This window comes from Haliotis cracherodii, unplaced genomic scaffold, assembly GCF_022045235.1.
Source record: "Haliotis cracherodii isolate W230 unplaced genomic scaffold, xgHalCrac1.p SCAF_5, whole genome shotgun sequence".
NCBI lineage: Eukaryota > Metazoa > Mollusca > Gastropoda > Lepetellida > Haliotidae > Haliotis > Haliotis cracherodii.
Genome location: NW_027266308.1, coordinates 22,242,426 through 22,383,897, shown reverse-complemented (window position 1 = coordinate 22,383,897; position 141,472 = coordinate 22,242,426). Strand labels below are relative to the sequence as shown.

Genomic DNA, 141,472 nt, shown 5'->3' with positions numbered 1-141,472 from the left:
TCAATTTAGACTAATAATAATGGCAAATAACCTAAAGTATGAGAATATTTCTGAGTAAATGTTCCAGAAACCATTCCTCAATGCACAACCAGCTCACAACATCTCTAACCTCGAGTTTATTATAATGAGAAATTGAACATGCACTTCCAGTAGAAAGCCCTGACTACTTCTTTACCTGACATGATACCATTATTAGAAAGGGTGAAAGGGTTAGGATACAAGCATAGAGAACGTTTCGCATCTATGGAGATAGAAGACAGTTTTCTTCAGAAATGGGGCCATAATCCTTAAATAAATACAGTTAGAAGTGATGTTGAAGTAAATATATATATTTAATATAAGGAAGGACAAATTCATGATCCCGTTTCTGTTGTGACATATGAATGTATTTCCTGAGTTTATTCACAAATACCATAAAAATGTTAGAATAATTTCATTCCTTCTACCGGGTACATACCATATTACATTAAGCTTGTGTTCTGAATTATGAAGAGGAGGTGAGTTGCACTCATTTCTTATATAATTTACAACAAATATAATCTTTAATCTTTAAAACGTTTACTGTTTCATTTTCAAATATATACATAAGCTTTCTTTAAATGGTGTCTATTAATCTCTTCAAGACTTTGTGCAAGCTGGAATGACTGCATACGAATTTAGCTATCAATGAGTTTCATGTGGAAGGTGTGGTTAAAGATAGATAATTCTCCTTATGCAAAAGTGGCTAAAAACATTTGTAGCTGTAAGAATTCGAGACATATGATGGATTTATTGTTAGCCTTAGTTTGTCTAAAACTTTAACATACTGCACAGATTCCCCTGAAATGTGCCAGACAATAAAGATGCTGTTATCCATAAAACAGTTTCATGTCGTCATATTCTACCAACTTCTAAATGCCGTTCAAAGACTTCATTGCATAAATATAGTTTGGAATCACAAAATGCGGGTGCAGTCACATATATCCAAAAACCAAATTCAAACCAACAGTCATCGGAAATAGAATACACCCGGTGTCTCATGACCGGTACGTTACCCATGTGACGCATGCTCGCCTGACGAGATAAATATCACTTATGGGTGTCTGTTGGACAATGTAATAAACATATTTCCAAAAGCGTGTTTTATTTGGCCTTTTACGTCCAATGGATTCTGTTTCGGCGGATAATCGAAAGATGGGGTAATCTCTGGCTTTGATGCTTTTGTATTTACACCTCGTGGGGAATCCGGGTTAGAATATGATCGCAACATGCCGTACCGTTCATTAAACACGAATGTGAATCGTGTGTATTTGTGTTGTTTGTTTGTTTGTTGTTTATCGCCTAGGCAAAGTTTCAGCTATATAACAGCGGTATGTAAATAATCGAGTCCAGACCACACAATCTAGTGATTGACATTATGAACATAGATCTACGCAATTGGGATACCATGACATGCATCAACCAAGTCAGCGAGCCTGACCACCCGATCCCGTTAGTCGCCTCTCATGGGTATCAGTATCAGATCAATTCTAATCCGGACCTTCATGGTATCCGAATACGGTCACGTCTTCCCACCTGCAATGGGGTGCTGAGGATATATTCTACAACGTGTCTAATCGTGTAAGAACTGGTACGTTCAGATGAAGATATCAGATGTTCGGTGTTTGGTCATGAACAACATCAAAGTATGTATGTTGTACATTGGGTATGCTTTAAATGCCGGTAGTGAGTCAATAAATCAACCATCGTATGTATAGAATACTATAATTTCGAATAGTTCTGGCACGATACCAATATATGTTTTTGAAACTTTACGATAACATGTAGGTATTCATGCAACATGCAAAACCATAGTGTAATAAATGTATTGGGACTGAGTGAACCAAATGATAGGTTCCTGAAGTCTATCGGTTCGCCCCGATTATGTTTCTAGGTTTGTCAGCACCATGCTCGGGGTTTCACCGAAGTGGTAAACGTCTGATGTCTGCATCACTTCGGGCTTTCATCCCACATTAAACTGACACGCTGCGTGTGTGTGTGTGTGCGCGCGCGTGCGAGTGTGTGTGTGTGTGTGTGCGTGTGTGCGTGCGTGCATGTGCGTGCGCGCGCGCGTGTCCTCTTGGTCTGTGTCATCTTCAGTATAAAATAAAGATTGACTGAAATTTCCACGAGAGTGTAGTTTGGACATTTGACATTATATTCGAATTTTGCTGTTGATTATTCTGCCACACATTTCCTGAATGATTCACCATACAAACTACAGTAAGAGCTACTGACTGTGCTATTTGTTCTGTAAACATTACCAGGTTATAAAGTCAGTGATGTGTGAAGGTACAAACGAATGATTAGAATAAAGATAACTTATAAAACGATCCAAACGCCTCCTTAGCTTTTACAGCTTGAACTGTAAAAAAGCTGGAACTGTTGGAACTTTGGTCGACATAGAGTGAAAGATAGAGGTACTTTTGGAGATTAAAGTCATCCCTTTTATCAAAACGTCTTGTATTTTGAGATTATTTTGTCACTCTGGAACGTTATGCAAAGGTCTAAATATGAAACAGGCGTGGCTGTTTGACTGATCAAATGAATTATGACAAACTGCACCCATGCATACCATTACACGTTAATAAAAAAATGTTCAACATTTTTTTATGTGTAGCTATTCGTTGGTTATCATCACGAGTGGGGCGTAATAAGATCAATATCTTGACCATCACATCGTGCTCGGTTCACTCACGCTATATTCAAGATACTGTGGGGGTCAATAGTTTGATGTCTAGTTACATGTACACATTGTAGATGGTATCTATTTCACTGGAAGAAAGGTTAAGCATCATCCTCTTAAATTCTTTTTATATCACGACCTTCTAGTTATCTTTCGGAAATATCTACATTTGGCCTTGATCTCATTTTGATAAAGGTCAAAATAAGGCTCCTGCGATACCATGTGTTGTGTTGGAAATTACAGAAACATTTGTTGAAACGTAAGTTTATCATTAGGTGTCTAACACGAAAAGTCATCTAAATTATCCAAACGCCTGTCTGCGGGGATGTCATGGCCACTGATTGTCGTGGTATTCAGGTACATGCAACCATGCCTTGTGGACATCAGGTAATCGGTACATGCTCACAGCCTTCACACCATATATACAGGCTATCTTCTCACTATCTCACAGGTATTACAATCATGCAGCAAGTACGACAGATTAGTTCAAGGGTGTTTGCACACTGGGTACACTTGGTACTGGGTTAATTTGCTTACTTGGGTATTAGTTGCAAATGAAAAACAAAGGATTGTATCATGGGAAGCAATGGCTTCAGATTGCTAAAACTCCAAGGGTTATGTGCACAAAACCTATAAATATTTCTTGATGTTGTATTCGGAGTGTATAGGGAGTAGATTTCCCTGAGAACATATGTAAATTGTGATTCTTATATCCAGGCGAATGTAAATTCCCCTGCCGCCCGGATATTAAAATGATGTTTTATTAATAAAATAACCGCCACTTGGTCGCATAATTAAAAAATATATGGATTTTCACAATCAGAATTAATTTGATAAAAAAACAAGGTCGAATACATAGCCCATCAGAAGCGTGAAACGAATTCTAGAAGCTCTTAAATATTTGGAGAGCATCGTGAAAAAGGAAATTATATATAAAAATATAAAGTGCTTTTGCTTATTGTCTTTTCAGGGAGGATCACGAATAAAATGTACAAGAACATGGTGGGTAATCCAAAATGACAAGCATTTGGGAGGGTATTATTTTCAGTACATTAACGATGTCACAGATTTGGTATCGTTATCTTGAGTTTCGTGTGTGTTATTGTTTAAATAAGCAGTATTTGAAGTTATTATCGTTGATTTACCTGACGACTTGGGATGAGCAAGAGGTACAATGTTAGCAATGTTAGCTTCAGTCTCAGTCAAAATTCTGGTGCGTTAAGAATGTTTCTGAGAACGAGTTTAGTGACAATAGACGAGAGCGGGTGCGCCCAGGACTGTTTGACTTGGGGTCCGCTCCAAGTTATAAACCTGGGTTCCAGAGTCACACCAATTATCATTATCGTTTACCATTGGTCGGTAACCTTTCCTAATTGCAATAAACTATTCCATTCCTCTAGTCGTTCTTACCCCGAGTACTATTTTGTGAATTCCACCCTTTCCAGGAATTTGATTCGCCTCCACAAGACTATTTATGTTTTATTTGTTAGAAGGTGTATAACTCGGACTGCCCTATTTCCGACAGTTCGGATGATATTTCTAACCTTATTACCCTCATCAGTATATGTGACATTCCCGTTGCCCCAGTGTCCCATGTTTGCCCTCGTCTCAGAGCACTGCATACCTACTCAACAAATTTTAGCAACTCGTAATTTCATGCCTATAATATTTACGTGTATACCTCCATAAATGCAAATAATTTTGAAGTTAATTCTCAACACACAAATACAATGCAGAATGTATCCAAAGTCATTTATAACATACAATGCATGAACATACAATGCATGAACTTACAAAATGAAATAACAAACGGATGAATTGCGTGGATCGATGCTCATGTTGTCAATCACTGAAATGTCTGGTCCAGACTCGGTTATTTACAGGCCGCCGTCATATGGCTGGAATATTGCTGAGTGCGGCATTAAACAACAAACCAACAAACAATACAATATCACAGAATATGATCAGTGATGACCTTTCATGTCTTGTGAAAGGTATGTTTGACTAAGCTAGACCGAGCGCATGTTGTTTTGCGTCGCTTTTCATTACTCCAGATATTTATCACGTCAGTCTGAATACAATCAAGTCGATTATTCTTCCCCAGATTCTCGAAAGGGAGGTGGAAGTACACTAAATATTTCTCATAAAGAGAAACACTTGGTTGAACGGTGGAGATGTTTGTTAAAACAAATATTAATAGTAGCAACAACTTCAATGGTAAATATATATATTGCACATGTAGGATAACAAAAGATGTCATGGTGAGGATGTTGTATCACTCAAAGTATATTAGACGGTCATGACTTTGGCGTCTGTATCTGCCGAACTTCTTGACGTTGTCTCTGTTCCTTCCTGAATAGCGGAACGAATATGCTGAAAGAAGACATGAAGATTTGAATTAATTAGATAAGAAGACTTAGTACAATTAAATATTATAAATACCATTGACCCATTCGCTACCACAGCGTTGACAACACATGCCCATCTTCTTTCTCTTATCAGTAAATTCCCACATAATTACTTTCGCAAAATAGTTTCATTGAATTGGAAGACTATCTTTAGCGTCGTGCCATTTTAATCAGACTCAAATCGCATGGATCCAGGGTATTTATAATTAAAGATTGGGGTTATTATACACTGAATAATCGAGGATGTCACAATATGACTGCAAACATTTCAAATATGCAGTACTACATTATGTATACATCATAACAATCATCATAATTCACGCCACAAAAGAATATCTATCGATTCCGCAGATACTTTAATAATACATGAGAGCAGAGATAGTTCCAACTGACCTCTTATCATCTGCATGTGTTTGTGGCAGTGTAGATAATACCAACAGTAGATTTAGCAATGTGTCAATCCTTTGTACCGCCTAACAATCATGACAAAGTATTTTCGGCAAATAGGTGACTATTGAGGTGCCTGTTTTGATGAAACATATTAAGTTTTAATTCCAAGGTACTATGTCAGTGAGATGTAGCTGCCATGTAGGCCTTGATATGAAGCCACACTATACTCACAGGTAGAGGACTAAGGCTGCCGCATGCATGGCCCCCATGGCGATAAACACAGCACCCCTCCAGTAAGTCACTGTCTCTTGGTAGATGCTGTTGAAGAGCGGGGTGCCGAACGTACTACACGCAGACTCCACGAGGGCCAGACTAGCAAACAGTGCCCCTAGTAAATGTATAACTGAAGATCAGTATTTAAAGATGCATCCAGTGGTTTTGCATATAATGATTTATGTTTATGTATAATGTTTATAAATGTGTCAGAGTCGCTATTATCGCTATAATTGTGATAACTATAGTGGTCATATTCCAATTAAAGGTTCTATACTAGTATTTAATCAATATTTATCTTACAACTAGGAGAGAGAGAGAGAGAGAGAGAGAGAGAGAGAGAGAGAGAGAGAGAGAGAGAGAGAGAGAGAGAGAGAGAGAGAGAGAGAGAGAGAGAGAGAGAGAGGGGAGTTTTTTCTAAAGGTATAATAAAATTCAGCCTCTTACGAGAGCATGTTCTACATAACATCCTGCATCTCAAACCACACTTAACACCATCATGACCAAATTGATTATGCTACTTGGTCTGACACAAAATTGTCTTTGTGCCACTTCATTTTGCACACATAGACACATATTTTGTATATCTACTAGATTCAGACACCCTACTGCTCAACAATTAAACAGCGTGAGTTGGGTATTCATGGGCACTGTATCACATGATTGTATTATATATACACAAGTAGTGTAAATAATTTATTTGCCTAGGTGTGATCGGTTTAATCTCACTGTGAAGGCTGCTTGTATGGGATTAACAGGAACTGTGTTGTTTTAAGAAATGGGGCCATATCATAAGCAATTATCCTTTATCCGATCAAAGCATTCAGCAGAACTTCAGAGTTCAGCAGAACACAGCTCTCAACCCACCACTTACTGATAAATAGTGAATGGTTTAACTTAGAAGAATAAGGGAATTGGTAACTGTACACTCCATTTGAATGATCAGTGTCATAATGCCTTCAAATAGAGAATTAAACCACCACACTGTCATAAAACATGGCTAATGCTTCAACAAATATTGAGTTTGTTACGAAAGATAAGGCAACTTTAAACAATCTCATCCCAGCCTTGTCAGATTGACAGACCTACTTTTAAGAGTCTAGCAGTGTCCCAAACGAAGAAAATATCGGATGACAATGACAGATAAGATAAGATAGGAAATATGTATCTGTGTGTATGCGTGCCATTGCAAATGAAATATAAATATTCATGCGAATATGTATCTCTGAGTGTGTATCTGATGGAAATGAATTTATTATACAAATATTCAAGTATATCAGTGTCAGCTGCATATTTTTTATGCCAGCAATACAGTCCATTGTTCTGCCAATCACCATGCTTCACTAGTAGTCACCCAAAAGGTGCCTACTACACAATGAGGTCAACCCACTAATACGGTCCACAGAAGGGCTGAGTCTATTTACATGCACTGCGTGCGTCCAGTGTTAGGCACTTCGCTCTGCCACGATTACAGACTTTAAGAGATTCAACAGCCCCCACTCTGTGTTAAGGTAAGATTATGTAATTTATATATTTAAGCCCCCACTCTGTTTTAAGGTAAGATTATGTAATTTATATATTTAAGCCCTCACTCTGTTTTAAGGTAAGATTATGTTATTTATATATTTATGAATTCCAGAACCTACAATAAGGTAAATTTCTTGTATTTCGATATCTTGATTGTTCGAAGGGTATATATTGATGTTATTATTGCTACATAACATTAGATTACTATCAATTCGATAATGGTTCTAATGTTTACAGTCAATTGTTCAAGCCGCTTTATCATACACGTACTTTTGAATATACTCTCTCTCTCTCTCTCTCTCTCTCTCTCTCTCTCTCTCTCTCTTCTCTCTCTCTCTCTCTCTCTCTTTCCCTCCCTCTCTATCACTAGACATTGATTATTCATCAAATGACTTTAATTTGTGACAAAAGTGAAGAGAAGAGGGTCAAATGGACAATTTCTGTATGGACATCACGATTAAAAACAGAAGGAATTCGGTTGGAAATTCAAGATACAGGTCCACTGGTGATGGGACAATCTCCGATTAATGTTGGTCCTGTACTTTTAAATTATATTAATTAATAACTTTTTGTCATGTATCAGCTGCGTACCCTGTTTACTTTGAGGCGCCATCTTTGACATGATGCCCCGGATGATAGGAGTAGCGGCAAATCCGACAAGTCCGACAACAGGAACTGCAGTGAAAGGTTATTATCATTGGCAATTTGGCTGTAAATCACGAATCATAGTAGGCCTAACATAAGATGAAGATGTGAAATGGGGTTTCTCGTCCCGTTAAAGATTATTGCACTTATATAGTGACATGCATGCACGCGTGTGTGTGGCTACTTGTACCAGTCCGGACTTTACAGTGCTATCCAACTGAGATACCATCCCGTATTTTAGCATCAATACCCCACTGAGAAACAGTACACCGGCTCCGAGCCGGCCAGTCCTTGTTTTACTCAAGCAGGGAAACAACAAGTACCATCTTGTAACGTGTTGTGGCATGACCCGGCCGGGGTTCGAACCCCGGACCTTCCGCTACACCACGGAGGCTGTCAGACCAAGTATAAGCCGTGCTGTATATGGCCATTGACTATTCAATAGAGAATCAATCAACAGTGTTGATGCCCGAAGCGCCATCATTACCCCGGTCAATGGCGGTCAACTCAGCTCAACTCAAGGATACAACCCAAGCTTCCACTAACGCGTTAAAAGCATCGGCAAACCCGACCTTCTCTCGTAACCGCGTCTTGTCTTACTCAACTTCACAAATTAATCTAAACGAGCCCCTCATGAAACTTTGCCTCGTTTGAACCGTCTAATATCGGAATGAAAATCTCACCTCCCGCATAGAGCATAAAGTCGTTTGTGGCAAATCCCCACATGAGGTCTCCGCCGATAGCTGACACCGTGGCCACTAAAGCAACAACTTCATCTGTCATACAATACTGTAGTCCTTTCACCAGAAACACCCCGACCAGGTTCTTCACCAGGTAGGTGATGGTGTTGAACAGCCCCATCTTCTCCGGGCTCCAACAGAACGGCAGGTTCATTTCGAACAGCGTATCCAGATTAGACCCACTTGAGTTGTTGATGATGGAGAAGAGGAATATCAATAGCCCTAACCAGATGAGACCTTTCTTTAATCTTGTTCCCTGGAAGACATACACGCTCATCATGTTCCGTAAACCCTGAAGGGGGGTAATGCAGGACCTCTGTTGCCTGGGACATGTCTCCTCCATGAACAGGATCACGACTAGGATACCTAGGACATTGACAAGAGCTGAGGTTAAAGATGGATAGAAATAGCCTGTGGCCTGTATGAAATAACCTACTGCGAGGGATGTAAGAGCAGCGCTAAGACCAGTAACGGTCTCGATGACGGCCATCCACAGAGATCGGGACTGGTGTGGGGGTGTATTGTCAGCGGTGTAGGCGCACGATGCAAGCGTGAATGACCATGATCCTCCACATAGACCATACAGACCGGTAGCAAGGAAGAGGTAGTCGAGGTCTAGGTTCCAGTGTATAATTATTACCGTAACAATTGTCCGTAATACATACCCCGTCATACATATAACATAGAGGAACTTCCTTCCAAAGAAGTCAGAGTAGGTTCCCAGGATTACATTACACAGGACTGCAATGCCGCTGGACGCTATAGTAAACTCGGAGAGCTTCTCTGATGATTCAATCTGTGCTCGCTCCTGGAGGATGTAGCCTGGGTCCGATGTGTTCTGGAAGCATGGAGCCAGCGTGGAGAAGTTCTTTGTTCTCGTGTCATTGCCGAATACCTGCAGGGAGATTCTGTGGTAGACGTATTGAGACAGGGCCGGCGAGAAGAGGCTGGATGCTGATGTCAGGATGCAGACGACAACGTTAGCCAGGACCAGGTTGAACAGACAGGATCGTCGCCCTCTTTTCTCGCCACAAATGCTGAAGAATTGGAAATTTTCTATTTATTTATTTGATGACAAATTCTTCGAAGGAGACATTTTAAAATCGTTGTCATTTGTCTATTTATTTAAGGATAATATGCTAGAGTTACGAATTATTGCTGTATATCATGTACCATATCATGTACAACGATCTATCGTTACATCTTTAAAGTTTAAGTCGTGCCAGTAGCCAGTGATCGTTGTTTCGAATTCGCGATCGGCCTGATTATCATCCTTCTGTTATCAGCACCATATACCTAAAGTGGCAAATATTTACGATCTCACCCCGTGATATAACTTAAATACTGCTCAAAGTCGGGTAAAAGCCAACTTGATTCACTCCTTACATTTAACGGTCAAATATTACAGTGTTATTCGGATTAAATGTGTTATCCTTTTATAAAATACATTTTATATCATATTGCATTAAGACTTGTTTGTATTGCCCCCCAAACCTTTCTTTTATAATATAGTAAGAGTTGAAAGGTGGCTTCATACCTGGTCAATATTTACAGTTTAGCGATTATGTTATTTTGTGGATCCACTGTTCAGAACCGCATGATTGACATGTTCATTAAACATTTCTCCGCGAGTTTTACCGGGTTTCTTCCTTGAAATGACAGTTTGTGAGATATAGATAGCCTACTCTTCCCTCAGATAATCTGTCTGTCACTCACACAGCGAACGGGCCACAAATCAGGTCGCGGAGAGTCCTTTGATTAGTGACTGAGTTTCGGCTGCTTTGGTTGTTTACTCCCCAGGGAGCTGAGTGAGTGAGTGAGTATGGTTTTACACCGCTTTTGGCAATATTCCAGCAATATCACGGCGGGGGACACCAGAAACGGGCTTCACACATTGTACCCATGTCGGGAATCGAACCCGGGTCGTCGGCGTGACGAGCGAACGCTTTAACCACTAGGTTACCCGACCGCCCCAAGGGAGCTGAGAATGAATATCTAGTGTACACTGATCCATTGGCCGGGGTAATAATGTTTGAGTGCTTAGAGCATGCTTATGCATGGAGTACAGCGTCATATTAATGGACTGTTATTATTATTAATTTATCTCGGTGTCGTGCACATCACTTGGGAGAGTTACGTCCCTTATATCTTTCAGGGCATTTTTTTCGAATGACCACTCCGCCCCGATTATAACCTTGACGTTACACATGCCAGAGTGGTAAACGTCTACGACATACACAACATTAATCGCTCCATTCGCATTAAGCTGTTACACCCAGCTGTTAAATTAGTGATTGCGTGAGCCCGTAACAAGGAAGTGACCCAGGGGGATTTGTGTTACATAACATCATGCCGAGTGCCGGGACAGAGAATGCGTGACCCGTGACCCTAATGTCGGAATACTTGTTACCAACCTTGGAGGGGAGATCTCGTCTGTGTCGGGCTGGCTCGAGAGAAGCGGTGATTTCTCGTTGTTTGAGTCTGTCGCCATTTTGTTCTGATCACCGTGACCATATGAAAGCCTTTAATTCCTATACCGTGACAGTGGAGTGTGTCTAATCATTTACAAACCATACCGAAGCATGCTGTTACAGATCAGAGGAACATGCTATGCCCATTACACGAAAGAAAATTTTTGTTAGTCATTGCAGGTCATGTGACTGGTAGCAAGGCGCACCACGTGCTTTGTTGTCAACAAACCCACCTGATCGCATATCATCCCGTTATAACGCATCGCGTCAGGCGCTGTGATTCGATATACCACACAAGGGATTGTTACTGTGTTAAATAACATAGAAGTACGCGAGTGGTTAACTGCAAATTAAAACATGGATGTACATTTGTATGAAAATAAAAAACCCCAATGATTTCGCCCATTTATGAAGTATGAGTGAGTAACTTATAATTATATAATATTGAATAAGTGTTCATATACTCTAAATACCAGTATTTAGGAGATAAACCTTTGATGTTTGATGTCGTCCCACTGTAGAGTAGATACCTCTTATTTGAATTTGGAGCCGAGCGCTTAAGCGTATGTATAAATATGAAATAGTGGTTCGTGTATGATTTTCTTAATTGTGCGTGTTCTGAAATGAATTTCATCAAGTTTGACTTCAATGATGTCGAGACATTGATTTCGTGGCTTTTCGAATGGACGAGTGTTTTCTGAGTGATGGACTTTCAAATCCTCTTCTGCCAAATCCTTACGATGGTGGCTGACGGAGATGGCAACGAATATCGATCACACAAAAGTGTGTAAACAACATGTTGTCATGAATAAGTTTTTTTCAAACAATTTTCATAATGTTTTATTTTACTTTCATTGTCGGTTGTTTCAATGAGGAAATAGCTGAAATTGTTCCGATTCTGGTCACAATAGTACATGTCCCTAACAGTTTCATAAACATTTCATTTGTATGCAAAAGATATGCCTTTGTTCAATCTTTCGAAGCAGTCAGGGTTGCGGCCTAGAACGCCCCAAAACATCCGATATCCGATATTTCCTCTATTCGACGCTATGCCGTCTATTAATGTCACGAGAGCCCTTGACTCGGCGTGTATTAGAGTCCTGGCTGGTATTGGAGACCAGGGTGTATTAGAGGAAATATAGATACGTGTTACAGTTCATATGGGGGTGATAAATCGGGAGCCATTTTTATGAATCGATATGTAGGCTATCGATGTATTCATACGCTCGTTTTTTGGTGAAAAAAGGAAACCTCCTTTTAACCAACCAGAATCAAGCATTCATCAATGCCATGGTAGAATCTACGATGTGCTCTGGCAGTGATGTATGAATTAATTTTACATTTAGAATATTTGCGCATGTGTAGGAATGTTTAATGCTCGCACATGCTGACAGCTGTGTAGTCATTCGAGATATATAAGTGTTATAGTGCAAACCATTTCAATACTTTTACTTAAATAGTGCAAACCATTTCAATACTTTTATTTTACATTTCATTTATCTAAATACCTAACTGGTTCAATATGTTTCCAAATGCGCCGAAATTCTATGCCCTTTGTCTGTTTGATATATTCAGCAAACATTCGGCGTTCCCCTCTTATCATAAGCCCCTCCGGGCAGGACCTTTAATCTCCAGAGCTAACTATAAATTTTAATTAACACCTCCTAACGTCGCCGGATCCTACGTATATACATACACGTGGGACAATGACCTTGCCACACGTTATGTAATACCTCGCTCTACAAAACCCGACTGACATGGTCAGTCAGAGGGACAGCCTAGAGAACAGCCAGAAGGTAAGTGACAGAACGGTTCTCCCACCCGGGAAGATTGGCCACTCGGTCCCGGTGTGCGTTCTGTCACGTTATTATCAACATGTACCTTTTCGACTCATTTCAACCATCAACAATAAATATGGCTGCTGTCGTCTAAACTTCACCCCTGAGTTTTGTCTTCCGTCATCACCCTGAGCTACCATCCGAGGGCCGAAACGTACGCCCTTGGACAGATGATGGAGAATAATCCGGGTAGCGTGAGTTTGCTGTGACTCACGCACGATCCCCCTACCCTAACTCGCAGCAAAGTAAATGGTAGTAGTTCAGAGTTGAAGGGAGACAAAAGCAGCGGCAAGCCAGCCGCCATCTTGACGGGAAAACGAAGAAGATGACAGACAGCACCCCAGCCAATCCGATCGTCAGCTACAGACAGCAGCCCAGCCAACCCGATCGTCAGCAACACACAGCAGCCCAGCCTACCCAATCGTCAGCAACGAACAGCAGCCCAGCCTACCCGAACGTCAGCAACATCGACATCCAGACAATATTGTGACAATATTTTTTAACTTTCGTTCCAACTCTCAACGTGTACTGTGCTAAAACGTATTCTCACGGACATTCTTGTTCATATAAGGTATGTTATGTAATCAAGTCATTGTTGTTTCGTTGTCTTTAAATTTTGTCATGTTTTTCTATAATGATTATGTATAGCAATCTATGTATTTGTTATCAGAGGTACATCCTTATCAGATTAAGTTTTTGAAATCGGCTAGGCTCTTACGCTATTCATGACCTACACATTGCATTCATCTCAGTCAAGTGTACTGCATGAAGCAACCACTTGTCAACCTGTCGATGTCATTTGCATTGATCTGTTCTTGTACCTGTACTCCATTTTGTCATTATTTTTAAAACGCTTTTGAGGACAAAAGCTCCACGACGTTCAGGGGTATTGTTATAGTGCAAGCCATTTCAATACTTTTACTTAAATAGTGCAAACCATTTCAATACTTTTATTTTACATTTCATTTATCTAAATACCTAACTGGTTCAATATGTTTCCAAGTGCACCGAAATTCTATGCCCTTTGTCTGTTTGATATATTCAGCAAACATTCGGCGTTCCCCTCTTATCATAAGCCCCTCCGGGCAGGACCCTTAATCTCCAGAGCTATCTATAAATTTTATTTAACACCTCCTAACGTCGCCGGATCTTACGTATATATGTTACAGGAAACAAGTATAATCAGTGATTAAGTCTAATAACTGGAAATATCAGTGATTATGTCTAATAACTGATTCACTCGGTGGTTATGTCTAATTACTGAAATATTCAGTAATTAGACATAATCACTGAAATGAACCAAGGGATTGTGTTCTGTCACGTTATTATCAACATGTACCTTTTCGACTCATTTCAACCTGCATCAATAAATATGGCTGCTGTCGTCTAAACTTCACCCCTGAGTTTTGTCTTCCGTCATCACCCTGAGCTACCATCCGAGGGCCGAAACGTACGCCCTTGGACATAAGTAACATTATTGCCTCGAGTGTTTCCTCATATTTTCAATACGAATTTCTAGCTGGTGCCAGAATAGGTGAACAGCACTATGAATATACCATTGAGATGTACGAGATGTACGTTCACTAGAACATCGTTATCTCGAACTCCGTTATCTCGAATGTGCCGATATCACGAACCTATCTCCGGTCCCCACATATAAATGTGCTCGTATATCTCGAAGATTATAAGGATACGTATTCTGTTTGCTGACTGTAGACGCCGGCGAGAGTTGTACACCGTTATAAGACGATGTGATGAATGTACGTACCTCAGTGTTATCTGACACAGATCTAATATCAGCCGCTGACGAAACAACAGATTACTCCGTTTACGTATACATGCATCACACCATAGGTGAATTCCGGGTCAGGATACGACGCAAATGAAGGTGTTGATCGGGCAAGCACTATAGCACAACACGACTGCATGGATCGTTGCTCATGACTTCAGTAACAGGTTTGTCTGTCTTGATTATTTTCAGTCTATGATATATCTGGTGTAATTGCTAACTTCAGTTTTTGAACACTACCCACACACTCGCATGAGTGAGTGTGTGTGTGTGTGTGGGGGGGGGGGGGGTGTGTGGGGGGGGGGGGGGAGGTGTAGCGAAGTGGATAAGGCGTTGGCTCGTCTCACTGAAGAACAGAGTTCTATTCCCCATACAGATATAACGTATGATGTTGCGCTCCGCAATTACAAAAGACTGTGTGCAACCACACGTAATCTCGTCGGCATTACCTGCACTCAGAAGCATACTGACCCCCTCCTTTCTTCACAGGTACACCCAGTACATATGTTGACAGTATGGGGAAAGAGATACAAACGTGTTCTTTCAGTGCGCCATTCTATTGGGCTCTGACGGAATGTCGGTTAATGGCTAGATAGACCACGAGATCCCTGCGTAAAACGTTTCATATTAAAAATAGTTCAAAGATTGTTATATTTGTCAAATAAGGAGTCAGGATGTTGGAAAAAGATGAGTTGGTTAATTGTATAACGCCACACTCAGCAATATTCCAGATATATGACGGCGATCTGTAAGTAATCGAGTCTGGACCAGATAGTCCAGTGATTGACAACATGAGCATCAATCTATGCAATTGGGGTCGATGACATGCATCAACCAAGTCAGCGAGCCTGACCACCCGATCTTGTTAGTCGCCACTTACGACAAGCATAGTCGCCGTTTACGGCAAGCATGGGTTGCTGAACACCTATTCTATCCCGGATAGTATTAATTGCTTGTCTTTTTTCTGCACCACCATTTCTTTCATCTTATGAAAAATGTTTAAAGAATGGCAAATTATAACTAACTAAGGTAATAATACTTACATGACCTGCGCTTATTTATCTCTGTCATTATTATTGTAACCATGTGTCTACTTTTAAGTGTATATACTTATGCCATACATCGTACTGATTAAGGAATTAAACGTCATCGTAAGATATATGTACTCCATATACATACAGCACAACGGTACTTTGATTCTATAGCGCAGAAAGTCGTTACCCCGAATTACTCTGTAACGGTTCACCCCTTGTTTTCAGAGGTGTCATTCAGACAAAAATGTCAGGTGTGACAGTTATCACAATCTTACCGGTTATAAAGATTTGTTACATGCCGACTGACACTCTTGGTCAGTGATTGGGACAACAGATCAACACACACACACTTCCTATTCAATATGTACGCATGATCAAATGTGTGTGTGTGTGTGTGTGTGTGTGTGTGTGTGTGTGTGTGAGAGAGAGAGAGAGAGAGAGAGAGAGAGAGAGAGAGAGAGAGAGAGAGAGAGAGAGAGAGAGAATGTATGTAATCCTATAGATTACAAAATATATGCTTCGCTCGGTTGAAACCAGAAGGCAGGGGTATGCCCGGGAAAGAAGCCTTCTCTCTCTCTCTCTCTCTCTCGTGTGGAGCCGAGTAAGCTTAGGGATTATCGGCTGTTGTGTGAAAACAAATGAATGCTTCAGAAAGATTGACGTCCTGTCCCTGTGAACAAATCTACAAATTACGGACTGAACGCCAAAAGTGTCTGTCAGGTTTCTTAATGCTTAATTACCTTTCCTGGAGAATATGTTCTTGTAAAAGCGCTATAAAACATCTTAACATCCAAAGATATGAATGTTCAAGCTACAGGCCTCACTCCAGTTTCCCTTTATTTAGCAGGCCAATCATACTCAAAAACAGCCTGTTTCACCAAAGTGGTAAACGTCTGAGACCTGCATCACTTCGGGCTTTCCTCCCACATTAAGCTGACACGCCGTGATATAACTGGAACACTCTTAAAAGCGGCGTTATACTAACCTCGCTCACTCACTCTTTTGCTGGGGTGTTCGCGGGCCACATTGTAGGCCACAGGATTAAAGGGATTTGATCCTGTGGCAACCGAGATGTTATAATTTAGATAGTTAGTTATCAGAGCCCAATTGCGTATTCTGTTTATATTTCTATATCCTGCTATGCTTTATATCTAACAAAGCTATACATTACTATTTTATTATACCTTTATCTTATCTTTATTTAAAACTTTCTCCCTCTGTAACACAATCCATATGTTCTAGTATTATATTTGATATATCCGTATTTACATACATACATCATTTATAATTTTTAGTTAACATATATACCTATAAATCTTCACTATGTTATGTAATGTGTTAATTTAACTTTTCAATATACAATTAAGTATGGTGGTTTATATCTATTAAGCATATTATTTATTATTCAACCCCACCTACCCCGTCGACGAAATAGAGGACTGAGAAGTTGACGTAAAACCTAAAAATTGATAATGATAATATATGAATGTTTATGCAACAAGCGCTGCGTGTTAAGTTAAATTTAAATACGTTTGGCACATTAACATATTTCAACACCTTTTTAGCGGTAAAATTATATACATTTAAACGTCGCATAATAGTAGCATATCACCGTTGAAATTAAAAGGTCTACAAAAAGATGTATTTCTTATAATAGAAGGTATAATAATGTTCACATCAAGGTTTGTGTTTTTTACAATTGAGTATTGATGCTTAGTGATGTCAAAGGTAACATTTTATTATTAGAGGAAATTGGTTGTGAATACTTAATACCATGTATACAGGATATCTTCAGGATTTTTAGTCTTTTTTTTTCTCTGTGTGTAATTCTGATGGAAAGAAGTCACTCAACCAGTTCAATCATTCCATAGTATAAGGAGATCAGACTTGCTTAGAATCTGTGTTTATCTGTGGCAACTTCCCGCTGATGACATTTTAGTGAACTTAACAAGTGGTGATGAATTTTGATATTCATATTATTATAATCTGTCAAACTGTACATAAATGTAGTATTAAAAATGATATGAAGTGGTCAGTGCACTACGAAACTATCGAAAAAGTGCAAAGCCGAATAATCAGTTGTACCAAATTAACTCCCCAACAATCTCAGTCATTGTGACGCAGCCGACGCGATCACGCCAAAACGAGACAAAACGGCCCAAGGCAAGGTACGTCGTAAAGGTGGCGTATGAACATTCGTGGCTGGTGATTCGACCATAGACGTGTAAGTAGACGCGGTGATGAATGTTGTGATTATGCTTCAATATAATGTTTTGTTTATTGATAATACGCTGAACTTTTATAGTGACAGGGTGCTTGTACTAGAGATACCCCATACCTTCTCTCTCTTAAGCGTATTTGTTCGCCTGACCTGCTATTGATCAAAGGCAACTGCAACGATTTATGGACGTAACAAATTCAGAAAAAAACTATTCCAATCTTACAGGGGTGTGGTGAGCTACATGCATCTATGCATATCTGTTTTATGTAGTGTAAATAGTAGTGTCTATCGGGAATAGATTATCCATAGGAGCTGAATAGCTTTCGTATAACTATCTGGACCCAGCCTCACCCCCATCCCCACAAACATTCGGATGACCAGCTGATGCCTAAAAATAGTCCCGTCCGCACGTGATGTTTTCAGACACTGTACAGTAAATAGATTTGTTATTAAACGGGTGATCTATTCACGGAGGAGTAACACATAGATATTTAATCTCACAAACTCTGGTACGAAAGTAGGATCGTGTAGAAATAAAAGTAGCCATGGAGAGTGTGATTGCCTGGAAGTGACCTCTGTACATACAGGTCAGTCACAGTAGGTGTAAATTCGCTAATCGATGTGTGTACCGTTACCAAGCCAGGTTCCACTTGTCGCGGTCCGCCCAGATAATTCTCCTTGTCAACATGACCCTAATGATTGATGTCTTTGAGAGGTTAACGTGTAAGAAATGATTACGTTTGTCTTTCCACCGCAATATAACTGAAAGGTCACGTTAATTCCAATTCACTCACTCGATCCCCAAGTTCAAGGAAAGGTCAATGTGATAGGGATAATGTACATAATCAGTTACTACTCAGATGACTTTGTTTGTTGGTTGGATAACGCCGCGCTTAGCAATAATCCAGCTATATGCCTTTTTTGTAATAATCGAGCCTGGAACTGACGCTCCAGTGATTGACACCATGACCATCAATGTACGCAATTGGGCTCTGATAACTAACTATCCAAATTATAACATCTCGGTTGCCACAGGATCAAAGCCCTTTAATCCTCATACCTACAATGTGGCTCGTAAACACCCCAGTAAAAAGAGTGAGTGAGCGAGTTTAGTATAACGCCGCTTTTAACATTATTCCAGTTATATCACGGCGTGTCAGCTTAATGTGGGAGGAAAGCCCGAAGTGATGCAGGTCTCAGACGTTTACCACTTTGGTGAAACCAACGGGCATGGGTATGGTGCTGACAAACCTAGAAACATAATCGGGGCGAACCGGGATTCGAAACCCCAATCATAGGTTTCTGGTGTGCTCAAGGCACGCACATTTGCACAGCACCTTCCCCCTTCCCAGTCGATACCGTTCACAAATCAATCACCCAAACCTAAAATGTATGTTACCATAAAATGCAAATGTTAAATTTAAGTTACCTTCATAGAATTGACAAAGCCATATCTCATTCTAAAAACGTATTCAAATATTGACATTCAAAAGCAACATTATTGATATGTCAGTTTCATTTAAGTTCGATATATAATTATAGACCGTGCACGTGGTAATCGGTGACCATCTGAAGCGAGCATATGGTGCGAGGCTATGTAGCGATATATACTGATCACACTGTCAACCAGTCTCATTGTCACGAGACACGCTTAACACGCCCACCTACACACAAGGCAGAGTGGTACATTTTATGACCTTTTCAACTGTGAAGTCGACTTTCTGACAGGCAGCGGTCATATGGTCTGAGGTGCAGCGTTATCTCACATTCGTATGATTATGTTTCAGGACTGAAAAAGTGTAAATCTGTCAATAATGCCGACGGAGGAGGAACAAAAACCGCTCCTTGGGGCCACAAGCACTAAACCCACATCGTTCCTGAAGGCTATGTTTCTCTGCGGGTTGATGATGGTGTTATACATCTCTGGCTTCATCTCACTGGTCCCGCTCCTCAGCCAGTTTGTAAGGAACAGAGTTGCCGAGCGTTACTCCAACAACAGCAACGGCAGTGTCAGCACCGGGGACGTCTGCAAACGAAATAACAGTGACGACAACAATAAACTTGGAATCAAAATCCAACAAGAGTCATCAGAACTCTTGCTTATTACTACTCTACCCGGCTCCATTATCGCCATCCTTGTCAACCTAGTCCTTGGATCTTACTCGGATTTCCTCGGAAGAAGGTTCCTTTTCTTTGTACCTACTTTAGGAGCTGCCCTGAAAGTAACGCTTCTGTGTTTTATTATAAGCTTCCACATGTCCCTTAATTGGCTCTACCTGGCATACATTTTGGAAGGTTTTACTGGAGGGTTTACAGCCTTCCTGTTAGCCGTGTTCTCTTACACTGCCGATGTCACAACGCCAGGGAAAAAGCGTACTGTCATGATAGCTCTCATGGAGGGTATCTTAGCTGTTGCCGGAGCAGTTGGACAAGTGGCAGTGGGATTTATTATTGAGGATGTCAACTACCTGTACGCTGCGATAATGATCGCTGCCATCTTTGGTCTGGCACTGATCGTTATAATAACACTCCTGCCTGAAACTATGACCAATAAGATGGAGAAACGGTGGTCTCCACTGCCACACATCAAGAAGGTTTTTGGATTCTTCTTCACACGAGGCTCAGGTAAACAGCGAGCCATGTATATTCTAGCAATGCTTATATTCTATTTTGGAGTAATTGTCAACCTAGGTCGGACTTCAGTAGAAACTCTCTATCAATTAGACAAACCATTTTGTTGGAGCCCTCTGAAAATCGGTTTCTATGGTGCTATCAGACTGTCCTTCACTGTCGCATGCAGTGTAGTTGGATTGAAGCTTCTGCAGCCTTGCTTCCGAGACATGACAATTGCATTAATAGGACTGGCTTTCGGCGCAGCATCCTTCGTGATGGAAGGACTGGCCGTCAACGATTGGATGCTGTATTCAGGTAAGTTTTCAATGGGTTTCTGATCTACCTCCTATATCTGAGTATCCTATACTGAGCGTAAATTCCCGTTAAACTGTAATAGTGGTATAACATACATGGAGTAAAACAATTTTAATTACTTTGTGACAGTTTAAGGTCCGATTAATGTTAAAGCAGCTGGTGGAGCTGCTGTAAGCTTGTGGACCAATAATATAAGCCTGTGGAGCGAATGAACACCACGTGGATTGATCCAATAGGCAGATTATACACCCCAAGTCACTTTGTGGGGCCAATAGCCAGCCGTGGAGCCAATATATAGTTCTGTGGGGCCAGTAGGCAACTCGTGGATCCAGTGGGGACAATTTCCTGTCTTGTGAGCCTATGGTGGAGACAATATATTACTCTTCGGGTCTATAAGGCAACTTGTGGAACCATAATAATATGATATTTTCGAGTAAGTAGCTTGTGGAGTTAATATATAATCGGTGTAGCTTGTGGAGTCAATGTCGTTATTTGAAGCCGATAAGGAGCAAGTGAACCAATACATAGCTCCGTGTGACTTTTGGAGCCAGTAGTACTCAGTGAAGATAATTCACCAAGAAACAAGGGATAGCTTGAGTTGTCACATGCACCTAGATTTGATGTGATAACAACTATAACTATTTCTTAGCCTGGTTCCAGATAATATAAATCAGTTCTTTGTTTCAGTGCCAGTAATCGGTTTCATAGCATTCAATGTTGTTCCTGTTGCCAGGGCAACCATGTCCAAAATGACCTCGCCACTAGAACAAGGTAAGCACGTTCACAAGTTTGCAGATATGGTTGATTATTTACCCACCACAATGATGCGATTTACGTATTCATTCCGATCAATGTAACTATTTCTAACGCAATTTAAACATAAATATAAAATGTTCGTTCTTACGAAAGTTTAATGGTGCAAATTTGTTGGCATAATTCTTTTACATCGGAATGTCTACTTACATTAATTTCTTTTCCCGAAATTTCGAGTTTTTTCGTAATTCCGATTTACTCGTTATTTCAAGTTTATTTAAAAATACTAGACTTTTTTATTTTTCTCGCATGTCGATTATATTCTCCACAATTTCAAGTTTTTTTCTCGTTACTTCGATTATTTTTTCGTAATTTCGATTTTGATTTTTGAACATAAACTTTGCAATATTGAGAAAATAATCGAAGTAACGAGAAAATACTATTTTAATTTGATACTCCAATTTGTAACTTAAGGTTTTTAAATGAACTTGAAATAACAAGAAAATAATCGAAATTACGATAACTCTTTTTCCTGCTTCCAAAGTGGCACCATATTACGCTTTCCTTCATATTTCCGATTCTCTTTCTTTGAAGGTGCCTTATTCTCCAGTATTGCTGCCATGGAAACCATCTGCAACACGATGTCCAACACTCTCTACAATACCGTGTATCAGAACACTGTAGGGGTATTCAGGGGGGCCGTCTTCATAATGATGGCTGGGTTTGGTGTGCTTACCTCCTGCTTCATTGTGTGAGTATCCCAATGTTTTGTGTGTTGATCTTTAGAAACTGAATCGGGGCGGTCGGGTAGCCTCGTGGTTAAAGCGTTCGCTCGTCACGCCGAAGACCCGGGTTCGATTCCCGATTCCCAGGCACAATGTGTGAATCCCATTTCTGGTATCCCCCGCCGTGATATTGCTGGATTATTGCTAAAAGCGGCGTAAATCAAACTCACTCACTCACTCACTATAAACTGAATCCTATTGTTTGCTGAGTTTTCATATGGAAAGTATGCTATATTCACCGATCACATGCACTTATAATAAATATAAGATAGCTATGAGAACAATGAAGAACGGAGCGTGGTCTATTTCACGACAGAACACTGTTCTATCACGACGTCATTTCTGGAGATTCGAAAATGTAACATATCGCAACTTGATGACGTCATATATTGGACGACGTTATATTTTGGTGGGAAATGTCTACAGTAGTAAGTTATTTCCAATAGACGTAACCGTGCAACGCAGATAAACGCAGTGGCCGAACGATTATATCAAAAAGTGGGAGAGATATAGCAGTTTGTATTAGGAGAAAAGGTACAGGTAATCGACTTTGATGATTGTGGGAATATGCGGGATATACCAAACTTAACCCACCTGTTCGTTAAATGGACTTGTCCGACATATGCGAGGTTGGGTTCTATTCAGGGAGTCACCTTTATTAAATTTTGGGTTAATATGTTTAAAGTTTGTATATTATGCAGTATGTCAGCATCCTTAAAGAGGCTTTTAAGTAACGTTGATATCCATATAAGAAATAAACGATTCGTGGTCAGTGTTTGTCGTAAATAAAACACTGCAGAGAGAATAAACCACTCAGGGCTGCGTATCTCATGGTTTATTCTCCCTGCAGCGTTTTATGTGTAAGATAAACAACTCCCACTCGTTGTTGTTTTCTTAAACAAAAAACCGATTTGTTTGTGTGCAACAAATACATATACGAATAAATCAGATTAATCCATAAGTCAAGTCTGTCTTCATTGGCACTGCATGTAGCTTCTAAATGATACTTAAGGATATGAAACTAAATACATATGTTTATTATCTGTTGTTGACAGGTTTTCATAAAATGCATTGCTTTAGTAACTATATTGCTGAAATGTTGCTGGCTGGAATTTAAATGTTCATTTCTGACTCAGTGTCTGTATGACCTTATAGCTGACCTCGTATTGTCCTTCAATTGCAGCATGACCTGTTTCTGACGTTTATACGCGTTAAAGTACATTGTGTACGAGATGTACGTGTTATCTTGAACTGTATCATCTGAAGTTTGTGATGCACTTCGTGGTATTGCTTTGTATTACAACATCTGTATAGAATGTGTGACTTGGCTTTGCGATGCGACATCTTTGCTGAAATATATTGCTTGGCTTGTGTAATACGGAGTCTGTATCGAAATATGTAGGTTGGCTTGAGTAATACGGAGCCTGTACTGAATAATGTGTCTGGGCTGGTGGTATACGAAGCATGTGCTGAAATATGTGACTTGGCTTGAGTAATACGAAGCATGTGCTGAAATATGTGACTTGGCTTGAGTAATACGAAGCATGTGCTGAAATATGTGACTTGGCTTTGTCATACGATATCTGCATGCTCAGTTTTCATTGGTCTGAACACTCGCAGTCTTCCCTTTATCTTTAGTTATGGTTTCAGATTGATTGAATGGTTATTCGCCACGACTCTCTGTATAGGAACTGTGTATGTAAATAGAGTGGCTGGAACAATGCTCACCGACATATCTGCTGACATATCCACGTTTGTGGAAAATGTCTTCTAAACCTGTCAGAACGTAACGTAAAGCAATACTATCATATGTTGTATATTGCAGCGTCTTCCTCTGCATCTCTCGTAACAGCGGGTACCTCGTCTACGAGGTAACGATTCCTCCAACCAATAACGACGTGACTGTGAACAAGGAGGAGCCAGCATCGTCCCCACAAACGTGTACAGACACCACAAACAACGAATGATACTCAAACACATACACGTGCTCAACACTATCAGTGCTCGCATAGAAGTTAGTGAAGATGTCCTTTACACCCAACTGGTTTTTGTGTCATAAACCTGGACAGTTCTACGATCTGAAATGACGCATCTCTTAGATCATTCTGAACACATGCAGCGTGAAAACAGAAACTATCAGTATTGGCGCCATTAGAATGTGTTCTGGTCATTTTGTTGCAACGGGTTGTTGCCTGTATAGGCGCCGAGGTTGGACGACTTTATTTAGAATACCTGGGAGTAAGCGTTGGTTCTTTGTTATGCATTATTTTGTAAAGAGCATCACGTTCGTAGCCCATGTGTTTTAAACATGGAGTCAACGCTCTGACTAACTCCTCGATGGTTGAAATGTAAATCACCCTTTGGGGGGTCGCTAAATGTACAGAAATGCTTGAGTGACAAAAATCATTTCAACCGTTACATGACGGAAGACACCAAGACTGAGCATCACATTGTACCTACTTTGAGATTCGAACCCGTGGCTTCAGTCGCGACTGATGATGCTTCATGGCTACATATTAAACAGTAGGCAACGATTTCCATCAGACATTGATGTATTTCTTTGTTAATTGCTTAACGACACAGTCAGCAATAGCTATATGTAAATAATCGAGTCTGAACCAGACAATCCAGTGATTGCTTCATTCACTTATATGATTTCAGTTATATGTGGTCCTTTATTGTTATTTATATAGACATGGAACGTGGGTATTATATAAAATGCCATACGCGTTCTCGTTAGATGCCAGTTGGATGATGTTCACTAGTTCCACACAATGGAGACCTTCTGCAACAATCTCAATGAAGGATGTATCTTTATGTTGTTTTCGGTGTCAGCTGTTAGGCGTTTTTCCTTGCAAACTTTCTGATCATTTGCCACGTACAATGCCCATGTTTGTATAGTATGCATTCATCAATAAATTATAACTCTTACAATTGTTCTCTTACAATGACACAAAGACATGGTCTTCTACAACCGCTGTTTGTCCTGTGATATAACCTTGCATTTACAGTGAACCCTTGGAATGGCGATAGCGGCAGAGACCCGTTACTCACACAACATGATAACCGTCCCCGAACACGGTTACCGGGGAGAGGAACCACACTTAGGATGCAACGTTAAGATCCTGTCTATTTTGAAATGTTCAATTATTCTCACCGAGTCTTAGCAAAAACCAGGAAATCTATAATATCTGACATCGCACAGGATGTAGATAAAGAAAGTAAAATTAACCTCACCAAGAGTTAAAGAAAGAGTTCTCTAGTAATCTTGAAGTTTACGTCCTAATCGATCTCTTTATAGATGACTTTATTAAACGAAAACTAAAACGACCTTCTTTTGTGTTCCCTCTTCGAGTCAATATATTGAAAAAAATAAAACAACGGGACAAACAAATGTATACACCCATGTCAAAAAATTGTGAAAAATGATAAGAAATGGTTGTTCATAGTTAGGTATCATTGTATCATAGTTCTGTGAAGTTCGAAGTGTTTCGGCGACTGTTTTCAGCCAGTTAACGCTTTCATGTGAACATTTGTATTTTTTGGGTCAAATCTAATTTGATATATCGTGTATAATTTCTTTTAGGGCTCAGTCACACATTCCGGATTCTAACTGCCGTCCTTGGAAGGACCATTCCCTCTTAATATTTGTCAAAAGTCTGATCAAGATCCTGTGATTTGTGGTGGGAAATTCACAAAAAATCAGATATTGTTCAGGAAGCGCCGCGATTTAGCCGTTTCCAGCCGAATTCGTCCCGATTCTCCCATTCTCAATCTGAATCTGATCCGATTTGTATCTGCCGCATGGTAAAAAACGACCGAATGTGTCCCGACAGAGTCCCGATTCCCCGAATGCGATCCGACAGAGATTCAACAGTGACCGGACAGTGAACCGACAAAGACGCAATCGGTACTCAATCAACAAGAAACGGCAATGAACAATTCATGTCCGTTCATCACGACAGAGTCCCGATCAACATGACACCATCCAGACAACACAGGACATTGTTACGATTTTGATCCGATACAGCAGAATCTGTCACGACATAGTCACGAGTTTCCCGAATGTTACGGGACGCACCATACTGTCGGGAGTGCTTGGCCGACCTCTCTGGATCTTTCCCGATCCGCAGGACTCTGTTACGTACCTATACGACTGCGTTCAGACAATGATAGGACATTCCAGATCATTGAGGACAGTAGTCCGACTTTGTCACTTTTCGTGCCGTAGCCCTGTCTGATCTCAAACGGGAGCCTTAATCGGCACTGTGTGAACCTGGCCCTACCTGGCAGTTAATGATTTAAAGTATCAGTTTGCCATTTGAGAAGATCAACATGAACTTCATATACACGTGTACAATGTATGATGATACTTCACTTCCCTACGAACTGTGGAATATGTTTTTAATATCAGCTAAGACATAGATGATACTGTATCAACAGCGTCAAACCTTAATCCCCACGTATAATGACTTCTTCAAATGCAGCTGAAAAAGTTTTATAGTTCTATTTGTTTAATTGTATGTCTTGCTATATAATGGTGATTGGTGTTCTGTTACTGATACACATCTTTAGCCCAAGCAGCCACTGATCGTGGATTCGAATCACGGTTTTGTTCTGACTATGAATCATTGTTTGTAAGGGTTACAGGCCGGCAAAGCCACATTTCGAAAATAGATAGCCCAAATTGATGTGGCTCTCGCGGCAATGGTTATGGTTGCGTGATTGTATAATGTGGCTCTCGCGGCTATGCTGTCAAAACATGCTTTGTGATTCTAACAGGTTACCGTATATAATTTCATTTTCTCATTTTCTATTCAACAAGGATAACATATTCATCAAAACTTTACATTGATGAATATGAATAGCATATGAATATCATAATGCAGATGAAGGAGGTCGCCCACGTGGTCAGCATATTCCATCTCACTCAGGTGTGGGTTCAGGAGCTGGATCTTGAGGGACGCAATACGTGCATCGATTGCCTTGTTCTTCTTTCTTCGTGAAGGTTCTGATCACTGGTGTGAGAGTCTAAGGACTGCAACCTCTTTGAGTGACTGCTCTCGCTGAAATAGCTTCACTACCTCGTAGATGTCCGGGTGGCACTTCTTGGCAAGTTTCTTTATCTTGTTGTGCAACCCTTCCAGGTGATTGTTGGTACGGTGGCCTTGGTTTTCGAAATGGTTCCAAATCTCTGGCATGAAGGCCCCTCCTTGAACCCAACAGGTTGTCACGTAGTCCATGAAGGCAGTCACTTTAGGGCCAGCAGGAGAGTCAGCAATGGCATCAAGCCACACATCATCCACTTTGTTTCAACTTTTCCAACACTGTGGTATAGCTGAAACACTGCTCGAAGCTCACCCACTCATTCATTCCAAATGTATCACATTTGTGTATCTGGCACAGAAAATACTGATCTTTCTTGGTGGAGATGCAACGCAAATCAATTGCCCATATGTTTGCGATAACATCATTTATCATACAGTTAATCACATTAATGACATGATAAGTATTTAAATACCCAGAAGATGACGATAGAATCTATTAATCTTGGGTTTGTGTCATGTTTTGCCTGACTATGAATAATATTTCGTCATCACTACGTCATCAGCGTCATGGATCTGCAACTTCCGCCAAACACCGTGGTATTATTGAAATAATGTTCGACGAGGCGTTTAACCCAACTCACTCACTCATTCCAAATGTAGCGCATTTGTGTTTCCGGTACGGGCGATACTGAGTTTACTTGGAGGAGATGCAACGCAAATTAATTACTCATATCTTTGAGGTAGCATCATTTGTCATACATTCTACCACATTCATGACATGATAAGTATTTAAACACACAGAAGACGACGTTACTAAACTACTATCACCCCATCACATGATGAAAGCGTGGTGTTCCATGTTTTGAACGTATCTATCAACACCGTTGCATTCACGTGATAACCTTGGTTGTTGAGGACTGTTCCGATAAGCTAACTGATGCATCACCATAGTGCATGTTAAACATGAGCAGTATGGGAAAGGCTGGTAGCTCCAAAGCAAACGTTATTGATGTCGATTATAATGATGCCAAGAGTGTGCCCTTGCTAAGGGCCATGGTGACTTGCGGGATAGTGGCGGTGGTTTATATGTCTGGTTTCATATCCTTCTCGCCACTCCTCAGCCAGTTCATCCGGAAGCGTATTGCTGAGTCTTACACAAACAACCCAAATGAAAGTTTCAGCACTGGAAACACTTGCAGCAGAAATAAAAGCAACCATGACAATCTCATTGGAATCAACATCCAACAACAGTCGTCGGATATCCTGCTGTACTTATCACTCTCTGGATCCATTGTGTCCATCTTCATCAACCTAGTCTTTGGATCCTACTCCGACTTCCTTGGCCGGAAATTCCTATTTTGTATACCTACCCTAGGGGCTGTCCTAAAAGGAACAATGTTGTGTCTTGTAATAGCGTTTCGATTTCCCCTTGGCTGGTTATATTTGGGCTATGTTTTGGAGGGTCTCACTGGATCGTTCAGCGGATATCTCCTGGCTGTGTTTGCATACACAGCAGATGTGACTGAGCCTGGAAAGAAACGCACTGTCATGATAGCTCTGGTGGAGGGTAGCTTTGCTGTGGCAGGGTCTATTGGTCAATTGGCCGTTGGATTCATCATACATAGGGTCAACTACCTGTACGCTGCGATAATGATTACCGCCATCTTTGGTCTGGGACTGATCTTGGTAATAACACTCCTGCCTGAAACTATGACCAATAAGATGGAGAAACGGTGGTCTCCAATGCCACACATCAAGAAGGTTTTTGGATTCTTCTTCACACGAGGCTCAGGTAAACAGCGAGCCATGTATATACTAGCACTCCTTATATTCACTTTTGGAGGATTCCAAGTGCTTGGACGGTCAAATGTAGAAACTTTGTATCAATTAGACAAGCCATTTTGTTGGAGCTCTCTGAAAATCGGCTACTATGGTGCAATCAGACTGTCCTTCAGTGTTGTAAGTAGCCTAGTTGGACTCAAGCTTTTACAGCCTTGCTTCCGAGACATGACAATTGCGTTGATAGGAGTTGCTTTCGGCGCAGCATCCTTCGTGATGGAAGGACTGGCTGTCAACGATTGGATGCTGTATTTAGGTAAGTTTACATTCATACCGCGACATTGGACATAAATTCATCATTGACATCTATAGTGGCATAACTATAGATGTCAACCATTCTCTACGTAGGTTAGTATTATATATTTATTTTGTGCAACTGATATTTCATTTATAAATGTTAATACAGGGCACAATGACCTGTTCTACGTATGATTATATTGCGGAAGATATTTTACTCATTGTGGCATTTTGTGCGACATTTTTTCTTATGAGGCTGAACTGAGCATGAACAACTTTCTATTTCCTTACATTGACTTGAACCTTATGTTCCAATGTTTGTTCGGGTGAATACTTGACTTGCGTTTGCGTGTGTTTGTGACTGGACCCACCAGTGGGCCAGGATAACTCGCCTTATCGCGAACACCTGGTATCATCACTTATTGATAGCTGTTCATGAACACATGCTCATGACACAGTTGGAATCGGAATAGATTTCTTATGGGTTATGGAAATGGTTTTCGTTGCTTTTATGTACATATATAAGAATTCATAAGCTTGTGTATATTCATATTTAAGACCTAGTTTGAATTCCCCAGAGAGGTACATTGCTTGCAGTCTGTTCGCGGTGTCCGTGACATGGCTGGCATAAAGCTAAACGAAGCGAAACCCAGACTCACTGACACAAACTTCCAAATAGAAGTGGCATTTAAAACATCCCATGGGGTTCTTTAGATTACGGGAAACAAAATGACACAATGTGGATACGGGTGGTTACAATAACCTTATTGCATGTCATTCCGAGAGCGTGGATAGTTAAATCCTATATCAGTTACTGAATTGTTTGGCACAAACTCGAATATTTACAGGCTGGTGTAACATGCAATGAAGATGTAACAACGTGAAAATGCTAAAGGCTTAGGGTTAACTTCACTTCGCGGCCACGTTGGTCCTTGCACCCATTATACTAATTTGAGTAACGAAATCCTTGCCCGTTTTACTCTAGTTTTCAGGATTCAAGATGTTTATTGTAAATGAAGGTGATATTACCTACATGTACGTTACATGACAATTGATAAATACTCTAGTCTCTTTTTCCTTCACAAGAGTCATCATTGTTGCCATTTATTGGAATTATACTCAACAACAAAAGTTCCTGTGACACCAATATTTTAGTGTATCTTTCAAACAAGTAAAGTTTTGTTTTCAATGTTGTAGTACATGTTTGGAAACAAGTCGAAAAAGCGTAACTGCTACAAAAAAGCATGCATTCCATGCATTTCACTGCCCAAGAAAGGATATAAAAACATTTGCGTTAACGGGATTCCATATGCATTGTTTAGCATCGTTCTGACACAAACCACTCAGAAAAACAATAAAATTACACAATTATTCAACTTTACGAAATGCCACGCCTGTCCGAAAATGAGCGTCTGCGAGCCAATGGCATGCTTGATGCAGGATCAAGTCAAGGTGATGTTGCAAGACAATATAACGTCCACAGAAACACCATTTGGTGTTTATGGCAACGTTGGCAACAGACGAATGCAGTCATAGACCATCGTCGGAGTGGAGGCCACGCGTAACCAATAATCGACAAGACAACTGGATTCGAACAACACACCTACGAAATCGAGTCCAGGGAGCAACAGTGACTGCAAGAAGCATCCCTGACCTTCGACGAATATCTTCTCAAACCGAACGTCGTCGCCTAAGATGTGCAGGGACTGTCGCCAGAAGACCCGCCAGAAGACCCGCCAGACGTCCCATTTTGACAGGAAACCACCTTCAAGCACGTCTACAGTGGTGAAGACAGCGTATACGCTGGACGGCCGTGCAGTGGGGACAAATTCTATTCACTGACGAGTCTCGTTTTCACCTCAGCCACAGCGATGGACGGATTCGAGTTTACCGACGTCGAGGTGAACGTTTCGTCAATCATTGTGTCATGGAAGAAGATCGGTTCGGGGGCTGCAGCGTTATGGTATGGGATGGGATTACAGCAAGACAGAGGACCCGTTTGAAAGTGGTAGAGGGTAATCTCAATGGACAGCGCTACCGGCACGAGATCGTCGGCCCTGTAGTTCTACCGTTTTTGCGTCGTCATGGCCAAGGCATTACCTTTCAACTTGTTCAGGATTCCCTTCAACAAAATAACGTGAATGTCATCCCCTGGCCGACTCGCTCCCCTCGACATGTGGGATGAGATGGATCGGCGCCTTCGACGTCAACCACGTGTTCTACAGACACTCCATGAACTTGGAAACATGCTCCAGCAGATATGGACAGATATCCCACAGGACTTTGTGCGACGCCTGGTCCATTCCATGAGACGAAGATGTGTTGCTTGCATCGCAACCAGAGGTGGACACACATGCTTTTGATTTGTAAATTGACATTTTGGCATGTTCATGTTTTTTTAATGAAATCACGCATTTTTTTAAGTCAGTATGGCAAATTAAACCATTTGAACACTAACAGGAATATTTTATCTGTTGCAAACCGAAATTGTTTCAGATTTGGAAAAATACATAACTTTGCATTAAATCTTATTCAATGTCACAAGAACTTTTGTTGTTCAGTATAGATAACAAACAATTTTGCCTGATACGTCATATGCTATAAATCAATATTCACTTTGCAGTCCCAGTGATTTCGCTCTTAACATTCGCCGTTTCTCCTGTTGCTCGATCAACCATGTCGAAGATGACGTCACCGCTGGAACAAGGTAAATAGAGAGACATCTTTCCGAACATTATATTTGAATTCACATTTTTTTAACAACCGTCTTTAGGTACCAAAATGCTTCTTTGATAATTTCCGCAGGCACACGAAGTGTGTGGAGATGGAGGTGAAATACTCATTTTAAAGGGAAACGTAGTAGATTTGATATTGGTACCTAAGTCAATAACATTTTTATTCTTTCTTTTTCTAAATTAACAAATCATTGAATGTGAAACGCGAAAAGTGAGGTTGGGTAAAATTGGGTTTAACTCCGCGTCCAGGATTATTGCACTTATATAGAGACGTGCATGCACGTGTGTGCGGCCATTTGTACAAGTCCGGACTGATGCCGATTTATAGTGCTAGCCCACTGAGATACCATGCCGCAGTTTAACACGAATACCCCACGCAGACCCAGTATACTGATCCCGAGACGACCAGTCCTTGTTTCAGTCCCTTACTTCCCTTAATCCCGAGCGCCAGACAGGGTAACAACAAGTACCATCTATTGATGTCTTTTGGTATGACGCGGCCGGGGATCGAACCCCGGCCCTTCCGCTTACCGGGCGGACGCTCTACCACTAGACCACGGAGGTGGTCCTGAAAGGCGATAGAAGTTCAACGGGTCCGAGACTGGTCGGGGCGCTGAGATATTCATAAGTGAGTGAGTATGGTTTTACACCGCTTTTAGCAATATTCCAGCAATATCACGGTGGGCGACTGAGATATTCATGAAGGTTTGACATCATCCTGGAGTCCACTCTAGTGACCACAGGAAGAAAAGAAAATCTGATTATACTCTAAGTCTAAGTAGTCACAACAATACATTTATCAATTTATCAGGTTGTAATGACTCCCATTCAGAAACCTTCGAAGGCTGTAACCTTTTATACTAATGGGTGAACCAGCCCTTGGGGCGTCGTCAGCAGAATTGCTGTAGGGGGAAGTAAGATTGGGATTTCCACCAACATTTCTAGGAGAAAGGGGACTGGACAGAGAGCTGTGTTGCATCCAGTTGCTCTCATCCAGCTGGAAGCCCTGTCTGCCTCAATGTTCTCCACTCCCGGGAGATAGATAGCACACAGGTTCAAGTGTTTTCCCAGACACAACTCCCAGATTTGTATGGTTATCACGAGGAGGGTAGTCGGACGTGTACCTCGCTGGTCATTCACATAACCTCTATGTGCTTGCGACAGAGAATCTTGAAAACTAGGTCGTCTAGCCAAACTGCCTTCAGCTCCAGAGCATTTATGTGAAGTTTGCTCTTGTCCTGGGACCAACGTCCTCATGTGCGGGTTTGTTGGCAGACATCCCCCAAGCCGAGGTTTGACGCATCTGTCTCTAAGATCAAGTCGGGATGAGTCACTGGGATCGGTTTCTCGATTAACATTGCTAGGTTGTTTGACCACCATTGCAGTTCTCTGAGATATGGTAGTCTTGCATCTGCATGTACCAGCAGTGAAGCTGAGCAGGGATTACTGCTATCATTGAGGAGGGTATTGTCCCGAAGAAACTGACGAGTTGACGACTATACACCAGATTATTCCTGATTAGGTTGTGGCATGTGGAGATAATGTTTGTCACTTTCTCCTCAGAGAGTCTGTGAGTTTATCTTGAAACCGAGAAAGGTTATTTGCAATGGTGGGATAAGCACTCGTCTGACTTTTTTATGACAAAGCCCAGGTCCAAGCAGAAAATGTCATCCAGGTATATCCACCCTGCCCTTGTCAGGAGACATGCGACTGGCTGTGGCAGCTTGATGAAAGCTTGAGGGGATGCGGCGAACGGAAGCCTAATGAAGTGGAAGTTTTGTGAGCTCTTGAGATCTGTTGCAATGGGGACGGTATGATAAACGTCCTTCAGGTTTAACTTGCCCATAAAGTCGTTTCGTCTGTAGTCACCATCCCTCTTTAGAACGATGAATATCAAACTCACATATTTGGGGGCAGTGGGTTCTGAAAGGGAGTCCAAATAAACGGGAATCTGAACACTTTTACAGTTTCGAGAACCCAAGGGTCTGACGTAATCAGCCGCTAACTGATCTTAGTCTGCCTCTGCTGGAAGTCTGAGGTCGCCTGATATCTTGAAAATATCCTGAAGCCGTTTTAGAGGTTGGAACTCTTGCATTGACATCATAGAAGACAATTGTGTCACTACTATGATGGGTTCGGAACAAAGGTTTTTCCCACGTAGAATAGGGATGTCTAGATCTCTGTTTCTGGGCGTCTCGGCCACGACCTCTTCTGCCTCTAGTTGTGTGACTACCCGGTCTGCTGAAGCTGGCTCGGACCATGAATCTGCACCGTGGGCACAGCAGGAAAGGGCTGATTGGACTTGGAAGCAATCTCTTTAAATAGATCCAAAACCAAGCGATTTTTTCTTTGCCTCAAAAATGAGTTTGTCTTTTGTTTTGCGTATGACCTCTTTCAAGAGGGTGTCATAGAAACTGTCCCCCAAACTTTCCCATTCCCAAGCCGACTGCAAACTAGCATCATGTTTCAAGAGCTTTTTTTTGTTTGTTAATATTCTTTGTTAATTTGACAAGTTTATGTCATCATTTGTTTAAATTATGAGACATGAGCTTGTCCCTGTAATCAGGTTGTTTTCTCAACAATACACAACATTTCAAAATGGCAATGTCATGTGGGGATTCCCCTTGCCGAATCTTATCCAGGATGTGCCATAGAGTAGTCAGGGGTCCCATATAATTCATCCTCTACATGTCCAGGGCTAGCATTTCTGTAAACTTACACTAACCCCTGCATCCATTCTCATGGCTCTTGCAATCACAAATTACCAGCCCTTGATTTTCATTAACATTTTACCGATCAATCAAACGTCGATATAAGGGAAAGTATAAGGGGAAGGGAGGTAACTCGTATTACTTCGAAACCAAAGACACCGCCAGTTTTAACGGACATCAGGAAAGCCATCCATCCCAATTATCTTCAGACTGAGTCCAAAAATTGAGAATCTGACAAGAGTCATGTGTTGTACCTATTTCTTTTATGGACGGAGGGCGTCCCAGCCTCCGATCGAGATGATAAACATGCGTCAGCCATGTCCGGATTGTCCATGTGGTTGACAATAGACTTACTTTTAGAGATTCGAGCGTTAGATATGCCGTAATTTAACTCGTGTAGTCCTTAACCTCTTTATTGAAGACTAATTGTCAGACATCATCTGAAAACTATGTGGGAAAAATTGATAAAACTTCAAAATTAGGAGCGAATGTCTTTCAACTTTCAAGGTTTGCTTTTCGGCTTTTATAAGCCTGTTAATGGATGCTATGAAGAAGATACCAATATCACATTAACGTCACATCAAGTACATTTAATGAAGCAAAACTAGAGACGAGCATTCATGGTGACTGTACCACCCAATCTTACAAGCATTAAAAACGCAGTTCCGATTATCATCTTAATTTTGTTTCATAGACAAGGCAAGGTTCGTGTTCAAAAGCAACAGTGCCACAATAACAGAACTGCGTTTTTATTGCGGACTAGTATATTATCTAGCTGAGAGAAAACGACTTAAGACGTCGAGGTGTACCGATCCTGACAGATACAACATATGCTATTTTTACTAATAAATGTAGTGTATACATTACACCAAGGATGATAATATAACAAATAAATTGTTCATTGCCTGCATTGACAAAATGATAGACTGGGATATTTACCATGTTTTTGCAGGTGCTCTGTTCTCCAGTATGGCCGCCATGGAAAGTATCTCTAACGCGCTGTCGGAGACGATGTACAACACCGTCTACCATGCTACTGTTGACACCTTCGGGGGTGCGGTCTTCATTGTAATGGACGGATTCGGGATAGCCTGTGCTGCATGTATTATGTGAGACCCATAACGGATTAACATTCACGAAATGATTGTTATGCAGAATTATATGTTCCCACTTTTAACAATAGAGCCAATCAGATTACCTTTTGATTATATTTTGTTGATTGTATATCACTTAAAAGCCTTATATATATTCACACAGCATCAGCTATTATTTGTTGGTTTAAATAGTTACTGTATCGATATATTGTACACATATTTTGTGACAAACTAATTTTACTAATTCAGTTTTGACAAATGTAAAGAAGTAGTTTGATTCACTTTGCTTAATCTGTTCTTGTTGAGTCTGATGACTTGATATCATGGTACTCCGTGTGCGCCAATTGTAAGTTAAGCAATCATTATTCTCAATGTTCAATGTTGCTCCAGGTCTGTGGATTATGAAAATATATTCAGAAACATCACCACACGAAAAATAAATAAATATTTAACAGTCATCAGTAATCAACCAGGGATCGTGGTTACAAATGCAGTTGTGCTTGTGTATACTTTCATCTGAACAGCGTCCTTAGTGAAACCTAACCGGGTTATTTGGCACTTTCTGTCACGTCTTGGTTTATGTTGACAGTGCATTCCTCTTCATCTCGAGAGAAGAGGCCCAGGTATCGGAATCTGGTGTTGTGCCCCCAGCCAAAGTCGAACTGAAGTCACTAAAACAAGGAACGATGACCCCATGAAAGTTATCCTGATAATCTAACCCGTGACCCAAGCAGTACATTCTAAAGACATCATATTTTGTTTGTGACTATGATACGTGGAGAGCAAGATCAAACATTTGTATACTAGATGAATGGATATGTGTTAATGAATAAAAATTGATTTAGGCTGCATTCGCAATTCTTCATCTATTTGCAGCAGAATTAATTTTAAGTAGTTACACGTAGCTTCATTAAGTAAGTTACGTTGACCACAGGAACGTGTCCTGCTCAATCAGAAATTTCAAATCAGAATACATGTTACGTGTGATCTATTTTAATAATTTGGTAACACGTACTAATATATTTACAGTGCTTTTATGATTTTCCCCAAAAAGGGTTTCAGGTGGTCCAGTTCTCTTTTTGGAACGTCTTAGGTTCTTCCACACTATCAGAACATCCGCGCGATATTGTCATTAATTGTCATCAAATTGTGTGGAAAATGTTTGAAAGCAACAATATGTAAATATCACCTTGATGTGAATATGCGCGTATGCAATATGATGTATCAAACGAGTGTGTCCCATATCTATCAATGGTAGGCGTCATATGATAACCTGTATTGGATTCGTAATAACCTATATGCAACATTCACCACGGACGTAAGACAGAACCCATCATCAAAGATTGCAGCGTCCAGAAGACGACCAATTCGGCCGTCTGTTCCTCGTTACACTCAAACTGTTCCTCCATGACTGTTTCAGTGTCATCCAGTCATGTCTCAGGACTTATACCTGCGACATAGCGAGAAGTACTTTCCTAACTGGACGATTGCAGAAAGGGAGGCTCCCCACAGGCTCTCCCAAGGAGTCCCACCTCTAGATGGAGGTTAAGAAAGACGCCACCAACCCCAACATGCATCTGGGACCTTGATTTCACCCATTACGATATTTAAATACATGTTCGGTTTTTATTTTAGGAAAACTTCTTATTGTCTCTGTGTCTTATTCTGGATCTGCATAAGTGTTATCTTGTTTAAGAGGGGGCACGGGTGGCCCAGTCGTCTAAGGCGCCGCGATTCGCTGTGCAGAGTTGCGTCCCTTGGGCACGCCAGAAACCTATGATTGTGGGTTCGAATCCCGGTTCGCCCCTATTATGTTTCTAGGTTTGTCAGCACCATACCCGTGCTCTTGGGTTTCACCGAAGTGGTAAACGTCTGAGACCTGCATCACTTCGGGCTTTCCTCCAACATTAAGCTGACACGCTGTGATATAACTGGAATACTGTTAAAAGCGGCGTTACAACTCACTCACTCACTCTTGTTTAAGACCAGCATGGTACAGTAAATATCGAGAACTTGTATATGTTGTTCTCCATTTTGCTGGGATTCTGTCAAATTGGGACTCAACGGTGCCCTGAAGGACGGTGTCGACTACTTCAGCTGTGTTGCCGTCCACAGATGGTGTAGTTGGTATCTTCGGATTCATATCTGCGGCTGCTTCTAAACGTATTACGGCTTTTGTGGACTGGATGTTGAATTTAGGTGAGTCAATGTGCTAGGTGTTACAGGCACAGTGGGGTTGCCTGGTGGTAAAAATATTCACTGGTCATGCCAACGGCCGGGCTCGATTCTCTCCATGTGAAGCCCTTTTCTGTTGTACCCTGTCTTGAAATTGTTGGAGTAGTGCCAAAAAAACAATACTCACTCATTCACTTTTATATAATTTTTTTTACAAAATGATTGTACGTGGACTTTGCCACAAATGGCAATGATTTTGCAGCTGTTGCTTGCAATACTATTCGAGGGTCTCAACAGATAAATCTAAACGTATAGTGAAGTAGTATAGTAGATGGTATTAAGTAGCTAATTTATAATATGTAACATACTACTTTACAAGAAAAGACAAACACATCTCAGTAATTCTAATCAATTATTAAAAAGAAAAAAACTTCCTTCTTATTGTGTTCCCAGTTAGATTCAATATATTGAACCACAATTAAGGTACGGGATATACACCATGCTGGCTTAAAATGAAAAAACAAAACAACCAAGAAATAGGGCTCGTAAGTAGGTCACAGGACTATGTCAGACCTTACATTGTTTTAGTACTTACGTGACAAACAACGTTTCATGGCAATTGCGATAGCAGTGTTATGTCGGACAGAGCCCGGTTAATCACGCTAGTAGTGAAACTTAGAAAACCATGACATGTCACAGACATTAAAACACTGGAGTTCGGTTGCACGAATAGCATGTGTAGCTGTTCAAAGCAGTTGCAGTTTTGTCAAGACGTCCTGTGTTTAAGTCACTACTGATCGGTTAATCATCACACGTACAGTGGTGATGGCGTGGAAATATGAGCAGAAACAGTCGTTGTACGACTCGTTTGATTTAATTGGTTATTTATTGTCAAGAAGAAATAATTAATTAACTTTTGCTCCCCGTTTGTGCACCTTACAATGCTATGTCAAATTTCGATCACATCGGCCCTGAGCCATTTTCCAAAATTAAATGTTCAGCTCTGATAACCAACATCACAGAATCATATTTTTGTATCCCGGGTAGATGACACAAAGACAAGTAATAAGTAGGCCTTCTATGTGCCTGTGGGCAAAGTAAATTGTGAATATTTGTCAATACTTGTAATATCTCTATGTAATCATATGCAAAGACCTGTGTTAATAAAAAAAGACATGTGACAATATCATGATGATAATGTTATGTGCATTAAAATTCAGGTTTTATTTAAGACAACTATTAATCTAATATGTACATTATGAATGATTACATCCTTGCAATGTTTGTTTATAAGATCTCTGAAGACTTTAATTATTATATTAAAAGGGTCCTTATTTATTTCCGATAAACCGAGAAGCATATTCTGCCAAAAAAAGGAACGCGAAAAAAAAGAGAGAAAAAGACTTGACTGAAACGTCACTGAAACAGCTAACTGCATGTATCACTTGATAAGGAACATATGGAGACGTAAAAGTGCACTTAGTAAGTGAAATTAAACTGATTAATGGAGATCTTAAAGAAATAAGTCGGGTTAAAACAAATGGTATGTTAATAAGATCAAAAGCTTTAGGGGTGGAAATGGGAGAAAAAAACATCTAAATATTTCTAGAACCTGGAAACAAGAAAGCATACATGGGCGTCGAAACCGTTAGTGGAAATAGAATAACGAAGCAACAAGAGATTCAGAATGAAGTGAGATCATTCTACAAAAACCTGCACAAAACAAGAAGTTTCAAGTGTTGATCTAAACAATCTATTAGATAATGTTCATATTCCTAAACTTTCAGATAATACGGCAGCAAACATAGAAGGGGAACTCAGTTATGACGAAGTACTACTCCTGTAAAATCCTTAAAAAATGAGAAAAATCCTGGCCCGGATGGATTTACAGCAGAATACATTACGATTTTTGGGTTAGACCTAGGAAAATGTCTTATTCGATCGTTGAATGCAGCTTTCAGACAAGGATCGCTATCAGTCTCTCGGAAAGAAGGGTTTATAACTTGCATACAAAATGAAATAAACCAAAATACTTCCTTAAAAGTTTGAGACTGATATCACTACTTTCAATTTTGTATGAAACTGGATCATTAACTATATCCAACAGAATGAAATCAGTACTTGACATCATTATTAATGAAGACCAAATATGTCAGAGAAATAAGTAGATTTGTCTTTGACTTGATGGAATAAACAGAGGCATTTGATGCTGTCGAATAGAAATGTATAAATAAGACGTTAGCTTTCTTCAAATTTGGGTCATCTATGCGTAAATGGATGATAATATTTTAAAACGCAATTGAATCTGGTCTATTGATAAATGGCTTCGGCTCCGAATTCTTTAATGTTTCGGGAGACTGTCATCAGGGCGACCAGGATCCAGGAGTTCCAAAAATCAAAGAATTAATTCAAGCTCAAAGGTTTTTAATAATAAGACGGTATTACAAGAAAAGATCAATACGGTGTACTATATTTCAAAAGAAATATACCAATGTTCATCAACGATTTAATAGACAAAATTGGCCAGTTTCTGACCTTTCCGAGAGTCAAAGAGATTTATGATGTCAATACCAACATATCTCCAAACTTAAGACTGACCAAAGATTGAACCTCCCCCTCCTCCACCCGATTTATTTAATCAACTGAAAGAAGAAAGGAGTCACGCTATTTCTACACAACATTAATTGAGAACCACTGCCGTACGAATCAACATATCTAGAACATTATCATACTAACTGCAGACACGTTTCTCCAGATATATATTGCTAAAATACAACATGATCCCGTTTAGATGTACAGGGCACACTCCACTGCAGAGGTTTCAATACAAAATCCTACACAACATCTTACCAACTAACAATTTGTTAAAAAAATGGATTATGTCAACAATGAAACATGTGACTTTTGTACATTAGAATTAGAAACTATACTACATGTGTTTTTTGAATGTAGAACAATTCGTCCACTTTGGACATACTTGGAAAGTTGTTCTTTTGAGCAAATAGAATTGAAAATCGTAGTAAACAGTGGTTGTATACTTGGTCCTGTCTAGCAAAGTTAGCATTGGTGGTTACGCACGCATTTCGAAAGCAGAACTAGTTCATGAGTAAGGCATGTCATCGGAAATGCTGGGTCCGGTAGTAGCGCTTCGCGAGACTGACGGGCCCTCCCTATACGATGGGGATTTATCATGGTATCATAGTTGCGTTTTGGATCTTACGTTTGAAGTGTTTCGGCGACTGTTACAGTCTAGTAACGTTTTCATATAAAAAATGTGTAATGTTATTGTCAAATCTAACTTCAAGTGTATACTTTCTTTTGCCCGTCGGTGTGCCCTTTTAGAAGATCAACATGACCTACATATACACATATATATGTGGTGTTGTTCCAGTCCCCTATGACCTGTGGAAAATGTTTCTTGATCATGAAGACCGCCTCCTTGGTCTAGTGGTAGAGCGTCCGCCCGGATGTTCGACCCTCGGCCGCGTCATACCAAAAGACATCAAAAGATGGTACTTGTTGTTATCCTGTCTGGCGCCCGACATTAAGGGGCTAAAACAAGGACTGGTCGGCTCGGAGTCAGTATACTGTGTCTGAGTGGGGTATTCATGTTAAACTGCGGCATGGTATCTCAGTGTACTAGCACTATAAATCGGCATCAGTCCGGAATAGTACAAGCAGCCACACATACACACACGTGCATGCACGTCGCTATATAAGTGCAATAATCTTTGACGAGATGTGAAACCCCATTTCACCTCACCTCACCTCACCTCACCTCACCTCACCTCACCTCACCTCACCTCACCTCTTGATCATGAGCTAAGCCATGGATTATACACTATGAACAACTTCAAACACATATCTATAACTTATAACAACTGGTATTCAAATGTAGAGAGATAACTTTCATAGTACTATTTATCAAATTGCATGCCACATTATGTAATGGGTTATTAGTGTTCCGTTACTAATATGCAGAGTTTCTTCCTACGCCTCCATTAATCTTCGGTTCGTGTCACGTTTTGCCTGACTATTAATAATTTTTCGTCATCACTACGTCATCAGCGTCATGGATCTGCAACTTCCGCCAAACACCGTGGTATTATTGAAATAATGTTCGACGAGGCGTTTAACCCAACTCACTCACTCATTCCAAATGTAGCGCATTTGTGTTTCCGGCACGGAAGATACTGAGTTTACTTGGAGGAGATGCAACGCAAATAAATTACTCATATCTTTGAGGTAGCATCATTTGTCATACAATCTACCACATTCATGACATGATAAGTATTTAAACACACAGAAGAGGGCGTTACTAAACTACTATCACCTGGTGTTCCATGTTTTGAACGTATCTCTAACACCATGGAACTCATGTGATAACCTTGGTTGTTCAGGACTGGTCCCATAAGCTAACTGATGCATCACCATAGTGCATGTTAAACATGAGCAGTATGGGAAAGGCTGGTAGCTCCAAAGCAAACGTTATTGATGTCGATTATAATGATGCCAAGAGTGTGCCCTTGCTAAGGGCTATGGTGACTTGCGGGATAGTATCGGTGATTTATATGTCTGGTGTCATATCCTTCTCGCCATTTCTCAGCCAGTTCATCCGGGAGCGTATTGCTGAGTCCTACAATTACAACACAAACGAAAGTTTCAGCTCTGACACTTGCGACCGAAATAAAAGCAACCATGATAATCTGATTGGAATCAAGACCCAACAACAGTCATCGGATATCCTGCTGTACTTATCACTCTCTGGATCCATTGCTTCCATCTTCATCAACCTAGTCATTGGATCCTACTCCGACTTCCTTGGCCGGAAATTCTTATTTTTCATACCTACCCTAGGGGCTGTCCTGAAAGGAACAATGTTGTGTCTTGTAATAGCGTTTCGATTTCCCCTTGGCTGGTTATATTTGGGCTATGTTTTGGAGGGTCTCACTGGGTCGTTCAGCGGATATCTCCTGGCTGTGTTTGCATACACAGCAGATGTGACTGAGCCTGGAAAGAAACGCACTGTCATGATAGCTCTGGTGGAGGGTAGCTTTGCTGTGGCAGGGTCTATTGGTCAATTGGCCGTTGGATTCATCATACATAGTGTCAACTACCTGTACGCTGCTATAATGATTACTGCCATCTTTGGTCTGGGACTGATCTTGGTAATAACACTCCTGCCTGAAACTATGACCAATAAGATGGAGAAACGGTGGTCTCCAATGCCACACATCAAGAAGGTTTTTGGATTCTTCTTCACACGAGGCTCAGGTAAACAGCGAGCCATGTATATACTAGCACTCCTTATATTCTTTTTTGGAACTTTCCAAATGCTTGGACGGTCAAATGTAGAAACTTTGTATCAATTAGACAAGCCATTTTGTTGGAGCTCTCTGAAAATCGGCTACTATGGTGCTATCAAACTGTCCTTCAGTGTTGTATGTGGCCTAGTTGGACTCAAGCTTTTACAACCTTGCTTCCGAGACATGACAATTGCATTAATAGGACTGGCCTTCGGCGCAGCATCCTTCGTGGTGGAGGGACTGGCCGTCAACGATTGGATGCTGTATTTAGGTATGTTTTGTGAGAAGTGTGACCATCTTCATTACATTAAAACCGCCATACTGAACATAAATTCATGTTAAATCTTAATAGTGATATAACTTTAGGTGTTTACGATTAGATTCTCTCCGTAGTTATATATTTATTTTGTGCCCTAAAATTTCGTTTATTAATGTAAACACATAGGTCACAATGACCTGTTCCAGGGATGACTATATTGCGGAAGATCTTTTACTCATTTTACTTTTGAGGTTGAACTACCTTGCAATTGTGTATATTGACTTGTACCGTATGTTCCTATGTTTGTTCAGGTGAATACTTGACTTGCTTTTGCATGTGTTTGTGACTGGACCCACCAGTGGGGCAGGATAAACTCGCCTTTTCGCGAACACCTAGTGTCATCACTTATTGATAGCGATTCATAAACACATGCTTCTAACATTGTCGGAATCGTATTAGATTTCTTATGATTATGGAAATGGTTTTCTTGGCTTTTATGTACATATAAAAGAATTCATAAGCATGTGTATATATTCATATTTAAAACCTAGTCTGAGTTCACTGTTTGCAGTCCGTTATTGGTGTCACCCTCCGTGACATGGCTGGCATAAAGCTAAAAGAAGTCCAGAGCCACTCACACAAGCTTCCAAATAGAGTTGGAGTCCTCTTGATCACCAGACACAAATTATCTGAATGTGGGTACGGGGGGTAACAAACCTTGCCACAGGACATCCCCGAGAGCGTGGACAGTTAAATCCACTATCAATTACTGAATTATCTGGCCAAACTCGAATATTTACAATCTGGTGTAATATGCAATGGAGATTTATGGCGTGAAAATACATTAGTTGACTTCACTTCGCGTCCACGCTGGACCTTGACACATTATGCTGACTTGACCCGTTTCTACTCTCGGTTTCTCTGGATTCAAGGTTCAAGTGTTTATTGTATCCAAAGCGATATGACCCAAATTTCATGAAAATCAATAATACTCTTGTTTGTTTTCACAAAAATCATCATTATTCACATTTATTAGAATGAGTGACAACCTATGACAAAATACGTCAAATCCAAAATAACCCATATTTTCGTTGCAGTACCACTGATCTCCCTCTTATCATTTACCGTTGTCCCTGTTGCACGATCAGTTATGTCAAAGATGACGTCCCCGATGGAACAAGGTAAAACAACAAGACAGACATCTTTCCGAACATTCCATTTTATTTGAATTTGCATTAACAACGATCGTCTCATGGTAGCCAAATGTTTAATTAGGGACTCGCATGTGTGGGTAATGAAATCCCCACAGTCCCCATCTTTTCTAACAAGCAATAAAGACCGATAAATAATCAACGTAATGTATTTCATAAACAAAGGTTCGTTCTCAAATTGCGTTTTAATGCGGACGGGTATACTGTCTAGCAAGTGATAGGAGAAGCCGACATAAGACCACGTGATTTACCTATCCTGATAGATACAACCTTGTATTTGAACGATATCCAAATGAGATAACATATTAATAAATGTATGCATTACACCAGGAATGATAATATAACAATATCACCACACAAATAGTGTACTGCCTGCGTGGACAAGATGATGGACTGAGATCTTTACCATGTTGTTGCAGGTGCTCTGTTCTCCAGCATTGCTGTCATGGAGAGTATCTGTAGCACGCTGTCGGCAACGATGTACAACACCGTCTATCACGCTACTGTTGACTCTTTGAGAGGAGCAGTTTTCATCGTAATGGTCGGAATCGCAATTATCTGTGCCGCTTGTATTATGTAAGAACTATGGCTGATTAACTTTCATGAAATGATTGTTATGAAGAATCATATATAACCACTTTCATCAATACAGCTGATCAGTAATTATCAATATTGTTTTGTTCACTTGTTTTGTCCTGTAAATTCATTGTATATCACCTGAAAGTATTTCATTGAAAGGTTATTCACACAGTATTAACTATTGCTTAAACGATTTACTGTATCGGTACATTGCTATATGTTGTGTGACAAACTAATTTTACTAAATGTGGACAAATGTCAAGAAGCAGTTAGATGCATTCAGTTTGCTTAATCTTTTGTTGGGCCTGTTGTTGTTTTCATCTGAGAAAAGGAAATGGTTCCCAAATAAGTATCTGTATCGTGATGTCATGATACTCCGTGTGTCCCTACTGTAGGTTTAGCAAGCATTATTCTCAATGTTCAATGTTGCTCCACGTCTATGGTTTATGAAAACATATTTTAGAAACGTCACCATACGAAAATTAAAATAATAATATTTAACCTTCATCAGTAATTAGCCAAGGATCGTGGTTACAAATGCAGTTGTGCCTTTGTATACTTCCATGCGGATAGCGTTCTTAACCGGGTAATTTGGCACTTTCTGTCACGTCTTTGTTTATGTTGACAGTGTATTCCTCTTCATCTCGAGAGAAGACACACAAGTATCGGAGTCTGGTGTTGTGCCTCCAACCAAAGTCGAACTGAAGTCACTAAACAAGTAGCGATGACACCATGAAAGTTATCCTGATGTATCTAACCCGTGACCCAAGCAGTATATTCTAAAGAAATCATATAATATTTGTTTCTTACACACCTGTGGGTAAGAAACCCATTCGAGATAATTGGTATCAAACATATGTGTGAGATCGAATTCCAGGCCCGTGATGAGCTACTCCATGGTGATGACCTGAGGTCAGATGATGACGGACTAATTTTCTGATTGTAAATCATTGATAAGATGCTCGTGCTTCAGTCGAATGTTCACCTACGCCTTGTTGAACCACAGGACCGTGTATTAATTGATAATAATAATAATAATAATAATAATAATAATAATAATAATAAACAAACTCGTCCTCGCCTGCGAGTTTGTTTGTTATTATTATCAGTTACATTATCTGCTGTTATGTCAACGTTATCATTTTTTAAAGTGTAATGCACCCCCTGGATGCCACAGCCACACAAATGTCCCTCCTCTTCAACCCTCACTTCGAAGTCGAACAAAATTAAAAATACATCACGCAAACTAAAACACTTCGCAGTTTTGAATTCACTCTTCTGTTTATCATTTACTGTCATTTCAGACAAAGGAAAATTACTGAAAGTCACTTCTGAAAGTTAGGTACATTGTAAATCTAGCCAAATCTTATTAACGGCGTTATTTACTGTGTGTTTTGAAATGTAAATATTGGATATTTACTCAAATAATTAAAGTAGAAAAATAGCATATTAGTGATCACAGGTATCAAATCACTAATGATAATACTGCAACGTCGCTGATAAGCCTAGAATCGTTTAGAATGTTTTGGAAAATACGCATTCACGAACGCATAGTGTACGTTCCGCCATATTGGATTGTGTTTACAAAATGCCGGTTATGAGACGCCTATTCGATCAGGTATATTTCAAACTCAGATGCTATACATACACCCCTGAATTCCTCATATATGTTAGAAACAAATGACAAATTTGTCACCAATGCAAATTAGCTAGATGAAATCATGCGAAATATATAAGGTGTGGAAACGAACACTGTGCTCGGAAAACTGTACTTGCTGAAATATAAACAAAGCAAAAGATTTTACACTGTGTTGCATGTTTAGAGGTACTTTTGTCTAATTGTTGCATGCATTGGCTCGATCACGTGTTTGAGAATATGCATGGGAAGAGTGTCTTTGCACTAATAATGGAATTCCAAAAATAGACATTACAATGATGTGGTAAATTCAATAGAAACCGTACAAGTGTGACGCCATGACTGACGCCAAATCACGCACAACGACGACGGTAGTTATCTGCATTTCTGACTAATTCTCTTTGTTACATTGGAAAACATGGTAAACCAATAACAGTACACAGATTGTCAGAATGTTTCTGATTACTTACGTGACACATTTATGTATATACGATCCCTCAATCAACGAAAATCCTTCTCTGGAAATTCCGCGTACTGTTGTCAGTGTACACGCCATTTTGCAAAAGTCGGTCACCGGTAGTGATGTCATACAGAAGTAAACATTGTTGTACATATTTGGTAATTTCTTTGAGGTGTGAACTTTTAACTCGGCATCCAGCGTGTTCTTTGTTTTTGTCTTGTTTGCATTATCATCATCGCCTTGATAATCCACAGACATGGCGAAGACCTGTTTTGTGTAGGGTCACATTATTTATGAGTAGTAAGCAGTACATGGAACGACGTAACTTATGACAATGGTTTTATGTATTAATGCGCCACTGCGATCATGAGAATATACAAAATGCATCGATCCGATGCTAAAAAGGTGCCATTTTAGGGTGTGTAAGAAACAGATTACTGTACTCGTGTATGTCAGATACCATTGATCTTACAACTCGTTGTTATACAGCGTATCTAACGAGCGAAAGCGAGTTAGATACGTTTTGACACAACTCGTTGTAAGATCAATGGTATCTGACTGACACTCGTGTAGTAATCTCTGTAACTATGATACGTGGAAAACAAGATCAAACATTTGTGTGCTAAATGAATGGATATGAATTAATAGATACATATTGATTAAGGCTGCATTCTTCATCTATTTGCAGCAGAATTAATATTAAGTAGTTACGTGTAACTTAAAGTAGTAAGTTACAGTGACCACAGGAACGTGTCTTGATCCTGCCCAATTAGAAATTTTAAATCAGAATACATGTAACGTGTGATCTACTTTAATAATTTAGTTACACATACTAATATATTTGCATTGCTTGAATGATTTTCTTCCTTAAAAGAGGTTCAGGTGGCCCACTAATCTCATGAGCAATTCCCTGTGCTGAGTAGTGCCCCCTGTTATACTGGGCTCGAAATATGATTTTGCCCTGATTTTGATTCTTTGTAATTCAGCACCATTCCGTGCCCGTGAGTTTCACCATAGAGATCAGCGTTTACTACCTGTATCACTTCATATTAAACATCAAAATGAGATAAACACACCCCTGCGTCCGTGCTTGCAGTCTGCCGGAACAACACAGCACACGCCGTACTGTTGAAAACGCAAGCCGTCAACTTGATGTGACGTCACATAAAAGCAAATACACGAAGACAGGCGTTGGATGGTTATTCAACCCCACTACTACCACCTGTTTTCTTTATATATATATATATATATATATATATATATGTGTGTGTGTGTGTGTGTGTGTGTGTGTGTGTGTGTGTGTGTGTGTGTGTGTGTGTGTGTGTGTGTGTGTGTGCACACTTTGTACATATATCCTGCTTGATAATAATGACGTTAAATATACCTCGAATCACTCTTTGATAAAACGGTTTCATATTATCAATGGTGTCATGGGCCCATAGTACATGTTGTCCGGTAATGGGTGTATAAGATCATAAGGTAACATATTTGGAACGTCTTAGGTTCTTCCACACTATCAAACATCCATACTAGCTTGTCATTAATTGTCATCAAATTGTGTGGAAAAAGTTTGAAAGCAACAACATGTAAATATGACCCTGATGTGGAATATGCGCGTATGCAATATGATGTATCAATCGAGTGTGTCCCATATCTATCAATGGTAGGCGTCGAATGATAACCTGTATTGGATTCGTAATAACCTATATACACAAGGCTTGGATGGAGGACGTCAACATTCACCACGGACAAGAGACAGAACCAACCCATCATCAAAGATGGCCGCGTCCAGAGGACGACCAGTTCGGCCGTCTCCAGATGGAGATCCAGAGAGACACGACCAACCTCAACATGCAACTAAGACCTGTATTACAGTCATTACAGCCATGAAAAAGATGTTCTGTTTGTGTTTTAGGAAAACGTCCACTGGTAACCGTGTCCTATTCTGGATCAGCATAAGTGTATTCTTGTTTAAGAAGATAGACCAGCATGGTAGAGTAAATACAGTATATGTTGAGTCATCCATTGCTGGGATTCTGTCAGACTGGGCCTCTGTGGTGCCCTGAAACTACGATGTGATAAACGTGATGGACCTGCTACAATTCTGACTTCTTTCCAAAACCATCGTTCCGCTACAATAATTTTCGAAGCGGCGTTAAACCCATTTACTCACACTTTCCAAATGTAGCACATTTGTGTATCCGGCACCGAAGATACCTATCTCACTTGGAGTAGATGCAACCCAATAAATTACTCGTATCTTTGAGATAGCATCATTTGTCATGCAGTGTACCACATCCGTATCATGGTAAGTATATAAACACACAAATGACATTACTAAACTACTATCATCCCATCTCATGATCTTCAACCTGGTGTTCCATTTTTGAACGTATCTCCGTATCTTGCACTCACATGATAACCGGTGTTGTTGTAGACTAAGCTAACATAAGCTAATTGATCCATCACCATAGTGCATGTTAAACATGAGCAGTATGGGAAAGACTGGTAGCACCAAAGCTAACGATATTTATGAAGATGATAATGATGCCAAGAGTGTGCCCTTGCTAAGGGCCATGGTGACTTGCGGGATAGTGGCGGTGGTTTATATGTCTGGTGTCATATCCTTCTCGCCATTTCTCGCCCAGTTCGTAAGGAAGCGGATTTCTGAGTCCTACACTAACAACACAAACGAAAGTTTCAGCACTGGAAACACTTGCAGCAGAAATAAAAGCAACCATGATAATCTGATTGGAATCAAGATCCAACAACAGTCGTCGGATATTTTGCTATACTTATCACTCTCTGGATCCATTGCTTCCATCTTCATCAACCTAGTCATTGGATCCTACTCCGACTTTCTTGGCCGGAAATTCCTATTTTTCATACCTACCCTAGGGGCTGTCCTGAAAGGAACAATGTTGTGTCTTGTAATAGCGTTTCGATTTCCCCTTGGCTGGTTATATTTGGGCTATGTTTTGGAGGGTCTCACTGGATCGTTCAGCGGATATCTCCTGGCTGTGTTTGCATACACGGCAGATGTGACTGAGCCTGGAAAGAAACGCACTGTCATGATAGCTCTGGTGGAGGGTAGCTTTGCTGTGGCAGGGTCTATTGGTCAATTAGCCGTTGGATTCATCATACATAGTGTCAACTACCTGTACGCTGCGATAATGATAACTGCCATCTCTGGTCTGGGACTGATCTTGGTAATAACACTTCTGCCTGAAACTATGACCAATAAGATGGAGAAACGGTGGTCTCCGCTTCCACACATCAAGAAGGTTTTTGGATTCTTCTTCACACGAGGCTCAGGTAAACAGCGAGCCATGTATATACTAGCACTCCTTATATTCTTTTTTGGAACGATCCAAATGCTTGGACGGTCAAATGTAGAAACTCTGTTTCAACTAGACAAGCCATTTTGTTGGAACTCTCTGAAAATCGGCTACTATGGTGCTATCAAACTGTCCTTCAGTGTTGTATGTAGCCTAGTTGGACTCAAGCTTTTACAGCCTTGCTTCCGAGACATGACAATTGCATTGATAGGAATGGCTTTCGGTGCAGCATCCTTCGTGGTGGAGGGACTGGCCGTCAACGATTGGATGCTGTATTTAGGTAGGTTTTGTGAGGTTTCTGACATCTTCATTACATTATTACCGCCATACTGAACATGAAATCATTACAATTTCATAATTTCAAGTTAACACTGTTTCTTTACTGCTGATTGGCTGAATGGATAGTCACGTGATCTGACATTTGGAGTTCACACACCTGTGAACGGACAGCAAAGTTCATACGATGTGAACAGGTTTTGTGTGAAATTGATCCTGTGAACTTTTTTTGGAACTACTTTCCGGGGTTTCCCCGAATTCTCGATCGGTGTTTACAATCAACTAGTTTTTCTATTTTCATTTTAAGCCCATTGTTTATCAGCAATATAATTAATTTAGTATTTTGCCTGCACTTGTAATATTGCATCTGACTTGAAATAAATAATGGCTTTGGTTCAGGTGTTTAATGTAGCTGCTAGATGAAACAAAATGGATTGTCCTTACGGTGATTTGGATATGGAATGGCTATCTATCAATACTAATAACGCAAGTGAAGAAAATGAAATCTGTAAAATTACTGAGTTGAACGAAATTGATTTATTGAGCGATATTTACTTTGATGCCTGGTTTCGGAAATGACAGAAATCTAGCACCAAGACAATTGCGAATGAAAACAATGTCGTACCCTGCTCAGATACGGCCGCCGACACAGATCAAAGCGTCTGCTCCTGATCAATCCCAAACTAAGACCCGATTCACTACCGTATCGGGAACCCCAAGATTTTGAGAAACCATAAAACACATTCTATTCCGGTTTCTGAGTTGGCCGACCTTCTCCGTGCACTCTTGGCTGAGAAGCGGCGGCACACGAGAAATGACCGCGCACAGAAATGAATCTGGCATCAGGTCATACAGTAGGTCCATCTCAGGTGACAAGAAACACCAGCTGAGCAAAGTATTACAGCACACACGACAAATCCCAAGCTCCAAATATAACACACCCTGACGTTGAAAATTAACACAAAACATGCAAGTTTCAGAGCACTTCATTCAATCCCCACCAGTCCTTTCTACATCGTCTGAATTGGTTTGCGATTATCCAAACACAAACAACACATTCATAAATCAGTGATATTCCCAATTTGCTAGTTCCATGGGAGAGTTCATGCGTCGGGGTGTTTTCCATAACTGTTCCATAAACTTCTTTCTCAACAGCAGTAAGTATCCATTTCGACTCGAAATGCACCCTTTTACAAACTTATTTGACGTCATATATAAATCCACACTTGATGGTTGACCTCGCCTCGGTGCATTGAGGTCATGTTTAGATTTTTGTTCTGTTTCCTGTTACCTATTTTTAAGACTTGATTAATCCCAAATATTGTTTGTCAATTTGTTCAGAGAATAAAATTATGTTGATATTGACATATTTTCACATCGTTGCAATGTTCTTCGGCGAAACCAGTGGACGTCAAATTTCAGCAATATTTGTTACAATATTATTCAGAAAAACCAGTGAACTACAAAGTATGAAATTCTAAGAATTGAAAGTCAGTGTGGATGAGTTTATTGAAGTGTGAACCCCGCAAGCTCGGACGTTCACACAGTTTAACCAGCGCTTTTAAATGGTTCACACTTCAATGAATCCATCCAATTATTAATTAAACCTTAATAGTGGTATTACTATAGGTGTTAGATTCTCTACGTAGTTATATATTTATTTTGTGCCCTAAAATTTCGTTTATAAATGTAAACAAATAGGTCACAATGACCTGTTCTAGGGATGACTATATTGCGGAAGATCTTTTACTCATTTTGCTTTTGAGGTTGAACTCAGAATGAACTACTTTGGAATGCCTTATATTGACTTACACCGTATGTCCCTAAGATTGTTCAGATGAATACTTGACTTGCGTTTGCATGTGTTTGTGACTGGACCCACAAGTGGGACAGGACAAACTTGCTTTCTTGCGAACACCTGGTATCATCACTTATTTATAGCGATTCATAAACACATGCTTCTGACATTGTCGGCATCGTACAACATCGACTCTGCTGTAAGCATAGATTTCTTATGCTTATGGAAATGGTTTTCGTTGCTTTTATGTATATGTATATCAGAATAAATAATAATATTTATATTCATATTTAAAACTTAGATTGAATCCCCCATATGTGTACACCGCTTGCAGTCCATTCTTGGTGTCATCCTCCGTGACATGGCTGACGAACTCAGACTCACTCACACAAGCTTCCAAATAGTGTTGACATTTAAATCTTCCCGTGGGGTTCTCTAGCTCACCAGAAACAAGTGGACTGACTTTGCTTACGGGTGCAGGACATCCCCGAGAGCGTGGACAGTTAAATCCAGTATCAGTTGCGGCATTGTCTCGATGGAACTCGAATATTTACAATCTGGTGTAATATGCAATGAAGATTTATGACGTGAAAATACATTCAGCTGACTTCACTTCGCGGCCACGTTGGTCCTTGCACCCATTATACTAACTTGAGAAAAGAAATTGATACCCGTTTCTACTCTAGTTTTCAAGATTCAAAGTTCAAGACGTTTATTGTATTCAAGGCGATATCACTCACAAGACATGAAAATAAATAAATAAATACTCACTCATTATTCACATTTATTGGAAATATTGACAACAAATGACAAAAGACATAAATCTTTGCCTGATATGTCGTATCCAATACAACCAATATTCAAAGTAGGCACAATTTATGGAATTTATTTATTTTTATTACTAACATTCACTTTGCAGTCCCACTGATCTCCCTCTTATCATTGACCGTTGTCCCTGTTGCTCGATCAGTCATGTCGAAGATGACGTCCCCGCTGGAACAAGGTAAGAACAAGAGAGAGACCTCTTTTCGAACATTGCCATTTTCGTTGAATTCACATATTAACAACGACTGTGTTAAGGTGGCCAAATGTATAATTGGTGACACGCATGTGGGGTTAATGAAATCCCCACAGGCGCTATCTATACTAACAAACTATCACCGTAATTTATTTCATAAACAGGGCTAGGTACGTGCTCAAAGGGTGATGTTCCCGAAGTAACACTATTGCGTTTTAATACGACCGAGTGTACCATCTAGCGAAGTCCTTGTAATTAGCTATCTTTGTGGACACAACCTTGTATTTGAACGATATGAAAATGAGATAGCACACACACACACACACACACACACACACACACACACACACACACACACACACACACACACACACACACACACACACACACACACACACACACACACACACACACACATACACACATATATATATATGTATATATTTATATGCTTGGTGTAATGTACACACTACATACATGAGGAAAAATATCATATTTATACTGGTGTATGTAGTGTTTACATTACACCAAGGATGATAATATAACCACAGAACCTATCAAATAGTTTACTGCCTACATGGACAGGATTGCGCACTTACTAGTAGTTATTTGCTATGTTGTTGCAGGTGCTCTGTTCTCAAGTATTGCCGCCATGGAGAGTATCTGTAGCACGCTGTCTGCAACGATGTACAACACCGTCTATCACGCTACTGTTGACTCTTTGAGAGGGGCGGTTTTCATCGTAATGGCCGGAATCGCAATTATCTGTACTGCTTTTACTATGTAAGAACTATGGCTGATTAACATTCATGAAATGATTGTTATGAAGAATCATATATAACCCCTTTCATCAATACAGCTGATCAGTAATTATCAATATTGTTTTTGTTGATGATCTATTGTCCTGTAAATTCACTGTATTGTGCCTAAAAGGCTTGTATTAAAAGGTTATTCACACAGTATAAACTATTGCTTAAACGATTTATTGTATCGGTATATTGTGATATTAAGCTAACTTTAACTAAATCGATGTGGACAAATGTCAAGAAGCAGTTAGTTGCAATCAGTTTGCTTAATCTGTTTTTGTTGGGCCGGTTGTTTTTTAGTATCTGTATCTTGTAGTGAACTTGATATCACGATACTCCGTGTGTCCCTACTGTAAGTGTAGCAAGCATTATTCACAAATCTCGACGTCTATGGTTTCTGAAAACATATTTTATAAACGTTATCATACGAAAAAAATAATATTTAACCGTCATCAGTAATTAGCCAAGGATCGTGGTTACAAATGCACTAGTGCCTTTGTATACTTTTATGTGAACATCGTCCTTAGCGAAATCTAACCGGGTAATTTGGCACTTTCTGTCACGTGTTTGTTTATGTTTGCAGTGCATTCCTCTTCATCTCGAGAGAAGACGCACAAGTATCGGAGTATGGTGTCATGCCCCCAGACAAAGTCGAACTGAAGTCACCAAAAGAAGTAGTGATGACACCATAACGTTATCCTGACATACCCGAGACATACAGTACATTCTAAAGACATCATATGCTCTTTGTAACTATCCTATATAGCGACAGAAGCAAAATTGCTAAGTGAAGGCATTGTGAATGAATGAATATATATTGATTTCTGCCTATTCGCAGCTGACTTAATAGTAAGTAGTTATGCATAACTTAAGGAAGTAAATTAAGTTGACTAGAGGAACGTGGCCTGATCTCGTTTCTTTTTATTTACCACCTATGCCCGCTCTCGCAGGGTACCGAAAAAACATCCGGAAGTAAAGGTCCCCACGTCGTGTAGTGTGGAGCAAAAGATGATGGAGAGATTAGTGAATGTATCCCCATCCAGTATGCCCCAAACCATAATGCCGCCACCTCCAAATGGGTCGACATCTTGAAGTGACGCTCATTCTCCTCGTCGACGGTGACCTCTTCCATCCGTTCAGAAAAACTAGAATCTGCTCTCGAGCTCGTCTGTGACTTTTTACACATTTCTGCTTAAGTGGCGTGGCATGGTTTGAGTCCATTGATGTCTTCGACGTTGGTATTCCGACGTGAGGTCTCGTAGAGGTCTGCAAGCTCTGATGTTGTACCGACGCAGCCATTCCTGGGTGGTGGAGACAGGTCTGCCACTCCCAGGAGTGTGTCTTGTCTGTCCATTCTGCCTGTAACAGGCCATAAGCCTGGTGACTGTCCGCATCTTAGTCCTTGACCCGTATCTTTGTTGGATGCCATGCTTCACTTACAGCAACATTTTAACTTCAAACTGAAGTTCCACTTATCTGGGTACTGTAACATCTGCATTACTCGGCAAAATGTTTTAGTTGTGTGTGGGCGATTGTTTCTCAACCATTTCGTAACACCATTCAGAGTTTGGGACCAACGTGTAAAAAAACGGAATGGTAAAAGTTCTTTTGTTCGCCAGTTTACATAATCTCAGTAATTGAAAGATACATTCCTCCAGCAGTTGTGAGTACAAACATGTTAAGTTGACAATTTCCTTTTAATTTGAAGAAAACTGCATACTGGGCTTTAGCTACACTTGGTATTGTAAAACAATGGTCTTTAATAAAAAAAACATACTATATTATACTACTGTTGTCGTTGTTCAGCTGGCAGTCGGCAACTTGATGTGTGAGCAAATACAGGAAGTAATGCTTTGTATGGTCAACTCAAAGGGTCAAAATACATATCATTCAAAACCCACAACCACCACCAAAATATATTGCTACCTGTTCGTACACATACTGCTTCATTATACGGATATTAAATATACCTTGCAACGTCGCTACATTTGTAAAAGAAGGTTCCGTACTATCAACAGTGTTTTTTCATGCTACTGAGAGGTTATGGATCTATAGTACATGTTGTCCGGTAATGGATGTACAAGATGATGATGATGATGATGATTTTTATTATTATTCGTCTTCTTCTCACTACTACTACCTGTTTTCTTTATACATATATTGCTGACTGCTCACTTTGTGCATATCCTGCTTGATAATAATGGTGTTGAATATACATTGAAACGCTGCTACATTTGTAATAAATGGGTTTCATACTATCAATAGTGGTACGGGCCTATAATACATGTTGTCCTGTAGTGAGTGAGTGAGTGAGTGAGTATGGTTTTAGCAATATTCCAGCAATATCACGGCGGGGGACACCAAAAATGGGCTTCACACATTGTACCCGTGTCGGGAATCGAACCCGGGTCTTCGGCATGACGAGCGAACGCTTGAACCACAAGGCTACCCGACCGCCCCTGTCCGGTAATGGGTGTATTGAATTATAGATTAACATATTTTGGAACGTATAAGGGTTCTCCACACTATCAGAACATCCGTGCTACCTTGTCATTAAATGTCATCAAATTATGTAGAAAATGTTTGAAAATAACAATATGTAAATATAACCTTGATGTGTATATGCTCGGATGCAACGCTACATTTTATCACGCGAGTGTGTCCCACATCGGGCCTAGTCATAAGTAAATGCGAACTGGAACTGACAGATACTGTTTACTAGTTTATCTATTACTGATAGACATCATATGATAGCTTGTGTTGCATTATTTATAATCTATGTACACAAGGCTGGGATGGAGGACGACAACATTCACTGCGGACGTGAGACAGAACCTCTCATAAAAGATGGCGGCGACCACATTGTCCCTGGCAGCCAGAAGACAATCCAAATCAGACGTCTGTTCCTCGTTAGTCTCATACTGTTCCTCCATGGCGGCTCCGGTGCCATCCACAGTCCGCTCATGTCCCAGTACTTATACCTGCGATATAGCGAGGAGTATTTTCCTAACTCAACGTTTCCGGAAAGGAAGACCTCTCACAGTGAATGTGTTGCCAACAGCACTGCCATGGAGTCCGACCTCCAGAAGGAGGTCCAGAAAGAAGCTACCAACCTCAATATGCAGCTGACTCTTGCCACAAGCATCCCTGCAATCTTTACCAACCTGTTTCTGGGAGCCTATTCGGACTATTTCGGCCGACGCTTCTTGTTCATGACAATGATGGTGGGTAGGCTGACTAGGGATCTCACGACAGTTGCCATCATCGTCTGGAATCTTGACCTTCACTATTTCTTCATCGGGTACGGCGCTGACGGACTGTGTGGGTCATCCTTTACCTTCTACCTAGCGGGGTATGCGTACACAGCAGACATCACCCCGCCAGCTAAAGTGAGAACGGTAGCACTGGCTGTAGTGGATGCCGCCAGGGGTATAGCTGATATATCCCTGCATATAGCCACGGGTTACTTGATAAAGATGTACGGCTACCTGTATCCTTCTGTCGGAATGGCTGCCATGACACTTCTGGACTTCCTTGTGGTGGTGACCCTGCTTCGAGAAACGGTCAAAAGAAGCGGGACCTGTATTTCACCCATCACGGCCATTAAAAATGTGTTCGGTTTTTATTTTAGGAAAACGTCCACTGGTAACCGTGTCCTATTCTGGATCTGTATTAGTGTGTTCTTGTTTAAGATGATAGACATGCATGGTACAGTAAATATCGAGAACTTGTATATGTTGAGCCCTCCATTTTGCTGGGATTCTGTCAGATTGGGACTCTACGGTGCCCTGAAGGACGGTGTCTACTACTTCAGCAGTGTCGTCATCATCAAGGCCCTCCACGTCTGCACCACAGATGGTGTAGTTGGTATCATCGGCTTCATGTCTGCGGCTGCTTCTAAACTTATAGAAGGCCTTGCTTTTGTGGACTGGATGTTGTATTTAGGTGAGTCATTGTGCTAGGTGGTACAGGAACGGTGGGATAGCCTAGTGGTTGAAGCATTCATTTATAACACCGAAGGCCGGTTCGATTCTCCAAATGTGAAGCCCTTATCTGTTGTACCCTGTCGTGGTATTGTTGGAATAGTGCCAACAAATCAATACTCACTCACTCATTAAGTCATTCACTTAAATTCATTGTTGTTTTTTGCATTATGATTATAAATGGACCTCGCCATGATTTTAGAGCTGTGGCTTGCAAATCTGTGCCTGGGCTTAAGAGATAAATCTAAACATATTGTAAATTCAGGTCACGAGATGAGATAAACATGTTATTTGACAAAAAACACCCTCTATATATTTTTATTGTCTTAGTTACCACCATCCCCCACCCACCAACCCCATCCCACTTGTAGTGCCTAACATGGGGAACATGGTAAATGAGTTAAAGAAAACAAAACCTATCTGTAATGCAAAAAGCATGCAACCCACTAATAGCCAGATTACATGTATCCGTTATTTTGCCCTTTCTTTCGGATCAGTTCCGGTTGTGGGGGTAGCATCATCAGCCATCTCCCCAGCCCTCAGGGCTATCCTGTCTCGGATGGTTCCAGCCGAGGAGCAGGGTATGTATGTTCGTCAAGATCTGAAAAAATTCAATTAAAAAATATTTGCCCAATATTCAAACGTAGAACTGTTTCTGAATTTCATGTATACCTAGCAAGCTTAGAAACTGGTTCAGTGTTGGTCATTAGAAATATGGCCTTTCGAGTTAATAACAAATATGTGTGATACCTTGTTATAGGTGCAATATTCACCAGTATGTCTGTGGTGGAGGCTGTCTGTGATGCAGTGGGGTCCACCGCACTCAACGTCGTGTATGAAGCAACGTTGAGCGTCATGCGTGGTGCAGCGTTCCTCATCATGGCGGCCACCAAGATCGTGGCGATTGTATTGTTGACGTAAGTAAGGCGTGTGTTTTGGCCTTCCGTTTATATATTTCAACTTCAACTAAAACGCTGGGCTGAAGAAAGTATACACTCTTGATTGATGGTGGCTGAAAATGAAACTAACAAGAAATGGTTAGTCGATAATTGATACGGGTATCATAGTTGCGTTGTGGACCTTAAGTTTGCAGAATTTCGTTTCCATATTAGCGGTTGGAGTTTCCATGTTCAAGTGTATACTTACTTTTGCCCGTTAGTTTACAATTTTAAAAAAGCCTGTTCTCGACAGTCTGGAGACTATTTAATATCCAGACCTGGAAATATAGATATGAGTGACATCAATATCCTTTCGATGTCGATACATAAGTCATACAGACCCTGAAACAAATATATCCAATAAAAGCCATGCAAGTCTATAATACTTGGCAAGTCTAGATTACTGCAGTTCCGGAGCAAATGAATAAAGTCTCTTTGCTCCTTTTAATCATATTTTGTCGACAATTTAACAAATGTTTTTTTTCTGTAAAAATATGGTCATTTCAATTACTATCTAGTCTGTCGGTACATGTGCTGGTTTATCAAGCAACTGATTAGCAACTTGGTATTGTAAAAGCACCCGTGTGAAGCTGAGACAGTGTCCGTGTGTAATTAGAAAACTCATTGACTGCTTGGTTGATATTCATCTTCGAAGTTTGCTCAGCACACAAAAATAGTGACCAAAATTTTTCAGGTTTTAAATCGCAGATACCTTACCATATCCATGCAACAAGTGAGCGGGTGTAGTTAGAATTAGAAACCAGTCAAGAAGGAAGCCACTGAACTGCTGGTTTTGCTAAGATTTTAGAGTCGATCTATCGCCGATTTCAAAAGTCATACAAACTTAATATACTTAAGATTACTTTCATAGTTATCTTGAATAACACTTGACCACCGAACCAGCGTTTATATAATTGTCATGGTCCTTGGAAAATATACTAGACTCGGACCAGCGGGCCAGTGTCGAACACTGTGTCAAACGACATAAATCAAATGAGGGGGAACACACTCGCGCTTGGCCCCCTTTAATACATTATAAAACTGTTTGGTAAAGAACGTTGATTCAGTTCAATCCAAAATAGTACAGTTCCAGGGAATTAAATCAAATTAGATTAAATTAAGCATTTGCAAAGCGAACTTTCCAATTAACAACCGCTCAAATGCGCTCAGACCATGACTGATCTATGGTCTTGAAGAGATTGTTTATTTCTTTTGATATGGTTTTATTCACATTCATTTTCAGTGTGTTTGTGTTCAAGACTCGGTCGAGAGTGGTGCCCCCCAAGGACAACCTGTGTGTACAAGGGCGGGATGACCAGGATATCTCTGACGAGGAGCAGCAGTAGCTCTCTCCTACAACATCCAGCCTGAGTCAGGATGATATATAAGGATGAACAACTTCTTTATTACAATTAACAGCGACGTTTCAGCGTAGGTACTAACACCGTTATCAAGCAAGTGCCTGTTATGTACATATCGCGGGGTCAGTTGTTTTTGTCCCTGACCAGTATTTGAAGACGGAGTGTCATTAAACGTATTTATTTGCCAGTAACCTGTAACATGAAAAGTCAACATCAGAAAGGTGTTGATTACTGTCGGCCATCTTGCCAGGCTGAAAAGTGACAATTGAATATTCACATTATACATTATAAATATATAAGCAATGATAGACTATGCATGCTAGAGAGTAATAATGAGATATGAAATATATATATAACCACTATAGGTTATGCATACTGGCGCTTTATGATGAGATGATTAGATACTGGCGTCAGTCACACTTATAGCGAAAAGTCAGTGATCCATAAAATAGTGATTTGGGTATAATATTGTATTATGATATTAAACATGTATACATATAGTATTCTTCCTTTACACACTGACTTACATGTTATGCCAGTGCCGTGCTTAAGTTTACTTAGTAATAGCGATAAGAGCGATGCGTACATTTCACGCAACTATTTTTTTAGTGAGTGAGTATGGTTTTACGCCGCTTGAAGCAATATTCCAGCAATATTGCGGCGGGGGACATCAGAAATGGGCTTCACACATTGTACCCACGTCGGGAATCGAACCCGGGTCTTCGGTGTGACGAGCGAACGCATTAACCACTGGGCTACCCGACCGCCCAAACTATTTTTCACTAACTTGAGATGACATTACTGGATTGGTAATTAACATATAATATATTAGATATAATTGATACACTAGCAATGAGATGTAGATGTACAGTTAATCTATAAGTGGAGTTACCTGTAACATGAAACGTCAACATCGGAAAGGTGTTGATTACTGTCGGCCATCATACACGGCAGACAGGTGACAATTGAATGTACATTCAGATTAAGCCAAGTACGGGTAGCACGTACAACTACTTACATTTACACAGCGGAGAAGCAGCTTTAACATGGATAAAACTTGAAATAAGGTTGCCATCGACATATCCAGTGCGGGTGATATATGGTAAACATCCTAACAGTGAAGCCAGAAGTATAAACAAAGGGATTATAATGACTGATTGTTGTCTTTGACCAGTTGAAAGTACGCAGGACGCATGTAATAGCTAAGATCACGGATGATTGATGGTTGTAGTCTTTTGATGTGGATAGCGTCTTGGAGTTTTCTGATTTTGAAGTCTTTAAGGTTGGTTGTACGACAAGATGTGTTTAAATCATGTAGCTTCTCACCGTGCATCTTCCCGAGATAAAGCCGATAACTGACAATAAAAGTCCAGTTTCCATCCTTGCGGAACTAGGCTGGTATTCTGGAGTTACATTTTGGCTGGACTAACGAGTCTATGCACAGTCCAATCAAAATCGCTTAACGAACTAGACATCCGGTTCGTAAGCAACATGGATTTAAACGTGCAGATTTTGGTCGGCAACAGGATTTGCAAAGCATATGTAACGCCAACTCGGCGTCATCAGATATTTTGCAAATGTGCTCATGTTTTTAATGAAGGTGCTCAAATGAGTTGATGTACTTTGTGGGGTAAAACCCGTTTTATTACAATATAGATCTTTATTATCGATCAGATCGTCTTGGTTTGGCGCCGCCATTTTGTTTGAAGCAAATGCAAGTGATATGAGAGATGGAATCTGATTGGTCAATAGGATGGGCATAGACTTTTAGAGTCAGTTGACGTCATTGCCCCGAGGTGATACTCACCGTGTCAAGAAGAATTGTTATGCCTATTGATATTGAACAATGGTAATATTAACCATGTTTAAAGTGTGAGTGAGTTGGGTTTAACGCAGCTTTTAACAGTATTCCAGTTATATCACGGCGTGTCAGCTTAATGTGGAAGGAAAGCCCGAAGTGATGCAGGTCTCTGACGTTCACCACTTCTATGAAACCCGCGAACACGAGTAGAGTGCTGACAAACCTAGAAACATACCCATGTTTAAAGAACTGCTACATATTTATTACATCTTTTTAAACATGCAACATTTATGTCGACGCAGGCTGAGACAAAATACCATATATTATGTGATTATTGCTCAAGCTAATATTGTCTGTGACCACAAGACAATTTGTGCCAAAGAGAATTGTTAAGCTTATTGTACCATTGACCACTGGCCTTCAAGTACCGAATTAAAGTATCATGTCTCTCGTGTCATTAGTTAGGTGAGGTTAGGTGAGGTGGGGTTAGATGAGATAAGATATAAATTATCAACGTGTAACAAAGTGTACGTTACAAATAACAATAATAGATGTAAATTGGTCAGTAGGTAACATTAGTGTGAATAGCGGGTTTATATCCGTAGCAAGGTCAAGGTCCAGGGCTGGATTGACCTGTTAGGATGTTGACCTGTAAGCTATATCTTCCGTATTGTGTACACAACATGCTTCTCCACTCCAATGAAACTTCATCCCAATCTGGGGGCACGGGTGGCCCAGTCGTCTAAGGCGCCGCGAATCGCTGTGTAGAGTTGCGTCCCTTGGGCACGCCAGAAACCTATGATTGTGTGCTCGAACCCCGGTTCGACCCGATTATGTTTCTAGGGTTGTCAGCACCATACCCGTGCTCGTGGGTTTCACCGATGTGGTAAACGTCTGAGACCTGCATCACTTCGGGCTTTCCTCCCACATTAAGCTGACACGCCGCGATACAACTGGAATACTGTTAAAAGAGGCGTTAAACCCAACGACTGGGCCACCCGTGCCCCCCAGTAAAGCTTATAAGAGAGGGTCATGCTTCCCAAATATAGAGCAGAATGATAATGTGCATGAAGGTGATAGTGATAAAGCTACTATATTAAATATCTATTTTGTTGACATGGCAACTGTTGATAATCCTGATGATGAAATAGTGTGAACTAGAAGACTCAGATGCAAGAGATATGTTTTTGACCCCGGAGATTTCCAAAGCAACTGGACCGGAGTGAGTGAGTGAGTGAGTGAGTATGGTTTTACGCCGCTTTTAGCAATATTCCAGCAATATCACGGCGGGCGACACCAGAAATGGGCTTCACACATCGAACCAGGGTCTTCCGGGTAACTAGCGAACGCTTTAACCACTAGGCTACCACACCGCTCCCAAATGGACCTGATGATATTAATAACCGTATTTTAAAGTTCTACGCTACGCAATTATCCAAACCACTATTTAAACTATTTAACGTTTCACTTTTGCATTCGAAATTTCCTGATATATAGACATGTTCTTCTATCGTTCCAAAACTGATGTTCATGATTGCTCAAATTATAGACCAGTTGCACGTACGAGGAGTGTGTTGGCAAATGTGTTTACAAACATGCTTCCTTTTTAATGGCTTAAAATCATCATTGCAATCAGGATTGAATGTAGGATATTCTACTATGTACCTGTCAACTCACTCATATGAATTTATTGAAAACTCATTGGATAATGGTAAGGACATTAGATAAGTATTTCGCGATATCAACAAAGCCTCTGATAGAGTCTGGCATAAAGGTATCTTACATAAATTATATTAAAATAGAACACGAGACCCACTCTTGGATTGGTTTGAAAGTTATCTAACCAACAGTTAATGGAAATGAATACTAAGTCTGTACTTGAATGCGTTCCCCAAGGTTCAGTGTTGGGGCCACTATTATTTTTATGTTTTATTAATCATATAATTGAAGACATAGACTGTAATATGAAATTATTTGCTGATGATACTTCTTTATACGTTGTTATTGATGACCCAGTGTCATCAAGTATATGCTTGGATAGGAATATAGAAATTATATCACAATGAGCTAATGTTTGGAAAGTGAAGTTTAATCCTAACAAAACAGAATAAGTCAATAACATCTATGTCCGACATATTTAATGGAAGGCACTAAGATTCCAATTGTAGATTCTCATAAACACATTGGACTTACTTTGCAAAGTGATGGTCAGTGGCAACTGCATGTTTATGAAGTTATGTCCAATACAAGCCCAACGGTTAATTACTTAAGAAGTTTCAAATATCCTTTGAATATAAACAGCCTACAAAATTTTAATATACATACATTTTAAAATGATTATACTAAGGACCAAGAACTGCTATTAGAAAAAACTATAATTTGATGCCTCAAGAACAATATGTAGATCTGTTAGAGGAGTGAGTCACATATATTTCACCAAGTAAAACCACAAAATGGGTGTATTTCACAAAATATTCTGTAATAAAACGTATACTTATCAAGTTTAATTCCTTAAATCATTTCTGCCACTTCCACGTATGTAACAAGATCATCCAACATACTTCAAGTACCTTTATGTCACACGGAAACATCGAAGATCAGTTTTGCCATCATCAGTGCATGATTAGAATATGTTGGATTACATTTTAAGAAGTACCGAATCTTTAAAACAAATTAAAAGAATTAGGAAAAATATATTATTAGCAATGCATACCCTTTATTTCAATGTTATGGTTCTATAAACAAACAAATCATACACTGTAGAATGAGACTCAATTGCAGTGACGTAAATGGAGATAAGTTTGATTGTTAGGTTGTTATTGATTCTGAATGGAGTTGTGGTCATTATTGCGAAGATAATCATCATAATCTATTTCAATGTAAACAGTACACGGATATATGATATATGATATACGCGATATAACTGGAATACTGTTAAAAGCGGCGTTAAGCCCAACTCACACACTCACTTACTCAGTTTGGAAACAAATCTGTCATCTGAAGAAACTGTTGAACAAATAGGATCTGTTCATGCATATTTTACCCGAACAAAACGCTTTGAAAATCTTTAAAGTATGTTAGATATGTTTTTGTACATTTCTATATATTTGATGTTGAACCTTTTTTAATCCACTGTGTGTTGTGATATATTACATAAATGTTCTGGTATCGGAAAGGCATTACGCCTGCTGACCAATCCATTTGAAGAAAACAAAATATTGTTTAAACTATTCCTTGATATGAAAGCAATACTGACACCGTCAGAGTAATCAAACGAATGGCGGTTATGTAGAATATGTTGGCAATAAGCGGAAGTCCGATGACTCGGAGAGTACAGGCACAGGGTCAACTGATTTGCGGGTTAACGGCTCGTGGGTGGACGTCCAGCAGTGGTATTCGATCTAACGGTGTTTCCCGACTAACGAGGTAACTGGCCTAACATGGTAACCAGAGTAACGAAATATCCGTACTGACGGGGTTTCCGGTTTGTTGAGACATCCTGTTTCCTGACTAACAGGGTATCCGATCGGAGTAATCTTTCCGACGTGGTATCCGGTCTACGGAGTATTCTTTACGACGTGGTATCCGGTCTACGGAGTATTCCTTACGACGAGGTATCCGGTCTACGGAGTATTCTTTCCGACGTGGTATCCGGTCTACGGAGTATTCTTCCCGACGTGGTATCCGGTCTACGGAGTATTCTTTACGACGTGGTATCCGGTCTACGGAGTATTCTTTACGATGTTGTATCCGGTCTACGAAGTATTCTTTACGACGTGGTATCTGTTCTACGGAGTATTCTTTACGACGTGGTATCCGGTCTACGGAGTATTCTTTACGACATGGTATCCGGTCTACGGAGTATTCTTTACGACGTGGTATCCGGTCTACGGAGTATTCTTTACGACGTGGTATCCGGTCTACGAAGTATTCCTTACGACGTGGTATCCGGTCTAACGGAGTATTCATTCTGAAGGGGTATCTGGAATATTGGTGTTTACGGACTAACGGGAGATTTGGACTAGTTGTTGCAACTTCCATGTAAATAGTTTTCTTATGCACCTTAAGGCCGACCCACACTGTAGCATGGATGCGTAGCATGTCGGCACAAAAAAACCGCTTCAGTCTTTTCATTTCAAACGTAACCCAGATTCACGCAGCGCCCTAACATCAAATATTCCTGATCGCTTAAAAGTTCACTTTACTTCTACGTTCTAACTTAATTCCCATTTGTCCTATCCGATAATGACACGTCATTATCAATGCTTTCTTCGCGTGTATTTACCATACACAGGTTGTTCTCATGTTCCTGGAGAACAACTTATGTCCATGAAACATACAAGCTTATTGTCCAATACTAATAGTATACCTTCAATTCTGTTTCAAGAAAGTTCTGAACACTTCTACTCTAATGCGCTGTTTGAATGTGAGTTTCAGGCCATAACGCTCAGCTGACGTAGTTCCTGTTGAAGAAAGGAAAATGTTGACTACTTTATCATCCCATGACATGCTTCAAATGGATGAAAAAGATGCCAAAACTTCAAAATAAAAGCAAAACGATTCTGGTCAGACCTTTTATTGACATATCTTAATACAGAGAATAATCAGTTGTATAAATGTATATCTCATGTAAATGCCTATGAAACACAGTACTTTAAATCAGAATATAAAAACGGAACAGAATTAAAGACACTATTCATCTGTGGTGTGTAATCACAGAAACAGTTTGTTTATTATACAAACATACAATGTATATAAAACAACATATCAATTATAACCCATTCACAGTCCCCTATCAAAACCAAAGTGGGACTCATGATACAGACAAACTGAAGTAACACGTCCTTCTGGCGAAAATACAAAATGAAATGATGAAATTTGTCTTAAAGCGACGATTATTTAGGGCTAATGACAAGGCACGTCCAACAATCAGTATCTGTTTTATTGTAGGACATGGGTGAGTGCCTCTTCTGCGTCTACTCTACTGTTAGTTAGGGCACTTTTACAAGAAGGCACCTCCTGAAAGTGCCACTTTTGCCAGTGATTTCTCCGTCGATGCACTGGTGTTGGTCTCAAATAGCCATCCAAGTTATATCCATACTATCCATGCACACTCTGTATAACACAAGTGCTGTTCACAGCATGCAAGTACTGTCCATTACATGCAAGTACCCTCCAATCGTTATATGCAAGTAATATCCAATGTGCTGCAGTAGTAACCATAATGTGCAAGTACTGTCCATAACGGGCAATTACTACCCAATATATGCAAATATAAGCCATAATGTGCAGGTTCTATCCATTATAATAAATAATATCTATAACAAGCAAGTAATATTCGTTACATGCAAGTAATATCTAATGTGCTGTAGTCGTAACCATAGTGTGCAAGTTCTGTCCATCACAATTACTACCCAACATATGCAAGTATAAGCCATAATATACTGGCACTATCCATTATATTAATTAATATCCATACTATACAACTACCATTCATAATATGAAAGTACTATCCACAATATGAAAGCGCTATTCATTATAATCAAGCACCTTCCATAATGTGGAATAACTATATGTAATATGGAATAACTATCCATAATATGCAATAACTATCCATTATATGCAAGTATTATCCTTAACATCCCAGTTCTTCTTGAACGCGGAATATATATTCGTCACTAGTCGCCTCCGCCAGTAATCCGTGAGACTAGGACACATTATTCTTACCCGATAGCTTCAACATTCTCGATGCGACGTAAGGCAATACCTACTGATACCAAATGCAGAAATAATGTAGCTCCCTTAAGAGTATGCTTCACACTGTTGAAAAAACAAATTGCCTGCCACAATAATGACATTGTTGCAAGGTCTATTTCAGTGACATTGTTGCACGGCGTATTTCTTTAAAATAATCAGTCTCATGGTGTGAAATAAAAGAATATTTATTTCATCTCGTTACAAAATCCCTGTATGAACACAAGGGGTCTGACTGACGGTCATTATATCACAGGAATACAGCTGAAAGACGATGCAATTATATATATAAACAAATCAAAATGACTTGTAGACTGACAATAGTTTCAGATTAGATTCAACTTTACACTGACCAGCCTAGTATGGAATGTAGGCATTATATGTCGCCTCCCATTAACCAAGAAACATAATTGTACAAAATGAATTTGATAAACGCATTATTTTTCCTTTTATATATGATGACATATACCCACAACTGTTCAAATACCTGTGCATACTAAATACATCATCACCTGTAGTAGAAAAGCAGACTTAGGTGATGGTCATCATCTTCTAAAGTTACAAAAAACATTCTACAAGCTGTACAATATGAATATTCTCTTCCAAGCCTCGGTGTTGTGTGTACAGCCTCGGTTTCAGTCGTCTTCCTCGTCATAGTAATCATGATTCAGTACACTGGCTGGCGCAGGATCAACTTCTTCCGGAATGTAGACCTCATAGGCAGGAGGGGAACCTCTTGAGATGACCATGTACATCCTAGTGAGAAATGTATGCACATACAAGTCTTTATATAAACCTGGTATTCGAACCCACGACAGACAGAGCCTTGTAACTAAGGGACGTAACTCTGCTCAGCAAGTTGTATCCGTAAGCCTCCCGAGCCGACTCTCAATGTATCAAGCTTATGAACACTGACAATACTTTATCGTTTCGACCCGTAAAGATCCGGGTTACAATACACCTTGCTTGCCGTAAAATAGGCGACTATGCTTGCCGTAAAATAGGCGACTATGCTTGCCGTAAGAGGCGACTATGCTTGTCGTAAGAGGCGACTAACGGGATCAGGTTGTCAGACTCGCCGACTTAGTCATCGCATCGCAATTACCTGGGTCGATGTTCATGATGTCAATCACTTGATAGTCTGGTCCAGACTCGGTTATTTACAGATCGCCGTCATTGAGTTGGAATATTGCTGAGTGCAGCGTTAAACAACAAACAGACAACAGCATAGATGAGACTAAAGGGTCGAGGGTGGTGGTTTTATCAAACAAATGTATGACATGCATCAACCAAGTCAGCGACCCAGACCAACCGATCACGTTAGTCACCTCTTACGACAAGCATAGTCGCCTTTTACAGCAAGCATGGGTTGCTGAAGATCTTTTCTACCCGGATCTTCACGGGTCGAGGAGATAAAGTATCGACAGTGTTAAAAAGCTTGATGCATAATAAATTTCCCATGGTAACTGGTATCAACTTGAATACTTGTCCAAATTTAATTAGTTACAACCTCTTATGCTGGGGGCAACGTGGACATGTTTTAGGAGTTTCTGGACAATTATCTCTAAAATGTCCAAATAGTCAGTCTCCAATTGCAATATACCACTTTACTTTGTACACCTGGTGAACTGAGAATGCAGTTTGAATACGTGACTTCTATATATAGTCCCGAGTTAAAGTAAAATGTGGGATTCAATCAAATAAATAATATAAAGGAATCCTCGAGTATAAGGAACGCTCATGTCTCTCAATTTCCGGGGGTCACGCGTGGCCGTCCCAGTCGTCTAAGGCGCCGCGAGTTCCGTCCCTTGGGCACGCCAGAAACCTATGATTTGAATCCCGGTTCGCTCCGATTATGTTTCTAGGTTTGTCAGCACCATACCCGTGCTCGTGGGTTTCACCGAAGTGCTGAACGTCTGAGACCTGTATCACTTCGGGCTTACCTCCTACATTAAGCTGACACGCCGCGATATAACTGGAATATTGTTAAAAGCGGCGTTAAACCCAACTCACTCTCTCTTAATTTTCGAGCTGAAATGGGGATGACAACAGGCTGCAAAGATGAGACGAAAGGGTCGAGGTTGGTGGTTTTATCAAACAAATATACTCTGAGGTCTGGAAAATAGACTATTTGAATGCATATGCATCCGTTATTCGTGGTTAGAATATCATGCGCTATTAGTTTATCCCTCTGTGAAGTGGGCTGGGTAGTACGTTCACCTCACTTATCATTTTCATAAGTGATGGATGAGTAAATGGTCCTTTGTAAAGGAGACTATTTAAATGCATATATATGCATCCATTAATCGTAGTTGTAATGTCATGACTCACGCCCATCGAAATTTATCATTTTTATAAGCGTGTGAAGATTAATTACCGTGTGTTAAAGAGACTCACGTGATAAGAAGGATAGCGAGGCCACAGAATCCCGACATCATGAGGAACACAGCTCCCTTCATGGTCCCAATAGTATCCTCGTAGACGGTGTTGTACAACGTGATGGACACGGTGGAGCAGATAGTCTCCATGGCAGCGATGCTGGAGAACAGGGCACCTGCAGAGCACAGAGAGTCACATGTTTGCGTTTGCAAAACTACTTTTTAATAGATTTACGAGTAGGTCCCAAGCAACCTATCCTGGTCGTGTGAGACGATATAATGAATCGGGTGGTCAGGCTCAGTGACATGGTGGATTGCGGGTCAGCATACACCGACCGCGCGGTATGTTGCTCATGATATCAATCACTGGTTTGTCCTGTTCAGAGTTATTACTATGCAGCCGTCATACAACTGGGATATAGCTGAGTGCGGTGTTAAGCAAACAAACAATAAATAAATACTAAATAAATGGTAAATAGTTGATAAATAATAGTAAATTCTACAGTTTTGAACAGGTTCTACTGATTAGTATACACATAGAGAAATTGTTTCCAAACGTATCTAACGAGCGAAAACGAGTACAGTAATCTGTTCTTACCCTAAAATCGCACAAATTCAGCATCGAATCGTGTCTTTCCTCATGATCGAAGTGACGCAATGATACACAAAACTACGGCCATGAGTGACGTCATCCGGCTGACAACTCATACCCACCCACTGTGACCCTCCACGATTCAATTATATCTGTGAATCTCGCGAATATGTTGGATAACAGTTATCTCAAACGGCTTTCTCACCGACAAATGTGTAAGAAACAGCGTGTATGTAAGTACACAAAGCATAATAATGTCGGTATACTGTGGAATAAAACATTTGGTGATAGTAATAAGGTGATCCATGAGTGAGTGAGTGAGTTGGGTTTAACGCCGCTTTTAACAGTGTTCCAGTTATATCGCGGCGTGTCAGTTTAATGTGGGAGGAAAGCCCGAAGTGATGCAGGTCTAAGACGTTTACCACTTCGGTGAAACCCACGAGCACGGGTATGGTGCTGACAAACCTAGAAACATAATCGAGGCAAACCGGGATCCGAACCCACAATCATAGGTTTCTGGCGTGCCCAAAGGACGCAACTCTGCACAGCGAATCGCGGCGCCTTAGACGACTGGGCCACCCGTGTCCCCAGGTGATCCATGAAGCAGGGCCGGACGAGTAAACACACAAGCATCGATTTGCTGCTCTCCGACGTGTGACCTAGCTTATTCTGATGACAAGTACACACATGTATAGTAATTCTGTCCTTATAATGTGCAGAGTAGTGTAGTGCAAGTGTAGAAAGGCGGACGCCAGTCCTTTATAGAAACAACTTAGTCTTTTTATTTATACATTCTAGAAATTATTATTCAAAATAAAAATTATTGCCTTAGTGACTTGTGCAAGTCTAACCAGAGACCATAATCAGATGGAATCGGTGGTTTGACACTAGTAGGTCAGCAACCACTTGGCAAATACGTCACCACTCGTCCCTTTCCTTAACGTATACGAAGACCATTCGGTTTGTCCCGGAATGATGCGACAGTTGAATGGTTCCAGGATAACGGCTCACCTTGTTCATCTGGCGACGTCATGCGGGACATGATGGCTCGGAATATCGGAACGGTTGTGTAGCCACAGATTCCTACCACTGGCACTGCAAGGTAATATATAGTTTCTTCAAACGGAAGATATTTGGCCTCGTTTCGAATAGTTTTACGTTCTTTTTTTATTTATTTAATATAATGTGATGAGAAAGGATGGCCATTATAGGTGAGTCAATGAGCGTAGACAAAAGTCATCTTGAATCGTGATTATCGATGCAAGTACGAATTCATATGTCAATATAGCATTGCGATCCAGTTTATCACAATTGTAGTTACATTAACAAGCATGGGTGTAAGTCCGAACAGACTACATGGCCTTCTCAGGCTATTATTATAATCATAATGAATTAAAAGTGTTCACCTATATACATCATCCAGTCTGCTGTTGCAAACGCTTCCATAGCGAGAGATGCCGCCCCGAACAGCATCCCGATGATGGCGATGATCTCGTCCCGGATGCAGGGCTGGAGCAACTTAATGGCCAAGACACTACACGCGGATTGGATGACAATACGCAGTGCGCCGTAGTATCCTATCTTCACGGAGTTCCAGCAGAACGGCAGATCTAACTGATACAACGTCTCTATGGAAGTCCTGCCGATCAGGCCAATAACGCCAAAGAACAAGATCGCCATGCACAGGTTGTATTGAAGTCGCTTTAAACCGCTTCCGTATATCGTGTAAAATCCGAAACACTTTTTGAGATGTACAACTGGCGATATGACAATGTGTTCCACCTTCCGTAGCGTCTCCGGCAGCAGGAATATGACGATGAATATGGCGGCGGCGAGGAGGATGGAGATCATGAGAGACGGGTAGAAATACCCGAGGGAGGCGATGAGGTATCCTGTGGCTAGAGAGCCCACAGAGGATGCTACAGCCAGGATAGTTTCTAACACAGCAATAGCGATGGTACGGGACTTGTGTGGCGGTGTAATATCAGCTGCATATGCAAAGCAGGCGAGGAGGATGGTAGTGAAAGATCCACACAGTCCACCAATTGAGCTGCCCACAAAAAACAAGTTTAAACTCCAATCATATCTTATTATGAGAGTGCTAAGAACATTCCTAACTAGGTCTCCACATAGAGGTAATAAGAACAATATTTTCCGCCCCAAGAAGTCGGAATACGACCCAAACACCAGGTTGACGAGAATCGATGGGATGCTTCCGCAAAGGGAGAAGTAGAGGAGCTGGCGAGCCGTGTCCTCTTGAACCTTCTGGAGGATGTCCATGTGTTGCATCGTGTCGTTCTCACACGAGGAGACGACGGTGTCGCTGACGTTACTAGTGTTCGTGTACCTCTGCAGGAATCTGTGCCTTACGTACTGACTCTGGAGGGGCACCCCTGACATGGCAGCGCAAGTGTAAAGTGTCAAGATCACGGCAACTATCGTCCCTCCCCAAAGATGGCTGGCTCTTTTGTTTTGTTCTTTTGATTTTGTTAAACTTGTCTCCATTGTGAAAATTTCTGTTAAAAAACAAAGAGATACAAACATCTTAGTAAAGGTCATCCTGATCATCATAAGTCCAAGAAATAAACTCACACAAACTCACGAGAACACACACACACACACACACACGCACACACACACACACACACACACACACATTACGCTTCTTTTTCGAACGAACCGTGAAGATATGGGTAGAGAATAGGTCTTCAGCAACAGCATATACATATAAATAGTCTTACAAAGGACCATTTACCTCATCCAACCTTTATGAAAATGATAAGGGAGGTCAACGCACTGCTCCGCTTAGTCCTGCACCATGACCGTGGAACATATTTATTTTATAAAAAAACATAATCTAGAAACGCATACAAAAGCAAGTCTAGCCAGCTCAAGCTAGCTCTATTCCACATCAGCATTGGGAATTTTTTTATTTTTAGAGTCAAGAAGGATATTGTGTAATATAAGATTTCAGAGACTAAATGTTAGTCTATGCTCCGCTCTACCCAGGGATATACTAATAGCGCATAACATTTTAACCACGAATAACGAATGCATATGCATTCAACTAGTCTCTTTTCCATCCTGTACCTTTCGTCTCATGTTTGCAGCCTGTTGTCATCACTATTTAAGCTCGGAGACATGATCGTTTCTTATACTCGAGGATTCCTTTGCAGTATTTATTTTGTTAAACCCACCATATGACTTTATTTCGGGACGAAATATAGTAGTCAAGTATTCGAACTGCATTCTTAGTGCTTCAACAACACATACTTGCCGTAAGAGGCGACTAGTCATAACAGGCGATTAACATGATCGGATGGTAAGGCTCGCTGACTTGGTTGATGCATGCCATCGTATCCCAATTGCGTGGACCGATGCTCAGATGTCAATTACTGGATTGTCTGGTCCAGACTCGATTATTTACGGACCACCGTCATATTGCTCGAATATAGCTGAGTGCGGCGTTATACAATAAACCAACACATCTTTTTCCAACATCTTGGGTCCAACTCCTTATTTGACAAATATAACAATCTTACCAAGAAATGAAAAATACAAAGTCACAAAGTATCACTGGCTTATAAATCCTCTAGAATATTCTATAAAAAATACGGAAAGCGGGAAAAACGTCATATATCATTTGAACAACTTAACAAGGCCGGTTATGCAAGCAAGTCGCATAATTCCTGGTACTAGCGGCTCACAGTAACATTGTATAAACATAATTTTAACATGCATCTGATGATGATTTGTACTGGTTATATTTTATTTCACATGAAATTTCCAAGACGTGAATTGAACCTGCAACCTCACATATCTTGTTTCGTAATGTAAAGCCGGTATTACACAAGAAGCAGTTTATTTGAAATACTTATAAATCAGTGTTGTTAAACAAAACATCGGTGACATTGATATAAGTACATTTTTCGAACAAAATCAGCTTTTCTGTTACCATCAGGGTTTACCCTGGTCTTTCTCTAGGTTTAATACCAAGCTGTAGCGACCGTCTCGAAATATGAAAAATTAAAGAGAGAATTGTGACTGAAGTTGGTGTGAATGACCTTTAGATCTAACTAAGTTCCTTCAGAGATGACATCTTTGCACTGAACATGAAGTTGAAAGAATTAAAACCAAATCATTTTCATGCCTCTTTTTTATTTGTTGAATGTTGGGACTGATTAAAATTAGGGCGGATTGGTAATATTTAGAGTTGATAGTCCACAAGGACTGGCAGTTTCAAAAGTCAGGGGGAACACTTCCTGGCTACAAATCGGCCTAGAGACAGCAGGGGTCTGAGGTCTGACAGACCTGTCACACGCACAGACATAAATCAACAAACTTTCCGCTATCTTGGTTGCTGCCGAGTAAACGCTACAAACACCACCTTTCCAGTTGGGAGAAGAAGACGAACATGCTTTTTTTGCATTGAGACGAAGATCATGTGACGAAAGTAAGCAATCTGATTGGTAGTTTACATGCCGACAAGTTGTGAAATGCTGACATACTGTCAACGCATGTTGAAAACTCACTCGAGTTGCACAGATACCGGTTTGGAACAAGCTGGTCTCTAGTACTCATTGAGAGTTGCTATGAGGTGAAATTAAGGTCGAAAAGGGTGACACGCGGGACGAGACAAAGTAACGTTGCAGACGGAAGTTGAGCGAAGTGATAAATAATTGCCTCGTGCACCAGGGGCTTAAGTAACCAACAGATGATGACAGGATGTTCTCACGTGTAACCGCCATGGGTTGTGTGCATGCTGCACGTGGTCTTTCTTTCGCCCCCTTACATCGAATTCGCTTTATACCGCGAAGCCCTACGTTGTTGTTTCACTATAAGGTACCCCGATGTGTTTTTATTCTTTCTGGTATTTCTTGCAGTTAGACGGGTTTAAAGTCAATTACAACCCTTCTCCTCAATTTTTGTTTAAAATCGGGTCCGGGAATAGCACTTGGGCCTTTCATTCCTAAACACTCGTGAGCACATTTCTAACCAAAGCCTTGGATGTGTGTTGTATCCTAGACATAATAAATTAGAGTTACTTCCCTTTGAAAACAACAACCGCCTTTGTCCAGATAAGCAAATTATCAAACGATTCAGTACTTACCTTACTCAACACTCAGTTTTAGAAGACCCAAGTCAGTCGGTGCTGGAGGCATCCGAGGTTAGTACATATCAGTGAGTTCACCTATTGTTCCATGTCAAGTGATCACGTGGGTTGTTAATGGGTCACGAAAACCTGGATTGTGATCTGTATGGACCAGTGGAGCGCACAGGTCCCGTGTTAATATACAGACTCACGTGTACGCTTCATCGGTTAAGTAACAAAGTCTCCCTTCGTCCCACTTCCTGACTGCCAAGATAGACACACTCGCCAGTTACCTGTCAGTCTGTGAGTAAACAACGTTACGGATCACAGCTGGCACGCCAGCAATATTTAACGACCTGGCGCCACGGCCGAATAAGTAACTAGACTGTTACAGCCACGATCTCTCGACACTGTCTGTGCTGTGTTTCACGTGTAAGATATGATCGCTACTAGTTCTGTACTACCATATCCTGTATGTAAAGATATTGTATCACGCGGGTTGTCACATGATTAAAATAAATTAGATCAGCTGATGAACTTTTGACCTTTTCTGTAAATATTCATCGCCTTCGAAACTCGGACCATTGGACCGTCAGTAGTCTGTCATACAGACCCTAAAACAAATATATCCAATATAGCCCATGCAAGTCTATAATGTCTGGAGGCAAGTTTAGATTATCTGAAAATGAAGAAAGTCTCTGGGCTCCTTTTTATTAAATTTTAATACTCTCATTTGACAACTGTTTTTATTTCTGTAAAATATGTTCATTTCAGAGACTTGGTGCCCGGTTTTTTGCATTAACCACACCATCACACGACGTCGGTTATTATCGAATGATAACCAGTGCCCTAACTAAAAATACAAGTTTTGTCATATTTCATGTTCAATTATAATTAATTTCATAATTGTTATCATGTAATATTGTGACTGCTGACATGACCCTGTCGTGTGGTGCCTTTTCTCTGGGAAACACTGAAAAAAAAAATCTCGTAAACTGATGGGATCATAATTCACAAAAAGTGTTCAATTTTGCTTCCTTTTTCTGAGCCTCATCGGAGAGTTAATTGGCTGTGACCCAACCCTTCTCACGCAGCACATTTATAGTAAGGGAGATAATTACAAATTGAACTGTGTTTCTGACGCATTAACAGATACTCTAGTTCTCTATATAACTGCTCCGTATTATGGACCATAAAATAACTTTTACGTTCGTAGTAGATTTTTTAACTTTGTTTATTTAAAACAGTAATACAATATTAGCATAAAATAAGATATGTTTACTGATTTAAATCAAAATAGAACAAATTATGTAATACTTTTGATAAAAAATTTCGGTTGTGCTCTTCTTCACATGCCCTCGATAACCTACACGCGTAGACAGCATTCGTATTTTCTTTTCCTATCTTTTTCTTTGATTGAAGCTCGTTAGGAAATATTACCGACGGCATGGTAGCGGTAACATCACGGCCATTCTCTTTAGACCAAGAGTCATCCGAAACCAACCACTGGTCGTAGTGTGGGAATTCACCAAATAAAATATCTACGTCCAAGACTAAATCGTCCCGGTGAATGAAGTCATCCATGGCTGTGCCAAATGTAAATCGAAATAAATGGCTTGGGCTCATAAGGACACGAATTTGGCGGAAGACACACATCTTCAGCGAATAATTTGCCGCTAACTGACATGTGCTATTGAGAGATAAGATAAAAGACTTTGTAATCCGCTAAGAGCCGTCCGTGTATTTTGATTGTCGCTTGTCGTAGTCGAAGGAATTACCTCTAGCCCCGGATATTATATAATATTGCTCACATGGTTACCAGAATGGTAAGTTGGGAATGTCTGCGCATCTATTTCTCATATGCAGCTGTACAGGGAGGTTAACAGCAGGGTGTCAGTGTGTATCAGTTACATGCCAGATCGTAGCGCAGATGGTTAGTGATAAACTGTTTGGGAGGGCCGTCCCTCTATTTTATGTTCTCTGATGTAATGCACTTTAGCATATACCCATCAATGATATCAGGTATTGTGCATGTGCCACAGTGCCAACATGGAGACGGTGATAACAAAGGGGGTGTAATAATCAAACCTGTATTACACCCCCTGCCGTGCTGATAAAGCTTGTCAATGCATTTTGAATGGCCGATCGGTATCAGCCTGGGTGGTAAGAAATTAGAGTTACGTCCCTTGGTGCGTCGTCTGCTCGGCTTGCTTTCCGGTGACAATGTCTTCAAAACAAGGTGAACATGTTTGTATGGACAATTACGATTTGTTGTTTTATGCCGCACTCAGCAATATTCCAGCTATATGACGACAGTCTGTAAATAATCGATTCTGGACCAGACAATCCAGTGATCGATATCATGAACATCGACCCATACAATTGGGATCGATGACATGCTTCAACCAAGTCAGCGAGCCTGACCACCCGATCCCGCCTCTTACGACAAGCATAGTCACCTATTGCAGGCATGGGTTGCTGAAGACCTATTCTACCCCGGATCTTCACGGGTCGGACAATCACGGAATTTAGAGATGTTTTGTGAATGGATCATACATTTTACCATTTCATATTATGGTATATGATACAAAGACTTCGGCCCTTCGGGTTTATATAGGGTATGATATGAAAACGATATCGTATTGTGACCTGTGTATCATTTCACCCCTCAGGCCAACTACTAGTGAGTGAGTATAGTTTTACGCCGCCTTTAGCAGAAGTCCAGCAATAACAGGGCGGGGGACACCAGAAATGAACTTCACACACTTCACCCATTATTTTCCTTTCTGTCCGTACTGTGATGATATTGCCCTAAATGAAGAAAGTCTTGATTTTACCCAGGTTCTGAATCTCCCATCTGTTTCAATTTAAAAGGAGTTGCTTGTTTCTATCAAAATTATATATTTGCAGAGACTAAGCATTAGTCTAGGGTGTGTGGTAGCCTAGTAGTTAACGTGTTGGCTCGTCCCGCCAGAGGTCCGGGTTCAAGTTTCAAAATGGGCACAATGCGTCGAACCGGTTACTGGTATCCCCGTCGTGATATGGCTGGAATGTTGATAAAACCAGGGTACAATACAACTCCCTACTAACCTGTTCATGATCTGTAAACCATTATGAACAGTGAGATGAAGGCTTCAGTGATAAAGACATTGCAAAAATCAAATAACAACAATAGTGTATGGCCAAATTCACATAAAGTTTCCACCATTTCATCTGCAGGTGTAGGTATTGTAATGCTGTAGGTATTAAAGTTACAAATTCGCTATTGAAGTCAGTGATCGCATTGTCGCGTCGGTCAAATATCATAACGCTCTAACATTAATCCGGAGTGTTGTACCGCCCTCTCCTTTCTCCTTTCCGATTATATATATCGTATGTATACCGTTAAAGTGCAACAGTGATTGGAGTCACAAGATGGCGTCAGAAAAGGGACCCGTACGCCTTTCCAAAGTGCTCGTCTCACAAGTAGTACATTTTATAAATAAGATTGTGTAAGGGTTTTCTGTCGTGTTTGTAAGAACATGAAAATACATTCGATAATTTGAATACTTTATGCTGCTTACATGAAGAGTGAATGTATGAATTTTACTACGTCAGTTCTTTCCGTTCTACTGGTTCTTGTAACTTAGGTCCATTGTAACATTGTAACATTGTAACATTGCCATATAGATTACTATAGATCTCTTACATTTATTAAACAGGCAGCGAATAGCTACAAGATTGCTACGCGGCGTTAAGCAATAATTACTCACTCACTCTATTAAACAGAGTAGCTAGTGTGTTTTACCGAGTTATTACTCCCTCAGTTGTTGGTGAGCTGACCGTAATGTTTTCACAATTGAGGTAGGTCAGGCGCATGATCATTATTTTGAACAGAAACGCGTTGTGAAACATGGAGCGTTGGAAGCAGTGCACTGGAAAATCTGCAATCACAACTTCTTCAAAATGTTGTTGAATGTTACAAAATGCAGACAACATACCATGATGTATGGGGAAACTGAAACTTTCACGTTATCTGTACACATTAATTCCAGTGTTCTTTGTTGCTCAAAATCAGTGTAATTAAAATCTGCGAAGTTGTCACTTTTGATGTATGAATTATCACTAAATGATGTTAATCCTGGCTTCTGTAAACATAAATGAATTACTGATGTAAAATCAATACTAGAAGATCTAGGATTTGGTGATGTTTGGCTGTCACAATGTGGATTCGATATAAGTAACCAGAGAACCTTTATATCCCAAAGACTTAAAGACCAGTTTTGGATGTAAAATATAAAATGCCATTATTGTACTTTAGATTATCAAATCATCAGCACCTAGTAGAAACTGGCAGATGGAAAAAAGCACCATTGTATTAAAGCTGTCCACTCTGTAATCAAAGGGATTTTGGAGATGATTTCCACTATATTTTTGTCTGTACTTTTTTCAGTAATAATTGCCTTAGGTACCTGCCAGCATACTTCACACATCATCCAAATGTTCTGAAGTTCCGTTCTCTCTTCTTAAGCCCAAAAGTTAGTATACCTAAAAATATCAGTAAATTTTACAATTAGATTTTAAAACAATTTAAGTCTTCCCGGTAAGTACAACATCTCTGTCTTTCTGTAACTATTGTACCTAATGTTTACCCCATCCGCAATCTTGTATTTACACATTATTTACATTATTGTAACCCTCGTATGACGTGGTTCACGGCCACGGTGAACATAAAGCTCTGTGAATATGCGTCGATGTTCAGAGGATAAGCAAGGGACGATTAAATCATGTCAATCTCTTTATTAGACACGTGAAGATCCCGGGTAGAATATTTCTTCAGCAACCAGTGCTTGCCGTAAAAGGCGACCATGCTCGTCGTAAGTGGCGACTAACGGGATCGGGTGGTCAGGCTCGCTGACTTGGTTGATGCATGTCATCGATCCCAATTTCGTGGATCGATGCTCATGATATTAATCACTGGATTGTCTGATCCTGATTCTATTTTTTTCTGACCGTCATCATATAGCTGGAATATGGCTGAGTGCGGCGTTAAACAACAAACAAACTAACTAACTATTCATATTGTAAAGTTAAACATTTAAATGAAATACCTTTACCCACCAGGAAGAAAACAGGCTGCATGTGGATTTCTGAGCAGGGGCATAAATCCCTTATACCAAAGGGATTGCACGTTGCTTACGAGTCCATGAAAGTCACCTGGTACATCACAAGTTAACCTCAACCAAAAAGCTGTTTTCAATCAATTGGAAGATTGAAACTTGTCGGCAAGATAAATTGCCGTATCAGTATCACTAGACTGACATCTAGGTCCTGAAATAAACATATTTTACAGAAAATACAATCAAAAGGAGCCAAGAGTTTTTCTTCATTTTCAGATACTGCATATAGACTTGTGGGATAGACTTGTATTGGATATATTTGTTTCAGGGTCTGTATGACAGAATACAGTATCACATTCGGCTCGTGTATAAAACCTAACGCCGGACGCGTAAAATAAAAACCACAAGTACCCCTCCTGATACTGCAACAGTATATATTGTCCCACGTCCTTAAGACTGACACTTAGTCCCAGAAATATGTTACCTTATTTAAAAATATATATCTACAAAATAAATAATAATAGAGCTGGGGCAATCTAGACGTCCTTTTTTCTGAAAGGTTCCACACCGATATCAACCCGCTTCGTCTAATTTCATAGTCTCTCCCAAACACATCATACGGTTCTGTGGAGAAACCACTCGTGCATGGTTAGACAACCAAGGCATAGTGAAACTCTAAAACTTAGACGACGCGGGTTGTAATCTCGCCAAGGCCCCCTGATGGTAATATTTTCATATTAAAAAATATTCCTGCAGAAAAGCAATTTTGGATTCCGGATTGCTTGGATAATACGATTGCTATCCCGTTGTTGTCATCCATGTATCCTGGTATAACCCTACACCTGTGTACATGTCTTTCACTAGATTGACCGCCTCCGTGGTCTAGTGGTAGAGCGTCCGCCCTGAGAGCGAAGGTCCAAGGTTCGATCCCCGGTCATACCAACACTTTTAAGATGGTCCCTGCCTGGCGATCGGCATTAAGGGGCTGAAATAGGGACTGGTCGACACAGTATACTGTGCCTGAGTGGGCTGACACTATACCATCGGCATTAGTCCGGACCAGTACAAGCAGCCACACACACACCCACACACGAACATGCACGTCATTATATAAGTGCAATAATCTTGGACGCGACGTTAAACCCTATTTCACCTCAGCTTAATCTATTAATCTATTACAGGTATAGTCAATGTTTGCATCACTCAGACAACCTGACAAAGGTTCCCATTTGGCGCTCTTGTGTCTTGGGGTAATTATTCAATCCAAGTTTGAAGAAGGGTGAAATGTATGTTATGTAATATGCATGTGACAGCGACGCAAGAGAGGAATGATCATTTGAGCTACCAAAAAAAACCATCCATAAAAAACTGTTATCTTGCACAGTGGATTGTCAAAAGTAAGTGTTTATATATTTAGGTTTACTAAAGCAGACGGAATACGCCCATATCTGGGCATGAAGTGTTAAAACAACATACTTTGTTTAAAGAATTACTTGTAATACGTTGATTTCTCATGGTCATCTAACTTAATGTGAACCGTGGACATCATGAAACTAGTTGTTACGCTTGCTATGTCAGCTGACCAATGGTACTAGACGCCTATGTGAAACACCTAAAACAAACTTACGCGATCAGTTGAGAAAAGAACACAAGTCACAGTATCCAGAAACACTATGTATGTTTTAAAATGTCAGATTGTTACCAAGACATGTAACATCGAACAAATTTCTTTGTACAGCTGCAGATGTGGGGGATATTGTTCCTTTATGTGGATATTCACGAATACATTTCCCGAACAAGGAAATTGCATTATATTACACATATAACTTTGGTCGGTTGTAATTACGATATTTGCAAAATGTTTTTTCATTCAATTGCTGTTGCCATGAACAGAGTCATGCTTTTCGTTGGACAGTAATACAATGCGAGATAGAAAACACTATAAGTCGATGTTTTCACAATACTTTCGTTTGTAGGCGTGTACATGTTGCAGCCAATGTGTGAAATGTGATTCACTCAGGCAATTTATAAAATATTTCACCATCTAAATATTTCAGTCATTTCACAAATTGACTGAAACATTTGTCCATTTATTTAACAGATTGACTAAAAAACTTTAAGACCTTCAAAGGGACTTAAAACATCTAAATACAATAACTATGCTAGGATTGGGAGCCCAAGAATATAGAAATGTACTTTGACTTACGCGTTCTTATAATCCTATTATTTTCTGTCTCTGTTTGGAATTTGCTATCATAATAAAATAAATGGACATAATTTTCAGTCATTTATATAAATAACTAAATGATAATTTGCCTAAGTGATTTGCCTTAGTCATTTTACACATTGGTTACATCATATACACACTATAGAATAAGCAATGCTCAGGTGAAATATTTCGTTTGTGTTACAAGTAAAATTATTGTAAGCGAAAATCGCACAATACCAAACGACTTACTAAAACGTCGTCACAATTGCCGATGCCCCCGGCGCAGCACAGGTCGCGAACTAGTCGAGATTTCTGGGATATAATCCGGGTACTCAAGGGAAAAGAACAATAATAAAGGCAACGACCCGTGGCATAGACTTGCTGCAGATCAGTGCCCCTCGACTGGCTGTGCCGTGCTCAAGGTTCACCCCTTGTAATATGATTAGCTGTTAAGCCTCGTTAAGTCTAGCAGCTTACATGTGTTGGTTAGGTGTGAGCAGACTAAGTATATAAAAGTAAGTAATTGTGGTGAATTACTGTACCATTCAGCTTTGATAAATCCATTAGTGCCTACGTACTGTTGCATTTGTTAACCCCTTTCCGTATGTTCAAAAGCCTTCAAGATACTTGTTTGATATTCTCAGTAAAACGGGGAAGGAAAGAACTGGGGGTGGGGATAGGGAGAGGAACAGCCAATCAAGAGCCTACCGTCACTAACATGTGTCTTAAAACAACAGGGGCCAAGTGGGTCGGGGCCAAGCGGAATGAAACCGTCTGGTCCTCTATCCGTGCACGGAACACCTACCCAGTTATTCAAACCTGTTAACATTTAGTCCATGAAAAATTAAATGACATTAACCTACTGTGTTGGATAAGTGCAATAGATAAGTCTTGAAAAGGCACAATGTAAAGTATCATACCAAAATGATTGTCTAAATTATGAATATAACTTAAACGTACTGCAGGAAAACCTTTGGCGTGTCTTACTTAAGTTAAGAACTTGTATCCATAATTTACCTTTTGAAACTGGGAGATGGAGACATATAGCTTTCACCGAAAGAAAATGTCCACTTTGTAAACTATCTTACATAGATCATGAATTCCATTATTTGTTTATTTGTCCATATTTAGACAATGACAAAAAACAACTTTTACACAGATTTTACTACATTGAACACACTATGAATAAGATGACTGTACTTTTCAATAATCCACGGTTATGAACATTGATTGATTGAGTGAGTGAGTATGGTTTTACGCCGCTTTTAGCAAAATTCCAGCAATATCACACATTGTACCCATGTCGGGAGTGGAACCAGGGTCTTCGGCGTGACGAGCGAACGCTTTAACCACTAGACTACCCGACCGCCCCTATGAACATTGAGACAAGTGTCTACATTTTGTAAACTCATCACGTCACTGTTGAAACCCATCAAGTAAATCTCCTCATTGAATTGGACATATAATGCTACCCTGGTGAATCTGTATTTATATGCATGCTCGCTCGGCAAAGATGTTGTATCTATTCTATACTTATATGTATATGTATTATGTTGTTGAAATAAGTTGGTACCTCTGATGCTGCTGATATCGGCCAGAGTGGAAATAAAATTTCAGTTACAGACTGAAGGGTGCCATTCCGGGAATATGTAAATATTGCACTGGTTCTGTCAGAGAAAATGACAGGGTGAAATAGTACCATGGAAGATTGAGGATTGTATAATGTGTTTAATGATGACTAACCATGCTTATTTGAAAACATTAACAACGCTGCCACATGAGTCACACAACACATAACGCCAGAATTACCCACGCGCCTCGTATGAACACTTACTCTTGTACAGGTCACTCGATAACATAAAAATGTCAAACGCCAAAGATTCCCTCCCTCCCTGATGCTCACCGATCGATAATAATGTAATTAAATAAAATACCATCAGAATATGCATATCTGTTTCCGTCTATTAAAATAAAAATTGATTATACATACTGCTGCAAGCTGGTTCACTAATGCAACGAACCTCTGATGTATGCTGGTATAAACGATATAAAACTGACATGCAAATGAGTGTACACAGATAGCTCGAGATATGAACGGTCGCACTATCGGACATACTGGTTACGACCTGCAGTGGACCACTCCATCAAAGCTAAAATAATGTTTGTAATATAAGTAATGTTAATGTTTGTAATATAAGTAATGTTAATGTTTATGATATAAGTAATGTTAATGTTTATAATAAAAGTAACGATAATGTGTATGATATAATAAATATCAATATTAATTCGATTCACATGATGTGATGTTTGTTGTTTAACGCCGCACACGGCAATATTCCAGCTATATGACGGCGGTCTGTAAATATTTGAGTTTGGACCAGACAATCCAGTGACTGACATCATGAGCATTGATCCACGCAACTGGGATACGATGACATGCATCAAACCAAGTCGGCGAGCCTCACCACCCGATCCCGTTAGTCGTCTCTTACGACAAGCATGGGTTGCTGAAGACCTATTCTACCCCGGATCCTCACGGGTCCGATTCACATTATTGGTTATAACGAGCCCAGGGGCAATAGTGGTTACTGTTCGATTCACATGACCACCAGTAACATCAACTGCCATCACGGTGAAGTGAAACTGGGCTCATTATTACCGATAATCATGCCATATCGGATTTCGTTATACAGTGAAACCTCATTAATCCGGACCCCTTGTCCACCTGATGCTAACTATTTGGGACGTCTGCATGTTGTTAAAGGAGCATTACGAATTGTCAATTATTCGTTAATGCGGACTCCCCGACGACAGGACACATACTGTCTGCACGGAATTAAAGGAATATTCCGAATTGTCATTGATTCGTTATTACGGACGTTTCACGGGGCCCAGCACCGTCCGGATTGAAGGAGTTTCACAGTATACGGAATTATCTACATGTAGTTGGAAATGTGTTTACCGTTATAACCATCGCTGAGGTCGGATCAATGACAAAAAAGAAAACTTGCTTTGGGATACATATGATCACGACGTCATGAAACACTCCCCAAACGCACTCACAGTCTGTCAGACAGACGGAAAAGAATTTGCTTCAGCGCTATCTGATATTCCCAGTATCCAGTTGTGACACATTGTTTACGTCATGCTGCATCACAGCTTAGGAGATGAATTTCACATACCAGTTTATTACTAATGACGTGGTAGCGCAGATACAAATGTCAAATAATCACAGGGCCTTTATCAGTGTCTGAGCATGTTGTCTTGTTTTCCTCTCCCGGGATGTTTCCGTCCTGAATACATTCGGGACTTTGGGCGTCTTCATCTTCTGGTGGCGACTGAAGCAGGACATAGCCCTGTTGTCTGTGAGACTTCACAATCACCACGCTGGAGAACAAAAAGTAGAATACGTTTTGGAGTAAAGTCCAAATCAACGTAGCTTGTAACTCAATAGTAAAGTCCAAATCAACGTAGATTGTAACTCAATAGATTATGTATTGGTTTGCAAGCCCATAGAGCATGCTGGGTGAATCTAAAATTCGAACCCACAATCAGCGGTTCCTGGCACTTAGAAACAAAACGAAACCCGGCAAGTAGCGCCTCAGAAAAATTATCTTTAGCATATTGAAAGAAAACATCGATTGAGCATGCAATCATACACATCTGAACTGTTTTTGTTGTTCCGTGTTTCATACAAAAGTGATGGTTGTGGATTACGTACATCTTTATCATGGCGGCCATGAACATGACGGCCGCAATAACTAAGAACGCCATCCCTCTCATGGTGTCTATCGTGGCGCTGTACAAAGAAGTGAAGGCCGAACTCCCCACAGCTCCACACAGGGTATCGACGGTTGCCATGCTTGAGAAGATCGCACCTGGTACGTGAGAAAGACATGCTTGAATAGCTATCAACAACATCAACATAAATATAACAAAACTGCTTATATTATCGCATCTACTGCTGCTATTTCTGATACAAAAGATACGTTATCTTTTATTATTCCACGTCTGTCATGGCAGTTGCACCAAACAACACAACTACCGTCTCTGTTACTGCTATTCGTACGTTTACTTTGTCCAGTCAAAAGTGATAGTGCTATATTTTCCATTGCGTTCAATAATAATGTAGTTAATTTCAATTCTGTTTATTGTATTCAAAGCCATTGGACCACATTTAAATTACAGTTTTACAGTTGCCAATAGGCAATAGAGGTACATATAATAAAAACGTTGAATTGCACATGACGTTGTTAAACAAGACAAGACGATCAATTGATTGACATCATGAGCGTCGATCAACGCAATTAGGATACGTTGACATGCATCAACCAAGTCAGCGAGCCTGATCACCCGATCCCGTTAGTCGCATCTTACGACAAGCATGGGTTGCTGAAGACCAATTCTAACCCGGAATCTTCACGGGACCTTTTACACATTGAAATTCGAAATGAATTTAATGCACACTTAGCAAAATATGTTTTTGGCATATAATCTTTTCTTATTTCATAATATAATGGACATTATAATATGACCTGAATTTAAAAGGAGCACTATTCTCTTCAACCAATGCCATTTGTCAGCGTAATTAGTGTCAAACTTCAACAATGAATGTGTGTGTAATGACGCTAATTATGAAAAAGATACATCATACAGTGAAATGAATCAAATATGACGGCACTACAAATAGACCCAAACCATTGTATCCCATTTGATATAATAATAATATCAGTAAGTTTTAAATTCGCTTAACTGCAATCGTATTTCAACACATAATGTGTAGTCATGGTTAATGTCCTGGTGATCTTATCTGTCATAAAGTGCTTGTTTAAATGGAGCAACGTTTGTGTATGTAGTTACGGCACATCTGCTGCCTGTATCATGTAAATCCGTCGACATCCAAGATCTTGCGCACGTACCTTGTTCGTGAGCAGCCACCATGCGCGACAGGACGGAGCGGGTCACGGGAACCGACACGGCGCCTATCGACGCTACAAAGGGCACTGAAGTAAACAGCAATAACGTGCGTCAGTAATGGCGATGAGTGAGCAACCGTTCAGAGGTTGGTGTTTGTTTGTTTCATGTTTCATAAGTAATGTTAATGTTTATAATATATGTAATGTTAATGTTTATAATAAAAGTAACGATAATGTTGATGATATAATAAATATCAATTTTAATTCGATTCACATGATATTCAGCAATATTCCAGCTATATGACGGCGGTCTGTAAATAATCAAGTCTGGACCAGACAATCCAGTGATTGACATCATGAGCATCGATTCATGCAGTTGGTATACGATGACGTGCATCATACAAGTCAGTGAACCTGACCATCCGATCCCGTTAGTCGCATCTTACGACAAGCAGAGTCGCCTTTTACGGCAAGCATGGATTCTACCCCGGATCTTCACGGGTAGTTCACAGTTAAGGGGGTGATAAGGGATATGTAAATGGAGGTATACGTCACAGTGAGACAACACACAGACGATCAAGTATGACAATACTTATACTGAAATGTATCAGCATATGATAATAGGCCACGGAGGCATCACGACAATGTGTTGATATTTCATAAGCTCTGTAGATCCTTTTTCGGTTTCAAACGAAAACTTCGATGCTACAGTAACCACATCCCTCATCAATACTTAGAGTGCGACGTCAAACACCAAACAAACAAACTCACTTCTCCACCCATGTAGTATTAAGGATATGTTTTGTTGGTTGTTTAAGGCCGTATTCCAGCCATATGACGCCGAGTCTCGACCAGACAATCCTGTGATTGATATTTTGAGCTGCGTACGATCCAAGCAATTGTGGTACGATGACATATCACCAACCAAGCTACCGACCCTGACAACCTATTGGTCTCCTCTTACTAGAAACATTGGTTGCTTGGGACCTATATTCTTACCGGATTTGTGATCAGTGAAAAATGAAGCAACTTAAATACAGTTCCTTGTCTGGCAGATATGCAAGTTGATGCATGCCTCCTTGTAAAGTGCCGTCTCCGGCTCTTAGCCATCCACAAATCAACTGGAGCGTCAGGGTTTCTTCTTCAATCCGTTGTAGTCATGATTACTTTTCATTCGTAGAACGAAACTATGCATCGAGTGCTGTGTTCAACACTGGTATCATATGATACCCAGCTGGGCCCCGTTCCACAAAGCGATCTTAGCGCTAAGTCGATCGTAACTTCCATTCTTTAACACTGACTTACGACAATCGTAGCGCTAAGATCGCTTTGTGGAACAGGGCCTTGGTCTGCTTACAGAAACATTAATGACGCATTTCTGTAAAACATCCCATATGTGCACATTATCGCCGGGACCCACAGTTTGATGACGTCTAGGTCGAGCAGCAATGACAAATTACACACAACAATGGAGATAGTGGTGTGTATGGTAAAAGAATGCATAGGTGCTTATCAAATATACTACTCGCTGTGGGTTTTCTGGGCGCGTTCATGCAGTATCTAGAATGACACGATATATAATTATATTACCTGAATATAGCATGACGTCTGTCGTGGCCAGGCCCTCCAGAATCAGAGACCCCATCAGTAGGAAGATCCCCGTCACAGCCAGAACCTCTACCCGCACACATGCTGACCCCATCTTGATGGCCACGAGTCCGCTCAGGGTCTGGAATACTGTGGAGTAGGCGCCGTAGTAACCTATCTGTACAGGATTCCAGCAGAATGGTCGACCTAACTGGTACAGTGTCTCAATTGTATATTTACCATTATACCCAATGCTCATCAGAGCATAGACAACCAAACAGGCAATAAATATGCAGCGCTTATTGTCTTGGCTTTTGTTTACGTAAAATCCGAACACTTTCTTAAAATGAACTATCGGTGAAAGTTCCTTGACCTCAGTTTTCTTTACCGTTTCCGTAAGGCCAAATATGACGATGGCTATGGCTAGCAGGATTAAGCCTGTATTAATGATAGGTGGGTAGAAGTATCCAAGCTTTTCGATGAGGAGGCCTGTCATGAGCTGACCTAATGCTATAGCTACAGACACCGAACTGTCGGCAATCACAATGGCGAGCGTCCTTGTCGCGTGGGTCTTAGTCACGTCGGCTGCATACGCCATGTTGGCGAGAACGAAGGTGCTTGACGAACCAGATAAACCGTCCAGGAGAACCCCGAGGATGAGGAAGTTGAGATGAAGATGGAATTTGACAACCAGAATGAAAACTACATATTTAAAAACACTTCCTACTAGCGGTAAAACAAACAACATCTTCCTGCCGATGTGATCTGAATACGACCCCACCACCATGTTGACGATGACCGGGGGTATCTGAACACAAAGGCTCAGCTTCAGGATCTCGAACGATGTGGACTGCTGAACAAGCACTTGTATCTCGTCAGTTTCCTCGCTGGTATTGGAAACGCACGGTGATTGTTTACTTGGCGACGTTGTCGAGATGTTTGTGCCGTTACTGTAGACATCCGCATAGCGAGAGTGGATGTACTGGGTGAAGACCGGGACGGCTGAGATGTTGGCACACATGTACAACATCAGGACCACGCTGGATATTACCCTCTCCTTAATGTAAGACTTTGGGTTTTCTTGAACACTTCCGTGGTTTTCATTCAAGTTTACATCAGGCTGTTCTACGCTGCCCATTGTTACCGGTTTCTGAGTTTACCTCATGAACAGCGTGTTTACGCTCGCCCTGTCTCTGTGAATGTAACACAAACATGTGATGGTGTTCATTATCACATGATGCAGAGGCATTCGTGATTCCAGTTGATAGTTCGTGGTTATTAATTGAATTTACAGAATGTTAATGTACATCACGAGACCAAGTACGACAATGTCCCATCTGTTGCACGACTCCAGGCATGAAGCAGATGGCGAAACCCACACGCAGCAGTAACGTCAATATACAAACCACGGTGTATGTATTTGGTGACATACCGCTTCTCACCGATCGCAAAAAATTAGTCAGAGGGTAGGACTTCAGACCCTTGCTTCAGATGTCACGTTTCGGCGGGGAACCATCAAATAATGAAATAATGAAATAATATAAGGTCAGTGTACTGGTAATTACAGGGTACAAACTGATATAAAAATATCTCATAACTCTAAATTAATTTGTCATTATTAGAGTTATGAAAAACTGAAAACTTGAGATACTAAAAAAACCTAGAATAGGCATGTACAATGCATTGTCGATAGAAACCATATTAATAGTTTTTGATAAGTTATTGATGTCCGAGTGAAAATTTATAGTTTGTTTGGAAAGAGGTTTTAACAAGGCAGGGATTCCAGGAGCGATACGTTTTCTCCATCTGAGCACAAAAACGTATATTCATTATAAGAATTTCGTATACAGGACAGTGTAGAAGAACATTTTCTGATTTTATTTGGATGAGTTTGTGCATCTGTTGCCTGGGGTTGTATATGACCGAATACACATACATGTCTTGACTCATTGCAATGTTTGCTTTCCAATAACGTATGGTATGTCCCAGTTCACTGACATAAATAAGCTTTATATTTGTTTGTTGTTTAACGCCGCACTCAGCAATAGTCCAGCTATATAACAGCGGCCTGTAAATAAACCAGACAATCCAGTGATTGACATCATGAGCATCGATCTACGCAACTGGTATACGATGACATGCATCAACCAAGTCAGCGAGCCTGACAACCCGATCACGTAAGTCGCCTATTTCGACAAGCAAAGTCGCCTTTTAAAGCAAGAATTGGTTGCTGAAGCCCTACTCTACCCCGGATCTTCAAGGGTCCATAAATAAGTGACAGCAGCTCTCGAGCGAGTTTTCATGTAACGTCATTTTGAACGGTATTCCAGTATTGTCACTGCGTGGCAGCTTGATGGCGCAAGAAGGGATGGAAGTCTCACTCACCACTTTGGTGAATGCCACGAGCAGGGCAGGGTGCTAACAAACCTAGATGCTTTTAGCTACGAACCTTTGTGACAGTTCACATCCTCTATTATATCGGACATTAATTGCCCTTCATACTGTATGTCAAGTTTGAAATTAGAGGGAAACATGACCTCAGAAGAAACCTTTCTAAACCTTTCCGATTTCATTGCCGATCGCAGATTGTGTCTCTGCAACAATGGTATCTATTTCATTCCTCTTTGAACATTGTTCTCCTGGGTCTATTAGATTGGTTTAGGTCGCTCTCTGCACGTATCATTGCCTTTGGCTATTTCTTTTCTGCATTCCGCATCAGTGAACAAGGAAGATAACGACAATCGTTGAGGGCTCATGTCCAAACGAGGTTTCTATTATTGTGAATTATCTATCTGTAAGTCATTGCGAAGGGTGTGTGTTCATATACATTATGTTACACTTGTGTCGTGTGCTAAAATGGGAATTCCACAGTGACGTATTTGGTTGTGTTTGTGTGACTTCAGGGCTTCTAGTCACTGGGTACCACAGGATAGATTGCCTTGATTCAACTGATCCCAGGACCTTAGCAATGTCGAAGAACCACACACCTTTTCACAAACTAACTTTTTTCCATTGATATCGCGCTTGTGTTCAGTTCGCCTGGCCCGTTAGTAAATGCACATATAACATGTTTTAATTTTCTGTTCAGTTTTCTAATTAATACCCCGCATGCGTGATTCGATGTGGGGTTTCTTGCCGAAAGCAGATCTTGATTGGCTTCACACATTCATTTATTGGTTCACTTTCATCAATATCATGTGATTAAGTACATCGTGAATCAGTGTCCAGAAGATTCCAGGTTACACTGATCAGCACTGACGTGTTCATTCAGCGAAATGTTTCACCATCACCTTAATCATATCTCTGTTTTCTACCGATTGTCTGACAATGCATGAACATGAATGGTTCTCGGACTATCTACATTTTTTCCCGGAATTTGATTGATTGAACAAAACTTCGTTGACAAACATACGCTCGGTTCATAAATGGTCATCGATTGCTGATTTATGAAAAACCGCGTGTCACGTTGATGGTTTGAATGTCTTTGATTCTGTTTATATAAACCATGAAATGCATACAAAACGTCAACGCCGAAGAATGAGCAGTCCCGATTATCCGTCGATACAGATTCCATTTGCCGTAAAAGGTAAAATAACGGTGTAAATTATATGAATGGATCACTGAACATCAGTACTGACACGCCTTACCATCATACGTGACGATACAAGAGTGTCCTTTTCAGCAAGAATTCTGTATTTAGACGATTACAATTCATTTGTCTGAGAGTAGGTTGTTATGAGGACTGTGTGTTGCAATGCGTACATATTTGTGTGTGTGTGTGTGTGTGTGTGTGTGTGTGTGTGTGTGTGTGTGTGTGCTGGTTAAGCCAAAGACCGGGTGGGTTCGTTCACTCACGTGGGTAGTTTGTTTGTTTGCGTTGTTGGGAATAACCCCCGTTTTAACTAGTCACACGACCGTTGTTTTGCAGTAAAAAGGAATCTGACATTGTAGACAATCCCCTCCCACCCCCACCCACTTATGATATCAGGGAAAACACATCAAATCACAACTACATTAGTGTCTGACCGTTGCAATTACTTGATGCAATTTTAATCCTAAGTAAAAGGAGAATTATTCAATAATATTTGCTTCATGTATGTACATGAGAGGGGAAGTTGCTCCTCAGCGGCCTGGCTATGTAACCATCAACATCCGCAGTATGTGAATGTGAAACTGGTGGAAATGAGATCATTAACGTCACAAGATAGGAGAATTATCTGATGCGATCAAAGTTTCAACGAGCTGACAGTGGCGGTGAAGTCCATGAAACAGTATATGAAAACAATCAAATTGTTCAAAAACAGATGGTTGATCGATCGTTTCGCTTTATTTAATGATGATTTATGTGCAAACAAAATATCTAAAAAAGTTAGCCTATAGCTCTCACCTTCAATTTACCTTTCACCAAAATGAAAAACTAAAATATTTAGAAAATTGTGTTCATGAATATGTAATGCATAAAACAATGATGGTGATTGCCCTTAGGGATGCTATTATTCATACAGTTATATAAACCTTTGTCTCACATCCTGCCCCTCCCACAAAGCGACCGTATCACTACAACTTTCGTACGTTAGTGATATTTTTTGGTTACTGTTGTCTTAGGGTTACGACCGTTTTGTGGAACGGGTCTCAGATGTTCCGGTTCTCTATTAGTGTATTCATCATGCATCCAGGTAACATCATTATTTATAATCAATGGTCTAATAAAATGCAAAATTGACCGTTGTCACGGCTACTTGGTACGCCCTGTAGCACTAGTGAGGACTAGAAGAATACAAATCGGAGCACTAACTTACAATCACAGCTGCGTGCCCAAATCCAACGAGCAATCCAATGCAACCTCACTCGTGATAATAATACGATCGTCATATTTGACGTTCGGTATTTACTTGAGTATCGTTAATTACCGGAGAACTGGGCTCGTTACAACCGATATAGCGCTTTATCCGACTTTGTTATATGTGGAATGCACTAATTGGAAATATGTTTCCAGCAACTACCGTTTTCATCTATTATTAGCAAAAAATAACAAAAGTTCTCACTGGAATGATAAGTACGGTAACAGTATTAACAATTCCCCACATATAAGTAAGGTTCAGACAGTCAAATATACACTCAAGGAACATTGTTCTTCGGGCCTTTGGGTCATCAATATGTCCGGTGAAGCATCAGTTTCCGCCTCTGTGCTGTACATAATGGTACAGTGATGACGACCTAGCACTTGCAGTTCAACATGCTTTATGTGGCGTAGTTACGTCAGTTCATACTGTCATACAACAGCAGAGCACTTCTCCATGCTTAAGTATATTTTCTCAGGTCCTCCTCCCAGCAGTTTGGTGCTCTGGGTACATCCAAGTCCCGGTGCGTCTTGATCTTCTGGTGGCGAGTGAAACAGGTCACGGTCCGGTTGTCTAGGAGACTTCACGATTACCACGCTGGAGAACAAATGAAGCGTAAATGATTCGAACACCCATCAGTGGATCATGGCAGCTTAGAAATAAAACGCCGTTACTTAGACAACGGGCTACCTAAGCTTTTTAGAGAATTATAAGAAATGATTGAAATTATAAGAAATGATTGAAAAAAGGAGACAAGCACCAAGCAATCAAATACTTTTGAATAGGTTACGTACATCATCGTCAAGGCGGCCATGAATATGACGACCGCGATAAATAAGAACGCCATCCCTCTCATGGTGTCTACGGTGGCGCTGTACAAGAAGGTGAAGGACGAACTCCCCACAGCTCCACACAGGGTATCGACGGTGGCCATGCTTGAGAAGATTGCACCTGGTGTGATGGAAATACATGTACTGCTTTTGAAACAACACTTCTTCATCTGCCATGACACAAACAGCAACATCAAACCTAACAACAAAGCTTATTGTAGTACCATATCAACTGGTGCTATTCTTTGAACAATAATTTCATTTTATTATCTTAATACGATGCATTTGACCTATATATGAAATAAATAAATATGAAGTCGTTTACCTTAACAATATTTAGGATTCTACAAATCTATTTCAGCATGTTTCCTACTGTAATGTTACTATCAAATGATTCGTCTTCTTACAGGTAAACGGATAACAATATTGCCCCTAAAACCATAACATCTGGTATGTTAAGTTTTGTAACCGATACATGTCTATCATATGGTATGTAGATTCACGGAAACCCAAATGTTCATACCTTGTTTGTGAGCATCCACCATGTGCGACATGACTGACCGAATCACAGGCAACGTCACGGCGCTTATCGACGCCACGAAGGGCACTGAAGAAGACATTAATGAATTAAATAAACAGACAGGTTGTTTGTGCAAGTCTTACCTCGTTACAATAAACATGAAATAATGCACAAATAAAACTTTTGACTTAAAATTGTAAAAAGCCTCTCTTACAGGATTACGAGAGACTAATATAAAATATATAAATACAAAATAAATAAAAATATCATCCATTTAAAAGAATGACATGGCAGAAAAATCACTGGTTGATAAATCTAATATTTTCTACTTTTGAGAGTATATTTGCAGGCTTTGACAGCAGCGTAGCAGAAAAAGGGGAGGACATGGTAAAACTTTATCCTCATGACTAATATTGGTAAAATCTAAAATATTAGTAAGTATTAAAAGCGTCATTTCTCTCCAGCAACACACAAGAAAAGGCAACAGCGGAAATTGTGAGCTTGTTTGCTTTGTACAGTATTTCAGTTACATCACGGCGTGTCAGCGCGATGTGGGGAGGTGGTGAGGTGAGGTGAAATGTGGTTTAACGTTGCGTTAAAGGTTATTGCACTTATATAGCGAGGATGCACTTGTGTGTGGCTGCTTGGACTAGTCCGGACTTATGCCGGTTTTATTGTGCCAGCCCACTGATATGCCATGCCAAAGTTTAACATAGAGATACCCTCTCAGACAAAGTATAATGACTCCGAGACGACCAGTCCTTGTATTGTCACCTGAATATGGAGCGCCAAACAGGATAACACGTGCCATCTGTTAACGTTAATTGGCATGAAGTGTCCAGGGGGGTCAAATTATCTTCCGCTATCTGGGCAGGTGGTCTATTCACTAAACACGAGGCGGTCTGCTGTAAGGGGAAAGCCCAAAATGAAACGTGGTGAGAACCACGCCCATTGACATGGTGCTGGGCACTGTGACAAACCGAGAAAGATCACCAGGCCGACTCGAACCAGTAACAAAAAATACTGCAATTAGTATGTGTTACTGTAGTAAGTGAGTATGGTTTTACGCCGCTTTCTAGCAATAGTCCAGCAATATCACGGCGGGGGACACCAGAAACCCATTGTACCTATGTCGGGAATCGACCCCAGGTCTTCGGCGTGACGAGCGAACGCTTTAACCGCTAGGCAACCCGACCGCCCCACGTGTTACTGTAAGTCATGAGTCGTGAGAAAAAATATATATATATACTTTTTCAGACACCCTACCTTGAGCTTGTACAAGGGACGTTCAATGTATCTAGGAAGTATCCAAGAAGTATATAGTCGGTAATTGTATACATAGTTATAAAGTCATATACATATTAACATATTACCCGCAAACAGCATGATGTCTGTCGTGGCCAGGCCCTCCAGAATCAGAGACCCCATCAGTAGGAAGATCCCCGTCACAGCCAGTACTTCTATCCGCACACATGCTGACCCCATCTTGAGGGCCACGAGTCCGCACAGGGTCTGGAATACTGTGGCGTAGGCGCCGAAGTAACCTATCTGTACAGGATTCCAGTAGAACGGTCGACCCAGCTGATACAGTGTCTCAATTGTATTTCTACCACTACACCCGATGGTCAAAAGGGCAAAGACAACCAAACAGGCAATAAATATGCAGCGCTTATTGTCTTGGCTTTTGTTTACGTAAAATCCGAACACTTTTTTAATATGAACTATCGGTGAAAGGTTCTTAACCTTAGGTTCCCTTACCGTTTCCGTAAGGCCAAATGTGACAATGGCTATGGCAAGCAGGATTAAGCCTGTATTAATGATAGGTGGGTAGAAGTATCCAAGATTTTCGATGAGGAGGCCTGTCATGAGCTGACCTATTGCTATAGCTACAGACACCGAACTGTCGGCAATCACAATGGCGAGCATCCTTGTCGCGTGGGTCTTTGTCACGTCGGCTGCATACGCCATGTTGGCGAGAACGAAGGTGCTTGATGAACCAGATAAACCGTCCAGGAGAACCCCGAGGATGAGGAAGTTGAGATGAAGATGGAATTTGAGAACCAGAATGAAAACTATATATTTACAACTACATCCAAGCAGCGGTAAAATAAACAACACCTTCCTGCCGATGTGATCTGAATACGACCCCACCACCATGTTGACGATGACCGGGGGAATCTGTGCACACAGACTTAACTTGATGATCGCATACGATGTGGACTGCTGAACACGCACCTGCACTTCATCAGCGTCCTCGCTGGTATAGGCAAGATGCGGTGGTTTACTTGGCGGTGTTGTCGAGGAGTTTGCGTCGTTACTGTAGAAATCCTCATAGCGTGAGTGGATATACTGGGTGTAGACTGGTAGGACAGAGGTGTTCGCACACATGTACAACATCAAAACGACAGTGAGTGTAACTCGATCCTTAACGTACGACTTGGGTTTTTCTTGAACATCACTGTGGTCGTCCTGGGACGTTACGTCAGACTGTTTTACACCGTTGTCCATCGTTGTCGGTCTACTTCCTCAATAGTAGTTCATTAAACTGTGAACTGAACCGTGTACTCGCACGTCTCCTTGTGTTGATGTATGTTATTCCTTTGTCCACAACCATTAGCGGCCTTTAAGAGTCCACTATACAGAATGTTCACGATAAAGAGGTCTAACAATGTCCACTTGTAACTTGACCACAGCTGCGGAACAGATGTACAAGCATTCACAATACTCCTTCAGGTACACACGTAATGAGGTTAGATCCCCAAATTAAAAAACAAATAAAGCTCTTCTTTCAGTTATTTTCGACCGGGCACCATATTTCCATCACGTGATGGCTCGGAGATATTCCAGTGAAAGATCAAGTCTGGTGCTTTTCCGTCCGGTCATTCAAATACACCAACTATAATTACACTAGCCGTAAGGAAAGTCCGAAAGTCGGATTGTCGGGGTCAGTATTTGTTTTAAACTGAGAAACAACTACTGTCATTTTGGTCATCTCTTATCGAACAGATAAGGTTCACGGTCCCCGTTAGGCTCCCTGGATATGGTCTCTAAATACGACTGGAATAGAATATAAACGTATTATTTACATCATAGTAGGTATATTTAAGCGAACAAAAGCTATCTTGCGCCAATGAGATTTAATCTACCTGTGTCTTACATTGAAGGCGCATTATATGTTGTTTTGAGGACTTCTAAAGCGGCTCTACAATTAATCAATCGTCCAGACGGTGACTCTGCTTAACATGATTTGGAAGGGTATTTACTCAGTGTACCTTATAACACAGTATTCCATGAATATATAGGTGGTCTACATAATATCTGTTTAAGTACGTCACACTTCCTTCTGCGTATCCACAATGTGTTTAAGAAAACTGTTCAGACGCCCCGCATTTGTCATGCACGATAGTCACTCAAGCGGAGCAGTGAAAACATTGCCGCGTCCCATGCAAAAGGTGACAGAAAAGAGGATGTCCAATATCTATACACGGGACGGTCCAGTGGTCAATAAACACAATGGCCAAATTTCACAAAGTTAAAGAGTAATATAATAAATTGTGATGGTGAGAGATCGCACTTTTTGGAAGAAGCTTAGTTGAGACGATTATGATTATACTGAATTGTCTGAATTATGTGACAGTGCTGTAGCCCCGTGGCGATGAAACAAAGCACAGTGTTAAGACGAACCTTTATCTGTCGAATGGCTCCGGAGAAAGGTACGGGGACGTCAGATTCCACTGAGATGTATCCAAAGGAAACGTTGGTGCTCCGCGTCATCGGTGTCGAACACAACACTAGTCCATTTCCTCTAGTTCGGTAAAGTATTCGTCAGGGCGGCCAAATCTCTCGGCTGATTGACAAAGGACCAGCGCGCCCCATCTGTCTGTTTCCTATAATTCCATTGGTCAGAACTACGGTCACCTGGCCAAACGGTTGTCATGGATCACATTCTTTGTGGCTGACGTTTGGTTTAAACAGCCTACATTTATTTGCCCAGCGCAGCAACTGATCTAATATTAGGTGCCTGACCCATGCATGACCCTATGTATAAGTATCACCAGAGACCATAAAATAAAAGTAAGTCTATTGAACACCACTAACGCCAAGCTGAAATAGCCTCCCGTCAAATGTTTGGAATCAAGAATCAAGTATTTGTATTGAACAAAAACGCCCACTGGGACTTGATACAAAATAAAGCATTTACTTGGCGCAGAGATACGATTTGTGTGTTTGTTGTTTAACGCCGCACTCATCCCAGCTATGAGCATCAATCCACGCAATTGGGATACGATGACATGCATTAACCAAGTCAGCTAGCCTGACCACCCATCCCGTTAGTCTCCTCTCACGACAAGCATTGTCGCCTTTTAAAGCGCACATAGGTTGCGAAAGACCTATTTTACCCCGGATCTTCACGGGTCCATAGTACACATAGGAAGAGATTATGTGTTACGCAAGTGTCAACTTTACAAGCATTCAACAATAGATATGTTTGCATTATGTTGTCAGTTTTATCCTGCTTTTATTACAGCCCCTGACGAAGAAACATTTTAAATATTCATGTCTTGCCTCAATATTATGAAAGGTTTGTGCCCAAACCTGTAAGTATGTTTTAGACTTGCACGTGTGTATAGATAGTAGGGATGATTACGTTAAGTGTGTATTATTTTTATACTAAATATTATATGTATATAATTACGTCTCTCATAATCCCGTAAGGGATGGATCAGTAATATATAGTTGTATATGTTGTTTTATCTGTATCTGAGGTGAGACGAAAATAAAATATTCTGTCTGTCTGTCTGTCTGTAATTTTCCTAACAAAAATGCATGAAAACATGATGGAAATGAAAATAAGTTTAATAGAACCTTGTCCACATGTAGGACTTTTACAAGTTAAAGTTACTGACAAAGTTCATCAGGAAGATAAAGGTATCTGGGTATGTTTTTTTGCACAGATTGTAATGGCAGATACAGATTTATCCAGAATTATCAGTTATTTAACATCTTTAATGGTACAACGACCAGACATTATTACTTTTCTGCTCATATGCGCCATTATAGATGACAGAATACCTGTCGTGTATTATGTATATGTACGTGTGGGTGCATCTCTTACTATCCATTGCAGAATCCCATATACATCAGTAACTAAACGTGTCACGATCCCAGGCCGCGTCATACCAAAAGACGTTAAAAGATTATACTTGTTTGTACCCTGTCTGACGCTCGGCATTAAGTGGCTAAAACAAGGACTGGTCGGCTCGGAGTCAGTATACTGTGTCTGAGTGGGGTAGTCATGTTAAACTGCGGCATTGTATCTCAGTGAGCTAGCACTATAAATCGGCATCAGTCCGGACTAGTACAAGAAGCCACACACATGCACGTGCATGCACGTCACAATAATCTTGGACGCGACATTCAAAGACAAATGCTTCAGTACTGCAGCAGACACCAATCCTCTTTGATTGATTCGTTATGAAACCACAGTACACAATGTAATAGTCTATAGTAACAACGTCCTGCAGATATTCTAATGTAACAACTTCCTGCAAATATTTTATAGTCGCAGCAGTGAGATGAGACATGAGATGTCTGCAATCTGTCTGACAGGAAAGGCGGACTACGGCCCACTAATGAGTTTCCGCCTTACGTAATAAACAGAGGGTCCATGATAGATTAGTCAACAAATCGTCAACTGATGCACTCATCACACACACCTCTAGTACCAAACAGAGCTCGAGACGCAGTCGGCGCAAGACCCTTTAAAGGGGCACTGATCTAAAGCAATTCCTCGGGGCTGGTTGTTATTGTTTTTTCCAAGTGAGCCCCCGGACGTATAGCAGAAATCTAGACTAGTTCACGACCTCTGCTGCGCCATTCGTAAGCGCATTAGTCACTTTTATGGATAGTAATAAGGGCGTATGGTCACATTGATAAACAAAATGAAATACAGTTTTCGAGATAATAAGGAAATGTAGGTATCTTTGTGGGTTGCATCGGTAATGGTGACGAAGTTTTGATAAGTCACTTGCTTGGTAATTTTGCGATTTTCGTTTACACTATTTTGACTTACAACACAAAGTAAATATTTCACCTTTTTTTATAGTGTGTGTATTGTTTTACTGTCAAAATGTGTAACATTTTCAAATTTATTAAACGCCTAAATATTCAGTTATTTTACAAAGTGACTTTAAAAATTTCCATCTGTATTATCATGATAACGAATTCCAAACATTTTGATGTTTAATGTCATCACCAAGAGACTGAAAATGTTACGTTGAAAGAACATTTCTATGTTGTTTGGCTTCTAATCCTACATAATAAGCCGTTGTGATGTTTTGAGGCCCTTTTGATCGTCTTAATCAATTTTAGTCAAATCTGGACAGATTTTTCAGTCAAAATGATTGAAATATTTACACATTTTATAAATTGCCTGAGAGAATCACATTTTACAAATTGACGGTAATATATACACGCTTACAAAGGAAAAGACTTGTGAAAACAACGTCTATCGCGCATTGGAGAATTTCCCAACGAAGACGTAGAGGAACAAGAACGAATCGGTTCAATGCTACAGCAAATGAAGGAAAACAAAATGCAAATACCATAATTACAACCTACCAAATTTATGTGTTTAAATTTTAGGCAGTTTCCTTGTTCGAGGAATGTATCCGTGAATATCCACACTAAGGAACAATATCCCACTCGTCTGCAGCTGTACAAAGAAACTTATTCGATGTCATGTGTCTCTGTAACAATCAAGTATTTGTAAAGATATATATCGTTTCGGGGTATTATAACCCGTGTTCGTTTCTCAACTGATCACTTAGATTGTTTCAGGTGTTTCACACAGGTGTCAAGTCTCACGGGTCGGCTGAGAAAGCCCACGTGACAACTATTTTCATAACGTCAACGGTTCCTAAAAAATACATTGAGTGATAGATAACAATGAGCAATCAATCAACGTATTATCAGTTAACCCTTTGAACAAAGTATGTTGTTTTTACATCGGCACTTCACGCCATGATATGAGTGTATTCCCTTTGTTTTAATAAACCTAGACATGTAAACACTCACTTTTGACTGTGCAAGATAACAGTGATCAATCAATCAACGTATTTTCTGTTAATCCTTTGATGACTAGGAACGATCCGTTGATTTACAAAAAAAGTAAATCAACTGATCATTCACCTCTTGCTAGGCTGCCACGTGCATATTACATAACAACATCAAGGCTGTTTCATCCTATCCGCCTTCTGTGAACTCATTAGAACAGTAATAACCCAACCCTTGTGTAATCCTTACTCTTGTTTAATTGGCTTCCTGTTTAATCACGTGTCAAAGTGTTAGTGCGCCCTGTCCATCATGTTGTTACAGTATTATCCGTCTGTAATTATTCAACCTATTCATGTCATTGTTATTACTGCTAATCATCCGTATAATATATATTTTTTACCGTGTTTCATTATTCAGCCTTGCTTGACAACGGAGGATCTATACCGAAACGTCGCAATTACAGTAGAATAAAAGACGTTATTATTCATAAATTGTGTAAACTTTGAGGTTGCTTGGGATTGTTGATTAAATTGTTTGTTGTGTACAGAATACCTTGTATGATGTAGTCTTTTGTTGAACATTAAAACATTGTCTTTAGTTGACCTCACAGAGGTTCTCGCCGCCAAACAGAGAACTAAATATTTTTGTTTAGCTCCCTTGAAGGTGTCCATTAATTGTACGGGTGAACAAACAAATTTGAAAGCGTAATGGACCATAAAATTTGTACAGTATTCAACAAGCTGACCATAAGCCCGCGGGCGACAGACGTAGACATGGGCATTGACCTTGTGGCCTGCATGGAGGCGAGAGACAGCTGTGTTGAGAACATACACACATCACCCGTGAACTCGGCAGCTGCAAACAAAAGTCTCTCTGAGAACTCTGGTGTTGCATGGCAATTATTGTATTTCCTGTACTATATAATTATAATTCTAACTATAAAGAACTAAACAACGATAACTCAGACTATTACGAAGTAGAAACCGATGATGACGTAAACGAAATAACACGCTCAGCACCTAAAAGAACCAAAAAACTACAACGTAAACCCCAAACTCTCCCCAAAAACACGCTAAATAGTGTTACTCTCCTTCTAGCTTACATGCTAAAACAAATAAATCCAGATGCTAGCACTAAAGCCCTGCATAAAGTAGCATTCAAACTCAAACTCACCACCCAAAACTATAAAGACTTCAATACAGGTTACCAACTAATTATCTCAGATATATAAAATAATCCCATAAAACAACCAATCTCCAAACACTAAAAACCCAAATAATGGCAGGACTAAATATTTTTCAGTGGAATGCTGGCGGGCTTAACTCGCACAGCCACGAACTAAAAGCAAAATTTAAACTAAACAAAGGACCGCATGTAGCATGCATCCAAGAAACTAAATTCTCAAATAAATCAAAATTTAACTTAGCCAACTATAACATAGTCAGAACAGATCGTCCTAAAACCGAAACAACTAGAGCATCAGGAGGCTTAGCCATACTAATTAGAGAAGACTTAAACTATGAAGAGATCAAAATAAACACCCCAAACCTAGAAACCAACGGTATTCAAATCACCCTAAACAACAAAAAAATAAACATCATAAATATCTACCACTGGCATCAACAAAAAATCCAAGCAGAGGATCTAAACATACTTCAACAAATAGGCAAAAAGTTAACAATTTTCCTAGGAGACTTTAATGCCCACCACCCCTCCTGGGGCACGGGGGAAAAAATAGACAATCACGGTAAAATAATCTCTGAATGGATAGAGGCCAACGATTTCGTATTACTTAACAATAACCAACCAACCAGATATGATAAAAGCAATAGAGACATGTCGGCTATCGACCTAAGTATATGCACCTCAGACTTAGCCCAAAGCACTCAATGGGAAGTTCACGACGCCCCACTAGGAAGTGACCACTTCCCAATAAACATAACCATAGGAAATACCAACGTCCCCGACAAACCCGAAAACTCAGAACCCAAATTTAACTATAACCAGGCTAACTGGGATAAATTCCAAAATATCTGCAAACAAGCCAATCTAAACGAGATAGAACATAATGACCCAGAAACCTTCTGCAAAAACCTAACAGAATACATAATCACCTCAGCTAAAAATTCAATACCCTTTAGAAAAGCAAACAAATCAGGCAAACCCTCAGTACCCTGGTGGAACGAGGAAATAGAACAAACCAGACAAAAACGTAAAAAAGCCTTCAATAAAGCCAAACGCGACCATAACTACATACCTATAGCCCACAAACTAAACCATGAGGTCCAAAACCTAGTCAAAATAGCCAAAACCAGGGACTGGAAAAAATTTTGCGAGGGATTAAATAACCGCACAGATGCCAGGACGGTCTGGCGCAAAATTCATGCCATTAGAGGCCTAAAAAGACACAAAAAAACTCCTAATATAAATAACTCAACCAACCCCAGCGAAAAAGCAAATAACCTAGCTAAACACTTTTCGACCATCAGCAGTAACAAAAACTTCAGTGATAAATTCCAAACAAAACTCAAAACAGAATCCAAACCTACCAAAGAATTAAACGATAACCTAGAAATAAACCAACCCTTCACAATAGAAGAACTAAACTATGTACTCCAAAACAGGAAAAAGGGAACAGCCCCAGGACTAGACCTAACATCCTACCAAATAATCAAAAAACTCCCTCCCAAGCTACTACAGTCACTACTCAAACTCTATAATCTAATCTACCTAAACGGCCAGGTACCAACCTCTTGGAAACAGGCTCTAGTTATCCCTATCCCTAAACCCGACAAACCTACAAACCAAGCTAACTCTTACAGGCCAATATCTCTGACCTCAAACTTATGTAAAGTAATGGAATCTATGACCAAAAATAGATTACAACACTACCTAACTCTAAACAACACCATAAATACAGACCAAAGCGGGTTCACTCCTGGCCGCTCAACTCTAGACAATCTCGCCCGGTTAGAACAGGAGATCAAAACAGGACAACTCAACAAACAATATACTACAGGCATCTTCTTGGACTTCTCAAAAGCATTCGACATGGTTTGGCACAACGGGCTAATTCAAAAACTTAAAAAAATAGGACTAAAAGGACAAATCGTTAACTACATCCAGGACTTCCTAAATAACCGAAAAATCACAGTGGGTATAGACCAGGTTCTATCGGACCAGTGTCCCCTAGAAAACGGCACTCCCCAGGGCAGCATTCTTAGCCCAACACTCTTTAACATAATGATCAATGACCTCTTCGAGGGCCTATCCCCTAAAATTAAAACATCCAAATTCGCAGATGACGGAGCCCTCTGGATCCGCACAAAAAGTATGTCAACTTCCCAAAATCTACTCCAAAAATCCCTAAATAAAATACAGCAATGGGCAGACAAGTGGGGCTTCTCCCTAAACTCCGAAAAAACTACAGGAATAGTCTTCAAACACCGAAAAATGAAACACACCACCCCAAATCTTAAATTAAACAATAAACCAATTAAGTTCCAAAAACAAACCAAATTCCTAGGGCTAATCTTCGATCAACACCTAACATGGGAGGCCCACGTTAAAAACTTAACAACTAAATGCAGCAAAGATCTAAACGCACTAAGATGCCTCACCGGCTCCAACTGGGGGGCCTCCAAAGATACTCTACTCTCTCTCTACACATCACTAATTAGGTCTAAATTAGATTACGGATGTGCGATCTATGATACGCTTAGCAATAACCTAACCAAAAAACTAGACTCAATCCAATACCAAGCTCTTAAAATAGTCACACGTTCCCAACATGGCACCTCTCTCACTTCACTTCAGGCCTTAACAGGAGAAATGCCACTAAACCTACGTAGGCAACACTTAACCCTTAATTTCTGGGCCTCGTCCCAATCAAACCCTCTCATCCAAAACCTCATAAACGAAAATATCCGCCCTCGTAACCAGGCTCTAACTAGGAAGCACCCTTTACTTACTCCAATATCTCAACGAATTTTCAACTACCTAAACGAAAACCAAATAGATAACCTCCAACAAAACTGCAAACCATCAAATATATTTACCCCAAAACTAAAAATCCCCCAAATAGACACATCTCTGGCAAACTCAATAAACAAACAAACCGATCCAAACATAGCTAAATCCACCACACTAGCTTACATACACGAAAACTGGCCAAATTGGTGCCACATCTACACAGACGGATCTTCCGATCCGATCACAAATCGCACTGGTTTCGGAGTCCACATAGCACAACCAAATAGGAACACTCAATCTTATCGACTCCCAAACAACCAATCCATCTTCACTGCAGAGTTAATGGGCATAGCATCCGCCCTCCATAACCAACATGCTAAAAAACATAATCCTAATACTCACAGACTCACTAAGTGGACTACAGGCCCTCCAAAATAAAAACACCAAAAACCGCCCTAAACTCATTAACCAAATACTCAAAAGCGCAAATAACTTAACAGAGGCAGGCAAACAAATAGCATTTATCTGGATCCCAGCCCACGTAGGAATATATGGAAACGAAAACGCCGATCAAGCCGCCAAAAAATCCCTCAAAATTCCTGAAATAAGCCTTAATCTACCAATATCTAAAGCAGAGATCAAAAGCATTAACAAACGTAAAATCACCCAAAAATGGCATAAGACATACCTAAAAACAAACACACAGATAATCAAAATCCTCAAAAAAACTCTAACCAAACCTAAAATCCTCCATCCATCCAAGAAAATTGATAGAATAATCACCAAACTCCAAACAGGTCACACTAAACTAAACAGTCAACTCCTAAAAATCAAAAAACACGCAACCGGAAAATGCCCACACTGCCCACACCTGGAAACAATAGAACATGCACTCTTACACTGCACGCACTACCAAACCCACCGAGCAACACTCCAAACAAATCTAAAAGTAGATAAAGCCATAACCCTAGAATCAATCCTAAATCCACATAACAATATAGAAAAATTTAAAGCACTAGGCGTATACTTAACTAAAACCAATCTAATGATCCGCATCTAAAAACACTCAACCACACCACATAAACAAACAAACACACACCAACACACTCCCTTAGTACACTACCACACCCCTAGGCATGCATTCCAAATTTCAAAATCTCCAAAACTTATATAAGCAACCACTAAAACCCCCCTCTGGTTGCAACACCTTTATTTTCCCTTCAAAACCACGCTAAATGGCCCGACCGGGCCCGTGTGCGAAATACGCTCCAGTCGGAAAGCGCACGTTAAATCTCCAAACGTAAGTAAGTAAGTATAAAGAAGGACAACGTAGTATCAATTAGGTCTTTTAGGACGACTGGTAATGTCCGCTAATAAACCTACTGACGCCTTTGAAATATTAGTGTGGACATTATTGTCCATGCTCATACTGACCATTGGCTTTTTTCCTGTCGTATATGTTTTAGACTTCTAGCATGGTCAAGTACGTAAGTATGGGTAAGCATAGTAAACAGGCTGACTTCTCCGTTCCTTGAGAGTGCCTCCTCGATGAGGACTCTAACACTATGTTTGTACTGTCTGAATCAGATCATCGTTGGTCATGTTTCCACACGGGTACAGTGCCTGAAGCCTAATTCTGGTGTCATCGCTATGATTGTGCTGGATTACTGCTCTTAAGCGGCGTAAAAGCATATTAATATACTCATTCCTTTATTTTAACGCCAATTTACCGTTGTCTTATCATAATGTCAATGTCCCCACCTCCCACTAAAATGTTAAGTGTGTGATTGTGGAATAACACTGTTCAGGAACAAATAATTTATTACTTTTATCTGAAATTGTCTTGTAATACATATACTAATTGAAAGGAGTCCATAAAATATCCTCATTTTCCTGAAACTGAAGAACTATCATGAAAGTCTTGCCAAGGTAATGTAAACCTGCTTAGGGGTCTTCGGATACATATCATGGACAGTTTTGTATCAGGATCTGTATGAGACTGCACATCCTCTAGTTTAACATATCAACGATAATTTTGTGAAAGTTACTTTTGATATATATAAGAAAGAGGCGCCAAGAGTATCCTTGAGCTGCAGTTTTCGGATATTGTTGTTTCCGGGTCTGCTAGTTTGTTTCCCAGTCCTTGGAGAGAAAAAAGTAAAAAGGAGTCCAACTCCATTCTAGAATGATTTGGCAAGTCGAGAATGCCTCAGCTCTGAAATTTAGCATTGTTCTGGACTCCATTTGGATTTTATTTCTTTATTTTGTAGATATAGATTTTTAAATATGATTACTTTATTACTGGAACTAAATGTCAGTCTACGTGTCTACATGAGAGACTACATACGGTCAAGTGCGGGTCAGGTACATGTAATCACCGAATCACTAATCAGCTGATCACTGTAGCGCGATGTTGTGGGTGGCGTAATAGGGATTACGACTGGAGAATTGACCTTTGGACAGCGGCTGTGTGGCAGTTTGGCAGCCCCGCGGATGACACATGTAACCTTGACATGTACTCTGATCCTGTATCTACTGGTTCGACCATATTATCTAATCAGAATGTCAAATGGTCGGCCCCTAAGGAGTGGACACTGGAGATCAGTTATAGGAGATCATCTACAGAATGACCGCATGAAACATCATGCTTGACAACGGTATAAGGATCTATACCGAAACGTCGCCTTTTACAGTATTAAAGAAGTTGTTATCCATAAAAAAAAAATTGTGTCTATCATGAAACATTTTCGTAAACTTTCGAAAACTCACAAGGCAGTATAACTTCACTCAATGATAACAAACGTAATATGATTTTATTACAAAAAGCCAAATATCAACTCTCAGTACAGAATGCACGCTTAGAACACAAACACCACACGATAACTTATAGAACAAACAAGCGGAATGTCATCACAGTATAAATCGTAACATAAAATACCATAACATAACATGACAGATCTATAGCATAAGCAGAGACCATAACATATTTTATGGTCCCTGGTAAAAGGAAACAAAACCTGTTTGCCTTATAAATGTGGTTAAAAATGCAAACATAAATAGAAGTGACAAAGCCCTTTCCATGTTTATAACAAATCTCTGCAAAAAGCAAAGTTGATTGTGCGATTCCAACTATATCACAAGCATGTGATAATGAATCCCTATCAGATAGCGATCATAACAACTGAATAACTGACAGCGCCCACTCAAACTGTTTATAATGCATGTATATAGACATGCTATTCAATATATATGTATGTGACTGAATGTGTTCATATATATGAACGATTGAGACAAGCATATAATCGACTAGAACACGTACAGAATACATGATAATTAACCTTTCACAATGGACATATATTGTCTTGGGCAAGATAAACATAGATTTTAATGTTAATCTGTGTTGGTGTGAGCTGGATAAAACGATTGATAGTTGTGACAAAAGGTGTGAAACTTCTCTAGGTGGTCGCCAGATTCAGCCGAGCACGGTGTGCAGCGAGATGATATTGATAGTTGAAATGAGTGGGAGTTACTATCGTAGGTTTAGAGGGGTATGCGGAGGTATGTGAGAACGCTGTGTACAGCGAGATTTATTACTAGACACACATAGACAAGGTCGTTGTAGCCTAATGGTAAGAGAGAGAGAGAGAGAGTGAGAGAGAGTGAGAGAGAGCGTGAGGGAGAGTAAGAGAGAGAGTGACAGTGAGAGATAGTGAGAGAGTGAGAGAGAGTGAGTGAGAGAGAGTGAGAGAGAGAGAGAGAGTGAGAGAGAGAGAGTGAGAGAGAGAGGCCGATGGAGGGATGTATGTGTTACAAAATCGAACTCAACTGAACTACAAAAGATACCTATCAGTTGGAGGTTTTTATCATAATTTTGAGTTTCTATTGAAAATATGTTACGTTAGCGGTATACTATAAAATCAAATATTTTTGCGATTAGTTAGCACTTGAGGAATAGTTGTACAGTGTTTCAACTTTTAAAACATATTTTGATTTAAAACTTAATAATAGAAACAAACACAAATTCGCACAATACACAACTGCTGATGGATATCTTAGATATATATATCTTTGATAATCAAAACATTTGTTTTTTTCGGCACCCATATTCATTTCAAACACGAAAGGGGCATGTGGTTGCAAATTCATTTTTTACCCCATTCTCATAATCCAATGTATATTCGTTTACAAGATCACCCATCCATTGATTATTTCTTACAAACTGTTGCAGGAATAAGTGGTTGTTAAAACGATATAATCAAAGGTAACAACAGTCTTTTCAGAGTTATCAATTACATAAAAGAGAAACTCGGTGTACTTTCTGCCCCCCCCCCCCCTAATTTATATTGAGCAAAGAGAGCGGTTGTTTACTGGGTCTCTTTGTCCACCTTGATGGTCGAATAACAGACAGTTGTAAAGGTGTTTGTTCTTGACAAGGACGCACTCGTTGTCGTCTAAATTCCTTCTCTATCGGCGCTTTTGCTGGCGTTGCCGTTTTGTTCACTTCTCTTTTGGCACCGTTTTTGCCGTCTAGTTCACTTCTTTGTCGTCGCTGCCGTCTAGTTCTGTTCCTAGTTGTTGCTGTCATTTCTGACAACCCTAGTGTCGCTGTCGTTACCGTGTAGTTTACGTCTCTGTTGTCGCTGTCGTTGCCGTCAAGTTCGTGGTTCTGATTTCGTTGTCGTCTAGTTTACGTCTCTGTTGTCGCTGTCGTTGCCGTCAAGTTCGTGTATCTGATTTCGTTGTTGTTGTCGTCTAGTTTACGTCCCTGTTGTCGCTGTCGTTGCCGTCTAGCCGCGTATATCCATCGAGACTGGCATAGCTGGGTCGACTAGTCAAGTTCATAATTCTGCAAAGGAAACAAACATATTCAAACTTCAAAAGGTAATGTTCGAAAGATAGCACATGTTCACGTCCCAGACGTATGCTTGAACGATGCATGAGTGAGTGGTGCTTCGGTGATGTACATTGTATCTACTTACATGAAGATGATGAGCACTCCGGTCATGATGCTGGCCATGACGAGGAATGTAGTGTCTGGGTAAGAGTCATCAGTTGCCCGGTACAACAACATCGTCAGCATCCCCATGACCGCCGCACACACCATCTCCACACATCCCATCCCCGCATACAAAGCACCTGTAGAATAACATAATACATTTGGAGCAACATACATTACACCTGCAGAGTAATATATAGTAGACGGTGCACCTGCAGAGTAATATATAGTAGACGGTGCACCTGTAGAGTAATATATAGTAGACGGTGCATCTGTAGAGTAATATATAGTAGACGGTGCACCTACATAGTGACATACAGTAGACGGCGCATCCGCAGAATAATATATAGTGGACGGTGCACCTACAGAGTAACATACAGTAGACGTTGCACCTACAGAGTAACATACAGTAGACGGTGCACCTGCAGAGTAATATATAGTAGACGATGCACCTACATAGTGACAAACAGTAGACGGCGCATCCTCAGAATAATATATAGTAGACGGTGCACCTACAGAGTAACATACAGTAGACGGTGCACATGCAGAGTAATATATAGTAGACGGTGCACATACAGAGTAATATATACTAGGCGTTGAACCTGCAGGGTAACATACAGTAGACGTAGCACCTGCAGAGTAACATACAGTAGACGGTGAATCTGCAGAGCAACACACAGTAAACGATGAATCTGCAGAGTCATATACAGTAGACGGTGTACCTGAAGAGTAACATACAGTAGACATTGCACCCGCAGAGTAATATACAGTAGACGGTGCACCTGCAGAGTAACATACAGTAGACGGTGTATCTGCAGAGCAACACGCAGTAGACGATGAATCTGCAGAGTAATATACAGTAGACGTTGCACCTGCTCAGAACATAGATCTGACATGCACCTGCACTGAACATAGATCTGACATGCACCTGCACAGAACATATGCACATATGCACATGTGATGGTCACCTTACGGTGGTCAAAGATTAACAATTCACGTGCATGTGTCTAGCTCCGATAAATTACTGTCACTAAGAACCTAGCTATACGTCTCCAGATAGTACGTTGAGTGCATTAGTTTCTTTGCATTGCTGCGACATGCCTTTTGTCCGGATCACACCATAGTGTGATGATGATATTGTTATTTGAGTGTCCAACATAACGGGAGGATACCCCTGCCAGCTGGTGTCACCAAAGTGGGAGACTTCCACAGTCCGATTCACAGCCACATAAAGGTCAGGTGAAATAGTGTTTAACGTCGCATTCAAGATTATTGCACTTATATACCGACGCGTGTGCATATATGTGTGCGTGCGTGCGTGCGTGTGCGTGCGTGCGCGCGCGCGCGCGTGTGTGTGTGAGCTTGTACTGGTCCGGACAAATGCCGATTTATAGTGCTCGCCCACTGAGATACCATGCAACAGTTTGACATGAATACCCTACTCCGACACAGTATACTGACCAGTGCCGACCAGCCCTTGTTTTAGCCCCTTAATGCCGAGCTTCCGGGTAGGGTAAGAACAAGTACAATCGGGATCGAACCCCCGACCTTCCAATCTCCGAGCAGACGCCCTACCACCAGACCACGGAGGCGGTACAGCCACACATGGTGAAATAACTGGATTCGGTCCAAAGCGGCGTTACAGCCAACTCCCTCAATGTGACATACACAAACCGCTTCATTTGACCAAAACTGAATGAGTTGTCTTTCCGTGTATCGAAAAAACATAAAGCGAACGATCATAACAATCTATCTATGTGTGCAGTGACCACCATTTCCAAAATATCGAAATTTGAATATTTACTCGCTTTCCAAGAATACTTCCAGATTAAGTTTTATGAAATTGCATTGCATTGGACGTCTTAATCAAGGACGATCAGGGTTAAATTAATTTGAGTAGTTGGAAGGATGATAAAAAATCTAGATTTAAACGGTGTAGAATGACAGCATCAGGATGTTACTGTTCAACTTCAGAGGAAGAGACATCCGGATAAAACGCCTCTATTTCATCGGCAAACAATTTCCGAGTTCTCGGCCTTAACAAACGATAACAATCAAAACAGTTTTCCGCGTATTCAAAATCAATTCTATACCAATTTTGACTGAAAACAGTTTCCTTACCTTGTTCGTCTTGTCTGACACTGCCCGACATAATGGAACGAAGCATGGGAATTGTCAGTCGCATAAACACACCAGTTCCCAGAACTGTAAAGAAAACTGGCATATTTATCTTGTAGGCACAACCCAACAGAACAATGAAACAAGGATAGAGGGTACTCTTTACAACATGTAGACTGCTCAAAATGCTTGCCCCAGCATCACATTCAGACAGTAACTGCATTTACGTACTTGTCCCAGGCGTCACAATCCGCCGTGAAGTGTTGCGTCTTGCAGTCGCGGGTTCGAATACAGCATTCGCCCTTATTTTCATCATTGGTTTGCCAGCACCATACCAGTGCTGTGCTCATGAAGCAAACAAGATTTGTGTTTACAAATGTATCATTTCGGGATTTTCATCCATATGAAGCTGACACTGAAGTCACTGACTCACTGAATCACTCACTGAATCACTCACTGAATCTCTGACTCACTGAATCACTCACTGAATCACTAAATCGCTCACTGAATCACTAAATCGCTCACTGAATCACTCACTGAATCACTGAATCACTCACTGAATCACTGACTCACTGAATCACTCACTGAATCACTAAATCGCTCACTGAATCACTAAATCGCTCACTGAATCACTAAATCGCTCACTGAATCACTCACTGAATCACTGACTCACTGAATCACTCACTGAATCACTCACTGAATCACTAAATCGCTCACTGAATCACTCACTGAATTACTAAATCGCTCACTGAATCACTCACTCACCAACTCGCTCAGACAGTAGGACTCACCTGCATACACAATTTTATCATACGTGGCGAATGACATGATGAAACACGCCAGGATGGATGAAACACACCCCACGATCCCGATGGTCCTATCCTCCATGCCGAGCACCTTCTGGAACACTGGCATACAGACCAGGATGATCAGCCAGCAGACCACTACCCTCACTGCCATCACGGTGTTGATCTTCTCTTGATCCCAACACAGGTTGGGTTTGATCAGGAACATACTCATTATGCCAGGTTTGGAGAAGTTGACAGCTACCGTGAAGATGAAGGCAACCATGCCAAGAACTAACGTCATTTGCCTTCTGTCCTCAGTATCTTGGCAGTAGAAACTGAAGCATCTCTTGATGTTTCTCATTATGGCGAAGCATGGAGTTCGAATTCGGACATGGAGCGTCTCTGGAAGAAGTGCGACAGTCAATATTATGTTGACAACGTTCAGACCCAGTGCGATAAGAACGCAGTCAAGGAATCGTAAGTATTTTATGCCGAATCCAGTTGCAAAGCCTCCTAGGGATGTAGCGATGGATTGAGTTGCTTCCGCTATGGAGATTCTCAACGTCCTGTCTTTTCCAGGGAGTGTGAGATCAGCAACCATGCCAAATGCAGCCATCAGCATAGCAGCAAATCCCCCCGTCAAGCCTTCAATCCCATTACCGATGAACAAAATTCTTAAGGGTAATCTCTTCCAAATGACCACTAGGTATATTATTTGTTTGACAAGTGTTCCCGCCATCGGTATGAGTAAACCAATCTTCCTTCCCAGTCTATCAAGGAGAGGTCCAAGCAACAAGGTGGGGACCAACCCTGGGAAGAACGATATAAACGGATTTGGTGTCATAATCTCAGTAACCTTCTTCTGAAGCTCCATCTCCTGATGGTGGTGAGTGCTGTTACTGCAAGGATGTGAGGAGCTGATGTTGTAGTGATTCTCGTCGCTGACGACGTCGATGACGTAGAAGACGATGACAGGGAAGCATATTGCGTAGTTGAAGAAGTGGAGGCTCAAAGACAGAAGGAGCAAAAGAAATGACATGGTGGTACTACATCGAGTGCTGCTGTCGTTCAGACTTGCCAGAAGCGGTATGCGGGATGAGGCCTGTAGAGACATCGTTTAAGACTACCGCAACATGGATGTTTGTATTTCTCTGTACTGGTATAAAAGAAAAAAAAAAAAGTTAAATATATTAAACACCTGTCCATGCTAAATTGTAAAAATTCAAAACCCATACTATAGTATATTCACATATGTTATCACGCGAGTGTGTTTGGGGATGGTAAATATCCTGTATTAGGAGTGAGTGTGTGATTTTGGCTTAAGGCCGCATCATCTATTCGCGGCGATCCTGTGTTAGGAATAAACATTGTACTTATAGAGCTCAAAAATACCCAAGAGTGATAACGTCTTCATCATGTAATACCATCTTAACTTCTTCTGTCGTCTAACACAACATTCTTATCTCTCACAAACGATACCTAAACATTACACGTTTTACTGGACTGTGGGCATAAATATAAATATAAATCACTCGGTAGTCATTGTCAGTCGGATAGTTACAACACTCCATATAGTTCAAAACAGAAACTTGTTTTTTCAGACAGTGGCGTAACCACCATACAGGCAAAGAAAATCGCCTACACATGATTTAGTTAGTGATCGCCATACGCGGCGGCAATCCATCGGTCTGCCCGCTAGAGTAACAGTCCTTTGCCAAAGGGAAGATGCTCCAGTCTAAAAGAAGTCACGTTTGTTTCGAGTCTGCCTGGCATCTCATAACGTTACGTAATGCAGCCAAATGTCCCACATTGCGACAAAACGAATCCAGGTTAAGTTTCGACCAAATCCAATTGTTTTCAATTCGCGAAAAGTCACAAAGCGGCAGAGGCCTAGTTTGTGCAAGCACAGATACGGAAACTGATCTCTTTGGCGTCCTCGCTAACATTACTTCATAATTTATGTCTCCTATGCTGCCTTCACATATAGAAGGCCTCAACTACGCCTTGTTATACACTGATTATCATTTTGACTATGACAATAGTTTTGCCAGTAATGTGGGAAGATCCCCGTCAAATTTGTCTGGATCGGGGTGCTGGATCTTAGCTGGAGATTAGATATCTTTTCAGTTACAACTGGATATATTTTTAATTAAAACTTTGGGTCTTAATATGTTTTTAAGAAAGAAGCGTAATTATAAGAAGCATAATTATACTTTTCGAGAATTTTCTGGGACAATTTATTTCTTTTTCGATAAAATCCCCGCGGCTGTATCACCAGTAATCGACTCGTCTTGTTCGAAGCCGTCTCAAAGACAACAGGGACGCGTACGTCTTGTAACATAAAGACTTCCCTTTTCTTAATACTCCCCAAAATATCTTTCCATCTGAAACTTCATTTATAACAATGGCAAAGATGGCCCTGTCGTCTAAGGTGATACAATTCGGTGTCCTTTGGGTACCCCAGAACCGTGGGTTGGGATCATCATACCCACGGTCGTGGGGTTCACCAAAGTGTGATCATTTGAGGCCTCACTTTGGGATTTCCTCACATATCAAGCTGACATGCCGTGATATAACTGGAATGCTGTTCAAAGAGACGTCACACTCACTCACTTAAAACAGCTTCATGTTTCGATTATATATATCTAGGGATCAAGTTCACGAGGCCGTGACATTGAATGTAGATATGTCGCACTCAGAAGTGATATTTTCCGTGCTAAGTTAGTGAAGTGGATTAAGAGAATATTTATGTAGATTATGACGTCAATTCCGGAACCAAGTCAGGATGAATATCATAATCGGATGTAGATGTGATACACTAGATAATCAAGGATGGTACATTTTATAAAAAAAAACAGGAGAACCAATGAGATATTTATCAAGTGCGACAGATCGAGGCAGTAACTGACTTAATGTCCATGGATAGCAATGACGCTATCTATCAGTCTAATTGTCAGTTTTCTATCAATAATTTAACTAATTTATCCATTGTTTAATTTGCCATTTGTTTATCCTTCTCTCCTTATCATTTATTTATATATAACCCATTCTTTATTTACGCTATGACACACCTCATGAGATCCTTGTCTATCTATATATACAATCGTGTCTGTAAAGCGTCGAACAATGCAGGAAGGAAATATTCATTAAATAGCTGTGTCTGAGGACTATTGTGTCCATGTTGTCAATATCGTCCTTAAAGCTTCAGAGTAAAGTATATCATAAATACTATCGTTTTGTTGCATCCAGTTAGTACATTGGTTTATTCACAGTAATTAGGCCAGATTTACATTGTGACAAGAGGCAAATGTTACATGATAATATTGTTCAGAATATAAACTTTTCTTGATAAATGTTACAAGCGTCTTCAACCATGTGATATTTCCTGTGTTCATCAAAGTAGTGTAAATACGTTCATTTTCATATTCAGTTTCTAAAAAACATAAATGATTACTTCGTAAATCATTAAATGCAGGGTAGCTAAACAGAAAATGTAGCTCACCATCTATTTCACAAGTATTACAATGTTTACAAATTCTTAAGGAATAATCTAATCCATCTCGTCTTCCTGTATTACATCTTAATGGTAACTCACTTAACCGCAATAACCGTCTTATTTCGCTACTCCTACACGCAGTGATATAATATTCAGTACAGAAAGTAGTTTTAAACTTGGAATAATATCGCAATTTCTCAGAATCAAACATTGAAAATATTCTGCATAAGTAGGATTAGGAAAGCAGGGTTATTTTTTGGAAACAGGTGAGCCACATCATGGCGTGGTAGACTAATAGTTGACTTCCTAACATTGCATTTATGTGGAGGATCAAGCCTTGGTCCTCGGCGTGACGAGATAGCTGGAACTATTTGCCTACTCTTCTATTTAGTCCTATATAAAGTACGAATTGAGTTTTATTATCGATAAGTAAAATATTTTTCTGCCCAGCTTATAGTAATAATTTAACTGAATAAAGTCAGAAATATTTCATGGTAATGAATTTCTAATCACGTTATCAGTAGGGAGCTGCGAGCCTGGTGGGTTAGGGTTTGCTTTTATTGATCATCTGGTCTGTCTGTCTGTCCGTCCGTCTGTTTGTTTATATCTGAGTGGCTTTTTAGAAACTGGAGCATCAATGAATTGAGGTGGATCTTTACTTCTTTGTTGTGCATTGCGTTTTGTCGGCTTGTGATTATATCAAGTAATTTATTGATTGATTTATTGATCCTACGACTTGGTAGGACTTGTTATACGGCTAAGATTACTGTGGCCACGTTCTTTAATACGTTGAGTCAGGAAAACATATGCCTACAATTCTTTTCGACAGTATCTTCATCAGCTGATGACGCATTCAAGCTTAAAGTCTGTAGAGGTATTTACTTGCTACGTGTAAACATGACAAATGAAATGCAGTTCTGCCAGGCCCTCTGTATTGTAGTGAGTGCCAGGGCACAAATGTGCATTATTGACTTAAACACAGCGCAGACAAGGAAGTTAAATTGTTTCATCACAAACGACAATTTAAACACTACCCACGTGTGAATAATGTAACCTGCGATTCGGTGGTCACTGCGATAAAGTAACTAATTGATTAGCCCTCATTATGCCATACCAAACTTAAGTAATATATCAACTCACCGTGCCGCGAAGAGACGATTTGATTCCCTCAAGCCTCCACCAGTTAACTTCCTCTTTCAAGCTGGTTGGATTTCCCCAGCTTACTGCACAAATACACTGCAGTTACCCCCCTTTACCCGCATTACACAGCAAAACTGCAGAAGGAAGTGAGGGAGCTCTATGCGAGATCTGTCACGAGATTAACAAGGGAAACCCCCATTTTGTTCCTGAACGAACGCTTGTCTTGATTTTTAGTGAGCAATGCGTTATTTTTGTTGCTTATGTAAGATGCATGTAATTTTGATGACGCCTTTCTCACATTACCGTTTCACTGACACTGTGCAGAAAACAATGAAAGTTGATGGCACGATGACCTCCTTCGGTTACGCTGCATGTTAAACCATTCATTTCCTTTTCCTTGTTGCTGATTGTTGCCTGTGTGCGAGGCGAGGCTGATCTTGGTCGGGTGGTGTTAGACTTTATTCCTCCAAATAAAGTTATGTACTCGGTTAAATAACAATACATGTGATTCTTTAAGGGAAAGTCGAGTATGAGGACATCTTCAAGTCTCTAATTTCCTTGACCTTACAAGGGGATGAGTATAGGCCGCTAGATCTTAGAAAGGATGGGAATGGAATAGGGGCAATTGTGTTATTAAACATATCATCTTATCTCTGCAAGAGATGTGTTTGTTTGTTTATTGTTTAACGCCGCGCTCAAGCTATTCTAGGTACACGACGGCGGTCTGTAAATAATCGAGTCTGGGCCACACAATCCAGTGATTGATATCATGAGCATCGATCCACGCAATTTGGATACGATGACATGCATCAACCAAGTCAGTGAGCCTGACCACCGATCCCGTTAGTCGCCTCTTACGACAAGCATACTCGCCTCTTACGACAAGGATAGGTTGCTGAAGACCTATTTTAACCCGGATCTTCGAGGGTGTCTGCAAGAGAATAATCTAGGTCGGTGAGTAGCCTCCCCCCAGTGTCATTTATACCCAAATCCTTGTTGACATGAGAAAGGCAGAAATCCTCACATAGTATGATAAAACTGCCATATATGGGGTTGATGTATGGGAAGTGTCTTCATCTCCAAGTGCTTGGTTGACTTACGTAGTCCAGTTACCATTCACCCTAAGTTTCCGGATGCTTCATGAAAGATCAAACAAATGAATAAATGTTGGCAACCTTCAGTTGTGGACTCGTGGGAAGCAACGAGTTTGGATCTGGACCTCACTCAACACAACTGATATGGAGGACGGTACATACACACGTGAACCACACCTTACTTATTCGACAGCATGGCTGCTCACGTTATCGACCACCTGTTTGTTCGGGCCAGCCTGAGTTACTTCCTGTACTGGTTATTTTAATTACTATAACTCCAATCATTCATAAAACATAACAGAATATGGATGCTGAAATAATATTTTTTTATTTCTTATATTCATTGTTTCTCAACACATCATGACATCATACTGATGTTAAGGATTCATTTTCACAGGTGGTCACTAACCTACCTACACCACGTAGTCTACGAAAACATTACACACCAACACAAAACCCGGAACTAAGGCTCAGCCCCCTGCAATTTAGATGGAATCCTCCATCTTCGGCACTTGAACATACAAGGTAGTTGCACAGCAAAAGAATTGAAACAATATAAAAAAACACGTAAATAATGCCCGTCTACCTTGGTATGAATATAAATATATATTATACACAAAATATATATTATGATGAGTGCTATGCGGCGTAGTTATTAGCCAAATTTACCGGTGCAAGAAGCGCAAGCAACACCGGGAAACATTAAATTGGCGTGCAGCTGTTGAAGCCCGTGTCTGCTGTGAGTGTCTGTAATATTTGCACATTAACATATGAAATTTCACAAAATATAAAACTCACCGATTGGGTAAAAGGCATTCTAAGTAAGGCACAGACACATACACACACGGGCACACACGCACGGGCACATACACACACACACATACGCACACGCACACACACACACACACACACACACACACACACACACACACACTCCTATAAGTAGGTGGCAGTTCTCCCAGCAGGTTCATATAAACCTGTCCATGCAGAATGGTGCTTGTTTGTACCGTTAGTATTTTGTCATCACAACATTAGCGTTATTACGACAACTAATTGTACCACAAACTGCACTGAGCATGCGCATTCAACTGAATCATGAATAATTTCCTTTTGTATTTCAAGAGGGTATGCCCTTCTTAAAACACAATTTTACAATTGTTTGCATTCCGATACACCCGTAACCACAGATAGGCATGCATTTGCATATACATCATACTTTGATGGACATATACATCATACTTTGATGGACATATATATCATCAGCACTGATATACTGTGCAAAATCTCCGTCTCCCGGTAGCGCCTTATGCAGTTTCTTCTCAGTTGTCAAGTTTTATATTTGTGGACTTCCCCTTCGTCTTGTGAAGGTTCCAGCTCAAAAATCTGGAAGTATAATAAACAAATTGACAAACTTTTTCTGTATTCTTGTTAAAGATCCAAAGACTATGTTGCCATTGATAACAGTTTAAAAAACCATGCACATATAAATATGATATTAAATGTAAGCTTACACGAAGAATTTCTTTTGTTTTCAGGTGTTTTCTGTGATAATAAATTGTGAGGAGTTGCTGGTGTTGATACTATGATACAATGCCATGCATCAACCAAGTCAGCAGGACTGACCACCCGATCCCGTTAATCGCCTCTTACGACAAACATAGTCGCTTCTTTCGGCAAGCATGAGTTGCTGAAGACCAATTCTATCCCGGATTTTCACAGGTCAGCACCAACCTATGATGTTTATGCCACTGTGATACATATCCATATCTGTATACTTACATGAGAGCACAAGTCAACATGGCCATGAGGAGCGCCAACACGACAAACACAAGTCCGGGGAAGAAGCCGACAGAGCTTGTGTAGCCAGCTGTGGCCGCCAAGCCAAGCACCGCTCCTGAGAACATCTCGACAACACTGATGCTGCCGAACAGTGCGCCTGGAATATAAACAGTGCCTGTTCAAGAGATCACACTGGTACGAGTGTCAACGTGCATGTCGACAGGAGTATTGAGATTGTTTGTTTGTTTAACACCGCACTCAGCAATATTCCAGCTATATGACGGCGGTCAGTAAATAATCGAGTCTTGACCAGACAATCCAGTGATTGACATCATGAGCACTGATCCGAGCAATTGGGACCGATGACATGCATCAACCAAGTCAGCGAGCCTTACCACCCGATCCTGTTAGTCGCCTCTTACGACAAGCATAGTCGCCTTTCACGGTAAGCATGGGTTGCTGAAGACCTATTCTACCCCAGATCTTCATGGGTCGGTATTGAGATTGAGAATCCAAATTTCTGTAATAGTTTATGACATAAAAAAATACAATAAATAATAGAATGGGCCATCAATTCAAATATCTGACGTACATACAGGAGATACCAGTGAAGATGTAAGTATATAGTAATTGGCAACAATGGATAGCTGAAGAAACTAAAGTATGGCGTTGTCCTGGACATTGGACTTACGGAGGTGATTACCGACACTACTCAGGGCATAACGGATGAAGGCTACAAGTGTCGTAATATTGAGTACTGAATTGCTGTGTTGGACGGTGGCACAATTGACAGCTGTTACTTCATTCTTCAGGCAATGCATCCACCCATCCTGGCCTATCCTTCACGTGGAAGATGGATTTCTGAGTGGGCATTCTAACTGGGGATACAGGTGTGAGGTGACTGACTACCTTGGGCCGAAGAACCCATTCACTCAGGGTACACAGGCACACACTACACGAGAAACCATCTGGTCATTAGATCATCTGGTCATCTGGTCGACTGTTGCGATATAGAGAACTGGACATAGAGAACTGGACATACCCTGCTCATCGCTGGACACCAGTCTGGACATCACAGATCTCATCATCGGCGTCACCACCTCCATGAATACACCCAAAGTGGCACCTGAGGAATATTTTAATCAAGGGGAGTTAATCTTTAACGTGGTATTGGCAATATCATATCAATAAAGCGACTCTAGATGATAAACTTCTACTCTTAGATGCATATACATAAGTCGTGAAATGTTCATTGCTTCACTGTTATAAATTTACGTACATAATAATGAGAAAATTAAGTGGATGAGTGAGTGAGTTGGGTTAAGCACCGCTGGTTAGTATTTAAGGAACAACTGTGTAAGGAAGTCTTGAGTGTCCAATGATGTAACAGTGGTAAATCTGATTCAAACTCAGGACCAGCATATCCTGACACAGCAAAGGGAAGCAACTCTACATATGGTTACCAGAGTCACCTTTTAAGGAAATGAACTTTATCTGCGGACCATCCGTAACCATTTTGTCACACACTATGACCAAACACATTTGTGACAGATATGTGCTAATTGTCTTATATATACCCACATCTACAGTGTCTTACATATTTGATCATGGTTCAAGGGCCAGTGAAGAGCATTTTGTACGCCCACTGCACTAGTCATGGCGATATATCCCTCGGAACCTCTTTTCAGGGAAACAAATTATATGTTTTGAAACAGTGCCTGAAAGTATATTCAATATTAAATGGCTGCTCCCTTATATCCCTCGGCACAAAATATCCGCATAGCAACCTACAGACTAGACTGACCTTCCCATGTCAACCGACGTCATCATTGCAGCTTTTCACGCCATTCGACGTCCTCTTACCTACAATTATGCAATTATGTCGCATTGCCAGTTACCGCGTCAACCGTACATTTACTCACCAGCATATATCATTGCGTCATCTACGGCCAGGCCGATGACCAGTAGACTTAGGAAGGTTGACGTGGTGCCCATCACGGCAAGGTTGACGTCGGAGAGGACGTGGCCAAGACAGCGCGTTAGCAAAAGGATACACAGCCAATCAACGACCATCGTTATACCGGCATATATGGTAATGTGTATCATTGTCCAACAAAAAGGTGACTTGAGAAGAAATAGCGTCAGAATAGTATTCTGGGCTATACTTACAGAAAACGTGAGGAAAAACACCACAAGAGATATTTGCAACTTCCAGCGCCGTCTATCGGGAGTATCAATGACATAAAACATTAAACTTTTCTTTAGTCCTCGGAGTGGATCTATCAATGAAAATGGTGCTCCTGATTTCTTCCTTGTTTCGGGAAAGATGAAGAGAACAATCGCCATGTTGATGACACTAACGGCGATCATGGAGTAAAGAGGTTGGAGGTAGCCGCTGATTTGTATCCACACACCACTGACACCTATCGATGCAGCTGCTGATAGAAATAGACTGGCTTCTGTAGTAGTGATCCTGTATGCTCGCTGCTTGCCAGGCTCTGTTATATCAGCAACTGTCCCGAATAATGCAACCAGCATGGCGCCGTAGAAGCCACATAAGCCTTCTAGGACGTTGCCAATGTACAGGTAGTTGACATTGGCATCCAGGTTGAAAATGGCAACATAGACCAATTGTTTAGCGGTTGTTCCTGCTATTGCGAGAATGCACGCAATCTTCCTTCCATGTCGGTCGGTCAGGGCCCCGATGAAGATAGTAGGCAGGACGCCACTGAAGGTGCTGGCGAACAGCAGACCCATCATCACCGTCGACGTCTCTGCTTGTACCTTGAGCTCCACTTCGAACGCGGATGAGTTGCGGTTATTGTCCTCACACGGAAGAGGGTCAGTGCTGTTAACGCCGCCGTATTTGGCGGACATTTTGTCAAAGACGTAGAACTGTGTGTGGGGGTAAGAGAAGAAGGTCGTAAAGAAATATAGGAATGAGATGACTTCCACGGGGACATAGCCACGTTTTCCACTGGCATCTGAAAAAGAAATACGTTGTTTGAGCTTTGCATACATTGCAATAGACAGATCTATGTCGTAATTTGATCGATATTGTTCCATGTATGATTCAACTCAGTGAACATGTTGCCTGCATATTTAGGTATTATTCTACATACCCTAAATATTCTCTTGCTCATAAAGATTTTCCAAAATATAACCAGGAATATAATATGCATATTTATGCAAATGCAAATTGGTGTAAGGTTAGGCCTCTGAACTCCTGTCGTGTGCATCTTGCATGCCTGGGTTCATGCAGAATTCAGGGCAGGACATTTGCCTTGTGCATCTTGCATGCCTAGCGATATGCAGTGTTCGGGGCAGGACATTTGCCTTGTTTATCTTACATACCTGAGTATATGTAGTGTTCGGGGCAGGATATTTGTTTGTTCATCCTGCTTACCTGAGTATATGTAGTGTTCGGGGCAGGACATTTTCCTTGTGCATCTTGCATACCTGAGTATATGTAGTGTTCGGGGCAGGACATTTGCCTTGTGCATCTTGCATACCCAGCGATATGCAGTGTTTGGGGAAGATATTTGCCTTGTTTATCTTACATACCTGAGTATATGCAGTGTTCGGGGCAGGATATTTGTTTTGTTTATCTTGCATACCTGAGTATATGTAGTGTTCGGGGCGGGATATTTGTTTTGTGCATCTTGCATGCCTGAGTATATGTAGTGTTCGGGGCAGGACATATGTTTTGTGCATCTTGCATACCTGAGTATATGTAGTGTTCGGGGCAGGATATATGTTTTGTGCATCTTGCATACCTGAGTATATAGAATGTTCGATGGAGGATGCCTTGTGCATCTGGCATACCTAGCAAACTGGAGTGCTCGGGGGCAGGGTATTTTCCTCGTGTGTCTTGCATACTTAGCGACATTGCAGTGTTCGGGGCAGAATATGTGGCTTGTCCATTATGCACACCTGAGTACATCGGAGTGTTGGGGTGAGGATATTTGCCTTGTGCATCTTACATACCTAGGTTCATTGGAGTGTTCAGGGCAGGACTATTATTGCCTGAGGGCATGTCTAAATACAAGCAGGGGGCACGGGTGGCCTAATCGTCTAAAGCGCCGAGATTCGCTGTGCAGAGTTGCGTCCCTTGGGCACGCCAGAAACCTATGATTGTGGGTTCGAATCCCGGTTCGCCCCTATTATGTTTCTAGGTCTGTCAGCACTATACCCGTGCTCGTGGGTTTTACCGAAGTGGTAAACGTCTGAGACCTGCATCACTTCGGGCTTTCCATCCACATTAAGCTGACACTCCGTGATAAAACAGGAATAATGTTAAAAGCGGCGTTAAACCTAACTCACTCACTCACTCACTAAATACAAGCAGTATTTAGAAAGAACACGTCCAGATCACGGCATATGCTGAAGAAGATAGTCTCCTTATTCCTATAGTTCAATGTACGGAATCTTATCTAGATATATTAATTAAAGTGTTTTAAGTGCAATTGCATTGTATATTACGTTCACCTGTGATGTGGCAGTCCCAACTACAATAAGTCAGTGTGTAGATTCACCTTACCTTTAAAAGACACGCATGAATCATTGGGTCAGTAAACCTAGGGCGCTTTTGTTGAATCGCGACGTTACGGCAGGCCTGCTTCGTGACTCCAACGATATAGTTCCTGAACCCCTTACGTCACCAACATAAAATTCCTCCCTCCCAATTCGTTCATCGTTAAAGTAACTTAATACATTATATTTGCAATATTAATAGATGCAGGGTTGATCAAGCTCCACCACCACCTACTTTTGTGAGCATACTTATCATGTTGACGTATAAAACACATCAGCTAAATCACACAAAAATGTGTGTGATATCAAAATATCAGTGTGTGATAAAGTCAACAGAAATAGCATTAATAAACTAATATTTGGGTAAAAATGCAAATTGCTTACAGAATTATGTTCTCGCATTTTTGTATTTTAAACGCATTAAACCCAACCCCAGCATTTCCAAAAGACGCTCTCCTCAACTACCCCATTGCCCTTGTTTGCCACCCTCGTTTGCCACTTGCACTTACCCTTTCTGTCCACTAAGGGGGTCTGCTCCGTTGGGTCTTTTTGGGTCTCGTCCACGGTGTTATATTCGTGCTTCATCGTGACTGCGACAAGTGGACACACACCTTAAACAAACGATGCGGGGTGTGACTGTTACTGGTTGACAGTAGCTGTAATGTAATAATGCAAGTGTTGCTGTTCCCCGTATCCCCCCTGAGTTCACCAACTGAAGCACGAACTGTGCTATCGTCCTCTCCTGTCCTTCCGACCTTCTTAATCTCACGCAACCCACACACAGCTGTTTTTCACCTCTGAACGTTTTACTTGAAGCCAGTTTGACCTCCTTTCGAACCGTCCTTCAAACTTTGTAAAACAGGTGAACAGTAGCTTTTAGACAACCGAGGTATAGTGTAATGCCCGTGATCTATTAATTCTGTAATGCCTGTGCTCTGTTAATACTATTATGTTTGTGCTCTATTAATACTGTAAGGCCTGTGATCTATTAATATTGTAATGCCCGTCATCTATTAATACTGTTATGCCCATGCTCTGTTAATACTGTCATGCCCGTGCTCTATTAATACTGTAATGACTGTGATCTGTTAATACTGTAATGCCCATGCTTTGTTAATACTGTAATGCCCGTGATCTATTAATTCTGTAATGCCTCTGCTCTGTTAATACTATTATATTTGTGCTCTATTAACACTGTAAGGCCTGTGATCTATTAATACTGTAATGCCCGTCATCTATTAATACTGTAATGACCGTGATCTGTTAATACTGTAATGCCTGTGCTCTGTTAACACTGTAATGTTTGTGCTCTATTAATACTTTAATGCCTATGATCTGTTAACACTATCATGCCCGTGATCTAATAATACTTTAATGCCCGTGCTCTGTTAATACTGTAATGCCCATTCTCTGTTAATACTGTAATGCCCGTGTTGTATTAATACTGTAATGCCCATGATCTGTTAATACTGTCATGCCCATGATCTGTTAATAATGTCACGCCCGTGCTCTTTTAATACTGTTATGCCCTTGCTCTGTTTATACTGTAATATCCGTACTCTATTACTGCTGTAATGCCCGTGTTCTATTAATACTGTAATGACAGTGATCTGATAACACTGTAATGCCCTTGCTCTTTTAATACAGCAATGCCTGTGTTATGATGATGCTATAATACAGTACACTAAGGGTGGAGATTATTACAAAGTTACAACACCTCCATTGATTGTGAAATACACGCTTCTTCTCCTAACGTTTGTGTACAGGTGTTTGTCCATATCAAAGCCACTTTTTGTATTGCTTATATTGACCTTACTTCATAAAATAATAGGATAGTGAATGACATCATTGTCAGTACATTAATATATAATGTAGGACAGCGAATTTCATACTTATCAGTCCGCTAATACTTTATAAAATAGTAGGACAGCAAACTTCATGCTTATCAGTCCGCACATACTTTATAAAATAGTAAGATAGCGAAGTTCATCATTATCAGTACGATAATGCTTTAAAAATAGTTAATAGTGAATTTCATCAGACAGACAGACATGATCACAATCTGTATTCAACATTATTTGCTGAGGCATCACGCATAGGCTTTATAACCTTGGCCATCATTGATGTTTTGTATGTGACCTACTGACGCATTGATACGACACTCGAGGTGGATCTGCGCTTGTTATTTGTTGTTCATATTATCAAATATTACTCTGTTACCTAAAAGGTTCAAGGTTACAATACGGCGTTGGTAACACTCAGATCCATGGTAATGAGGTCCATGATGTTCACCTCAGGGACGCTGTGTCAAACTCAATTACATTATCCCATCTTTACCTGTCCATTCCAGTCTAACCTGTCCACCCGTCTGTCACAATCCTATCTTCACCCGTCTGTCACAATCTCATCTCCACCCGTCTGTCACAATCTCATCTCCACCCGTCTGTCACGATCCCGTCTCCACCCGTCTGTCACGATCCCATCATCACCCGTCTGTCACGATCCCATCTCCACCCGTCTGTCACAATCTCATCTTCACCCGTCTGTCACAATCCCATCTCCACACGTCTGTCACGATCCCATCTCCACCCGTCTGTCACAATCCTATCTCCACCCGTCTGTCACGATCCCATCATCACCCGTCTGTCCACATCCTATCATCAAACGTCAGTCCCATGAACATGTTCACCCGTCTGTCACAATCTCATCTTCACCCGTCTGTAACAATCTCATCTCCACCGTCTGTCACGATCCCATCTCCACCCGTCTGTCACGATCCCATCATCACCCGTCTGTCACGATCCCATCTCCACCCGTCTGTGACAATCTCATCTTCACCCGTCTGTGACAATCTCATCTCCACCCGTCTGTCACGATCCCATCTCCACCCGTCTGTCACAATCTCATCTCCACCCGTCTGTCACAATCTCATCTCCACCCGTCTGTCACGATCCCATCTCCACACGTCTGTCACGATCCCATCTCCACCCGTCTGTCACAATCCTATCTCCACCCGTCTGTCACGATCCCATCATCACCCGTCTGTCCACATCCTATCATCAAACGTCAGTCCCATGAACATGTTCACCCGTCTGTCACAATCTCATCTCCACTCGTCTGTCACAATCTCATCTTCACCCGTCTGTAACAATCTCATCTTCACCCACTTGTCACAATCTCATCTTCATCCGTGTATCCCAATCTCTGCTTCGCCCGTCTGTCCCAAATTCACCTTTATTAGCACCCGAGTTTTGACAGTTTCCCATACAGTGTGCCTGCTTGTTATAAAAACCTGTCACATTGTCAAGTTGTGGCTAACATTAAACATCGTTCAACACGACCGAGCATACCTACATTTGAGGACAAATATCCAGCAAGGCTAGTGACTCAACTGATTCTTTGAACGTTTATGTAATCACATAATACTGTTAATTAAATTAACTCATACAATTTGTCGGGTATATGTGAGATGGATGGCTTGAACTATCACATTTTTATCTACACATATAGTGCCCCGAACTGTCCATTAAGATTATCATAACACGTACAGCTGCATGAGCTCCAATATGAACCATGTTAACGTGAGTCTTCACCAGGATATGGTAGAACGCATACAACACGCGTGACGCTACTGACGGCCATATGGAATTATCATGACCTGCTCATATTTTTTCTTGTAATGTCTAGTTTGCAACATGTCATCACTCATCAAATGCCCACACCCAAAGTCTGGATATGCGTGTCCGTTTCAGATGGATGGATGACTGGATGGATGACTGGTTGGATGGATGGGTAGATGGATGACTGGATGGATGGATAGATTCTTGACTGGATGGATGGATGGATAGATGAATGACTGGATGGATGGATGGATGGATAGATGGGATGACTGGATGATGGATCGATGGATCGATGAATAGATCCGTATAACTTAAGAACTGAGCTTAACGTTCTGGAATTGTTATGAAATTTATCAGGTATGTTGATAATTATGAATAGAAACGAAATGCATAGGTAAGCAAAAAGCGTGTCACAAAGGTTAATTTTAGCGTTTTCGTAATATTTGAACATGAGCCAGACTTTGACCCAAGCTGAAATGTACCTAAAACATTGTAAACATATGTTACAAATTCAGCTTTGGTCACGGACTTGCTCATACTTAGACTTGTTCACTCATTTTGGCCTGATTTGTGTATTTGACCACGCCCGGATTTCAGAACTTGTTGGTGTAAACAAAGCGACAAAACCCTTTCCATATCCAATAGAAATATCTGCATAAAGCAGCGTCGATTGTACAATTCAGACTATATCATGAAAAGGAAACATGGCTACGTGGTAAAACAGGAATAACTTGTCTTCACAACGGAAGCCATACCAGTCGCTGCTCAAGATGATGAAAGGAATACACTGGAAACAAGTCAGGACGATCAGGCAACACGAGTGGTCTTCTTTCTAACATTGCACTCTTTCTTTGCAAGTATAAGAGTTTCGTTGTGTGAAAGACACCTGCTATACCTGAATAAAAACGTTACGGGTGATTCTTTGAAGATCCCAGGACGTTTGCTTAGATATGATTGAATAAAAGTGTTGATACGATACGTTCGTGTTTATTCTCTATAGACTCCACAAATTGTGCTTTCTGGTCTTTTGTATTTTGGCTTCAGCCATTCACTTGTGTGTTATCAATTACCTGTTCTTGTTCACTAAAACTGAAACTGAAACTGTTAATGTTAATCTACTTATCACAACATATCATGTATAAGTAAGTATATCTCCCCGGATGGTCAGGCCTGTTGACTTGGTTGATGCATTTCACCGATCCCAATTGCTCATGATATCAATCACTGAATTTATGGTATAGGCTCGATTATTTACAGACCGCCGTCATATAGCTGGAATATTGCCGAGTGCGGCCTTAAACAACACCAACCAACTATAACGGGGTTTTAATCACTCCAGCTTGATAAAGGTGTAAGAATCTACATAGAAACGTCGCCTATATGCAATAAACCAGAAGTTTTTTATCCATTAAATTGTACGTTTTCTTATATACTCACCAACTTCTAGAATGGCAATCAAACAGTTTGTGGTCAACTGTTGGCAGACTACTGACTGTTGCTCTGCCACGGCGGGATGTGAAGTGTCACGCTCGCTGATTGAAGCAGCCACTGAAGCGTTGGTGTGCCTGAGACCACGTGGTCCTGCAGTGATTCATTCTGGACAGGAAGTGGAGATGGTGCTGTTCCGTCGTGCCGAACCGTGGTGATCCAAATCTTTTATGTACAATGAACATCTGTATAAAGTTGTTGGTGAAGGTGCATTTGTACTGTACTGCAAGAAAACGTCAGGGTCATTCAGCGATGAAATACAGATGTTGAACGTGTGATGTGCCCGTGTGTATGTGTTTGTGTGTTGGGTGTATGTGATGTATGTTTGCATGTGTGTGGGTATGTGAGGGTGATATGTGCATATGTGTGTGTGGGTATGTTTATGTGGTGTGTGCGTATGTATGTGTGGAGTGAGTGTATGCAGGTGTGTATGTGTGTGTATGCGTGAGTGTGTGGTGGGAATGTATGCGTGATGTGTGTGTATGTGTGGTGTGTGTGTGCATGTGTTTGGTGTGTGTATGCGTGTGTGTTTGTATATGTTTGTGGTGTGTTTTTGTGTATGTCTGAATGTATGTGTGTGTACGGCTCGAGTACGAATATCTACTGCTCTGATTGTAGTATAAGCGCCAAACAAAATGTTAAACGTCAGAATCTCTGCAATAAGAACATACTTGTTTTCTCGTTACTTGTAAGCAGAAGAATCTCTGCACTTGTACGCAGCAGTCGTAAATCATAACTGTAACGCCGGTTTTTGTTTTGTTTTAACAGGGCAGAACGCGCTGCCGGGTCGCCTGGGCCACTGTCATTTGCATGTCGTGTCAGGTCTCGATTGTTTACAGCAGTACTGCTATGCGGCTTTTGGCAGCGAGCAAGCACTTACTTTTTTATGCAAATTGTGTGAGTGGCGGATGCTGTCAGTGATCCGTTCATGTAATATATACCACTATTTTACCTTTTACGCCAAATGGATTCTGTTTCGGCAGATAATCGAGACTGATTATTCTCTAGTGTTCCTTGGACACGTGTACTCGTAAACGCGTAAGAAAGGTGTTTAAATACCAAACAAAATTCACGTTTCCCCTGTTTAATCGAAACGTATTTAGAATTGAACTTTAAACACGTGAAATATGCAAGTAATACCCGACTAAACACTGAATCCCAATAATTTAAACACGAAGCTTGAAAGAGGAAATCGAGACCCAAGAGCGGTTTTGCTTGAGTTACCTCCCTTCTAGAAAATATCCAAAGGTTTAGCCACATTGTGAGTCGCGATTATTTTTTAACAATATGAAATCAGCTCTGAAGTGAACAGAAGTAGTACCGTGGAAGACGTTGTGATGTTTTAAAATGAACAACTTTTCTGAGAACATAGTCAAAATCATTGAAGGACTTTGTCATCAGATTTAGTTGCTAGTGTTGGTAACAAAGAAATCAAACAGCAACAATGGACGTACGTACACTGACGAGCTAGTGTTCCCACACACAAAACTAAGGACTTTTCTTATCCAAATTTGTCTATGCATCTAGAGGCCTAAACGTGTTTAAATCGTAAAAATGTTAAGCATTGCTTCAAATCTAAAGGTGTTAAGATCCTAAACATGTTTAGATATGAAAAGCCACGCCAAACACATTTTAACGATTAAAAAACATTTGGGCCTCTGAACGCGTCAAAGTATGGGACAAGGACGTGAGTCACAGCACTATGACTTTAATGTGGAATTGATAAACGAGAAATATCAGCTATATACATGGCACATATATGGGCTGTCTAGTCACGTGATGTGCAACTGAGCTTGTTGCAGTCGGGAGAAAACCTAATTCGAAAAGAAAACATGTCAACATCACCTAGTCAACTGACCCCGGATAACCTCAAACATGCAACAAAACTGTCGTTAATAATAAAAAGTCGTTTTTCAAAACAATGAATCCGTTGTGTGACTTAAGAATTATGAACACTTGTCGGTTCCTGTATCAACTTAGCGACGTCATTTCTTGACAAAAAATGAATAAACGTCACCAATTAGTTTAGGAACACGATTAGGACGGTTTAAAAGGAAGTTAGGTTAGGGTGGGGGTGCATGCGTAACAACATCTGACATCCTTTTCCTTTTTGAAAACAATGTACAGTAAACTGCGTTTATAACAAACACGCTCATAACCAACTGACGGATATAACGAACTTTTTTTTTGTCCCGGCCAATTGCTGTGTATAGGCTGTGCATATGCTTATAACGAACTACGGTTAAAACGAACTGAAATTAGTGCCCCTCTGAGTTCATTATAGCCGTAGTTTACTGTATATGCGCCTGAGATGTGTTTATTGGAAACGGAATGTGTTCCGGGATTAAATGGGGATATTAACTCCACCAAGTCACAATTAGCAGTGTCTCACTGTGTACGGAGATGCAAGGCATTATTTACTGCCTATAAGTTAAGTCACGGCATGTAAAGTGGGTCAGGGTTGGACGACTGTGAACATCCATTTCAGTAATATTATGGCGCGTCAGCTTCACGTCAGGGGAAAGCCGAAGGTGGAGCGAGTCACACATTTTGGTATTCGATGTCACGACAAGCATATATTAACCTTGGGCGGTTCGGAATGGCAAACTTACAAGGCCAGTTTCAGGCCACTGGCCCGACCGTAGCTACGGTTCTGTCACTAATCGATCTCCACACAGGAACTGTCCTAACTGTTTAAGTGGCAGTTTGGTTTTGATTTCAAAGATGCACTTAGCGAATATGGTTGGATATTTGTCTTGTTGACGTGACGCGACACGGTCCACGGCAAATTCGTTTTGCGCCATTTCTGTTCTGCAGCATACCAACGAAGCGTCGACGTTGATTTTCAGCAAGCCGTGGTATTGCATTACAGTAAACTACATTTATAACGAACACGCTCATAACAAACTGTCGTATATAACGAACTGTTTCTCTGTCGATTGTCTCTATACATGTTGCACATGACGAACTACGGTTATAACGAATTAATATGAGTTAACCCTTTGGGTCGTTATAACCGTAGTTTACTGTATTTGCGGTTAAATAAAGGTGTTTTTATTAACACCTGATAGTTAAACAATCATTGTGTGTTGTTCGCGTTAAAACACACACGTGTGTGGGTATCATGTTCCCAACAAACACGCTAACATCCAAATTGTGCGCGATGCATGAGCATGCACGCATGTACTGTGTCACCCCGTACTTATTATGCCCTCTGCATCCTAGCATTCATGCACCTGATGAGGTAACAATATACCCCGAAACGTTGTGTTCCTCATAATAAAGAAGTTGACAACCATGAATTTGTCTAATATTGGACGTGGATGTGATTACCGACACGCCAGGAGATAATTGATTGAAGCTATGCTTTTCATAAATGTAATGAATTGCTGTATTGGATAATGGCACAACTGTCAGCTGTTATACGGATAAACTGCATCGTGTTAAATAGCTCGATTTCCATAACGATTTGTAACTGAACACTGTACAGAATTCATCAAACGTTAATCAAACAGTGCTGTTTCGCCAGCTCGAGGAAGTCATCATGTCAAGATAAGGGGATATGAACATTTTCAAAATAAATTTAAAAGAACAAAATTATTCCGAATGTGAACGAGATATTTACCCTCAGGGATCCAGGTATTTTTGTTGTTTGGTAGATTCTGCCTTTTTATGAGACGTTCGGGTAAGTTGACTTTGACACGGCCTTTAAAAACCTTTTCTGTACACCGGGAGGAGCTGGGCTTGGCAGGTGTAGAGGTTGTGGGTTGAAGTTTCCACTTTCAGTGTTGAGGACTGAGAACTAGTACTTGTATCCTAGGTAGACGTTGGTGCTCTACCGGATATTTCTCTTAGAATAGAATAGACAACACACAAGTCCGTCTGTGGGTCCACAACGTTTATTCGTGATTTTAATGTGTCTATATAACTACATAGTAGTATGGCCAAGCAGGATCTCTGAGGCGTAAGAGAGCCAACCTGCCTAGCCGCTGTCCGAGGGTCAAGTCCCACTCACAGAAAGCGTACTATCGTTAACCCTCACTGTCAGACTGCAATGTATCGTGTTACGTTACATGTAATGGTCAGCCTGCAGTATCCCACACCTCATCCACAAAGTTATGCTTCAGTGGCCAACCGGCCATTCTCTGACATTAATTACAGCCCGCTGACCCGCACATGACTCTGTGCTGCAGGCCATGGTAATGATACCCCAGCTGCTGTTATAATTTGTATTGGCAGCACTTTGTTTATTTAAATAGATATAATCAACTTACTTAATTAAGGGAATATATAAAACGTATATACACTCCCTGTTAAAACATATAGACTCCCTGTTAAAACATATATACCCTGCCAAACTGCCTATGATACTTGTCTTGTTTGTCACGGTCCCAGTGTTTACAATGGGGTAATTCTCAGCTTGAAATGGCGCATCGCTGTAGTAGATGTTGCTTGGAGAACTGTACTTACTGTTTTCACGTTTAGCGAGATACTATCATCAGAATAGCGTGAATACAATTTCTCTGCATGTAACTGTTATGACGTTTCCTGCCTCGCCACACTTAGTGAGTTGACCTTATTTTGTCATTACTCACTAGGAAGAGCCAGGCCTTTCCTTCCAATTTAGGTTACATGTAACACGTAAGTCCTCCATAGTTTTTTGGATGGTGCATTCAATATGAGGTGAGGTGAAATTGGGTTTAACGTCGCGTCCAAGATTATTTCACTTATATAGCTACGTGCATGCACGTGTGTGTGTGGCTGCTTGTACTACTCCGGACTGATGCCGATTTATAGTGCTAGCCCACTGAGATACCATGCCGCAGTTTAACATGAATACCCCACTCAGACACAGTATACTGACTCCGAGCCGACCAGTCCTTGTTTTATCCCATTAATGCCGAGCGCCAAACAGGGTAACAACAAGTATCAATTTTTTCGTCTTTTGGTATGACGCGGCCGGGATCGAACCCCGGAACGTCCGCACTCCGGCTCTACCACTAGACCACGGAGGCGGTCTCATTCGATATGAACGTGTAGGAGTTGTGCAGGACGCTACCGATTTCTAAGAGTAGAATCTACTTTAATTTTCATATATTGATTGATTAAAACTATATTTCCTGAAAGACAGATGGTGTTAGAAAAAACTCAACACAAATAACTGGTCACCTTGTCTTCTGTATACTAAACTTCACTCCTAAACGCCTTTTCAAAAATGTCTCGGTCAAATTAAACCATAAACTTTCACGCCAATTTATACTGATTTTGTTACATGTAACGGACAAAAGAGGTACGCATTCGGACGACAGTCAGTCACACATCGCTCTATAGCTGACTAATAAACCCCTGTTTAGTCACCCAGTTTAGCAACGTTTACTAGGTTAACCTTACCTCTATCTTGTCACTTTTGGTAATACATGCAAGTGTAGATTTGAGTGAAACAGCTTTGAACGCGACGTAAGCCCGATTCACCTTGCAGATTATGATGCTGCTGCTGATGACATTGTCTGAGATTTTACGAGCCTTTCAAGTGTAACCCTTTCCACCTTTCAGTTGCCACGCGGCACCTTTTGTAAGATGCAATTTTGAAATGATTACCTGGTAACAATCAATCATTGAGCTGTCTGCTTATCTTTGCACTGTACTGTACAGTACTGAGCTTCTCTACATTGTGTTTATTCTAATAAATCTTATAGGATCTGTGACTTGGTTGATTGTGTGCCATCCTATCTTGTCCGAGTGGGTCATTTGTCATTATACAAGCCACTTGATGGTCCGGCCCCGATTTGATCACTAGCAGGCCGCCGTCATATATTTGATATACTGTTAAACAACGTTTACTCGTTACATATGCTACTTCAAATAAAACCAGGATTCTTCTGCTTCAAAATATGTCACGTATCTTCTGCTTCAACTACTTCACAGTATGTCACGTATCTACTGTTTCACCTACTTCAAAATATACTGCCCCCCAAAAAGAAACGCAAAACTGAAATCTGTTTTTCAAACTTGACTGTTATTAAAGATGAAGGCTTGAACTCAATATAAATGTCATTGCTTACTGTCAATATTGACCTTACACTAATTTATTGCACCCGAAAACAACATTTGGTGACTTGTCGCCAAAATACAGCATCTTGAAACCAAACTGGGAGAAATTGCATGGAAAAAAAGCTGTGAGCATGCTGCACGTACAAATACGGCTACTTAACCTTTATACCGATGGGTTTAAAAATTTGGCAGTCCTTCTGCGAATCACCCTCCGATGTTCTGTAAACGCGACTCTCATGATGCCAAGACTGAATGAAGACTGTAGAAACAGAGCCATTGGACGTCTGGAAGCTGGAGAAAGTCAGACATCAGTAGCCAGGCACTTTAACATGAGGCAGAGTACCATTTCTCGTCTGTGGCAGCGCTACAGACTCCACAGCTCTACAAGAAATCGGCCGAGAAGTGGAAGACCCAGGGTCACAACTGCGGCGCAGGACCGCTTCATCCGGGTGTTGCATCTTTGCAACCGAACAATCAGTGCAACTTACACAGCTAACTATGTTCCTGGTCTTGGTAGAGTCTCAAAGCAAACCATCAGATAGACAGCATGGGATTGGCCAATGAGACCATATACAGCGCCCGTTCTGCGGCAACATCATCGTCGTGCACGTCTGCAATGGAACAGAAATGTTTGACCATGGACCCTAGTGCACTGGACAAGGATAAGGTTCAGTGATGAGTCGCGGTTCATGCTGTATCGCCATGATGGTAGGATGCATGTCTACAGACGGAGAAATGAACGCTACACTCGACACTGTATTCATGAAGTCGACCGATACGGCGGTGGAAGTGTCATGATGTGGGCAGGCATATCCGTGAATGGTAGGACAGATATGGTGCACGTGCAGGGAATTCTAACTGCTGTACACTACCGTGATTAAATCCTTCAACGTCACCTTATTCCCGCCATTGACGTCAGAAGAGAGGTTTTCCAGCAAGACAACGCAAGACCGCATACTGCACGTGTTACCATGGATTATCTTGCCCACAACAATGTTACTGTGTTGCCATGGCCCTCCAAATCGCCTGATCTAAACCCCATTGAACATTTGTGGGATCTGCTAGACATACGTGTACGACGCCGACAGCCTCAACCACAGACGCTTCAACAGCTGAACCATGCATTGCAGGATGAGTGGAAAAGGATTCCACAACGCCAGATTCGACGACTCATACAGTCCATGCCCAGGCGGCGCAGAGCTGTGATCGATGCTCCTGGTGGTAACACCCTGTACTGACTTTGGCACAGTGCCATCACAGACACAGACGTCCCTTAGAACATTAAAAAACTGTTTGTAGTGTAAGAAACATGTGCCCCATCCTGTGTAAAGTTTGGTTGTTGTATCTTCACTATTTATTGTGTAATGATCCTATTTCATTAAACATGTAATGAAACACTGATAATTCTGTTATGCGTTTCTTTTTTTGGCCGGTGTATGTCACGTATCTACTGTTTCACCTACTTCAAAATATGTCACGTATCTACTGCTTCACCTACTTCACAATATGTCACGTATCCACTGCTTCAACTACTTCAAAATATTTCACGATTCTACTGTGTCACCTACTTTACAATTTGTCACGTATATACTGCTTCACCTACGTCATAATATATCACGGATCTACTGCTTCACCTACTTCACAATATGTCACGTATCCACTGCTTCAACTACTTCAAAATATTTCACGATTCTACTGTACCCTATTTTACAATTTGTCACGTATATACTGCTTCACCTACGTCATAATATATCACGGATCTACTGCTTCACCTACTTCAAAATATGTCACATATCTACTGTTTCACCTACTTCACAATATGTCACGTATCCACTGCTTAACCTACTTCAAAATATGTCGCGTATCCACTGCTTCACCTACTTCAAAATATGTCACGTATCTACTGTTTTACCTACTTCACAATATGTCACGTATCCACTGCTTCAACTACTTCAAAATTTTTCACGATTCTACTGTGTCACCTACTTTACAATTTGTCACGTATCTACTGCTTCACCTACGTCATAATATATCACGGATCTACTGCTTCACCTTCTTCATAATATGTCACGGATCTACTGCTTCAACTACTTCAAAATATGTCACGTATCTTCTGCTTCACCTTCTTCAAAATATGACACGGATCTACTGCTTCACCTTCTTCATAACATGTCACGGATCTACTGCTTCAACTACTTCAAAATATGTCACGTATCTTCTGCTTCACCTTCTTCAAAATATGACACGGATCTACTGCTGCAACTACTTCAAAATATGTCACGTATCTTCTGCTTCCACTTCTTCAAAATATGTCACGTATTAACTTCTTCAACTACTTTAAAATATGTCACGTTGTATCTGTGTCATTCATTTCAAGGACGTTCATATTTACTGCCAGGTGTCTTTCT

The 141,472-nt window shown here is 40.6% G+C and overlaps 11 protein-coding genes across 11 annotated transcripts; 5 read left to right on the top strand and 6 right to left on the bottom strand.

Moving 5' to 3' along the window:
• Positions 1–4,633: 4,633 nt before the first annotated feature.
• On the bottom strand, positions 4,634–11,300 carry LOC139444239 (lysosomal proton-coupled steroid conjugate and bile acid symporter SLC46A3-like). The gene is made up of 5 exons (XM_071225162.1): positions 11,102–11,300; positions 8,631–9,724; positions 7,894–7,977; positions 5,734–5,890; positions 4,634–5,077 (listed from the first exon to the last, which is right to left on the bottom strand). Exons 1-5 carry the CDS (start codon positions 11,176–11,178, stop codon positions 5,002–5,004), a joined length of 1,488 nt encoding a protein of 495 aa, XP_071081263.1. The 5' UTR covers positions 11,179–11,300; the 3' UTR covers positions 4,634–5,001.
• A 3,567-nt stretch (positions 11,301–14,867) lies between these two features.
• LOC139444237 (lysosomal proton-coupled steroid conjugate and bile acid symporter SLC46A3-like) lies at positions 14,868–25,406 on the top strand. The gene is made up of 5 exons (XM_071225160.1): positions 14,868–14,952; positions 19,828–20,968; positions 21,656–21,739; positions 22,316–22,472; positions 24,332–25,406. Exons 2-5 carry the CDS (start codon positions 19,855–19,857, stop codon positions 24,471–24,473), a joined length of 1,497 nt encoding a protein of 498 aa, XP_071081261.1. The 5' UTR covers positions 14,868–14,952; positions 19,828–19,854; the 3' UTR covers positions 24,474–25,406.
• Positions 25,407–28,508: 3,102 nt separating this feature from the next.
• LOC139443599 (lysosomal proton-coupled steroid conjugate and bile acid symporter SLC46A3-like) lies at positions 28,509–36,868 on the top strand. The gene is made up of 4 exons (XM_071224561.1): positions 28,509–29,649; positions 32,254–32,337; positions 36,029–36,185; positions 36,760–36,868. The coding sequence occupies exons 1-4, from the start codon at positions 28,509–28,511 to the stop codon at positions 36,866–36,868; spliced, it is 1,491 nt and encodes a 496-aa protein (XP_071080662.1).
• A 5,916-nt stretch (positions 36,869–42,784) lies between these two features.
• LOC139444253 (lysosomal proton-coupled steroid conjugate and bile acid symporter SLC46A3-like) lies at positions 42,785–46,422 on the top strand. The gene is made up of 4 exons (XM_071225176.1): positions 42,785–43,922; positions 45,008–45,091; positions 45,541–45,697; positions 46,329–46,422. Exons 1-4 carry the CDS (start codon positions 42,785–42,787, stop codon positions 46,420–46,422), a joined length of 1,473 nt encoding a protein of 490 aa, XP_071081277.1.
• Positions 46,423–50,273: 3,851 nt separating this feature from the next.
• LOC139444245 (lysosomal proton-coupled steroid conjugate and bile acid symporter SLC46A3-like) lies at positions 50,274–55,745 on the top strand. The gene is made up of 4 exons (XM_071225170.1): positions 50,274–51,414; positions 54,128–54,211; positions 54,853–55,009; positions 55,616–55,745. The coding sequence occupies exons 1-4, from the start codon at positions 50,274–50,276 to the stop codon at positions 55,722–55,724; spliced, it is 1,491 nt and encodes a 496-aa protein (XP_071081271.1). The 3' UTR covers positions 55,725–55,745.
• Positions 55,746–57,827: 2,082 nt separating this feature from the next.
• On the top strand, positions 57,828–61,612 carry LOC139444249 (lysosomal proton-coupled steroid conjugate and bile acid symporter SLC46A3-like). Its single transcript, XM_071225173.1, has 4 exons — positions 57,828–58,977; positions 59,513–59,596; positions 59,776–59,932; positions 61,197–61,612. Exons 1-4 carry the CDS (start codon positions 57,828–57,830, stop codon positions 61,297–61,299), a joined length of 1,494 nt encoding a protein of 497 aa, XP_071081274.1. The 3' UTR covers positions 61,300–61,612.
• Positions 61,613–67,737: 6,125 nt separating this feature from the next.
• On the bottom strand, positions 67,738–77,382 carry LOC139444246 (lysosomal proton-coupled steroid conjugate and bile acid symporter SLC46A3-like). Its single transcript, XM_071225171.1, has 5 exons — positions 76,950–77,382; positions 73,246–74,355; positions 72,851–72,934; positions 71,267–71,423; positions 67,738–69,625 (listed from the first exon to the last, which is right to left on the bottom strand). The coding sequence occupies exons 2-5, from the start codon at positions 74,342–74,344 to the stop codon at positions 69,505–69,507; spliced, it is 1,461 nt and encodes a 486-aa protein (XP_071081272.1). The 5' UTR covers positions 74,345–74,355; positions 76,950–77,382; the 3' UTR covers positions 67,738–69,504.
• Positions 77,383–87,460: 10,078 nt separating this feature from the next.
• Positions 87,461–91,880, bottom strand: LOC139444236 (lysosomal proton-coupled steroid conjugate and bile acid symporter SLC46A3-like). Its single transcript, XM_071225159.1, has 4 exons — positions 90,746–91,880; positions 89,159–89,242; positions 87,961–88,117; positions 87,461–87,626 (listed from the first exon to the last, which is right to left on the bottom strand). Exons 1-4 carry the CDS (start codon positions 91,878–91,880, stop codon positions 87,461–87,463), a joined length of 1,542 nt encoding a protein of 513 aa, XP_071081260.1.
• A 4,134-nt stretch (positions 91,881–96,014) lies between these two features.
• On the bottom strand, positions 96,015–99,441 carry LOC139444243 (lysosomal proton-coupled steroid conjugate and bile acid symporter SLC46A3-like). The gene is made up of 4 exons (XM_071225166.1): positions 98,307–99,441; positions 96,937–97,020; positions 96,378–96,534; positions 96,015–96,180 (listed from the first exon to the last, which is right to left on the bottom strand). The coding sequence occupies exons 1-4, from the start codon at positions 99,439–99,441 to the stop codon at positions 96,015–96,017; spliced, it is 1,542 nt and encodes a 513-aa protein (XP_071081267.1).
• Positions 99,442–112,293: 12,852 nt separating this feature from the next.
• Positions 112,294–120,576, bottom strand: LOC139444250 (proton-coupled folate transporter-like). Its single transcript, XM_071225174.1, has 5 exons — positions 120,500–120,576; positions 115,867–117,014; positions 115,079–115,162; positions 112,941–113,097; positions 112,294–112,807 (listed from the first exon to the last, which is right to left on the bottom strand). The coding sequence occupies exons 2-5, from the start codon at positions 116,975–116,977 to the stop codon at positions 112,714–112,716; spliced, it is 1,446 nt and encodes a 481-aa protein (XP_071081275.1). The 5' UTR covers positions 116,978–117,014; positions 120,500–120,576; the 3' UTR covers positions 112,294–112,713.
• Positions 120,577–122,912: 2,336 nt separating this feature from the next.
• Positions 122,913–128,490, bottom strand: LOC139444256 (proton-coupled folate transporter-like). The gene is made up of 5 exons (XM_071225179.1): positions 128,415–128,490; positions 125,295–126,356; positions 124,415–124,498; positions 123,373–123,529; positions 122,913–122,976 (listed from the first exon to the last, which is right to left on the bottom strand). Exons 1-5 carry the CDS (start codon positions 128,488–128,490, stop codon positions 122,913–122,915), a joined length of 1,443 nt encoding a protein of 480 aa, XP_071081280.1.
• Positions 128,491–141,472: the final 12,982 nt, after the last annotated feature.

Excerpts from the sequence above, each read along its gene's own strand:
- LOC139444239 (XM_071225162.1), bottom strand. The coding sequence starts at position 11,178 with ATGGCGACAGACTCAAACAACGAGAAATCACCGCTTCTCTCGAGCCAG. Across the intron at positions 7,978-8,630 it reads CTTTATGCTCTATGCGGGAG|TTCCTGTTGTCGGACTTGTC; the intron begins GTGAGATTTTCA and ends CTTTCACTGCAG. Across the intron at positions 5,078-5,733 it reads GCAGCCTTAGTCCTCTACCT|CATATTCGTTCCGCTATTCA; the intron begins GTGAGTATAGTG and ends GTCTTCTTTCAG.
- LOC139444243 (XM_071225166.1), bottom strand. The coding sequence starts at position 99,441 with ATGGACAACGGTGTAAAACAGTCTGACGTAACGTCCCAGGACGACCAC. Across the intron at positions 96,535-96,936 it reads GGTGGATGCTCACAAACAAG|GTGCAATCTTCTCAAGCATG; the intron begins GTATGAACATTT and ends CCATCACACCAG. Across the intron at positions 96,181-96,377 it reads ATGGCCGCCTTGACGATGAT|CGTGGTAATCGTGAAGTCTC; the intron begins GTACGTAACCTA and ends TTTGTTCTCCAG.
- LOC139444236 (XM_071225159.1), bottom strand. The coding sequence starts at position 91,880 with ATGGGCAGCGTAGAACAGCCTGATGTAAACTTGAATGAAAACCACGGA. Across the intron at positions 88,118-89,158 it reads GGTGGCTGCTCACGAACAAG|GTGCGATCTTCTCAAGCATG; the intron begins GTACGTGCGCAA and ends CTCACGTACCAG. Across the intron at positions 87,627-87,960 it reads ATGGCCGCCATGATAAAGAT|CGTGGTGATTGTGAAGTCTC; the intron begins GTACGTAATCCA and ends TTTGTTCTCCAG.
- LOC139444246 (XM_071225171.1), bottom strand. The coding sequence starts at position 74,344 with ATGGAGACAAGTTTAACAAAATCAAAAGAACAAAACAAAAGAGCCAGC. Across the intron at positions 72,935-73,245 it reads AGACTGGATGATGTATATAG|TGCCAGTGGTAGGAATCTGT; the intron begins GTGAACACTTTT and ends ATTACCTTGCAG. Across the intron at positions 71,424-72,850 it reads GACGTCGCCAGATGAACAAG|GTGCCCTGTTCTCCAGCATC; the intron begins GTGAGCCGTTAT and ends TGTGCTCTGCAG.
- LOC139443599 (XM_071224561.1), top strand. The coding sequence starts at position 28,509 with ATGTTAAACATGAGCAGTATGGGAAAGGCTGGTAGCTCCAAAGCAAAC. Across the intron at positions 29,650-32,253 it reads CGATTGGATGCTGTATTTAG|TCCCAGTGATTTCGCTCTTA; the intron begins GTAAGTTTACAT and ends TTCACTTTGCAG. Across the intron at positions 32,338-36,028 it reads GACGTCACCGCTGGAACAAG|GTGCTCTGTTCTCCAGTATG; the intron begins GTAAATAGAGAG and ends ATGTTTTTGCAG.
- LOC139444256 (XM_071225179.1), bottom strand. The coding sequence starts at position 128,490 with ATGAAGCACGAATATAACACCGTGGACGAGACCCAAAAAGACCCAACG. Across the intron at positions 126,357-128,414 it reads CCCCTTAGTGGACAGAAAGG|ATGCCAGTGGAAAACGTGGC; the intron begins GTAAGTGCAAGT and ends TTTCTTTTTCAG. Across the intron at positions 124,499-125,294 it reads TGACGCAATGATATATGCTG|GTGCCACTTTGGGTGTATTC; the intron begins GTGAGTAAATGT and ends AATATTCCTCAG.
- LOC139444249 (XM_071225173.1), top strand. The coding sequence starts at position 57,828 with ATGGAGGACGACAACATTCACTGCGGACGTGAGACAGAACCTCTCATA. Across the intron at positions 58,978-59,512 it reads GGACTGGATGTTGTATTTAG|TTCCGGTTGTGGGGGTAGCA; the intron begins GTGAGTCATTGT and ends CTTTCGGATCAG. Across the intron at positions 59,933-61,196 it reads GTGGCGATTGTATTGTTGAC|TGTGTTTGTGTTCAAGACTC; the intron begins GTAAGTAAGGCG and ends ATTCATTTTCAG.
- LOC139444253 (XM_071225176.1), top strand. The coding sequence starts at position 42,785 with ATGTTAAACATGAGCAGTATGGGAAAGGCTGGTAGCTCCAAAGCAAAC. Across the intron at positions 45,092-45,540 it reads GACGTCCCCGATGGAACAAG|GTGCTCTGTTCTCCAGCATT; the intron begins GTAAAACAACAA and ends ATGTTGTTGCAG. Across the intron at positions 45,698-46,328 it reads ATCTGTGCCGCTTGTATTAT|TGTATTCCTCTTCATCTCGA; the intron begins GTAAGAACTATG and ends TTATGTTGACAG.
- LOC139444245 (XM_071225170.1), top strand. The coding sequence starts at position 50,274 with ATGTTAAACATGAGCAGTATGGGAAAGACTGGTAGCACCAAAGCTAAC. Across the intron at positions 51,415-54,127 it reads CGATTGGATGCTGTATTTAG|TCCCACTGATCTCCCTCTTA; the intron begins GTAGGTTTTGTG and ends TTCACTTTGCAG. Across the intron at positions 54,212-54,852 it reads GACGTCCCCGCTGGAACAAG|GTGCTCTGTTCTCAAGTATT; the intron begins GTAAGAACAAGA and ends ATGTTGTTGCAG.
- LOC139444237 (XM_071225160.1), top strand. The coding sequence starts at position 19,855 with ATGCCGACGGAGGAGGAACAAAAACCGCTCCTTGGGGCCACAAGCACT. Across the intron at positions 20,969-21,655 it reads CGATTGGATGCTGTATTCAG|TGCCAGTAATCGGTTTCATA; the intron begins GTAAGTTTTCAA and ends TCTTTGTTTCAG. Across the intron at positions 22,473-24,331 it reads CTTACCTCCTGCTTCATTGT|CGTCTTCCTCTGCATCTCTC; the intron begins GTGAGTATCCCA and ends TGTATATTGCAG.
- LOC139444250 (XM_071225174.1), bottom strand. The coding sequence starts at position 116,977 with ATGTCTCTACAGGCCTCATCCCGCATACCGCTTCTGGCAAGTCTGAAC. Across the intron at positions 113,098-115,078 it reads TGTCAGACAAGACGAACAAG|GTGCTTTGTATGCGGGGATG; the intron begins GTAAGGAAACTG and ends GTTATTCTACAG. Across the intron at positions 112,808-112,940 it reads GGAGTGCTCATCATCTTCAT|AATTATGAACTTGACTAGTC; the intron begins GTAAGTAGATAC and ends TTTCCTTTGCAG.